This window comes from Bufo gargarizans, chromosome 6 (genome assembly GCF_014858855.1).
Source record: "Bufo gargarizans isolate SCDJY-AF-19 chromosome 6, ASM1485885v1, whole genome shotgun sequence".
NCBI classification, from domain to species: domain Eukaryota; kingdom Metazoa; phylum Chordata; class Amphibia; order Anura; family Bufonidae; genus Bufo; species Bufo gargarizans.
The window spans coordinates 93,150,547-93,294,725 of NC_058085.1; the positions used below are offsets into that span (position 1 = coordinate 93,150,547).

At 44.7% G+C, this 144,179-nt stretch overlaps 2 protein-coding genes across 3 annotated transcripts; one reads left to right on the top strand and one right to left on the bottom strand.

Annotated features, from left to right (window-relative positions):
• Positions 1-11,351: 11,351 nt before the first annotated feature.
• SNTA1 (syntrophin alpha 1) lies at positions 11,352-77,244 on the top strand. Its single transcript, XM_044299321.1, has 8 exons — positions 11,352-11,671; positions 39,090-39,275; positions 53,269-53,470; positions 56,521-56,707; positions 56,818-56,948; positions 68,470-68,666; positions 74,567-74,754; positions 76,726-77,244. Exons 1-8 carry the CDS (start codon positions 11,416-11,418, stop codon positions 76,816-76,818), a joined length of 1,440 nt encoding a protein of 479 aa, XP_044155256.1. The 5' UTR covers positions 11,352-11,415; the 3' UTR covers positions 76,819-77,244.
• A 6,672-nt stretch (positions 77,245-83,916) lies between these two features.
• LOC122941009 (tigger transposable element-derived protein 3-like) lies at positions 83,917-90,441 on the bottom strand. 2 transcript variants are annotated; one of them, XM_044297979.1, is made up of 2 exons: positions 90,303-90,441; positions 83,917-86,350 (listed from the first exon to the last, which is right to left on the bottom strand). In XM_044297979.1, the coding sequence occupies exon 2, from the start codon at positions 86,346-86,348 to the stop codon at positions 84,570-84,572; it is 1,779 nt and encodes a 592-aa protein (XP_044153914.1). In that variant the 5' UTR covers positions 86,349-86,350; positions 90,303-90,441; the 3' UTR covers positions 83,917-84,569. The 2 variants fall into 2 exon arrangements, with proteins under 2 accessions (XP_044153914.1, XP_044153915.1); XM_044297980.1 differs by lacking the exon at positions 90,303-90,441 and adding an exon at positions 88,571-88,796.
• Positions 90,442-144,179: the final 53,738 nt, after the last annotated feature.

The window sequence follows — 144,179 nt, forward strand, 5'->3', positions numbered from 1 at the left end:
TCCACTGTGACTCAACAGGTCAGAAAGCTGCCAGATTTTTTTTTTAAGTCTGGATAACCCGCTTGTTCTTTCTACTGCAGCTGGTGGCAGCTGAAGGATGGAACTGAGCATGTCCTACTGTCTGAGTGAGCAGGACAGAAATTTTTTAAAAAGAGCAAACAGCAGGTGGCGCTATACAGACAGAGTTCAGTGAATAACTCAGTGGCTATACAACATTTTTAATTATATGCAATTACAAAAGTATTTAGATCCAGATCCTCGTTTGAAAAACTATAGAATATTTTTTTGTTGGACAACCCCTTTAACTGATATTTGGTCTACTATTGCGTGATCATTTCCATAGTCTACACTGTTAAGCAGGATCTTTTTAGTACATAATTAGACAGAAGTACATCACAATCTAGAATATAAATCATTCTGCTCCCGGGATACTTCTATGGCAGAAATCATTTACAAAGGTAAGAACAACTATACAGTACATAAAGTCGTATGCATGACAATGGCAGCCTGCGCCCTATGCCGTCATATGGCCTGATGTCACCTCAATAAACACAAAGTGCCCCTGGTAACAGAGAAAGTATTTATAGATGCCGCTGATACTTGACCCGCTTTGCCCTTCCATCCTACTGTGCTGTCTTTTCATGAAACAAAAGGTCTAATAAGTATTGCCATAATAAAGACATAAATCAAATGTATGGAGAGAAGAAGCCATTATTCTACAGACAGATAACCCTGGAGAGACGCCGTGAGCAGGATCCTCTGCATCTGAGTAAGAACACTGCCTGAAAGGTAATAGAAAGACATGTACAGGTGTAGCAGATCTGAATATGTCATGTGGCACTGCGGTATATTATTTGTACTACAGGTAAGGTCTTAGGCATCTTTCACACGGGCTTGACGAATTGGCTCCGGGTGCGTTCAGTGAAACTCACACCATTTTGCAAGCAAGTTCAGTCAGTTTTGTCTGCGATTGCGTTCAGTTTTTTTCTACGTGAGTGCAATGCATTTTGATGCGTTTTTCATGCGCGTGATAAAAAACTGAAGGTTTACAGACAACATCTCTTAGCAACCATCAATGGATCTGCAAAACACGGAATACGCCAGTGTGCCTTCTGCAATTAGCGGAACGGAACAGGCGGCCCATTGTAGAAATGCATATTCTTCTCGGACGGACAAGAATAGGACATGTTATATTTTTGTAGCCGGGCCACGGAACGGAGCAACGGATGCGGACAGCACACAGAGTGCTGTCCGCATCTTTTGCGGCCCCATTGAAGTGAAGTGAAGTGAATGGGTCCGCACCCGAGCCGCTAAAACTGCGGCTCAGATGCAGACCAGAACAACAGTCGTGTGCAGGAGGCCTATAGAACATGCTGCGTTTTTCACGCAACGCAGAACTGATGCGTGAACACAGATCCATTGAAATGTACGGGTCAGGATTCAGTGCGGGTGCCATGCATTCACGTCACGCATCGCACCCGCGCGAAAAAATCGATCGTGTGAAAGGAGCCTTAGGCTTAGGTCGTTCAGGCTTTTTGATGCAGTTTTTGAAAACCAGGAGTGGATTGAAAAAAGTGGAAAAGTTGTATCTGCCCTTAAAGGGGCTCCCTGAAACAGCTGATCGCAGGGGGGCCAGGACTCAGACCCCCACCATTGTGATGGGCCAGGACTCAGACCCCCGCCGTTGTGATAATGATGACCTATCCTGAGCATAGGTCATCATTTTCCATTACTGGATAACCCCTTTCATATTGTCTCTCCTGTTATGATCCACACCTGATTTTGGCTTCAAAAACTGCATCAAAAAGCCTGATGTATGGCGGCAGTCCTATTCACGTCAGTGACTCACACTCACATGTGCAGTCTGTGTTCCCCAAGGACAGCACACGTATCCATTGCTTATAAGGTGTTTATTCACATATCCTGATCATGGGTCTGTGGAAAAACAGGGGAGACCTGCAATACTCTGTGGGTCCATGAAAACTATGACAGAACATGCCATGCCTTCTGTGGTTGGGCCACAGTTCACGGATCATTGCTGAGAGATGAGAAATTCAGCTGTCGTTTGTGTGCATGAGAAATATCTCTATATCTAGCCATGATATGACTTGTGTGTGACGGGATCCTGCTCTGCTATTTCTCTTTAGTACACCCTCAGCAGCAGCAGCATGGAGGACGTAAGCAGACCTTAGCAGTGTAGCTGTGAATCCAGCACTGAAGTGGGGGAGTAAGCTTACTAATGTCAGCATCTCTGCTTCCTCCCCCTCCTGTCCCCTCCCCTCTCTATAAACTTCAGCGACCGGGTAATATGTCTTCACCGAAAGCAAATGTGAATTTAAAATGAGTGATTTGGGCAACGAGGAAAGAAAGAAGTAGCATTTTTCTGTAATAAGATTTATTACAAAGTTTCCTTTCTTCACTTGTACTATTGAAACAACGGTACTTTTGAAGTAACATTGTTTGTGTGTAATACTCTGGGCTCTGCTGAGCAATGTAAAGTTGAAGTCAACACTGACCTGAGAGAGCTAAACCTTTGGATTCAAAAGACTGTTCTGGTACATTCAAGTAATAGCGCCACCTAGAGGGAACTGCAACCACTTAGCTTTTAAGAGATTTGTTATCATAGCACTGTTGTGTGGAGTTGGAGGAATGAGGCTAGTTTCAGATTTGCTTTAGACATCACGCTACCTGATCCCCGCCAGTCCCATTAACTGTAATAGGGACTGGCGGAATTCCGGCCGCATCCCTGGAAATATGCTGAGAATCGTTAAATGCAAATGTGAAAAAAGCCTAAAACCTTCTGTTCAACTGTTACAGTCTGAAATAATTTCTTCAAAGGAAAACCCACCACCTCGACCCCCTCTTACAGTGTAGTCGTGTGTGAGTTCATTGGGTAGACAGTTGGGATGAGAGACCTGCAGTGAGGGTATTAGTGACACTGTACGGGTGTGGGCAGTGACTATTGGGGCCATTTATCAAACTGGTGTAAAGTAGAACTGGCTTAGTTGCCCATAGCAACCAATCAGATTTCACCTTCCATTTTCCAAAGGAGTTGTCAAAATGAAAGGTGGAATCTGATTGGTTGCTATGGGCAACTAACACAGTTCTACGTTACACCAGTTTGATAAATGACCCCCTATGTGTTTAGTTATGTAATAGCATAGCAGCAGACGTGGACTATGAGAGTAGTAGTGCACATTCCCAGGACAGGCAGTTTTAGGGATGTGGAACAGGCACAGCCATAATACCTGGTAGAGATGACCCAGCTGATCAAAAACATACCTTTCTTCCTCCGATTTGTTGCTGCATTTGGGAGAAATATTATAATTTTTTTGTGCACTGAGGGCGGGCACTAGCCATGCAGTGCACCTTTGCTCCTCCTCTCTGCTTCCTTGGACACTCCCCCTCCACTTGATTGACATTGTCAGCTCTCCAGATGTGGGGAGGGGGCTGTCTGGGAAGCAGAGAGGAGGAGATAAGGTGCACTGAGTGGCTAATGCCCATCCATGGTGCACTTTTGCCCTAATTTGCATATTTTCTACAACTATTTCTCCCGAATGCAGCAACAGAACGAGGAGGTATTGTGACTGGTTTAATAGGGTTGATCCTGCTGACAGATGCCCTTGAGCTGTGATAGTCAGAGTCCTATCCTTAATAGTGACAGCAAGCATATGCCCTCCCAAACAGTTCCTCCATAATTACTGCCTGTAAAATTTACACCTTAAAGGGTTTCTGTCACCTGAAAAATGGCCATTAAATTGGCTGACATTGGCGATGTGCTAAAAAATGTGAATTTCCGCTTTTTGAAACAGCTCTGACTTTCTGAGCACCTGTCATGTTTCCTGAGGTTCTACAATGCCCAAACAGTAGAAAACCCCCACAAATGACCCCATTTCGGAAAGTAGACACCCTAAGGTATTCGCTGATGGGCATAGTGAGTTCATAGAACTTTTTATTTTTTGTCACAAGTTAGCGGAAAATGATGATTTAATTTTTTTTTTCCTTACAAAGTCTCATATTCCACTAACTTGCGACAAAAAATTTGAAATTCTAGGAACTCGCCATGCCCCTCACGGAATACCTTGGGGTGTCTTCTTTCCAAAATGGGGTCACTTGTGGGGTAGTTATACTGCCCTGGCAATTTAGGGGCCCAAATGTGTGAGAAGTACCTTGCAATCAAAATGTGTAAAAAATGGCCTGCGAAATCCGAAAGGTGCACTTTGGAATGTGGGTCCCTTTGCCCACCTAGGCTGCAAAAAAGTGTGACACATCTGGTATCGCCGTACTCAGGAGAAGTTGGGGAATGTGTTTTGGGGTGTCATTTTACATATAACCATGCTGGGTGAGAGAAATATCTTGGCAAAAGACAACTTTTCCCATTTATTTATACAAAGTTGGCATTTGACCAAGATATTTCTCTCACCCAGCATGGGTATATGTAAAATGACACCCCAAAACACATTCCCCAACTTCTCCTGAGTACGGCGATACCAGATGTGTGACACTTTTTTGCAGCCTAGGTGGGCAAAGGGGCACACATTCCAAAGTGCACCTTTCGGATTTTGCAGGCCATTTTTTACACATTTTTACGGATCCACTGGAGCCTTACAGGGGGGTGATCAGGGAGTCTATATGGGTGATCACCCCTCTGTCATTGATCACCCCCCCCTGTAAGGCTCCATTCAGACGTCTGTATGATTTTTACGGATCCACTGATACATGGATCGGATCCGCAAAACACATGCGGACCTCTGAATGGAGCCTTACAGGGGGGTTGATCAATGACAGAGGGGTGATCACCCATATAGACTCCCTGATCACCCCCCTGTAAGGCTCCATTCAGACAGCCGTATGATTTTTACGGATCCACTGATACATGGATCGGATCCGCAAAACACATGCGGACCTCTGAATGGAGCCTTACAGGGGGGTGATTAATGACAGAGGGGTGATCACCCATATACACTCCCTGATCACCCCCCTGTAAGGCTCCATTCAGACGTCCGTATGATTTTTACGGATCCACTGATACATAGATCGGATCCGCAAAACACATGCGGACCTCTGAATGGAGCCTTACAGGGGGGGTGATCAATGACAAGGGGGTGATCAATGACAGGGAAGTGATCAGGAAGTCTATATGCGTGATCACCCCCTTGTCATTGATCACCCCCCCTGTAAGGCTCTATTCAGACGTCCGCATGTGTTTTGCGGATCCGATCCATGCATCAGTGGATCCGTAAAAATCATACGGACGTCTGAATGGAGCCTTACAGGGGGGTGATCAATGACGGAGGTGATCAGGGAGTCTATATGGGTGATCACCCCTCTGTCATTGATCACCCCCCTGTAAGGCTGCATTCAGAGGTCCGCATGTGTTTTGCGGATCCGATCCATGTATCAGTGGATCCGTAAAAATCATACGGACATCTGAATGGAGCCTTACAGGGGGGTGATCAATGACAGGGAAGTGATCAGGAAGTCTATATGCGTGATCACCCCCATGTCATTGATCACCCCCCTGTAAGGCTCCATTCAGACGTCCGCATGTGTTTTGCGGATCCGATCCATGTATCAGTGGATCCGTAAAAATCATACGGACCTCTGAATGGAGCCTTACAGGGGGGTGATCAATGACAGGGGGGTGATCAATGACAGGGGGGTGATCAGGGAGTCTATATGGGGTGATCAGGGGTGATCAGTGGTTCATAAAGGGTTAATAAGTGACGGGGGTGGGGGGGTGTAGTGTAGTGTAGTGTTTGGTGTGACTTTACAGAGCTGCCTGTGTCCTCTGGTGGTCGATCCAAACAAAAGGGACCACCAGAGGACCAGGTAGCAGGTATATTAGACGCTGTTATCAAAACAGCGTCTAATATACCTGTTAGGGGTTAAAAAAATCACATCTCCAGCCTGCCAGCGAGCGATCGCCGCTGGCAGGCTGGAGATCCACTCGCTTACCTTCCGTTCCTGTGAGCGCGCGCGCCTGTGTGCGCGCGTTCACAGGAAATCTCGCGTCTCGCGAGATGACGCGTATATGCGTCCAAGAGGAGTAAAGCAACCACCTCCCGGAGGCATATGTGCGTACAGCGGTCGGGAGGTGGTTAAACACCTATACCTCACCTTCCCTCTGGCTAGTGTTCCCTGCAATACAGAATGCCCCGGAGGATTTAGTGCTGTCTTCCCATCCACTGCACTGCTGGCCCAGAGAGGCTCTGCTAACCGTGAGTACATGAACTACTACCCCCACCACCCAACGTAGCCTCACGTGTTTTCCGCTGCGGTCCGGCTCGCTGCAAGGAGACATGAGAGGAGGGATGTGGCTGATGAGCAACAGCACTTGTTTACAGTCTCCATTACCTCAGCCTGTTCTGTCCGTCCTCTGTACTTCATGTCTCCTCATAAACTAAATTCCCCAGAGATTCAGCTAAAGTTCTTATCTGTATTCAGGATCATATTCCCTGACAGATAGAGCAGAGAGGAGGATGAGGCAGCTCTTTACTTCATTGTTGTAAAGTAACTTGTCCTCGTGTGTGATCAGGACAGGTTTTGTATGAACTAATGGGACGGCGGCCATCTGCAGTGGTGAGCAGGTGTAATTACACCCAAGCCGTCCCATTCATTTCAATAGGAAGGCTTGGGTGTAATTACACCTGCTCACCACTGCAGATGCAACGGCTAGAAGGTAAACAGTGAAGAGGAGGCAGCGCTGACACCGTGCGAGTCTCCTCTTCAACCAGCTGATCGGAGGGGCTGCTGGGTGTCGGACCCCCTCCGATCTGATATTGATGACCTATCCTGGGGATAGGTCATCAATAAATATAACTTGGACAACCCCTTTAAGGCCTCTTGCACACGAATGTATTTTCTTTCTGTGTCCGTTCCGTTTTTTTTTTTTGCAGACCGAATACGGAACCAATCATTTCAATGGGTCCGCAAAAAATAGGAAGGTACTCCGCGTGCATTCCATTTCCGTATTTACGTTCCGCCAAAAAATAGAACATGTCCTATTATTGTCCGCATTACGGACAAGTACTGTTCTATTAGGGGCCAGCTGTTCTGCAAAATACGGAATTCACACGGATGTCATCCGTATTTTTTGTGGATCTGTTTTTTGCGGACCGCAAATTACATACGGTCGTGTGCAAGAGACCTAAGGTGTGGGACTATATGAAAAAGCTATTAGAGGTTACTACTTTATTCAATTTCACTCCACTTTGGGGAAATGTTCACTTGGGTGAATTTTTGAATATGTCACAAGATAAGTTTTGAATAAACTCGGGTATTAAATACATCTCCCAACTTTTCAGGGACGGGGTTATTCTCACATTAGGTGAGATATCACATTCGGCTTATTTTTCTGTAGGTCAATCTCCGTTATTTACGATAGAATATAATAGATTAATAGATATAGTGACTAAGGCACAGTAGGGGAAGAATATCACATATATATAGGGTACAGTTAGGGCTCTTTCACACTTGCGTTCTTATCTTCCGGCATAGAGTTCCGTCGTCGGGGCTCTATGCCGAAAGAATCCTAATCAGTTTTATCCTAATGCATTCTGAATGTAGAGAAATCCGTTCAGGATGCATCAGGATGTCTTCAGTTCCGGAACGGAAAGTTTTTTGGCCGGAGAAAATACCGCAGCATGCTGCGCTTTTTGCTCCCGTCAAAAATCCTGAACACTTGCCGCAAGGCCGGATCCAGAATGAATGCCCATTGAAAGGCATTGATCCGGATTCGGCCTTAAGCTAAACTTCGTTTCGGCGCATTGCCGGATCCGACGTTTAGCTTTTTCTGAATGGTTACCATGGCTGCCGGGACGCTAAAGTCCTGGCAGCCATGGTAAAGTGTAGTGGGGAGCGGGGGAGCAGCATACTTACCGTCCGTGCGGCTCCCGGGGCGCTCCAGAGTGACGTCAGGGTGCCCCAGGCGCATGGATGACGTGATCGCATGGCACATCATCCATGCGCATGGGGCGCTCTGACGTCATTCTGGAGGGCCCCGGGAGCCGCACGGACTGTAAGTATACCGCTCCCCCGCTCCTACTATGGCAACCAGGACTTTAATAGCGTCCTGGGTGCCATAGTAACACTGAAAGCATTTTGAAGACGGATCCGTCTTCAAATGCTTTCAGTACACTTGCGTTTTTCCGGATCTGGCGTGTAATTCCGGCAAGTGGAGTACACGCCGGATCCGGACAACGCAAGTGTGAAAGAGGCCTCACAGGGCATGGCAGGTAGGTTGTCATTTCCCAGCTGGGCGAGATGGAGATGTGAGGTTCCAGGATTCGTACAGGCAGATTGGCATAGGATTTACAGGAATATGAGCAGTTGTCCAGTGAGTACTAATTACACTGTAATACAATTTCATGTTGTGCATCTGTTCTACCTATCCCCTGCCCGAATAGCAAGGCTGCATGGGGGCCCTAACTCAGGTTGCCCCAGGGGAACCACAAGTTCGCCGACTTCATGCATCTTGGTTGGCATTGCAGATAGGTTCAGCTATTTTGGCAGGGTGTATATGGAATTGTGAAAAATAGGTTTGGGGTACAGCTACCTTTTAATGTTCAGGTGGCTATAATGGGGGATATTGTGAAAGAAAAAGGTTCAGCCCATAAGTTTAAAGTTATGTCTATGGAGCTTATGTTGGCTGGAGTGACTATAGCTCGTGGGTGGATGGCCAGCGCCGCTCCTGATGTTAAAGGGAGTCTTTCACCTGAAATCACCATTGTAGAACACTAACATCAGGATCTCCATTCCATTCCCCATATTAGAATGCTACCTTCCATATTGCTGTCTATCGCCGATTTTCTCAGAAAAACACTTGTATTCAATATGTTAATTAGCTTCTATAGGTGCCCAGGGGCGGCGTTCATGCGGCCGGTGCCCAGGCCCCTCGGTGCTTTTCATGCGAAACCCCTCCCCTCTCACCCCTCTGGCCCGCCCTAGGTTCTTCTGATTACGTCCTCCTCTTAGTGAGAAATCCAGCGCCAGCGCCGTTCAACAGATTCGCCGCGCCTGCGCACTTCATTCCCCATTATGGGCAGAGGCACAAGAGCGCTTAATGCGCATGTGCAGGCCCATACATCCCGATCTAGCTGGCCTTGTGCCTCTGCCCATAATGAAGTGTGCAGGCGTGGCGAATCTGTTGAACGGCGCTGACGCTGGATTTCTCACTAAGAGGAGGATGTATTCAGTTCAGTGTTCTATAATGGTGATTTTAGGTGAAAGACTCCCTTTAATAATTGGGTTAGTTTGGTTAATAAACTGAAGGCATATGAAAAGATTAGATACACTTCCCAAAACAAGCTGGAAGTATGGTCCGAAATATGGTCGTATGGTAGAGCGTATGGTTGCAGGGGGTTTGTATTATTATTATTTTTTTTTAAACTTTTTTCAACCCCGCTCCACCAGTGGGATTATGGTGTTATTTAATGTATGTGATATAAGTAAAATTTAAAGTATTTTCATTTTCTTAATTCCTGGAGAACCCCTTTAATCCAGCAGTCACAACCAGCTTACTCCCTCTAACAGTGCCAGCCAGAGTTCTCCCATAAACTGCTAGTGGCCCCCCCTTATAAAGTGAGAGCAAGTTCCTCTATAAACAGTGAGGACTACATTGCTTCCCCCTAAGTTTACCCTGGTTAGAGTTCTTCCTTAGCACTTCTGTTAATACTGTCAAAGCTATTGGCATATCATGGCCTCATTGCCCACTTTGATGCCAGTTTTCGCTCCCAGAGTCTCTAAGCCTGGCTGGATTCATCTGTATTCTGTGCAGGGTTCTCCGTGTATAGCGAGAAGTCAGCGGACCAAGGTCGTTTAACCCTTTCAGTCCTCCCCATTACATATTCACGTGGCTGTAAATATCTTCACCGCAGACCTCCATGCCACTTGTGATGCCCAGAATTGCCTTCCGCCAAATTCCATTCAGTGTTTTTTTATACTTTGATTTTATTTTATTTTAGGAAATGAGCGACCTAAAGTCAATCATCCTTTTGAAAACAAAAGTTACTTGGTTAAATGGACAAAAATAGCTTCTGCCCATGTTGATGGCGGTCTTCAGTGCCACACGTACACATACTGGGCTCAATACCACAATATGGCATTGAATATGCACAACACTTAGCTCCAGAAATAGCGACACCACACAATATGTCAAGATAATCAAACAACATGACCTTTATCATAAAATGCCCCATGAAAATGAATCCCTACCCACGTAGAACCAAAGGGCTACAATGCCGTACACAATTAGGGCTCATGCACAGGAATGCGTGCCAGCCGGGCCCGTGCTGCGTACCGCAAATTGTGGTCTGCAATGCACGGGCACCGACCGTAGGGCTGCCGTATGCGGACACAGGACCCATTCATTTTTATTGGGTCTGTGATCCGTATCTGACAGATGTGCATGCACTACTTTTTTGCGGTGCGGAGGCACATATCGAAACCCCGCGGAAGCACTACGGAGTTCTGCACATTCCGGACCCATTCAAGTGAATGGTTCCGCATCCGTGATGCGGTGCACAAACTGCCGGTGCCCCTATATTGACAATACAATAGACTGCAAATAATGCAAAGTCCAAAAAATAAACAATAATACAGACCACGGTAGCACCCGCGTCCTCCAGGGGTCCCTGGCTTTGATGCCCGTTTCTATGCGGCATCCTCCTAGTTAAGGTCCCTTTACATGGGACGACAGAGCCGCAGATTATCATGAAGGAAACGTTCCTTCCCAACAATCTGCTGATCACTGGTGGAGGAGAGCGCTGTATTTACATGCAGGGATCTCCTCCACAGTAAGTGGAGCAGTGATCGCTAATGCCATCTCTCGTCCCCATACTGACTTGTTTGCGGGAAGGCGATCGCGTTTATACAGCACAATCTGCTGCTGGCAAACAACGATTTTTGTGTACGCACAAACGATCGGCTCATTCATCAGTTAATCAGCGGTACATTTACGTAGCCTGATAATCGCTATGAACACTCGTTAGCGTTTATCTTTAAGATTCTCGCCCTCTGTAAAAGGACCTTTAGTCGTGGAAGTATAAAATGAATAGCCTGTTATATTTTGATGCCCATTTTGTGCCCAATGACACTTTCTGACAGACTGTTGCAATGTCTGTTTAGTGCGAGTCACCCTCTGCTTTATGATCTTCATTCTCCTTCATTGTATCGTTCCAAGTAGTTCATGTAGAGAAGAAATAAACGTCTAATGTGGTTAAGGAACTGGCTGAAGAAGTCAACTCCAGCACTGTCAGTGTGTGGGTGGCAGCATTTGGGTATGGAAGGATAGCAGGGCGGTTCCAGCAATGAGTAGGTCTTCCTCCTGTCCCCCCCTCCCTCATCCCTCCCAAGCCCGAGAGGTTTCCCTCCTGCTTCTTCTTCTTCCAGCAGTTTTCTCCAGGCACAGTGACCATGGCTTCTCCTGCCAGGGCTCACAGGAGTGGACTGCTGGAGCTCAGAAGTCCTGGGGAACGCTGGCTCAGGATACTTCTTTTGCTTGGGGAAGAGACTCTGAGCTTCACTCCAGAGCCAGAACCTGGGGCCCCAGAAGAGAGAGCAGTAAATGGGGGTGAAACCGCGGGGGGTGTCCCGGAGTCAATTATCAACCTGCGCAGGACAGTGAGGGTCACGAAGCAGGATGCAGGGGGACTGGGCGTCAGCATCAAGGGTAAGTGCCGTCTGTCACTCGCATGCATGAACTGTCTACAAAGATTTAACCAAGTCTCCATCTAAATAGGAATTGAAACTGATAAAGTGAAATTCACATGAGTTTAGGGGAAGCAATATACAGAACAATCCGATCGGAAAGGAGCAGGAAAGGAGCAGTCATCCTGGCCTGCTGAAGACCCCGATATGGATATGTATTCCCTGTAGATATTATTCCTAAAAACTATCCCATATACTGTCCCAAAAATGACTGCCAGTGTGTCGGAGCCAAAATCTGCAAGCTTACACCCATCTATAGTGACAGGCACGCGTTACGCGATGGCTAGCGCGCCGAGAGATCCAGACTTTTATTAGATTTCACTTTAGAGCAGAGACGTTCCATGGAAGTGAGCACGTAGGCGCTAACCTAACACTGGTCTGTAAGGAAAGAATAAGGATCCAGCAACTTGAAATTCATGGAAAATCCGCAGCAGAAAATTGCATGCGGAAAATCAAAAAATGGGGTTGCGATAAAAAAAAAAAAAATCAGCGATACGAATTGGCATACGATGCAGATTAGTGTCAATTTATGTAGTGGATGTCTGCCTTTGCAGAGGATGGAATTTGCGACAAAACGGAAACATTTCCGCCGCAATTTCCGCACCATTTGGACTTGCCATCTGTGATCATACCTTTTTTACGGATCTGAAATCACTCTGCGGAGAGGCACGGCACATGCTCGTCCTGCGTTTCGTAGAATAGTGGGATCTTGGGGCTCCCAATTCTGGCAGCGTTCGAACCACCATTTTTCCTGTCATAAAAGTACGAAAAAAAAGGGCTTGTTGTCAAACGGGGCCTTTAACCCCCTTGGACCAAATAACATTGGTATCGACCACAGTACACAGTAATGTCTAACACTAGTGCTGAGCGAATCCAAGTCCACGAAGTGAACTCTGATCCGAATTTCAGGGAAAATTCGATTCGCCACGAAGCCGAACTTCCTTGTGCTTCGTGGTAGCGAATTGATTTTCCCTGAATGGCGGTAAAAAAAACAGAACAAATCATACTTACTTCATTCATTTGACTGTGAAGAGGGTGCAGCGGCCATCTTGATTGGAGATGCGGGTTTATATATGATGTCACCACGCCGGCTGACATGATGACGTCATCACGGGCCGTGTGAGATTTCACGCTAGATCGTCAAGATGGCGGCGGCCGGCTCTTCGCGAGCAAAAGTATGATTTTATTTATTTATTTTTTATTTTACACTGTGTTATTAATGTCAGGCGCCGCGATCAGCTTGGAATGCAGCATCCGAGGGGTACAACGATGGGGAGCTGCGCAATCGCCGCAATCCCTGTCATTGCACCCACTACTTACAAAGAAATGCGCTTCGTGACAAAGTAATTTGTCACAAAGCAATTTTTTTTTTTGTAAGATTAGGCGAAGCAGCTGAATCAAATTTTTGAATACTTTGCTGATCTCTACCTAACACCTATGGTGGGTGAGATATCTCCTCACTGTCATGACCTCCTCTTGCTGGTGGCCGCCCTGGCACAGCTAAGGTTCTCTACAGGACAGGTGAAGGATTGTCCAATTCCAGAAAATCAGAGCCACTCAATCGCTCGCAGTTCTCATCAGGACTGTCATGTCAGCCAGAAGTGTGGTGCCATGTGTGCTTCAGCTTGTGGAGCAGAGCATTCTGCTGGGGCATTGCCTATAAATAAGTAAAGAGAGAAAGTAGAACATTTCGAGCACATTCCTGCGCTGCGAGAAGCCGTCCAGTCACTATCACAAGGCTGCTGTTTATCAGGCCTCCCAGGGGGAAGGGTGGAGAAAGGGCTTTGTATCTTGATAAATCTGATGCTGCTTTAGGAGAAGGCGGGGAGGGGGGTCTACTACATGCCTGGCTCCTGCACTTATTTAACACCTCTCAAGGTGATAGTGACAGAATGACAAGTAAGGGCATTTACCGTCAGCTGCGCCAGTCACAATCACAGCGCCGCCAGGTCGTGGACAGTAAGGGGAGTCGTGACTTTCACGGCTGTGGTCACCATACATGTAAAAGTCACAGTGGGCATGAGATGTGGCATTTGGTCTTCTCTTTTAGATCACAGAACTGGTTAGGGAACTTCCCACACTGTGATATTGGGTATCCTGGGAGGTGTGGCACTTTGACTGCTAAAAACTGGTCGCTCATCTCATGTTCACCCGCACCCCTCCCACCCTCCTCCTCCTCCTCCATTACTTGGCATGCTGTATCCTTGAGGGTACCCCATTCTGTTCTGCGCAGATTGCTTACGAGGAACTTCAATTTAACTCTTTTCATTTCAGAAACTTCTTGGCACATAAGCGCAGCAGTGTGAGGGTTAATCGCTGCAGAATTATACCATGCGATGACGTAATAACTACTGCATTCATGGAAATCTACAAAATATGTGCAAATATCATATACTGTAGTTCTTCTAAAATAGGATTGTATTTACAGCTGCTGCCGTCTGTGGTAGGGTAAAGGCACAAGCCCAAAATTAGCCCATGTGGACCCAGGGGCATTAATAGTATTCAGGTGGCCACATAGTAAACTTCGGTATGCCAACAGACGTGCAACTTTCTGAAGCGCAATACATTGTGTTTACAACTTGCAGAACTTTCCACTCTCCTGAAATAGATATGTAACGTGCCACAATGACCATACCAACAGGTAGATGATACAGCCATGTACAGGAGTCCTATGGCTCACTTATTTCCACAGTTGTTACTCACCATTAGGGCTCATGCACACGACCGTACGTATTTTCCGGTCTGCAAAACACGGATCCACAATGTCGTCTGTGTTGCATTTTTTTTTTTTGTGGATCCTTTTTAACAATGCCTGTCCTTGTCCGCAAAACGGACAAGAATAGGACAGGTTCTATTTTTTTGCAGAACAGACTTGCGGATATACAGAAACAACATGGATTAATTTCTGTTTTTTTGTGGAGCCTTTGAAGTGAATGGTTCTGCATGCGGGCAGCAAAGAAAACTGAATAGAAAGGGAAACAAAATACATTTGTGTGAATGAGCCCTTGTCACAAGTGTGCCAAAATAGTGTACGGATGCCTGTTTAGTGGAGCCATCTGAAACAGGGACTTCTGGACTGTCCTTCAATGACTGTCGCTGGGGAAAACAAGGGTTGAGCGTGTTGGATTTTTTAGACCAATTTAAAGGGGTTGTCCAGCATTTTGATATTAATGGCCCCTTTTCGGCCATCAATATCAGATTAGTGGGAGTCTGATGCCCTGTAATTCCTCCGACCTGGATAGGCCACCAATATCAAAATCCTGAAAACCTCTTCGAGGAGGTTCTCTGGGATTTTGATATTGATGGTCTATTGTCAGAATAGGTCATCATCACCTGATCGGTGGGGGTCTGAGTCCCGGAACCCCTATCAATCAGCAATACGAAGAGGTTGCGGCACTCCATGTGCGCTTAGGCCTCTTCCTAGGCCATATGACATCATGTTCATTGATCACGTGGCCTAGGCACATCTCAGTCCCAGTCAAGTGAATGGGCCTTAGCTGCAGCACCAAGCACAACCGCTATCCAGTGGACCGGTCTGTCAGGAGTTCACCCAGCCAAATCACTATGCAAGGCTGTGCTGGGAGGGCTGCCATGCCAATCAGCCAAGTCCTGGCTGGTGGATCTGTCATTGTGACTGGAAGCCGAGCCAATCAGGTTTCTAACTCTGTCCAATCCAAGAGCAAGGCAGCGGATTTGAGATGGCTGGTTTCTAACCGAGTTGCCTGTGATTTAGTTTGTATCAGGGCTCTATATTATGTAACTTCCTATAGACTTTTCTTCTGTACTGGCTTGTTTCTGGATTAATCCTTTGGCTGCTGTTCCTGCTTATATTGCCTGGTAACTGACCCGGGCCATCAATATCAGATCAATGGGCATCCGACACCTGAAACCTGCACCAATCAGCTGCTTTGGGCAGCCACTAGTGCTGGAAACTATACAGTGGACAGAGCTGGAAGCAGAAGGCTCTAACCCCTGTGTACTGGTACTGCATACTTCATGTGAATGGGAGCTGAGCTGTAGAAGACAGCAGGGGAACCTACACAGTGGTTGGAGTCTTCTGTTTCCAGCTCTGTCCATTGTACATTTTCCAGCTCTGGTGGCTGCCCAAAACATCTGATTGGCGGGGGTGCAATCTGTCTGACCACCACAGATCTGACATTAAGGACCTATCCAAAAGATTGGTCTTCAGTATCTAAGTCCTTGAAAACTCCTTCAAGAATCATGGGGGTGGGGGCAAACAAGCACCAAGATCTAAGAATAAAGAAGGTAATGTAGTAATATACTTCAATTGTCTCCTGGAGCTCATCTCAAAATGCTGTGGAGGAGGAGAGGTTTATTACTGCTGGTACTTGTGGTGCTATTCTCCAACAGTCTCTTAGGTTGCTGATCCAATTTCCAGTCTTGTTCCAGGGAACCTTAAGGAAAAGATCGAAAGTGACCGTCAGCTTTTTGGTAAAGTGACTGTATGGTGTAGAGTTCCTCTTTAAAGTAGGAGCATCAGTAAACAGTCTGTTCATACAAAAGCAGTAAAAAAAAAAAAGGCGTCTTTGAGTCTAAAATTAGTTTTCTGCATACAAGGTTATTATTGGATTGTACCTGGAGGGTCTGCTAATGTGATAGTGATGATAATGTAAATCAAATAAAGAAAAGCGCCACTGCACCATCTTATGACACAGATTAGTTCCTCAGATAATCACACGCCAATAGCTTACTATCTGCAGCCACACCACGCACAATGTCTCCACCGCACCGCAGTTACTCCTCAGGCTCGGACCGCTCTTTCCATCCTTTCTGGATTCCATGGTCTTCATAATCAACAACTTATAGAGACATAAAATGCCTATGTGGAGAGCAAACTTTGCCAAAACCTAAAAGGCTCAAGCCTGCAAGTGAATAACAGTGCTTTGTCCTCTGAGGACAGTTCCTTCTGAACCTCCCTTCGTTATCCTGGATCACCAAACCCACAGTCTGCGGTGAAGACGAATCTTCAGCGCCAATCCTCAAATAATCCAAATGTTTATTAGCCAGTGTATTTTGAATGGTTCATAAGAAACATTTGAAATATATGAAGATTGACAATGAAGATTCGTCCTTACCATAGGCTGTGAGTTTGGTGGTCCAAGATAATGAGGAGAGTTTGAGAAGGAACTCCCCCCCATCAGGGCTCATGCCAGCCGGGCCCATGATGCGGACCGCAAATTGTGGTCCACAATGCACGGGTACCGAATGTAGGGCCAGTCTACGCTGACGTAGGACCCATTCATTTGGGGTAAGCGATCTGTATCAGACAGGCACTACTTTTTTTCGGTGCGGACGCAAGGACAGAAAACCCACAGAAGCACTCTGTAGTGCTTCCGATCCGTGCCCCCGTTCTGCACCGCACCTTCTAGATTTCGGACCCATTCAAGTGAATAGTCTGCATCCGTGATGCGGTGCACAAACAGTCAGTGCCTGTATATTGCGGACCCGCTGTTTGCGGGCCGCAATACGGTCATGGTGGGCAATGGCCATGTGCATGAGCCCTAAGAGTGAGTAAAAGCTCTGTTATTCAAAAGCACACATGAGCCTTTTAGGTTTTGGTAGAGTTTGCTCTCCAGAAATGCATTCTTTGTTCTTTTTAGGCCTCATGCACACAACCATATTTTTTAGTCTGCATCAGCTCTGCATTTTTTATGGAACGGATGCGAATCAATTAATTTCAATAGGACTGCAAAGGATGCGGACAGCGCACAATGTGCGCAAGAAAAAAATAGAACATGTCCTATTCTTGTCAATTTTGCAGACAAGGGGAAAATGAGGCATGCACACAGCCGGTATCTGTGTCTGCGGATCTGCAAAATGCATACGGTCGTGTGCATGAGGCCTTATAATGATGATGATGTGAAAGGTTCGGCCTGCATGGTGACAGCTAGTAAAACCTCCTAGAAAATCACAGTGGCGGCCTAAGGGTACTTTCACACTTGCGGCAGAGGAATCCAGCAGGCAGTTCCGTCGCCGGAACTGCCTGCCGGATCCGTCAAAATGTATGCCAACTGATGGCATTTGTAAGACTGATTAGGATCCTGATCCGTCTTTCAAATGCATTGAAATGCCAGATCCGTATTTCCAGTGTCATCCGGAAAAACTGATCCGGCATTCATTTTTTAAAAACTTTTTTCAGTCTACTCAGGACGGATCCGGCATTGCGGTATTTTGAATGAAAAGAAAATGCCGGATCAAGCATTCCGGAAAGTGTTCCGGAGATATAACCGTAGCATGCTGCGGTATTTTCTCCATCCTGAAGTGACAAAAAGACTGAACTGAAGACATCCTGATGCATCCTGAACGGATTGCTCTCCATTCAAAATTCATGGGGATAAAACTGGGATCAGTTCTTTTCCGGTATTGAGCCACTAGGACGGAACTCTATGCCGGAAAAGAAAAAACGCTAGTGTGAAAGTACCCGAACTCTATTTATTCTTTATGGCAAAAAATGTCACGAGCAGGTTGGACATCTTGATAAAGTTTCAAGCTTAATTTTGACTGTGTAGCCAGTGGAAAATGATTGACTTGCGCAGGGCTAGTCATAAACTGGCCATACACATAAGATATATGTCAGCTCAACCCATCAATTTTGGCAGGGCCGGCCTACCAATATAATGTATATGGAGGCCTCCCAATTCTCCTCCAACAGCAGATGGTGGTGGAGATAAGGTTTGGGCATGTTTAATTTCAGCTGCTCGATCCTCTGTTCTCAGGGAGATGAGCCACTTCCAGAGGAGTCTGGCAGTGGTCCCCCCTTCTAATGAGAACACATGCTTGTCAAGCCAAGCAGACCTGTGTAGTAATAGGCAGAACAAGCATCTTATGTGGGTTTGTGCCCTATGGAGTGTCCTCTGTGTTCCATGGCCCTTAGGATGATGGGTGCGCTCTTCTTTATAATTTAGTTTTTTTCTCTCCTACCATTTCTGTTTTAGTAACTACTTCCATTCTCTCTGAAATAACAATTTTAGAGCATCTTTTCATATAACTCTATGTTGTGCCAATCCTCTGTTATTCCTACTAGAAATGTATAAATAAATTACCAACTGGGCGTTACCTTTCCCCTTGTCAAACGTGTGTGTCCTTGCCCAGTCTGACCCTCAACCGTGTGTGTCCTTGCCCAGTCTGACCCTCAACCGTGTGTGTCCTTGCCCAGTCTGACCCTCAACCGTGTGTGTCCTTGCCCAGTCTGACCCTCAACCGTGTGTGTCCTTGCCCAGTCTGACCCTGCCAGCTCTGACTGTGCAGAGAGACAACCCTAACTGATGACACTTAGTTGGAAATGTATTCATTAACCTCCTTGGCAGTAATCCCGAGTGTGGCTAGGGGTCACATTACACTGCAAGCAGCGGTAACCCCGAGCCACACTCGGGACCGCCATGAGTTAATTTGAACGGCACAGGGATAGATGTCCGCATCCGCATATCCGGAGCGTGGTGCGAACTTCTGGAAGTTTGTACCGCTCCAGGTACAAAATTAAAGAAAATATCGTACCGCCAGGGAGGTTAAAGTCTAGTAGGAATAATAGAGTAAAAAAAGTGCCGACTGCTTTCTTTGTCTATAAACTTCAACAATAGAGGATGGAAATAATGCAGAATTAATAAATGTTCAAGAATTGTTATTACATGGGAAATGCAATGATTTATTGAACCAGGCGGGGTGAGACAGGCCCTCTATAAAAATATTTTTGGCCCAGTCTATGGGCCAGATTTATCATTACTCTGACAGCTCACTCCACTTTAACATATGGCTAAAGTCAGTTTTAGCCAAGTCAGATTTATGATCGGACCTTTAAGACTATAATATATGTGGTTTGACGGTAGCAGCTTATCCGTCAGTAAGCAGCTTTACAAAAGTCGCACATCCTTACGAAAAAGTTGCACATCTTTACGAAAAAGTCGCATGTTATATTAAAAAGTATCATAAGATAAGCATGGTCCTCACTGGAGTGAAATTGCGACTTTTTTGCGACTTTTTAAATAGTCCCAATAGTAAATCTGTCTAGAGATTCATTTACATAAGAAAACATGCCCACTTTCAGAAAACTGGCGAGCATAGTGCAGAGCAGAAAAAATTTGTGCGCAGTTTTAGCGTTTGGGACTTTTTTGGGGACTTTTTCACTCCATTATTCTGACCTGAGCTAATGATAAATCTGGCTATATGAGTCCACAGCACCTGCAAATCATGTCCTGCTGGAACTTCTGAAAACTAAAAAAAAAAGAAAAAGAAACTCAAAAACTGAAAATATCCCATTAAAATTCCTAAGAAGTCAGACTGAGTCTTCCTCCCAGGCAGTAGATAAACACATATCTGTTGTGGTCACCACATTTTGCTGCACCAAGGTACTATTTAAAATTGGGAGATAGTGCTCATTCAGGGGGGAGAAGTTGTCACAACAAGAATTTGAGATTTTATCAAGGATTCCTCATAAAGTGAGATTTTAAGCAGTAATCCCAGGCATGTTTATACCAGTTGTGTTCTCCACCACTATGAGCGTCCTTCAATCTGGGAGCACATTTCAGCCTGTCAGAGAACTACTGTGCCCAAAATAGCACTGGCTTGCATGTCAAATTTAGTTAAAGTCTGTCGCTGTCCTTCTAAATGGTTCTGAGGCATGCTTCAAGGGGCAGCAGTCCCTCCCAGGACCAAAGTATTCCCAGGTCTGTGACATCTATAATCTATGATCACTTCAAGACAAGAAAAAGTCACCAGAGCTCTGGAAAGATACCAGCCAGATGGTTTCAGGCAGGATTTTTTCTAAGCAGAGGCAAATACATTTTATATTAACAGAATAGCTTTTTTTTTTTTTAATAAAACATACAAAGCAATAAATATTAAATAATCACCAAAGAAAATAATAATACATTAATTATAATAATCTAGAATACAATTATGATATAACAATGTATTAATATAATTATGTACAACATAATACCGTAAATGGAAATGCATAAAAAATGTCATGCAAAATTTCCCATTACTTTTTCATTTTCTTTACTGGTTTTGCTAAGGGTGGACTCTTTGAATGCTCATTCCTAATAATTGAGCCACTTTCTGATCAGATCACTGGCCGGCAGTATATCCTCCTGTATAAAGAGGGATATGCTGCCAACATAATGTAAAAGTATGGGGGATGAAAAATTGGATTAGTGATTGTTAGCCCCCATGTGACTTCCGTTGGTCTGTGCCTATTAGCTGCTTTTAAATGGGCCTGTAAAGGGACCTTAAAGGGGTTCTCCGGGAATTAAGAAAATGAAAATATTTAAAGTTGTTGTTTCATCAAATACAATGGGGCATATCGCTAGGATATGCCTCCATTCACTTATAGGTGTGGGTCCCACCGCTGGGACCCACACCTATATCAAGAACAGAGCGCTGCAAGGGGGTGACTGGAGGACTCCGGTTTGGCCACCACCAAGCCGGCTCCCCATAGAAGTGAATGGGAGTACACCGTGTATGACCGCTCCCATTCACTTCTATGGGCTTGGTGGAAATAGCCGAGCCAGCGCTCAGCTATTTTCGGCGGCCCCATAGAAAATAAATAAAGGGTGGCTGCGCATGCGCAGTGCGCCCTCCTTTACTTTTGGGGGTTCTGTTCTCGATATAGGTACAGGTCCTGCAGTGGGACCCACACGTATAAGACAATGGGGGCATATCCTAGCGATATGCCTCCATTGTCTGTCATGAGACAACCCCTTTAAATATTACTTTATTATAAATATATTCCCAAATACCCTATAATGGCTCATTTTGTCTAGGGAGCGATCATTAGGGGAAATAAAATGGCTCCGCCCCCTATTAGTACATACAAAACCTGTCCTAATCACACAGCTGGAAGAGTTACTTCACAACACTGAGCTAAAGAGCTGCCTCATCTTCCTCTCCTAAATGTCAATGATGATTATGTATACAGCTGATAAGATCTTCAGCTAAATCTCTGTAAGAATGGAGTTCATGGCGAGACATGAAGTACAGAGAGGAGGGTGGGGATGTGGATAATAAGCAGCAGCATTTATATGCAGTCTCCATTACCACAGCCCCACATTTCCACATTCTGTCCTGTCCGTCCTCTTTGTATTTCATGTCTCCTCATGAACTCCATTCCTTCAGAGATTCAACTGAAGATCTTATCATCTGTATTCAGGATCATAATCCCTGACAAGCAGAGAGGAGGATGAGGCAGCTCTTTGACTCAGTGTTGCGAAGTAACTTGTCCTGCTGTGTGATTTGGACGGGTTTTGTGTGTCCTAATAGGATGCCGGCCATATTAGGGAGGGATATGCGGAGCATTTAAATATATGATTTGTTTCCAACTCGCCCCTGCATTATGCAATTATCTATATAATTAGGGTACGGCCACACGGTCAGGTATCCTGATGCGATTTTGGAAGGTAAAATCACGAGTGGATCATAAAAGGAGAGAAAGTATAAAGGACAGATACGACTTCTCCTCTTTTAGAATTCTCTCCTGGTCTTGGCTTTTAAAACTGCGCTCAGAAACCTGACCGTGTGGCTGTACCCTTTATTTGGTTCCAAAATGGAGCTTTACTGTCATTTGAGTAGTAAGGAAGAGCTGTAGACTAGCAAAGAGTTAATATGATAATCCTTGGGTCATTTATTTGGGACGGACGCTACATTCAGAAAGCTTTTGGCATTGTCCTTTTTAATGCTTGATTACAGTGTTTTTACACACTACTGGAACTATGGATGGAAGCAGGAAATGTTCTTACTGTAAAAATAGGTCAGCTTTGTCAGATATATAGAGACAGAGAGTGTAAGGAGGGGTGAGAGGCAGCAAAGAGAGAGAATGAGAGTGAGTGAGAGAGGTTTGACACTGGCGGGTGAAAGAGGGAGAGAATGAGAGTGAGTGAGAGAGGTGTGACACCGACAAGTGAAATAGAGATAGAATGAGAGTGAGTGAGAGAGGTGTGACACCGACAAGTGAAATAGAGATAGAATGAGAGTGAGTGAAAGAGGTGTGACACTGGCGGGTGAAAGAGAAAGAGGATGAGAGTGAGTCAGAGAGGTGTCACACCGGTGGGTGGAAGAGAGAGAATAAGGGTGAGTGTGAGAGGTGTGACACCAGTGGGTGAAAGAGAGAGAGAATGAGGGTGAGTGAGAGAGGTATGACACCAGCGGGTGAAAGAGAGAGAGAGAATGAGGGTGAGTGTGAGAGATGTGACACCAGTGGGTGAAAGAGAGACTGAGAGTGAGTGAGAGAGGTGTGACACCAGTGGGTGAAAGAGAGATAGAGAATGAGAGTGAGTGAGAGAGGTGTGACATCGGCAGGTGAAAGAGAGAGAGGATGACAGTGAGTGAGAAAGGTGTGACACCAGCGGATGAAAGAGAGAGAATGAGGATGGGTGAGAGAGGTATGACACCAGTGGGTGAAAGAGAGAGAGAATGAGGGTGAGTGAGAGAAGTGTGACACCAGTGGGTGAAAGAGAGAGAGAATGAGAGTGAGTTAGAGGTGTGACACCAGTGGGTTAAAGAGAGAGAAAGATGGTGAGTGAGAGACGTATGACACCAGCGGGTGAAAGAGAGAGAGAATGAGGGTAAGTGAGAGAGGTGTGATACCAGTGGGTCAAAGAGAGAGAATGAGGGTGAGTGAGAGAGATGTGACACCAGCGGGTGAAAGAGAGAGAGAATGAGGGTGAGTGAGAGAGGTGTGACACCAGTGGGTGAAAGAGAGATAGAATGAGAGTGAGTGAGAGAGGTGTGACACTGGCAGGTGAAAGAGAGAAAGGATGACAGTGAGTGAGAGAGGTGTGACACCAGCAGATAAAAGAGTGAGAATGAGGGTGAGTGAGAGTGGTATGACACCATTGGGTGAAAGAGAGAGAGAGAATGAGGGTGAGTGAGAGAGAGGTTTGACATCAGCGGATGAAAGAGAGATAGAATGAGAGTGAGTGAGAGAGGTGTGACACTGGCAGGTGAAAGAGAGAAAGGATGACAGTGAGTGAGAGAGGTGTGACACCAGCAGATAAAAGAGAGAGAATGAGGGTGAGTGAGAGAGGTATGACACCATTGGGTGAAAGAGAGAGAGAATGAGGGTGAGTGTGAGAGAGGTATGACACCAGCGGATGAAAGAGAGAGAGAATGAGAGTGAGTGAGAGAGGTGTGACACTGGCAGGTGAAAGATAGAGAGGATGACAGTGAGTGAGAAAGGTGTGACACCAGCAGATGAAAGAGAGAGAATGAGGGTGAGTGAGAGAGGTATGACACCAGTGGGTGAAAGAGAGAGAGAAAATAAGGGTAAGTGAGAGAAGTGTGACACCAGTTGGTGAAAGAGAGAGAGAATGAGAGTTAGTGAGAGGTGTGACACCAGCGGATTAAAGAAAGAGAGAAAGATGGTGAGTGAGAGAGGTGTGACACCAGCGGGTGAAAGAGAGAGAGAATGAGGCTGAGTGAGAGAGGTGTGACACCAGTGGGTGAAAGAGAGAGAGAATGAGGGTGAGAGAAGTGTGACACCAGTGGGTGAAAGAGAGAGAATGAGGATGAGTGAGTGAGTTGTGTGACACCAGTGGGTGAAAGAGAGTGAGTAAGAGAGGTGTGACACCAGTGGGTGAAATAGAAAGAGGATGAGAGTGAGTGAGAGAGGTATGACACCAGCGGGTGAAAGAGAGAGAGAATGAGGGTGAGTGAGAGAGGTGTGACACCGACGGGTGAAAGAGAGAGAGAGAATGAGAGTGAGTGAGAGAGGTGTGACACCAGTGGGTGAAAGAGAGAGAGAGAATGAGAGTGAGTTAGAGAGGTGTGACACCGACGGGTGAAAGAGAGAGAGAGAATGAGAGTGAGTGAGAGAGGTGTGATACCAGCGGATGAAAGAGAGAGAATGAGGGTGAGTGAGAGAGGTGTGACACCATTGGGTAAAAGAGAGCGAGAATGAGAGTGAGTGAGAGAGGTGTGACACCAGTGGGTGAAAGAGAGAGAGGATGAGAGTGAGTGAGAGAGGTGTGACACTGGCGGGTGAAAGAGAGATAGAGACTAAGAGTGAGTAAGAGAGGTGTGACACAAGTGGGTGAAAGAGAGAGAGAATGAGAGTGAGAGAGGTGTGACACCAGCGGGTAATAGAGAGAGAGAATGAGGGTGAGTGAGAGAGGTGTGATACCAGCGGATGAAAGAGAGAGAATGAGGGTGAGGGAGAGAGGTGTGACACCATTGGGTAAAAGAGAGCGAGAATGAGAGTGAGTGAGAGAGGTGTGACACCAGTGGGTGAAAGAGAGAGAGGATGAGAGTGAGTGAGAGAGATGTGACACTGGCGGGTGAAAGAGAGATAGAGACTAAGAGTGAGTGAGAGAGGTGTGACACCAGTGGGTGAAAGAGAGAGAATAAGAATGAGTGAGAGAGGTGTGACACCGTCTTGGGCTTGGACTCTCTACATTACTGCAAGAATTTATGTGACATCCATGTTGTACATTCGTGGCTGAGGGAGGTCTGAATCCATGAAAGGTAGTAGCATAGCAGTGACCATGACCCACAGAGGCAGGTACAAACTGCATTTACCTTTGGTGAGGCTCAGCTTGGAGGGAACTCTAGATTCAAGATCCCTTGTCCCCAGTGAAAGGACTGTGCTATAGGGCTGCACAGCCACATATTTTCAATAATACTTAATCCTTACTATTTAACAATCTTTGAGACCCTAACTAGAGATGAGCGAAGTTTGGAAAATTTGATTCGGCTACTTTGCCAAAGTTAGCCAAGACATTTGATTAGTTCCAAATTTATTCGTCATGACTCACTATAATTCAGGTATACCCAGGGCACTCTGCCTTAGGGTACAGCCACACGCAGCGGCCATGCTGCGGGCGGATTCTGGCCATGTTGCAGTGAAGAACCACTCAGCCAATTAGTCTGCAGCTGCCTTTCATTCAATAATGAAGACCGCACTGTATAGTCCTTCTATATTGTTAATGGCCACTTGGCACCTTTAAACAGGGGCTGTTGCTGGTATAGGGTTTGGCTGGTTAAGTGGAAGCACAATATGCAAATTATTGCCGTTCTTGCCTTGCAATCTCCTCCGGCTGATTTGACAGTAAACACTGAATATTAATCAGCTCTGACATACCCACTTCTCCAACCCCAGCGCTCTCCTGCCCTACAGGTGGGAGCTCTTCTTCTGCCACCTGCTTTTCCTCCTTTTCCACATCATCTTATATTGATGAGAATATGTCATTAGGAACATCCAGCTTCTCCTCTCTGCATCTTGCTGACTTTTCTAGGACATGGAGACTTTGAAGGATGATTTTGAAGACGTAAAGCCAGCAAAACATGAGGATGATCATCATGAAGACCTGGCACCCGTAAGGGGTGCAGACTGGATGGTATTGGTTGGCACGCTGGCACAGGAATAATAAAAGCTTCCATCTTATTGGTATTGAATTACATTTACGGCTGATCTAGTAATAAGTAAATCTAGGAATAAATAAAACTGATGCAGAATAAGTCTCCCTGCACTCTCCCTGTACTGTCCCTGCAGTCTCCCTGCACTCTACTTCTCCAATATTCTTCTATTAATCATTTTCAGCAACACTGTCCCTAGTGCATGAGCGCTTGTCTAGTCTCTCCCTATGCTTAGCTCACAGGACAATGGCGGAGGCTTTTATAGGGATGTGATATCACAGGTGATGGTTATCTGCGTATTGGCTGGCTGCACGGCATAAGGGGTGATCTTGCGTTCCTGGGCTTCTTACTTTCACTTTGTAACACATTCAGCCACCATTTTAGGAAAAACGGATTTGTTACCATGAAGCACCAAGAAATTCAGATTTGTTGCGAACCAACGTTTTCTTAAACTTTGGACCGAATACCGCTTCGCTCAACAGTAACCCTAACAGCACATGGACAAAATTCCTCTGAATGCAAGCCCGCTGTAAGGAGTGAGGCCATACTGAACTAATGATCCTGACATTTGAGGAGGTCAGCTGCTTTTAAATGGCAGCGGCATACTTAGGAAGTCAGTTGCTGTGCAGAGCCGCCTGTCATACTGAACGTGACAGAGATTTGCAGTGTAAGTGGTTTGTCTGTGTAAGCGCCATTGTGCTCTGATACTTGTGACACGCCTGATGAATGTCAGCTAGAATCCAGGCCGTCGTAAATCTGGGCCTACTATGTCTCTTTATGCCTTTAGTGTCTTAAATATTAATGACGCCCTTAAATATTAATCTAGAAAAAATGCTTTCATATCAAATATCGCTCATTTGCTTTGCATTTTTCAGGAGGATAGTTAGAGCCTTTTAAGGGTCTTTGCATACTGGGATAAATTTAGCGCTGGCACTGCCCTGGGCACTGGGTACAATTCCTCTGCTTATTATTTTAAGTGGAACATTAAGTGACTGGTAAAAAAATAAAACCCTAACACTAAAAACTGCACTCCAGAATTTTGGGTTTAAAAAGTTGCAAAATAGAGTAAATTTTGACTTTTTGGGCTTATTTGAGCCAACATTTTGCATTTTTACACCAGTTTTGAAATGTGGGTGGGAAAGTGGACGTGGTTAGCTTATCAAGCAGATTTAAGCCCGATTTATCAAATGCAACTTAAAAAGTTGCAAAACTGTCACAATCTCACTCCGGTAAAGTGGTACATAGAAAGTGGGGTCAGGGCAAAAGTGTTAGACTTAAGGGGGTTGTTCACCCCGGGGACTTTTTCTACAGACCTCTCAGTGTAGCCACATCTGGCAGCCACAGGGGCGTAGCTAAATGCTCATGGGCCCTTGTGCAAGAGTTCAGCTTGGGCCCCCCTTCCCTACGTGCTTTGTGGCCAGGGGCAAGTAAGCACATACCCTTTGTGCTGCCCGAGTCAAAAATTGAAATGGCACCCCCATGCCAAATTCTTGACCTAACCCCTTTCTTCCAGCCAGAGGTGTAACTTGACCAGCATGCACTTTCTATAATACTGGTGTCTTCTTATGTGGCACAAGGGTCTTTGTGCCCCCCCAAGCTCCTGGGCCGGTAGCGACTGCTACCTCTGCACCCCCTATAGCTACGCCCCTGGGCAGCCAGCTGCAAAGGTCACGGGACGCACGTCAAACTGGATGTTGATGCGAAAAGACCCGGGACCTGCAGAGTTGGCAGGGCAGCAATGTAGCCGGAACCCAGGATCAGCTAAGTATGGTTACCACCACGGTACCCGCAGCCATACTGGTGTGGTCTGTAGAAAAGATCCCCAGGCGTGAACAACTCCTTTAAAGATGCACCAAATTTTAAATATTGTATGACATTTAATATATTTGGCCTAAATTATGGCAATACAGACTCCAGCAAAACTGACTAAAACTTCCCCTTATGATGAACCCCCCCGTTCCCCCTTTATCTATGACTAGGGATAAAATGTTATCCCCTTCTGAAACTGATTTCTAATAACGCTAAATTCTGTTGCAGATAAATTTTTTTGCAAACATTTGGCCTTTTTTGGATGGATTTGCTATGCTAGAAATGTAAATTTTAACCCAAATCGATTCCAGCTCAGAGCTTGCTTAGATTTGCTTTTCTGGCTCATGGACGGCCAGAAGATGCTCCAAAATTATTAAGAGGCCTTCCCCTCATTATCAGCTTGGTGCATCTTCCTCCGGCGCACTATTGAGTAAGACTGCCATTGGGTCTTCACATATTCGAGACATAGCAGAACACTATAATTTGATGAAAAAAAAATCATACAAATGGTTTCCAATGTAATGGGTTGTACAGGATTAGAAAAAGAGGCCGCCCCCCCCCCCACACCCAGAAACAGCGCCACTCTTGTCCATGAGACTTGCCTGGTATTGCAGCTTATGTTCATTCGGTTGAATGTGGCTGAGATGCATTACCACACACAGCCCATAGACTGGAGCTCGGACAACAGACTCGGACAACCTCTTTAATATGAAATAAGACCTTTTGTAGAAGTCATTCTTACTTTGCCACCTCAGCTATCATTGCCATAAAATGTAGCTCCACCTCAGTGATATATTAAAGGGATTTTCTATGTTCAACGATGATTACAGACTATACTACTGCTTAAACCTCTAGTAGTAATCTCCAGGGGAGTCCTGAAGTTGCAGGATTCGTTTGGCAGCAAGCCGAGACTGATATTGAATAGGCAAAAGCTCATCTTGGGGCGGGTGTGTAGGAGATCCACAAGTTTTAATGCCTTTATGGGGATCTGAACCTGGCTGCAGGTAGATCCCTACGTTGTGGCCCCAGGGTAGTCCTCAGTAGCTGGTCAGACTGCAGATGGCTGGTATACATGACAGATCAGAGTCAGTAAAGAGGCACGTAGAGTCCGGACCAGAAATCGGTGTCAGGGGACAAGGTCAGGTTCAAGCCAGAGGTTGATACCCTGATAAATCAGATCAAGTATAGTCAAGACAAAGTTGGGTTAAACTCAGGAAAATCATTGAAATGGGAATACTTGCCAGAAAGCACACAACTAGGCCTGGGCTGATTGCGAGGTAGCTAGCTACAGGTGAAGTGCTCCGCGGGGGTTCGCCCTCTCCTAGCCATTTACAGCCATGTGCCCTCTGCTGGCCATTAGCAGTGGTGCATCTGTGACAATAAGACACACTATGATACCTTTTTAAAGCAATTGCTGACCATATAATGTGTGGACATGCTGGGCCCTCCAGAGACAGAGTTGTTTTTCATCCTAGTTCATTGATAGAGGTCCTGAGTAGTGATGAGCAAATTTCTTGAATAAATTTGACCTGAATCAAAAGTTCTGGATGAAGTTTTGGATGATGTTCTGGGATCCCCGAGGACTGTATGCAACTGATTTCAAGCTCTTCAATGCCATGCCAGCATTAGTAATCTTAGAGTGACATATCTGGCTGTGGGTAAATGCATGTGAAATGGGCTGCCCCGTGGGGCCCTATTAGAGGAGAATGGGTACCCAGGTGTAGGAATGGCCGAGTGGCATAGGGTGGCCTAAAATGTCCCTTTACGTTACGCAAGTGTCACGGTGCTCTTACCTGGATATGGCTGGACCCCAAGCTTTCACTCCGAAGCAAACACATAGGGGGCATAGTAAAGGGGTAAAAGAATAACTTGATCCTCAATACACCCGGCCGGCACCCCCCATAGAACTGCCTATTCTAGGACATGTTCTATTTTTTTTCTGAGCCGCGGCCCGGAAGTTCGGGGCCGCGCTCCGGAAATGCCGATGCATCCATTCCTGTCCCATAGAGAATGAATGGGTCTGCACCCGTTCCCGATATTGCAGAACGGATGCGGACCCATTTGCGGATGTGTGAATAGACCCTTAGATGACATTATGTTAGACCAATAAAGACAGTAGCAAGGTGCAGAAGGGGTAACACCACTTCACCATGGACTCTTTAAAGGCCTCCTGTCTTCGGGAATATCATTATCCAACTGGCTGAATATAGACATGTGTTAATGTCAGCCGAAGCGAACAGTCTTTGTCCCTTCTTTCTATGTGCCTCTGTTTTTGTGAAAAACAAACTTTTATTTTATGTAAATGAGATTCTAGGAGCAATGGGGGTGTTGCCCCTACTCCTAGAGCCTCTGTTCCCCCACCTCTGGCCACGCCCTCATTATGCTGATTGAGTGTTCTCGTCAACCAGATGAGGGTGCGGCCAGGGGAGAAAGAACTAGGCCTTCAGGAGTAGGGGCAACGCCCCTATTGCTCCTAGAGAATCATTTACATAAAATAAAAAGCCGTCATGGCACATAACAGATAGAATTCAGTGTTAGGAACCCGTCTAACTAGAGATCGCCTTGACGTGCGGCAGACGGGCTCAAATAATTTTGTACAAAATGATTTGCCAAGTATCTCTAACTTATTAGTATAGCATTTGCAATTGTGATGCAATTTTGTACTTTATTTGGTTTGCAGTGAGCTGTTGCAGTGTCCCAGGGGGTCAGTAGTGTATGCTGGGCTTTGTAGTGCAGATTGACCACTAACCTGGGATCCACTGTCGTCTTCAATTGGGGCAAATACTGGAACAGGCAGGTATTTAACAGTTCGTGACGCCAGTGTCAATTAAACGGTGACACGCCGTGTATGGTATTGTAGAAGAATGAAGCAAGCATAGGATAGCCAACAAAAACTGGAACTTTTACTGAATATCAGTGAATACAGCTGGTTCTTGGGAGTACAGAATGGCCGGTCTTAGCAAGGCATTATACAGAGTGTTGATTACAGGAGATGCAGTACAGGCGGCTTGCACACTATTCCTGACCGGTCCTGCTACATGTGACTTTCTCTCCAAGGTCTAATGCCCTTTATCTGGCGTACCCTTGAAGCTGTCCTTATCTAGTACCTCCTCTGCTGTCTTGAGTACCTCTTGCTTTGTCTGATCGGCCTCTGTGGTATTCTGTGTCTTCAGGCTGATTAGCTATGCCCTTCTGACTTCTATGCATACGGACTCAGGAGGGAACCCTCTCTGCACTGAGTCTGGAAACTTCTCCCTTCCTGAGCTAGGCCCTAGCCTATTTATACTGAACTGGGGGCTCCCTCTGCTGGCTGTGATAAGGATTGCCGGTAACCGGCCTGACTGGCTTAAAGGGAACTACGCACTCAAATCTTAGCAGTGTCGGGTAGCCTACCCGTATGCTGCACACCCCCAGACTTTAACGTGAGTAAGGCCTCGTACTCACACACATGCCTGAACCAACATAAGCTGATGCGTAATTTAAACATGACATTATAAATATGATAAACAACTATTTCACACAAAAAATATAACATTTGCAACAAATGACGCAAGAAAAAGGGGCGTCTTCTTTCTTCTTAGGCACGGCCGCTGACCTGGCACAGCGGACTTAAGGTGAACCAGGTTAGTCTATTTTTCTTGACTGAAGTATAATAGGGAACTACACAGGGTTTCCCCGTGGGTGTAGAACAGGCAAGGGCTCACGTGGAGGAGTCCATTCTTGCGCACAAACATCAAGCAGGCTATTTCCGATAGTAACTGTTCGGGAGGAGACACCACCAGCATAGTCAAAGTCTCTTAAATGGACTGGCGGACGTCCCCTGGTCATCCGGGTGGACCTTCTCAACACAGGGGTTTCCTCTTCCCTTAGCACCGAGGTAGAAGAGAGAGGAGCAACAGGAGGATCTCCATCCGTGAGACCTTGGTCAGGAACAACAGGATCCACTAGAGGGGGAACTGGATCCGGGGCATCTTGAACCGGCTCTTCTGGAAGTAAAGGTACAGTAGGTGCCGGAGCGGGCACCAACAAGTTCAACCATGGTGTCAGAAGCCAATGCATGGGATCAGCGTCATACCTTAGATTTCGGACAGCCTGCATAGGATCCTCGGGCTGTATCGATGACTCTGACACAGGGGTTTCAGATATAGAACTCTCGGCACTGGGTCCTGGTGTCAGGCAGAGCTTTAACCGGTTTCGGTGTACAATTTGGGATCCCCTGCCCTCCCGGGTGATCTCATAAGTGTGAGTTCCAACATTTGGGATTGCAGTGACAACATAAGGACTTTGCTCCCATTTACTGTCCAGTTTACTGGTACGGCGGTTATTTTTTAACCATACCACAGCCCCTATTGTCAAGGGTTCTGCATGGGCTGCTTGGTCATAGTCTCTCTGCTGCCGGTCTCTAGCATAGTCCATACGTTCCTGAACAATAGCTTGGGCCGTATTCAATCGCCTTTGGTGTTCAGCAACCCAGTCGGTATTAGGGAATGGGTTGATGCAATCAGGTACGAGTACATCCAAGGAGTGGTCAGCAGGCAATAACCCTTGGCGCCCAAACATCAAATAAAAGGGGGTATACCCGGTGGAACAGTGTATGGTATGATTGTATGTGAACATGAGCTGTGGCAACAGATTAGGCCAATCTCCCCTGGTTTCAGGAGGCACGGTCCTCAGCATCTCTATCAAGGTCTGATTCATTTTTTCACATAATCCATTACCTTGCGGATGGTAGGCCGTCGTCCGGATCTTCTTACAGTTGTGCAGGCGGCACAGTTCATGGAACAGGTGGGACTCAAAAGCAGGACCTTGATCGGTGAGGATCTTTTCTGGACAACCGTAGGGCAGGAGGAAGTGTTTCCAGAACAGTTCGGCTGTAGTCTTGGCCGTCTGGTCTCTCACAGGCACCGCTACAACAAACTTAGTGAAATGGTCAATAATAGTCATAGCGTACACATACCCTGAGCGACTAGGCTCCAGTTTCACATGGTCAATGGCGACAAGTTCAAGAGGACGAGTACTTACAATGGGTCTCAGTGGTGCCCTCTGATCATGGTGTTCACCTCGTTTCAAGGCACAGGCTACACACTCCCGACACCACTTCTCCATGTCTTCTCTCATGCCCACCCAGTAAAACCGCTGGCGGATATTTGCCTCGGTCTTTTGGACCCCAAAGTGACCGGATTGATTGTGGTACATCTCCAACACCATACCTGCATCTCGTCGGGGTATGAGAATTTGATGCACTCTTTCGTTGGACACTGGGTCTAGGCTTCTCCGTAGCAACAGGCCCTTTTGTATGAAGAGTTGATGGCGCTGTCTCCACAGTTTGATGAGCTCAGGATCTGTACTCTTACGCCGAATCCTCTCAGGGGTTCTGCCACTGGTAATGAAGTCCAACAATTCACCCAGCACTCTACTTTCAGACTGTAGTTTCACCCACCTTTCTTCTTTGAGTTCCGGCCTACTGGAGGGTGAAGGAACTGCAGCTCTGTTACTGGTAGCCCGAGCCTGATCCTGTTGAGCAAATTTATGGTAGAAGGCCGGCATTTCTACATCTTCCCAAGCATCTCGCACATCATCAGGAGCTGTCTCTGTGGGAAGTCTGGATAAAGCATCAGCATTGTCGTTAGTACGTCCAGCGCGATATTTTACAGAGAAATCATAGTTGGCGAGACGAGAGGCCCATCTTTGCTCCAAAGCCCCCAATTTAGCTGTATTTAGATGTGCCAGAGGGTTATTATCAGTGAATGCAATGAATGGGGTAGCGGCTAGATAATCTTTGAATTTTTCCGTCACTGCCCACACTAATGCCAGGAACTCTAGTTTGAAGGAACTATAATTCTGGTCATTTTTCTCAGCTCCTTTCAGGGAGCGGCTTGCATAAGCTATCACTCTTTCTTTTCCCTCTTGAATCTGGGCTAACACAGCCCCCAGGCCTCGCTTGCTAGCATCAGTATACAGATGGAAGGGCTTGCTGTAGTCGGGATAACCTAACACGGGAGGCTCGGTCAGTTTCTTTTTTAACAACTGGAACGCTATCTCTCTCTCTTCATTCCACTCAATGAGCACTGGAGTTCTAGGACTTTTCTTGGGCTGCCCCCTCAAGAGTTTCTGGATAGGATCGGCTATTTGAGCAAAATGGGGGATGAAACGTCTATAGTAGCCGGCAAAACCCAGGAAACCCCTCACCTCTTTGACGGTAGTGGGTACCGGCCAGTTACGGACAGCCGCTAACTTATCAGGGTCAGGCTGTACGCCCTCTCCGCTTACCACATGCCCCAGGTATTTTACCGCAGGTTTGAGCAAGTGGCATTTAGATGGCTTTACCTTCAGGCCATATTTGACAAGGATTTCAAAGACCTCTGCTAAGTGTTTCAGGTGGTCTTCATATGTTTTTGAGTACACAATGACGTCATCTAGATACAGCAGCACTGTTTCGAAGTTTTTGTGACCCAAACACCGCTCCATTAGTCTCTGGAAAGTTCCTGGGGCATTACATAACCCGAACGGCATACAATTAAATTCAAACAGGCCCATGGGAGTGGTGAAAGCAGTCTTTTCCCTATCTGCCGGGGCCATGGGTACTTGCCAGTAGCCACTGGTCAAGTCCAATGTGGAGAAATAGGCAGCGGAGCCCAGAGCAGTTAGTGACTCTTCAATGCGGGGCAGTGGGTACGCGTCTTTGTGGGTTATTTGGTTAATTTTTCTATAGTCCACGCAGAAACGGATACCACCATCCTTCTTCTTTACAAGGACCAGGGGTGCCGCCCACGGGCTACGACTGTCCCGGATTACATTAGAGTCTTTCATCTCTTGGATCATTTCTTTTACAGTCTGATATGAAGTAGGCGGTAAGGGTCGGTATCTCTCCTTGATAGGAGGATGAGAGCCAGTAGGTATGGTGTGTTGTATGGCACTAACCTCTCCATAATCAGCAGCATGTTTACTGAAGGCCTGGTGGTGCTCTTTGACAAGCCGTAGTATCCCTTCTTGTTGATGTTGGGGGGTAGTCTCGTCCCCGACATGTAGCTCTTCCCACCAGGGTACCTGTGACTGGGGCACCGGCGGACATCCGCTGCCTGCAGCTGGCGGCTTTTCTGTCACTGGAAGACGGATGATGTCTTGGAAGAACACCTGAGAAAGCTGGGCAACAGGGTAATGCTTAGTAAGCGCAACAGGATGATCACTCAGGTTAATCAGACGGACAGGTACTTTACCTTGGGAGACGTTCACCAGGCACTTGGCAGCTCTCACATAAGGGTAGTTCTCCATCTGGATTGGCTCCACCAGGGCTGGATAATCTTGGCCTTGGACTCCCAGGACAGCACGACACCATAAGAGAGTTTGGGAATTAGGAGGCAAAGTCACAGGCTTATTATCACGAATCTTGGCAGTACAAATTTCTCCTTTCCCGTTAGCAAACCTCTGCTGGGCACTTAACACAGTGATAGTCTTTTGAATCACCCTCTTGGACGCAGAGGAAGCGGTGGGCAGAGTCTGGTGTAATACGGCAAGTATTTCAGCATAACAGTTTTTGAAGACATTGGTGCCTAGAATGACAGGATGTCCTCCTCTGTCGCCGGCCTGGACTACTATCACCCCCTGTTGAGGCAAGGTTACTTCTCCCACCTGCAGGGTGGGTTCCCAGTATCCATGGATCTTTACTGGTTTGCCATTGCTGGCGATAATCTCTACCCAGGATTCAGGCGGCTGGGTCAATTGATTGGTGTCCCAGAATCTTTCAAAGGCGGGCAGCTGAATAGTAGTGACCTGAGACCCAGTATCTAATAGGGCTTCAAAGGGGACCCCGTTAATCTCCACATTGATTTTAGGATGGGATCCTACATACCGTGGCATCCAATTTGGATCTTTTGGACCTAGTGTTCTACCTCCCGAGGGGTGGTCCTCAGCCTCAGGGGTTGCCCGTTTAACTGCCAGCAAGTGGATTCTGTGTGTCCCATCTTTTTGCAGTATGTACACACGGGCCGCTGGCGACCCCTATTGCGCCTCCCAGGATCCCTGGGGTGAGTCTCTTGGTATGGAGGTGGGAACGGCTTAGAGGGTGACAGGAACTCTTCTTCTGACATCATAGGTTTTTCCCATTCCTCCATTTTTCTGCACACTCTCTCTAGGCTTTTAGTGAGGTGATTTACTTGCTCTGTCAGCATGGCGATAGTATCGGTAGCTGTAGCTTGAACAGCTTGACCGGCCTCAGCTCGGTTAATAATAAACGGTTTTGACCTGCAGGCTGATAACTCAGGTGGGGTGCTCAACTCTGTAGATACTGCTGACCCCAGAATTTTTATAGCCAGTTCTTTAAAGTCCAGAAAGGTACTGTTAGGGTGTTGGGCGGACAGCATCTTTAATTGGGTCCTTATTTGCTCACTAGACACTCCGGTAATAAATTGTTCCCTCAGGGTCTGATCCTGGTTATCAGCTTCCTTGGGATCTATCTGGATTACAGCCCCCAAAGCCTCCTGAAGTGATAGGGCATAGTCACGGAGGGACTCACCGGACTTCTGTTTCTTGCCAAAGAAGTGCATCTTTATCTCTGAGGCAGTCCTCGTTTCAAAAGTGGCCCTGAGGCGGGTGAATATCTGCTCCAGAGTACTCCTTTCAGCAGCAGGCCAGGATAATACCTCTCTGCGGGCAGCCCCCTCCAGTTGCGCTAGCAAGATTTCCATTTGCTGATCGGCATTTATGGGGTACAGTTTGAATAAGGCCAGCAACTTTTCTTTAAAGTCTCTTAGGGTATGGACCTCTCCGTTATAGCGGGGAAACCATGGGGCCCCAAAGTAGTAAGGCATGGTAAAGGGCATCATGCTGGGGGCTATAGGATGATTAGGAGCCGCAAGCTCTCCCGGGTCCGGCCGCTCGGCAACTCCCGGATCTGACATGTTAACTTATTACAAGGTGGCCGCTGGTGACTAAAGGGGCCGGAACAATCCCCTTCCCTCCGGATACAAGTTCTTACCGGTTTCGCCGGGTGTGCGCAGGCCAAATCTCGTGAGACTCCGGACGTCCTGTGTACGCGGTGACGTTGCTGACGCAGGAAAAGCAGGGCCGCGGCGGTGTAATGATGAAGAGGGGCGGGATTCTCTGTGTCTTTGAAGGGATCCGCCCACGGAGGTCCTCAGCAGCGCGGGAAACCTTACTCCAGGCGGCCGGTGGCCATCTTGATCACGATTCCCTGACAGCAAGCAGGGTGTTGCAAAGTCCAATAAATCACAGTCCACAAATACGATTTTCTCTCTGGGGGTAGCGCAACACAGTACAGCGTCTCTGATTCCTCCCAGGCACAATTTCAATCCACCGGCTTGGAAATAAAGGGTACAGTCCTCGCAATACGGTGGTGGAATAGTTAAAGCACACAGTTCACACTTCTCTGCACTGTAGAAGTATGCGGATCCTGTTCGTGACGCCAAAAAGAGCGATGCAGTGTCCCAGGGGGTCAGTAGTGTATGCTGGGCTTTGTAGTGCAGATTGACCACTAACCTGGGATCCACTGTCGTCTTCAATTGGGGCAAATACTGGAACAGGCAGGTATTTAACAGTTCGTGACGCCAGTGTCAATTAAACGGTGACACGCCGTGTATGGTATTGTAGAAGAATGAAGCAAGCATAGGATAGCCAACAAAAACTGGAACTTTTACTGAATATCAGTGAATACAGCTGGTTCTTGGGAGTACAGAATGGCCGGTCTTAGCAAGGCATTATACAGAGTGTTGATTACAGGAGATGCAGTACAGGCGGCTTGCACACTATTCCTGACCGGTCCTGCTACATGTGACTTTCTCTCCAAGGTCTAATGCCCTTTATCTGGCGTACCCTTGAAGCTGTCCTTATCTAGTACCTCCTCTGCTGTCTTGAGTACCTCTTGCTTTGTCTGATCGGCCTCTGTGGTATTCTGTGTCTTCAGGCTGATTAGCTATGCCCTTCTGACTTCTATGCATACGGACTCAGGAGGGAACCCTCTCTGCACTGAGTCTGGAAACTTCTCCCTTCCTGAGCTAGGCCCTAGCCTATTTATACTGAACTGGGGGCTCCCTCTGCTGGCTGTGATAAGGATTGCCGGTAACCGGCCTGACTGGCTTAAAGGGAACTACGCACTCAAATCTTAGCAGTGTCGGGTAGCCTACCCGTATGCTGCACTGTTGCATTGTATGTCTAGTTTAACCTTCTTTCTATGTGCCTCCGTTTTTGTGAAAAACAAACTTTTATTTTATGTAAATGATCCTCTAGGAGAAATGGGGGTGTGGCCCTACTCCTAGAGGCTCTGTTCCCCCTCCTCTGGCCACCCTCTCATTATGCTGATTGAGTGTTCTCGTCAACCAGATGAGGGTGCGGCCAGGGGAGAAAGAACTAGGCCTTCAGGAGTAGAGGAAACGCCCCCATTGCTCCTAGAGGATCATTTACATAAAATAAAAGTTAATTTTTCACAAAAACAAAGGCACATAGAAAGAAGGGACAAAGACTGTCAGCAGACAATAACACGTCTAAAGTCAGACAGCATAACGATATTACTGATGACAGGAACCCTTTAAAAGCAAATTTCACTGTAGGAAGTTGTGTTTTTTTTTAAATGGTCTTAAAAACTTTAGCTTTTGGGCAGCCAATGTCTGCCGATGAGTACATACCAACAGTTTCTGGGGTCATGTGACCATCCTTCTTCATGTTTCCTGTCTTGTGATCTGAAAAATGGTTCACGCCATTTTGAGAAATTTTTGGAGAAATTTGCCCGAATACAATGTCCCAAAATTCTGATCCAGATTTGACATCTCTACTCCTGGGTGAGCAGAGTATTTGAATATGAATTTTGTAAGCCAGAAAACCCCTTCATTAGGGAATTGCTTAAATAACAACTCCTTACTGTAGTACCTTATGAACCTGCTGCCCTTAGCTGTGAGAGCTTCATCCTAACATTCATGGTTATTGAGGATTTCAGATTCTCAGCATTTGCCTTGCAGATTTATTATTCAGTTCAAGTTGATGGACGTCCTGTGTGCAAGAACCTGATATTAGGAATTTAAGCCGTTCCATAATAGATCCTAGAATGGGTGGGGATCTGCTTCACCCTCTTAATGACACTATTAGTATGCGGCACTGACACACGATAGACGCATTTAAATAACAAAACCGCAGGCGTTGTGTAAGAAATGTCTTGCATATGGAACGGATGTCTTATTTTTTTAATACTGTTTTTGCAGGTGGCCGAGAAAATAAGATGCCAATTCTCATCTCCAAGATATTCAAGGGCCTGGCCGCTGACCTGACAGGTGCCCTTTACGTTGGCGATGCGATCTTGTCTGTGAACGGAGTGGACTTATCTGAAGCCACCCATGATGATGCGGTGCAGGCTCTGAAGAAGACTGGCAAAGAGGTGGTTCTGGAAGGTAAAGGTCTCCATCTTGCTGGCCAGGAGCAAAGGCTTCTGGGAATAGTGATGAAACTAGCTAATGGGTGTAACAGTAAGACATGAAGTGCTAGACAGAGAATTAGATATTTGGTTATAGTTTAACTCTCCCCCACTGTTGTGCCGTGGCCAGGAATTCCTCCAGCCTCTGATGATTCCCTCACAGCTGTTAAGGGAACTTGTACATTCCAGGGATGATGGGAGGGGAACGGGGGAGGCGACGATGCAAAGTGCTGCACCCAAGGGTCACGTGTGGGGAAGACAGATATTGATCACAAGGACCATACCCGTATACAAATATGGCTGAAATGAATGAGGGTAATGAATGTTCTATCACATCAGTGACGTTAACTCAACAAGTCTGCTATGTGGAAGCAATACATATAGATCCACGTGTAATTGTAATAACAAGAGGGCTCCAACACAGACTGTATCGCAGATCACTACTGGTGACAGAGGTTGTGTAGTTCAGAAACCCAGGAGGTTCAAAAACCCTCTGATGTTCAAAAATGAGTTAAAGGGATTCTTTGCTTTCCACAATCCCTACTGGTTGGAAGGTTCTCTTGACCATAATCTCCTGCTGGCATCTCCAGTAGTGATGAGGCAGGGGCAATATTCGAATTTGCGATATTTCGCGAATATTTGGTAGAATTTTCGTCATATATTTGTGAACTCGAGATTATTTTATTGATCGCGGAAAATCGGCAATGTAATATTCGCATAATGCAGCGAGGCTCATCCCCGTTGCGGTCTGCTATTGGCTCTGCCCCCCTCATCGCCGGATGTTTTGATCTGCGCTATGGGGAGATGCAGAGGCCATGTGGGGAGCAGGGTAGGTATAACCTATATGAGAGGCCCGGGCATTAGGGGGGTCATTATAGGGGTTGGATAACCCCTTTAATTGACAAAGCTGCACTGGCAGTCTGCTGACAGATATACGGTTTTATTTCTGTGCTAATTTTATAGAAACTGTAGTATTTTTGTGTTAACTTTATACAGATCACAATCAGAAAGCCTGTGATGTAATAATCTGACATTTTTATTTAATACTACATACAGTTTTCCTCTACACTCTATGCTGATACACCAGTAGTCCCAATTACAGGGGAATACATATAACCATTTGTCCCAGTCCATGCTGTGCTAGGTCGAAAGCTGACCATAGACAAATGCCAACTGGCCAACAAATGGACGGCCAATTTCTTTTTTAATTGAACTTTTGTCCATTATCACCACAAACACATGCAGGGGGGGGGGGGGGCAGAAGATAAAAATGGCTAAATAAGGGTACTTTCACACTTACGGCGGAGGATTCCGGCAGACAGTTACATCGCCGAAACTGCCTGTCGGATCATGCAATCTGGACGCAAACGGGTGGCATTTGTCTGACAGATCCGGACGCGGATCTGTCTGACAAATGCATTGAAATATCGGATCCATCTCTCCGGTGTCATCCGGAAAAACGGATCCGGTATTTATTTTTTTCACAGATTTAAAGGTCTGCACATGCGCGGACCAGAAGTACGGATCCGTCAATGCGGCACTAATACATTTCAATGGAAATTAATGCTGGATCCGGCATTCTGGCAAGTGTTCAGGATTTTTGGCCAGAGAGAAAAATACAGCATGCTTCGGTATTTTTTCTGGCCAAAAAACTAGGGGGGCTGAACTTAAGACATCTTGATGAATCCTGAACGGATTGCTCTCCATTCAGAATGCATTAGGATAAAACTGATCAGTTTTTTCCCGGTATTAAGCCCCTGTGACGGAACTCAACACCGGAAAAGAATAACGCTAGTGTGAAAGTACCCTAAGGCCCCATGCACACGACCGTGTTTCACGGCCGTGTGCGGGCCGTGGAACCGCGGCCTGGATCCCTCCTGAGAGCAGGAGCGCACGGCGTCACTGGTTGCTATGACGCCGTGCGCTCCCTGCTGCCGCCGCAATACAGTAATACACTGGTATGATCTATAGCATCAGTTATTTCCATCAGTTATTGTGACCCAAAACCAGGTGCGGGGCAAAAACACAGAACAGGTGCAGATATTTCCATTACACCGTATCTCTGAGTAGGCTTCACTGCTGGTTTTGGCTCACAAAAAATGATGGAAATAACTGGCCAAATAACTGGTGTGAACCAGAGTGACTACGTTAGTCATGAATTTCGATAGGTCTGTCTATTGAAAACCGATTGCATGTAACAACATGGTCAATTAATGGGCAATAATCGAGGGAACGGTTAAAAATGTCCATTTCATGTTTTGTGAGTTGTTCATGGAGAGATTTATAAGACCCTGTAGCTGTTACACTATGAGAGGCAGTCAAGCGCATGGTACTGGGATAAAACAGGAAGTAATGCCGCCAGTTCTAGGACTGAGCACTGGAGAACCAGAAGCGGTTAAAAGGACTTTTGCCTTCTCTCATGTATGTCAAACCCTTACCCTTACTTATACAGCTCCGTTACCAGTGCTGCACAAAATGCCTGGTAGTAAGTTATAGCTTCGGCATAAGGTGGTCATACTCATTAGCTAGAAGTAGGTTGGTGGTAAAACAACCGTTGAACGAACAATTGTCTGGTGACTGTTTTGCAGATATTTTAGTCCACATTGTTCATCACAGTATCACAGTCCTTCAGTGACACTGTGCAAAGGACGAAAGAACTTTCTGGGAACATTCTTTCAAGGAAAGAGCTTTCATCCAACTACCTGTATCAGACAAAAAATTCAAACATGGTCACCTTCTTTTCAAAGGTCAGTCATCGGTCACTAAAAAGATTGTTGTTACATTTCCCCTGACGAACGATCCTTTTCATTGGAATTGTCTGTAGACTATTGCGTATGGCCACCTTTAGAGCTGATGTTACTTGAGGAATGGTGTACTTTGGTGTGATTGGAACTTTTTGCCCTGTGATTGAGAATGGTACAGTGCATAGCCTAAGTGTCTCAATAGGAAGAATGTTTAGAAGACACGAGGACTGGATTTCCAAGATCTTCTAGTGTCAGTGGCTTGTTGATTGGCCACAAATGGTCAGTAAAGTGTTGGAAATGAGAAGTGTATAATGTGTAAAACTTTCTCTACATGATAAATGCCACTTACTGAAGTGATACAACCCCTTCAATGTTATAGATGAACTTCTAATGACTTTTTTGGTTAACGGGGTTGTCTCATCCTGACAGTTCAATAGGAAATGCAATAAATATCTGATAGGTGCAGGAACCACAAGAACAGACCTTCTGTGAATGGAGAGGACTCCACGTATGTGTGGCTTTCATCATTCACTGCTATGAGACTTCTGAAAATTGCCAAGCCAGTGCTCGGGTACTTTTGGAAGTGCCATAGCAATGAATGCAGAACGATACGTGTGCACAGCATCCTCTCCAGTCACAGTAGGGCTCCGTTCGTGAGATACAAATGAGTCCCAGAAATCAGACCTGCACATATTGGACATTTATGGAGTATCCTATTGATATGCCAGAAATGTCCTGATGGGACAACCCCTTTAAGTACTTACAAAATTAGGCTAGTGAATACAATAACATCATCCTTTACGGCAGATTAATTTCCACCCTTATAAAACTGAGTGTCCGTGGGAGAGCGGAGCCGTGACACACATGTCTAGTGAGCTGTGAACGACCTAATGATCTGACTGAATTCGGAAGAGCCTAGAGAGTGGTGAAGACCAAGATTTAACTCTTCAGTGGAGCAAACTAACATTACTTCTGCCGTGTCCAAAGTTCTATCTTCAGCCATCTGTTGTCTGTGTCCTTGAATACCTACCACTACTTCTTCATGTATCTTTTTATATACAGTGTGTATGGTGTATATAATACCCTTTCTCATAACCCGTTTCACCTTGCAGACCCAGTTCTACTCCAATACATCACCCCGATGTACATACCTGCTTTGTACTTTATACATTATTTAATTCATCACAAGCTATTCCAAAAATAAGTTTTATGTTGTTGAAGGGGCATGGTTGGAGGAGATATGAGAATTAAAGGAGTTATCCAGAACATAAAGGGGTTTTCTGACTGTTTTTAACTGCTGACCAATTCTCAGGACAGGTCATCAGTATCTGATCGGTGGGGGTCTGACACCCAGGAATCCTGCCGATCAGCAGTTTGAGGAGGCTCACTGGAGCTTTCCAAGCATAGCACCATACATTGTATAGTGGCTGTGCTTGGTATTGCAGCTCAGCCCCATTTACTTGAATGGGACTAAGCTGCACCCAGACCATGTGACCGGTGAACGTGACATCACTGGCCTAAAGTAAGCTGTGAGGTGCGCACCTAGTTAAGCTCCTCAAACAGCTGATTGGCAGGGTCTCAGGTGTCACACCCCCACAAATCAGATACTGATTACCTATCCTGAGTACAGGCTATCAATTAAAAACAGTCTGAAAAACCCTTTAAAAATATTGATGACCTAGCTATCTTCAGTATAGGTCACAAAGCTTTGTTTGGTTTGAGCCTGACTCCTGGCACCCCTGCCAATCAGCAGTTGGAAGAGGTTGTGGCTTCCTGGTGAGTGCTGTGGCCTCTATCTAGGCCTGTGACGTCAAGATTATTGGTCACATGTGCAGCTTACTCTCATTCAAGTGAATGGGCCTGGACTGCAATACCATGCACAGCCACTATACAATGCACGGCGCTGTACTGAAAAGGCTGCAGTGTTTGTCTGAGCGCTGCAGCCCTTTAAACGGCTCTTCAGAGGGGGCGCAAGGAGTTGGAACCCACAGACTATATATTTATGAACTATACTGAGGATAAGTCTTCAATATTTATGACCTGGAAAACCCCTTTTATACAAAACCACTGTATTATTTTAAGCAGACCCCATCAACATAAATAGGACCTAACAACGTCTGCAACATCTGTTGTGAATGACGACAGGTCTACTGTTTTCCAGTGTCCTACTGTTCCCTAAAATGGGGGAAACAAAGTTTGGCATGTTGGGTGATCTATTCACATATTACATCTACTGAAGTAGAACCGGCATTTAGGTTGAGGGCCATCTATAAACCAAGCCTAAACAATCAGGGTGGTTTCTATTAATGTTCTCACTGAAGTCATCTGTGATCATTTGTGCTTTTTGAGGAATTCGAAAGGCAAGATTGTAGTAATAGAAATGATGGGAACTGCTAAAAATCTAATGTCATAGTGGACATGGACTGTCTCATTGGTGGAAACCAGGACCGGACAAATTAGATTTTTACCTATCTAATCCTTTGTATTTACCTAGATAAGCAGCATCAAAGTGTTTTTCATCCCTAAAAATAACATGGCTGTTAAGATGAGATGACCTGGCATGTTAATTGTCAAATCTGAGGAAACAGCAATATCTGCACCAAATTTGGGCCTAAATGTCCACAAGTATGGTCCATAGACAGTAGGAATTGTACAAACCTTCATGGATATATCTTTGGTATACAATATGATAATTAGCAGAGAAATTCCATCTACTGTGGTTGATATCAATACAAACTTCATGTCCGTTGTGCCTATGACTTACGTTGTACTTGACTTTTCAAGGTTCTACATTCTAATGTTCCTTGCATTACAGTTAGCAGCATTGGTCCCACATTTTATCACTTACACGTTATCAGTTCAGGGAAACAGTAAAAAGCAATTACTCCCGTCCCCTGTAGAGGCAATCCATAAATAGAGCAGGACAGCCGGGGGAATTCTACATCTGATGTGATATCAGAAGTTTCCCTTATTCTAAAAACTGGATACTGCGGAATGAAGATCTTTAAGTGCAATAAGAAAAGTAGCTTAAAACAAAACCTTCGTTAGAACAAAAAATAAAATGAAATCCTCCATAGTACATATGCATAGGATCCCAGAAAACACTAGGTACAGAAAATGCAAGTGCAATCACAGCCTGGCCACCATTCCTCTGCCCTAAAGGGTATGGGCACATGTTTAGGTTTCTTCATGCAGAGCCCTTATGGCCCTGTTCTACAGAGCCCTAAGCCCATCTTCTACTGTCATGTGACACCTCCATATATATGGTGGCATCCTATTTTGCACAGCGTAAAATACTCTTGCAATACAGCATTCATTTCAGAAATCCATGTTTGTTTCTGTCTAATTCATACACGGGTGAAAACAAATCCTATCTTACTGGGTAATAAATGTTGGGCAACCCTATCAACAGAATATATAACACAAAAATGGGTGACCTTGTTAAAGCTTAACTTTTAATCAACACTAGATATAAAATAATAGCCCATAAGTACAATAATAGACAAAAATATGTGCTGCACAAATGTGCCTAAATTACCAGTGCTCAGTAAAAGAGGAACAGTCTTACCACAGTCTTTCAAAGTGGTGCCACCACTGGGGTCTCCATGATTCCTTATCTTATCCTACTTGACCTGGGCTTATACCTATTAGAGGAGCACCACGATCACCCTATTGAGGGTGACCCCAGTACCCCAGTGGATAATTAAAACTCACCTATCTGGGTATCCCTACCAATTCCCCTATGCAGCCTAGTGACTGCCCAGCTTCGTCAATAGAGGTGTGGGGGAGACCCCAGTGTCGGACCTGTTCGTCCCTACGCATTTCACTGGCCGTCGCCAGATCATCAGGGGACCATCAATCCAGGCTGAGTCTAAGTGGTAAGAGCATCAGATGTATAGTGCAGGATTTGGAATCCATTAGAAGTCAATAGGGTCCCTCTTAGACTTGACACACGATTTGGTGTCACTAGCAGAAGTTAGAGGTGCGTATGGATGAATCTATCTATCTATCTCATATCTGTCAAATCAAATCAAATAAGCTTTATTGGCAGGACTAAATATATTTTAGCATTGCCAAAGCAAGTGGGAAATAATTGGGTAGGGTTGGGGGATGGAGACAAATACAGGGTGGGGATAAAGGAGTCCGTGGTCTATCAGGCTCCTCTCAGTCCATGGCAGGCAGTAATATATTGTGCTGCTGTGGCCGCTGTGTTTTCCTCTTCCCCCAGCAGTATGGAGAGTCTTTCTTCCTCCTCCATGGAGGTGAAGTCTGGGCAGACATCAGACAGTCTCCTGAAGTAAGTCTCCCTCACTGCTGAGAATTTGGGGCACCACAGCAGGAAATGAGCCTCATCCTCCATGGCCTCCTGGTCGCACTGCTGGCACCGTCTGCTCTCTCTTGGCATGTACCTCTGTCGGTGACGCCCGGATTCAATGAACAGGTTGTGGGCGCTCAGTCTGTACCGGCTCAGGATCTGTCGGTCTCTTGGATTGGGGAGTTTCTCCAGATATGGGGCCAGTTTGTACTCCCTCTGCAGGCTCTGGTATACTGTCAGCTTCTGTGATGTTCATATGTCATTCCTCCAGACGCTAATATACTCTTCTTTGTTCTTGTGTATTATCCTCTGGATTCCCCCCTTGGCCAGGCTATATTGGTTGGTGGCTTGGGCAGGCTGGATTTGGGCGACTTGTTGCTGGGTGCTTTGTTTTTCTGTGGCTTCTTGGTGTAGCAAGGCTTTGTGATGGTAGGAGCTCGGAATGCTGCTATGCAGATGGGCTCTGAATGATAGCGTCATCTTCTGGACAGCAAAGTAAAATGGGAATCTGCCCAGTTCTGCTCGACAGGCGCTGTTTGAGGTGCTCCTGTGGACCTTGACAAAGTGTTTGCAGAGTTCTAGGTGGAATAGTTCTGTTCTAGGTGGAATAGTTCTGTAGTCCTACTTTGCCCAATCTGGGTATATGTCTGGGCCCCAGACTTCGCTGCCATACAGGAGGATTGGGGCAATGATGGTGTCAAGGATTTTAAGCTAGACAGTCACTGGTGCTTTAAGGTGATACAGACGCCTTCTGATGGCATAGAAAGTTTTGCTCGCCTTGTCTTTCAGTGTTTCCATGGCTTTCTGAAAACTCCCTGATTGGCTGATTTCTAGGCCCAGGTAGGTGTAGCTGTCAGTTTCTGAAAGTGGACAGTTGTTTAGCAGGAAGGGAGGACTCCCGGTTGCTTTCCGGTTTCTTTTCTGGAACACCATGATGTTGGTTTTCTTTGGATTGATGGGCAGTGCCCACGTGTTACTGAACTTCTCCAGGATTTTCGGGTTATCTTGAAAACCTTTCTCAGTTGGCAATAGTAGCAGAAGATCATCTGCATAAAGGAGAAATTTCACCTCGGTGTCATGGAGGGTGAGACCAGGTGCTGTGGAGGACTCCAGAGCCGCCGCCAGCTCATTGATGTAGATGTTAAACAGGGTTGGACTGAGGCTGCAGCCCTGTCTGACTCCTCGGCCGTAAATAAGCCGTTCTCCTCCCATTTACCTTCACGATGCATCGGTTCTCAGTGTAGGAACTTCTGATGACATCATATGTTTTTCCTCCTATTCTGCTTTCAAGAAGTTTCAGAAATAGGCCCCGGTGCCACACTGAGTCAAAGGCCTTCTTAAAGTCTACAAAGCAGGCATAGATCTTTCCATGCTTTGTATTGTGGAAATGGCTCTTGATGAGGCTCTGCAGGGTGTAGATGTGGTCCGTGGTGCGGTGGTTTGGTATGAAGAATCTATCTATCTCATATCTATCATCTATCTATCGATCTATCTCATATCTATCTATCTATCTCATATCTATCCATCTCATATCTATTTATCTATCTATCTCATATCTATCTCATATCTATCTATTATCTATCTATCTATCTTTCATGCATTTCTGCCACTTTGAAAATGTTATTTTCTTTTCTTTGCTGGTTCCCTCTCTTCTTCTGTACATTATGAAACTGTAAAATCACATTGTGCTTTGAACTTTCCAAATAAAATAGTTGTGTGATGAGTAAGTGCAGTTATTGCATCCAGATTGTGTGTGCCACAGGGATCCAGCTGTCCACAGCTCAGAACACACTTCATGTTACGCCCAGAGCTGTTTTTTTAAAGTGACTTTCTGGACTCACTTTTCAATTATTTATGCAAGGATAAGAGCGCACGATATATTTTAAGGGGATTGAGGGACAAAAAAGGATTCTAACATTTCATGCATGCATAACCCACAGATAATAAATGTACACACACATGCAGGGGCGTAACTACCATAGCGACAGACCATGCGACTGCTATGGGGCCCAGGTCAAGGGGGGCCCAGTCTTAGTTAGAATTATCTCCTCTTTTACTGCAGGTGAAAACTTGGTCAGGACTCTACCCTCTAAAGGAACAACTTTTAGCAAATAAGGCAGTGAAAAAATGGCCCAAGGATCACTGAAAGGGGTTTAGGCAGAAACCTTTCTTTCGTGTTTGTGGGGGGGCCCGGTTTGATCCTTGCTATGGGGCCCTTACTTCCCTATGTACGCCACTGCACACATGCATTCATATGCTTTTGTGTACACATTTTCAGGTTATGAGAAAATAATAGAATGTTCTCCAGCATCCATCAGTGTTGGTCGTCTTTATTGTAGATAGGTATAAAAGTACATACTGCAATCTTCACCACCCTCCATCACAGGTTAACATGTTTCAAACTCGAAAGTTCTTAGTCACCCTCCACCACAGGTTAACATGTTTCAAACTCGAAAGTTCTTAGTCATAACCTTATGACTAAGAACTTTCGAGTTTGAAACATGTTAACCTGTGGTGGAGGGTGACTAAGAACTTTCGAGTTTGAAACATGTTAACCTGTGGTGGAGGGTGGTGAAGATTGCAGTATGTACTTTTATACCTATCTACAATAAAGACGACCAACACTGATGGATGCTGGAGAACATTCTATTATTTTCTGATTATACAAGGGACAAGTCCGGTCCTCTCCGTGCACCGAACGCTTATGGTGAGCTGGATATTTTTCTCCTTTGGATTACTGATTTTCAGGTTATGCCTCTGTTATGCAGTAATACATTTTGGCGGGCTGGCCAGATCTCAGGGGGTTACACACAATACAATAAGCCTCATTTAATAACTGCCTTATGTTTGAGAGACATTCCACGGAAGATGCCAGTGCTGCTCCTCCATGGATGAAATAGATCACACACCTTTGCACCAGGTCAGGCTTATGGGATGTTGCTCTGTGCAATCGGCTCATGAGAAAGATTGCAGGTTGGAAGAAACTGAAATTTGGCATCTACATATGCACTATTGTAATGTATTAGACATTGTAAGCCTCAGTCAGGGGTCCTGGCTACATAATTTTCACTTTTGACAGAATGCACAGCATCCAGATAGACCCATTAGAAGTCAATAGGGTCCCTCTTAGACTTGACACACGATTATGGCTTCTGGTGTAAATGGATTCCATCAGGGCCAGCCTTTGGGGTGTGCGAGCTGTGTGGCCGCACAGGGCGCCATGGAAACAGGGGCACCCAGCCAGGCTGTGCCAACAGCAAGGAGGCTCCTTGGCCCGTGTAGGGACTGCCACAAACCCCACACATTGTAACGACATGCAGGACGGCGGCAGCCTTCTCTCACCTCCCTGGGTGCCCTTACAACTTTATAGACGCCCTGCCTGTGTCACAACTTGCACGGTTCTCATTTGCAAGATATGAATCCAACTAATACTAGACATAGTCATCTGTATTGCTGTCCTCAGGAGAGGGAGAGATGTGTCTGCTGGGATTTGAACACACAACCTTCTGTATCAGAGGCAAAGCACTTACCCACACAGCTATAAGAGCTGCATAGCCACTGACTGAAAAAATATGAGACTTCTACTGTTGACTGTTATAGCCAGTGTACATCTATACACATGACAGCTGCCCCAACACATCCAGCACTGCTATATCTCCATATGACAGCTGCCCCAGAACACTCAGCATTGCTATATCTCTATATATGATAGCTGCCCCAGCACACTCAGCTCTGCTAAATCTAATACACATTACAGCTGCCCCAGCACACTCAACTCTACTATATCTCTATATATGACAGCTGCCCCAGCACACCCAGCTCTGTTACATCTATACACATGACAGCTGCCCCTGCACACTCAGCTCTGCTATATCTATATATCTCTAAGTATTACTATACAGTAGATAGATATATAGAGATATAGCAGAGCTGAGTGTGCTGGGGCAGCTGTCATGTGTATAGATGTAGCAGTGATGGGTGTGTTGGGGCAGCTGTCATGGGTATAGCTGTAGCAGAGCTGACTGTGCTGGGGCAGCTATCATATATAGAGATATAGCAGAGCTGAGTGCTCTGGGGCAGCTATCCTGTGTATATATGTAGCAGAGCTGGGTGTGCTTGGGCAGCTATCATATATAGAGATATGGCAGAGCTGAGTGCGCTGGGGCAGCTGTCATGTGTATATATGTAGCAGAGCTGGGTGTGCTGGGGCAGCTATCATATATAGAGATATACCAGAGCTGAGTGTGAGGGGCAGCTGTCATGTATATGGATGTACACTAGCTATCAAAGCTATAAACGAGTCTACAGTAGAAGCGTCATATTTTTTCAGTCAGTGGCTATGCAGCTCTATAGCTGTGTGGTTAAGTGCCTTGCCTCTGATACAGAAGGTCGTGAGTTTGAGTCCCAGCAGAAACTTTTCTGAAATACAGGATAAATTAGAATACACAAGCACTGACTCCATATATGGACATACAGGGAGAGGCCTGCATCACATCGCTGGCATGTAAGTATAAGTGTTTTTTTTTTTTTTTAAATACCGGACTGTTACTGCCACATGGGGGAGCGGAAAGCACTTGATACTGGCACATTTGGGGGGGGGGGGGGGAAGATGGCACTATGATACTGGCACATTGGGGGGGGAAATGGCACTATGATACTGGCACATTGGGGGGGGATGGAACTATGATACTGGCACATGGGGGGGTCAGAAGAAGAGAGGAACTTGATACTGGCACATTGGGAGGGGGGGAGATGGCACTATGATACTGGCACATATTAAGGAGAGAGGCACTTAATACTGGCACATGGGGGGAGATGGCACTATGATACTGGGACATGGGGGGGAGAGGCACTTGATACTGGCACATGGAGGGGGTTTGGCACTTGATACTGGCACATGGGGGGTTGGCACTATGATACTGGCACATGGGGGGTGGGAAGGAGAGAGGCACTTGATACTGGCACATTGGGGGGGGGGAGATGGCACTATGATACTGGCACATTGGGGGGAGAGATGGCACTATGATACTGGCACTTTGGGGGGGCGAGATGGCACTATGATACTGGGACATGTGGGGGGGGGGAGGCACTTGATACTGGCACATGATGAGGGGGCATCTATGGGGACACTTACTGGCACATTATTGGGGGGCATTATGGGGGTCCCTTTTTACTGGCACATTATAAGGCCCTTAATCATACCCAGTGTCTCTATAGCCAGTCTCCTGCCCCCTTAAATCATACCCTGTCACCTTTGCCCAGTCACCTGCCCCCTTTAATCATACCCAGTGTCACCCAGAGCCAGTCCCCTGCCTCTTAATCATACCCAGTGTCACCTCACCCTTATCCAGTCCTCTGCCCCCTTAATCATACCCAGTGTCTGTCACCCTTAATTTAAGGGGGCAGGGTCTAATTGAGGGGGAAGGGGACTGAGGAAGGGTGACACTGGGTATGATTAAAAAGGGCAGGGTACTGGGTAAAGGTGACAGGGTATGATTAAGAGGGGAAGGGGACTGGCTCTGGGTGACAGGGTATGATTAAGGGGGCAGGAGACTGGCTATGGGTGACACTGGGTATGATTGTACTTGTTTGCACTTGCACTTAAATTATCTGTAATTAAAAAAACTTTGTTACAAACATTGTTTTACTCTTTGTGCATGTTTAGGTTTAGGCAAGATTAGCTCGCACAGGGCGCCTGAACACCTAAGGCCAGCCCTGGATGCCATTGTGGACAAAGTATTGTTAAGTCTGTGAGTCTATAGGGGCTATAGTATGTTTGACGACTACAGCGCTTTATGCTTAGTTTAACAGACAGACAATTGTAACTCACAATGGGTAGCATTCGGTAAAATGATCTAAATATTAGATCAGCAATTTCAGGCTAGCTTCACACCACATTTTTGGAGTTTGACACATAGGGATGCAACCATACACCAACTGTCATGAGTTGGTCAAAAATAAAATATAAAGTGAAGATATTCAGATGTAAACCTCTGCCAAAACAACACTCCTTCATCATCTGGGTTTATGGGTTACAAACTGGTATGCTTGCCCCTACAGATGCCAGCACTTATTTTTTTCTAAAATACCCCTCCGTTCCGACGCTGTGTCCCCCGCTGTTTTTGGAGCCTGATTGCTAATTTAGACCATTGGTACAGAGAGGAGGAGACAGCCGGGTTTCTCAATGGGCGTCTCCTTCTCCCTGGCTGTAGTCAGTGTAATGATATATGGTTATTGTACCAACCACTAGAATGCCCTGTGAGAGAATATAATATACATATCTTGTCCTGACCACTAGAATACTCTGAGTCAATATAATGTTATACATATGTTGTATTGACAACTAGAATGCTCGGAGTCAGTATAATAATATACATATCTTGTATTGACCACTAGAATGTTCAGTGAGTCAATATAATGATATATGTATCTTGTAATAAGCACTAGAATGCTCTGTGTCTTGTCTATCAGTAAATTGTATATTAGTCATCTCCTAGACATCATGGGTGCTTTCTGCACTGTTTCTTTGGCTATTAGAGTATTAGATATTAGTAAATAGAAGGATCTTGGTGTGGTATAGAGTTATCCAGTGTATGCTACAGTTTCTGTATTGCGTATGACCTACAGACATGTGCTGATTTATGTACATGAGAATTTCACCGGTTCACATTTAGGCATGGTGATTTGGATGATGTGTATTAATGTCATGATGAAATTCAGTGGACAGCTGCTGCCAGGTAGTGACAGGAGAGCTCTTTAAATCAAGGGTTGACTACTGCTGTATCTCCAGGGCATGAGATAATAAAAGCCCTGTTATTTATATAGTATGGAGCTGGAGTTAAATGTCTCCATGCTTTTTATGGCACAACATTACACAATTTATGGACTGATTTATCATCTTGTCTCCACAGTGAAGTACATGAAGGAGATATCTCCGTTCTTCAAAGGCTCTATCTCCAGTGGACCTGTGAGCTGGGATGGAACTGCACCGGCCCCTCCTCAAAAGAAGAGTTCTCCAGCCTTGCCTCCTCGGGACATGAAGGATGGGAAGAGCATACCACTGAAGATGTGTTATGTGTCCCGCACATGCTTACCTGCAGATCCTGAGCCCAGGTGAGAAGAAAAATGTGTAACCATGAAGCCCTGCATCTCAAAGCCATGAAGAGCAACTAGATGGTCCTATGACCCTTGCAAGAGCATACACATGGCAGAGGTGGTTCCAAATAGAGATGGCCATGTGGGTGAACTTTGCTCGTTCGCGATTTGCCGAATGGGCGAACATATGGCGATGTCCACTAGTGCCATATTCTTTTACATTGTGAAGAACTTTGACCCATGACACATCCATCAGGTGGTACAGGACAGCCAATTGAGACTTTCAGCACATGGATATACCCCCTACCTTATAAATAGACCTGATCTGGCCGCCATTCTACATTCAGTTTTTTGCCAGTGTAGGGAGAGGTTGCTGTGTGGGGCAGGGACAGACTGTTAGGGACATCAAACGCTAGCTAATAGGGCCACAAAAGTCCTTTTAAGGACTGGTATAGGTGTGCTATCGATAGGTGTGATACACAGAGGGGTGTAATATACTTATAATATAGTTTCTAACATAGAGAGTATATTATAGTGCATTTGTATTGTGCAGCAGTTCTGTGCGGTTCTGCTGCGATACTGCAGCTACACAGAGGGACAAACGCCATTGGAACAAATAATTTCTACTGGTGTGATATACCAGTTGTCCCCCAAAAAAACTGATTGAAGCAGGGGTGTTATATACCAATAATATACTTTCTATATAGTGCATTTGGGTAGTGCATCAGTTTTTTGCTGTTTTTCTGTGTTATCGCAGCTACAGATAGGGACAAATGACATTGGAACAAATCATTTCTACTGGTGTGATATACCAGTTGCCCCCCAAAAAAACAGATTGAGGCAGGGGTGTTATATACCAATTATATACTTTCTATATAGTGCATTTAAGTAGTGCAGCATTTGTTTGCGGTTTTGCTGCATTACTGCAGCTACACAGAGTGACAAACGCTATTGGAACAAATAATTTCTACGTGTGTGATATACCAGTTGCCACCCCAAAAAAACAGATTGAAGCAGGGGTGTTATATACCAATAATATACTTGTTCTTTTATGTATGCTGAATGCATAATTTTTGGGGCCTGTAGTACACTGGCCTGCTGTAAAATTGATATCCAATGACCGTGTAGTCTACCCCCAGCCACATACTTACTTGTTCTTTTATGTACGCTGAATGAATAATTGTTACGGCCTCGGAGGAATTAAACACCAGTGACGACCACATGTTATCAAATTTCAACTATTATCATTAGGTTTTTTTTTCAAGGGGGGATTTCGTTAGCCATGTTTTTAATCCAATTTTATATTTTTAGTTCTTTTAAACATATGTATTTGACCTGTATTTGTACTGGCCTGCAGTAAAATTGAAATCCATTGACCGTGTAATATACCTTCGGCCACATAATCACTTGATCTTTTCTGTCCGGTGAATCCCTAATGTTTGGCGCCTGTAGTCCAGTGGCCTACAGTCAAATTTTTTATCCATTGACCACATAATGTACCTCCTCGACCCACATAATCAGAATTTCAGGTGAATGGCTAATTTTAAGGCCCATACTCCTGTGGCCTAAAATACATTTTTTCTAGGCTTCAACAGTGGACATTTCAGAGAATTTCCCTTTAAGACGCATTAAAATGTCCCCTGATTAAGATACATATTTTTTGTGGAAATTTTTGTCACTGTCCATGTTGTGGGACTATTTGTACACTTCTACTAATTATTTGGTGGCTGCAAATATGAGCTGATGGTTTTTCAGGTTCGCCTGCCATTAAAGTGAATTGAGCCTGCCGCAAACTTGCGTTTCGCGAACCGTCCTAGCCGATGTTCGTCCATCACTAGTCCCAAACAGTAAGGGGACACCTGATGATGCTGATTCATGCCACTACACCCCAGGATGTGTATGTGTGTGTGTGGAGTGGTACTTGTGTTTTCCCACCACACTATTCCATGAAAGGAGGTCTTAATACGTTTCTTCTCCCACCAACTTCCCATCTCTTGTAGGAGAGAAGGGTGGCGTTACCCTCTGGTTATCATTATGATGATGACATCATGCAGACTTTTATAACATATTCACATCATTAATGACGATTAGCGAGATCGCAATTATATTGGAGCACTCTAACTGCATATAAAGCCATTTTTAATGTTCTGTCGTGCCAATCATTTTCTCCAGTCTCAGGAAACTTCGAGCAGCTTGGAAAATGTAACAAAAGTGACCCACGCCTGTATTTTGCGCACATTACGTGAATATTACATTGCGATTTTTTCGCAGTCGAGAAAATAATCTTGAATTTGCGAATATATGATTAATATTTGCCCAAATATTCGTGAAATATTGTGAATTCGAATATAGCCCCTGACGCTCATCACTAAGATTGAGGACATAATCCATCCAGTGCTCTTCAACAGAGCTGATAGACTGCTGATGTCTGTGGGTAATGGCCACAATTTTTTTAGGTAATCTGCCCTCCACCCTTAGAAATAAGAGCTATATTCTGCTTAAGGGAAAAGGTTCCCAGTTTTCTAAAGACTAAACCCACTTTTTGTTACGATCTCACAACCAATTTAGATAATTGCTGGGTGTTAATGGGCAAATAGACTGTATGCAGGGCATGAACACAGATGTAAACCCCTATATAGACACACAAGTTGACTCCTGTACTTACCATTCACTGGCTTTGTCCACATAAGAAAGCCTCTATATAAAGATGACAGTCACAATGCTCCCATATCTCCAGCCACAGTGCCCAACATCAAACCCAGAGATAGCAGCCCAAATCAAAAGTAGTCACTGTGCCCCCATGACTGTCATATGCAGTGCCAACCAACACCTACCTCCTCTGAACATGTGCTACCTCGGCTGTAACTGGGCTTATACTTCTTAGAAGGCATCTCAGGCAGCATTGACCATTTCTGGTTCCCAATGTCTGCCATTAATGAACCAGTAAACTTCCAACTAAAGCGGCCAGGAGTGTAGTGCATAGTCTGACTTCTTCTTCCAGATTAAATGCCTATGCATCATTTCTTTCTTCATGCGTTATCATCCGGTTTGTCTGTATTTTTATGTAGGTACCTAGAGATTTGTTCAGCAGATGGAAGAGATGTTCTTTTCCTCCGGGCAAAGGATGAGGGTACAGCCCAGTCCTGGTTTAGTGCCATTCACGCCAATATCAATGCTCTGATGCCGCGGGTCCGAGATGACGTCAAACAGCTGGTGGGCAAGGAGGTGAAGCACATGGGTTGGCTGACGGAGCAGGTATGGCATGTTCTCTGAGGAGAGGCCTGAAGTGGGCCGCTTATTACCATGCACACAGGTCTGATGCTCTCCACTTTTGGCTGTAGATTTTCTTTCTTCTTCCTTTTTAGCTGCCACAAGATGAAAAACAGAAACTGCTGGCAATTCTTACCGAAAAAGATCTTTTGTTATACAATAGTGTCCCCCACACCAGAGACGGCTTCAGTAAACCTGTATTCTGTCACCCGCTCATTGCCACCAGGTAAGGGAGAAATGCCACAGTGAAAGTCTTCTTAATATAAAGATCCAGCATGAAGCCACTTACCAGATTATAATAGGGTCTGCCAGCTCTGCCCTCAATGTAGGATTAGTTGAGTGGCCCTGGTGCCTGAGACAGGGCCATTGCCCAGGGGCCCCCTGCTTCAGTCCTGGCAGATTGCAGATAGTTGAAAAGTCAGGACTCCAGAGTGGGAAATTTCCAGGCATAGGAGTCTCTGCTGTGACTCCATATATGGCTGTCAGTCAGTCATATAGGAATCAGTGCCATGAACATGAAGGGGGTATCTCCTAAATTAAGTCTAATTTAGACTCTATTTTTTAAATGTTTCTGTGGGGATTCCAACTCACAACCATCTACATCAAAGGCAAGAACTTTAACTACTGGGCTATAGAGCTCAATGCTAAGTCAGTGCTAAAAAACCTCATAGAAGTTTCTCTTGTATTACGTATTCATATACAGCAGAAGGATCATTTTATATATTTTTTTAGTTATTGTAAAAAAAAAATTATGGCACAAAATAATTATGTAATGACTAAAATAAATTATATAAAATTATACCTCTGATGTATATGAATGCATAATTCAGGGGAATCTACTACTCAGGTTTTTAGACCATAATATATTTGCAATAGTTTAATGTGAGTTTAACATGGAGCTCTATAGCTCAATGGTTAAAGTTCTTGCCTTTAATGTAGAAGGTTGTGAGTTCGATCCCCACAGGAACATTTTTAAAATAGAGGCTAAATAAAACTTAAATACACAGGGTGTCCCCAACAGTGAAAGGTTTGATTTTATTAAGAAAAATAATGGAGCAAAATGTAAAATATGATCAAATAACACCTGTGTTAACCCACACCAACCTTTTTAACTTGTGTAACCAGTATTTTTTGTTAGGAAAGATTGCAACCCTAGCAGCACCCCCGTTTAGGACATCTATAGGCCCACTCACTGCAGTAAGCTAAGCCTCATCAGGACTCACTTTGCAAAAATTATTTTTTTCTTTTCATTGCAATATTCTGACCCTCATAACTTTTTTATAGTTATGTCTACAAAGATGTGGGGGGGCTCATTTTTTGCGGGATGATCTGTCGTTTTTGACAACACCATTTTGGGGTGTGTATGATTTGATCACTTTTCATAAAATTTTCTTGGGAGATAAAGTGATAAAAAAAACCGCAGATCGGCCTTTTAAAAAAAAAAATTCTGTTACGCCATTCACCATATGGGCTAACTTTTTAAAAAAATATTTTAATAGTATGGGCATTTTTGCATGCGGCGATGCCCATAATGCTATTTTTTATTTTATTTTGGAGAATGGGGGTGATTAAGTATTTCTTTTATATTTTCTAATATTTATTTATTTATTTTAACTTTTTGTTAAGTCCCCCAAGTAGACCACAACTTACAATCATCAGATGTAAATTGCTCTATTATTCTGTATAGAAATCACTATATCACTGTTCAGTGGTGCCATCTAGTGGCCTGAACTGGTCTATACTAACCATTAGCCTGGAAGGCTAGTACAGGCTGTGGCTCATTTATAGAACAGGGTGCTTTCCCCAGTCTCCGCTGGGGGAAAGCACGCCTGAACAGGAATCCTGCGCTTCCGTTTTTTTAACACTGTCAGATGCCGTGAGTGAGGGGAACTCATTGCTGTGAGGAGAGGGGGCATGTGGCATATTCTGTGGCCATGAGGGTGAAGAACCGTGTGAGGAGCTTTATGGGGTGTAAATCTGTGAGGCAGGGCCCGAATCGACAGAATGTAACTATGTTGTTAGTACATGATTACAAGATTTGGGGCCCCACTTTGATTTTACCCAGGGCCACATTTTTTTCTAAAACCCGCCCTGGCCTGAGGTGACCCATGAGAAACCCCCAGTATAATAAATGGCACATTGTAGTTACGGGCCCTGTCATATATACATTTGCACTGGGACTCAAGTTCTGTCTCTGTTATTAACTAGTCACTCTCCAGCTGCTGTAAAACTACAACTCCCAGCATGTCCAGCTGCCAGTGACTTGCTGAAAGTTGTAGTCCCCTTTATTGCTTACATAGGCACAAGGGTTCATCCCTACTTTGATGCATACATATGGACAGGCTACTGTACCAAGGAAACTATGAAGGAACGCCTTCAGCTGCTGCAGCCACATTCAGAGTGCTGATCCTACTGAACAGATATTAATATTAGTGTTATAATCCAGGACAACCCCTTTAAGACCTTGTTCACATTTATGTTTTTCACTGATGTGTGCTATCCACATTTTCTACAGACAGCACACGTACTACTTGATTTTAATGTGCACACATCAGTACTTTTATACTGACCTTGGGTCAGTGGAATAATCACGCGAGCATGCACTACTTTGGTCCGTGATGCGGACCAAACGCCCATTGAAGTCTATGGTTCAGTGAAAAATCACTGACACAGCACGGATCACATCTGTGTTTGGTCCATTTTTCACTGACCACTGATAGAAGATGCTAGATGGAAAAACATTTTCCGTGGAATACGGATGACACACGGAGGGCACAAAATGGACACATGGACCAAACACAGATTCTTCACTGATGAAACATGGATGGATTTTCGATGGACGTCAAATGGACACAGAAATGTGAGCGAGGCTTTAGTCATGTTTACTTAGATGTTATAGTGGGATTTTATAATATTTTTGCAGGGTCGCTTGGTATTTTAAATTCACTACAACATTTTCTGTAGATGTCAGCAAAATACAGGCTTTTCATGGTGGGTACATTGACATAGTTATAGGGGTCACATCGGTCGCAATTGCGACCTCACCTCTAAGCCAGGGGGGCCCACAGGGGCTCACTTGCCAGTGGTACACCACCAATTGCTGTATTTATCATTATGGAAAGCGCTCACTAGTACGCAAGAGGAGTGGGGAGTGAGGCACTGGCAGCGCTGCCCGTACGTGCCCCTCCTCCCTGGCTCCGTGCTGCACTGTCCTGACTGGTACGGAATTAAGATGTAGAGCGTACTATGACCTGACACTGCACGTGTCGGGTAGTTGAGAATGCCTGAAGAAAACGCCGGACCAGAAGACAAGCGGCAGAGCAGATGAGGTAAGTTAACTTATTTATTTTGGGTCTGATCTGAGGTCTGATGGGGGTCTAACATGGCGGTCTAAAGGGGATCTGACATGGAGGTCTAAAAGGGGTCTGACATAGCGGTCTAATGGGGGTTTGATCAAAGGTCTGATATGGGGGTCTGACATGGAGGTCTGATGGAGTCTCATCTGAGGATCTGATCTGATGATCTGATATTTGGGTATGACCTGAGGATCTGATATGGGGGTTTGATCTGAGGATCTGATATTCGGATCGGATCTGAAGATCTGATATGTGGTTCGGATTTGAGGTCTGATAAGGAGTCTGATTTGAGGTCTAATATGGGGATTTGATATGGGGGTCTCATCTGAAAGGTAAGGGGGTATGTAAGTTTTTTTTTTACTGGTGCACATTATAAGGAGGTATTTTTGTACTGGCACACATTACAATGGGGCATTTTTGTACTGGAACACGTTATAAGGGGGTATTTCTTGCACACCAATCTCTATCACTAGCTGGGATATATTTTGTCTGACTACAGAAGCTGATGCAGATTGACAGGAATTGAAAGCAACACACACTGCCCCCCGACATGTTTCGCCAGAACTCTGGCTTCTTGAGGGCTAACGGGAAACATGTCGGGGGGCCGTGTGTGTTGCTTTTAATTCCTGTCAATCTGCATCAGCTTCTGTAGTCAGTTAGACAAAATATATCCCAGCTAGTGATAGAGATTAGTGTTTAACGGTTCATAGTGGATCGGTCAGGCAGTCAGTGTTCCAATGAGTGATTAGCAGCTCAAGCTACTGATGTGTTAGTGCTGGTCAAGCAACAGTTCTATCAGATAGCTAGTGATAAGTCACTAGTCACACACTGGGGGGCAGTGATCGCACTGCTGTCTGACATCTCACTTTGATATATTGCTGCAGTGTGGAGGAGAGAGTGCTCATCTCCCCCAAGTACAAGCAGCCAGGGGCGTAGCTAGAGGGGGTGCAGAGGTAGCAGTCGTTACCGGGCCCAGGAGCCTGAGGGGGCCCAAAGACCCTTGTTCTGCATTAGAAGACACCGGAATTATAGAAAGTGCATGCTGGTCAAGTTACACCTCTGGCTGGAGGGAAGGGCTTAGGTCAAAATGGAGGGGAGGGGGGGGGGGGTGTGTGCTGTTTCAATTTTTGCCTGGGGCAATATGAAGGCTATGTGCTTCCCTGCCCTTGGTCACAAAACACTGAGGGAAGGGGGCCCCAAGCTGAGCTCTTGCACCAGGGCCCATGAGCTGCAAGCAGCTAATAAATGTCATCAGCTAATGCAGTAAACTGCTGGTTTTAAAACACTTTTTGGCTCACAGCCTATTTTTATATTCACTAATAAAAGTTATATTTTATTAAATACTTCGAATCTGGGTCAAGATTGGTATAGAGCCAATTGGGGCTAATAGTGCGTGTATGTCATATACCTTACCCAGATCTGGTCCTTTGAGTTTTTACAATGGGGACATTATTGGGGCACTATTAACACTATGCACTCTGACAGTTAATTATTACTATTGGTGGGAGTTTGGGGAGCATGATTACTGTGGGGGGCACCCTGGGAGAGTATCAGCTCAGAAGCATTATTTTTGGAGGACATTGAGTTTACACTGTTAGTTTCAGGGACACTATTTGCTGGATGCAGTTATTTTTTTTCGGCACTGAATGCCAGTAATTATTGAAGGGGGCACTATCTGTGTGGTACTAGGATTTTCACGGGGACTGTTTCTGCAGTATAGTATTGGGGAGCACAGTATTTGGGGTGGCAGGATGGGGCGTTGAGAAGGTGTGGAGGATGCTGGAAAAGAAGGAAACTAAGATGTCTGTTTGTCAAACTCTGCAGAGACAAGAGATGGGTGAAAGAAATCATCATGGCGGTCTGGTCCGAATAGAGAAGATTAGGAAAGAGAACGTCTACATCAGAGGAGATGTCACTGCATGGAAGAGGTACTGGATGTGGCACTGTATTACCTTGTATGTTTTATAAACAGTAGGGCTGGAAAGCAGGGGTTAGGTTGAGAATTTAGCATGGGGAAGGGGGGGGGGGGGGGAGGGAGGGGGGATGCTGTTTCAGAAATGCTAGGTGCATTCCTGCTCCTTGCCAAAAAGCACTGAGTGAAGGGAGGCCCAAGCTGAATTCTTGCACTAGGTCCCATGAGACTTTAGCTATGCCCCTGGCTGGGTAGTCTGGTCTCTGGAGTGCGTCCTGCGAGTTATTTTATTTCCATAATCCTTAATCATTCCAATACAAGGGGATTACTAGTGACGTCAATTCCTAAAATATTACTCAAATACCATTTATTTTATCTGCTTCGTAAAACAGATAATCTCCCAGTATATGACTCCATAGTTCATGAGCGCCAGGGTACCATCTCAGAGAACTAGTTGGCAAACAGGAAAGCTTCATACACCAGCAATAATTACACAGACATCATGGATATCTTCTACTATTTCCAATTTTCCTGAGGAATTAGGTTACTACTAGATTATATTTGTGTAAATATACTGCCACCTAGTGGCAGGCTGTAACTACTGCAAAGAAGCAATCCATTTTTCACAGTAACTGCTGTGGCAGCAAACTATGGCGTTATTCTCTGCAATCAGCGATTTTACACTAATGCCAGCTGATATAAGTATTAATAAAGAGTAAATGCAGAACTTAGAAGAGAACGTGTCATTATTGTAGTGAAGATGAAAAGCAAGGAAACGTAATATAGGCATTAGGCTTAGAGTCAGGCCTTTCTGCCCCACCAGGCTCATTGTAGCCTGCGGCCCTCCAGTTGCCCTCTTGCATGCAGACGACATTGAGTGTTTCTGGGCCACAGGCTTATATAGAGTAATGTGCAAAAGTTTTGTGCAGATGTGGGAAAAACAAGATGAAAAACAGAAACTCCTGGCAATTCATACTGAAGAAGATCTCATGTTATACAATAGTCTCCCCAACACGAGACGACTTCAGTAAGCCTGTATTCTGCTACCCAGGGGTCTCTACCAACCTTAAAAAGGTTTTCCGGTTATACAGCATCTAACAAAAGCGAGTACACCCCTCACATTTTTGTAAATATTTTATTCTATCTTTTCCTGGGACAGCACTGAAGATATGACACGTTGATGCAATGTACAGTAGTCAGTGTACGGCTTGTATAACAGTGAACATTTGGTGTTCTCCTTAAAATAACTCAACACACAACCATTAATGCCTAAACTACTGGGAACAAAAGTGAGTGCACCCTTAAATGAAAATGGCCAAATTGTACCCAAAGTGTAAATATTTTGTGTGGCACTGTTCAGGGGCGGATTAAGTGCATGATAGGCCCGGGGCTGTCTACCCAACTTGGGCCCCTCCCTCCATTTTAGTTTAGTTTTTTTTGTATGAAGAGGCTGCGGTGCTTCGTGAGCCCCACAGTCTCTTCCTAAGCCATATGACATCTTCAGACTAAAAAACGAAATACCCCAAATTACCCCAAATTGGCTCCTAAACTGAAAAATGTGGTCGCTAAATTTAAAATACATATAATTATAATAAAAAAGACATGGAGGAGAATACAGCACCACATACCTGTTACATCCAGTGACATCTCCTGTCATGTAGACCTTCTCTTTCCTCTTCTCCTCCGTTGATGATTAATTCTTTCAGCCGCATCTCGTCTCTACAGTTTGTAACACAGACACGTTAGATTTCTCAATTGTTCCATCAACCTCCCCATCCTGATGTCCCCACAGTGTCATCCTGCCACCCCCAATACTGTGCCCATTGTGCCCATCAATGCCCCAGGTACTATACTGCTAAAAAAAATAGTGACCCTAATAGACATAATTGGAGTCATTGATCAAACTGGTGTAAAGTAGAACTGGATTTGCAAAAGAGCTGTCAAATATGAAAGGTGGAATCTGTAGTTTCCCCCACACAGTAGTTTCCCCCACATAGTAATTTCCACCACACTGCCCCACATAGAAAATTTCCCCACACTGCCCTCATATAGTAGTTTGCCCCATACAGTAATTTCCCACACACTGCCCCCCCACAGTAATTTCCACCACACTGCCCCCATATAGTAGTTTTCCCCCATACAGTAATTTCCCCCCACACAGTAGTTTCCCCCACACTGCCCCCACAGAGTAGTTTCCCCCACACTGCCCCCACAGAGTAATTTCCCCCCACACTGCCCCACATAGTAGTTTACCCCACACTGCCCCCACACAGTAGTTTTCCCCACACTTCCCCCACACTGCCCCACATAGAAATTTCCCCCACACAGTATTTTCCCCCACACAGTAGTTTCCCCCACGCTGCCCACATATAGTAGTTTGCATCCATACAGTAATTTCCCCCACACTGCCCCCATATAGTGCTTTGCCCCATATAGTAATTTCCCCCACACTGCGCCCACACAGTAATTTCCACCACACTACCCCAATATAGTGCTTTGTCCCATATAGTAATTTCCCCCACACAGTAATTTCCACCACACTGCCCTCATATAGTAGTTTGCCCCATACAGTAATTTTACCCACACTGCCCCCACAAGTAATTTTCTTCACACTGCCCCCACACAGTAGTTTCCCCCACACTGCCCCCACACAATAGTTTCCTCCACACTGCCCCCACATAGTAAATCCCCCACACTGCCCCATATAGTAGTTTGCCCCCATACAGTAATATCATCCACACTGCCCCCCACAGTAATTTCCACCACACAGCCCCCATATAGTAGTTTTCCCCATACAGTAATTTCCCCCACACTGCCCCCCACAGTAATTTCCACCACACTGCCCCCATATAGTAGTTTGCCCCATACAGTAATTTCCCCCACACAGTAGTTTCCACCCCCACACAGTAGTTTCCCCCACACTTCACCCACACAGTAGTTTCCCCCACACTGCCCTCACACAGTAATTTACCCCACACTGCCCTCACACAGTAATTTACCACACACTGCCCCCACACAGTAGTTTACCACACACTGCCCCCACACAGTAGTTTACCATACACTGCCCCCACACAGTAGTTTTACCCCACACTGCCCCCACACAGTAGTTTACCCCACACTGCCACCACACAGTAATTTCCTCCACATTGCTCCCACACAGTAGTTACCCCCACACTCCCCCTACATTGTCATTTCCCCCACACTGCCCCCACAAAGTAATTTCCTCCACACTGCCCCCACACAGTAGTTTTCCCCACACTGCCCCTACATAGTAATTTCCCCCACACTGCCCCCACATAGTAATTTCCCCCACACAGTAGTTTCCCCCACATTGCCCCACATAGTATTTCCCCCACACTGCCCCACACAGTAGTTTCCCCCACACTGCCCCCACACAGTTATTCGCACCACACTGCCCCTTATAGTAGTTTGCCCCATACAGAAATTTCCCCCACACTGCTCCTACATAGTAATTTCCCCCACACTGCCCCCACACAGTAGTTTCCCCCACATTGCCCCACATAGCAATTTCCCCCACACAGTAGTTTCCCCCACACTGCCTCCACACAGTAATTTCCTCTACACTGCCCCCACACAGTAGTTTCCCCCACATTGCCCCCACACAGTAATTTCCCCCACACTGCCCCCACATAGTAGTTTCCCCCACACTGCCCCCACATAGTAATTTCCCCCACACTGCCCCCACATAGTGATTTTTTCCCACACAGTAGTTTCCCCCATAACTGCCCCCACACAGTAGTTTCCCCCACACGGCCCAACACAGTTGTTTCCCCCACTCTGCCCCCACACAGTAATTTCCCCCACACTGCCCCCTCATAGTAGTAACCCCACACTGCCCCCTCATAGTAGTAACCCCACACTGCCCCCACACAGTAGTTTCCTCCACATAGTAATTTCCCCCACACTGCCCTCACGCAGTAGTTTCCCCCACATTGCCCCCACATAGTAATTTCCCCCACATTGCCCCCACATAGTAATCCCTCCCATAATAATTTGCCTCCACATAGTAATCCCTCCCATAATAATGTGCCCCCACACAGTAATCCCACTATAATATTTTCCCCCCACATAGTAATTTGCCTCCATACTGCAATTTACCCCGATGTACTATCTCTTTACATGTCTGTCACGAGGGTGTCAAGAACCACGCCTGACTCCGTTATACCCGGGGTCAGGAAGCCGCAGCGGTTGGCTGCGCGCTCTATGTAGTAAAATAGGGCTGTTTCCTTATGGTAGCTTTCTGGGTTTGCTTTGCAACCCTTTTTGTCTCACTCAGGGATCCGTAGCTCCTTCTCGTCAGCTGTTCCTTGTCCAGCACTCCCAACCTCCTTATATTCCCCTCTCACACTTCTCTGGTTGCCAGATATAGAGCTTCCTGCCTGGACTTCTATTCTGACCCACTGGAGCTGTGTTGCTGCGTTCTCTGGTTGTTGGTCCAGAATGTTTCCCTCCAGATCCCTGTTGGACCTTTGTGGTCTGCTGTGGTCGCCCACCTGGGTTTATGTGTTTGTCTGTATTGTCTGTCCTCTCCCTGGTGTTTTCCTCTTAGTGTCAGTGGTGCGGACTAGTGATCCCACCGGCCCGTTCACTATCTAGGGCTCATTTTAGGGAAAGCCAGGGTTTAGGCACGTGATCGCCGCACGGGTGAGGAACCCGTCTAGGGACGTCAGGGCAGTCAGGTGCCAGCCGCAAGGTGAGTCAGGGGTCACCACCTTTCCCTCTCCCTTGGGCAGGGCTTTCCCCTTTCCCTCCCTGTGCGTGACGCCGGTCATTACAATGTCCTCCTGTGTCCCCCCCCATGTCCCCCAATATTGGCACATAAAATAAAAAATAACTAAAAGGTAAATACTCATCTATAGCTAGGCGCGCACACTTTACTGTGCTGCGTCCCGGCACAGGTGCGCGCGATTACGTCATCGCGCATGCATGTGCTGGGATTTTACTACTGCATAGGCCTCAGGCCTACTAGGCCTGAAGCCTATGGTGGTGATAGGCAGCGGGGAAGGGATGCACTCCCATGCCCTGCTGCAGTATGTGGGCGTTCGGGGCGGCGTTGGGCCCCCCAGCGGTGCTGGGCCCGGGGCTGCCAACCTGAACGTCCCTATTGTAATCCGCCACTGGCACTGTCTTAACTCTCTTGGGCATGGAGTTCACTAGAGCTTCACAGGTTGCCACTGGAATCCTCTTCCACTTCTCCATGACGACATCATGAAGCTGGTGGATGTTAGAGACCTTGTGCTCCTCCACCTTCCGTTTGAGGATGCCCCACAGATGCTCAATAGGGTTTAGGTCTGTCCAGTACCTTTACCCTCAGTTTCTTTAGCAAGGCAGTGGTCGTCTTGGAGGTGTGTTTGGGGTCGTTATCATGTTGGAATGGATCCGTGTAATCAGGTGCTGGAGCTAATAATGCAGAACAGCGGATCTGCAGGGGTGAGGGATTTTGGACCCCTCTGATTAGATATTGATGGCCTATCCTGAGGATGGATCATTAGAAAAATACTCTATGGAATCCGTGGCAGAAATTCGAGGCTGACCTTAAATTTCTGCTTCTGAATTGCGGATGTACATATTGTGGATCCACATGTGGATTTAACAATGAGCATGTCAATTTCTTTTTTTTTCACAACACAGATTTCTAATCGCCATAGATTTCTATTGATAATAATGGGAGGTAAATTTTGGGCAGATTTCATGCAATACACAGCAAAACATACAGGGAAAATCTGCCATGTGTACATGATTTAATACTCTGTACTGGGATCTGTACAGTTAGCATTATAGGGATGTCCTCCCCACACTAGACTGCCATGTATTGTCATATTAAAGGTAAGGCTACATGGCGACACTGGTCACGGCCAGGATTGCAGGGAATCGCAGTATAGTGGTGATCCCATAGAAATGAATGGGATCAGAGCCCGAGTGGCACACCTGCGATCCCTGAATCACAAAAAATTTCAACTCTGATAGCTTTTTTGCAATTCAGGGTTTGCAGTCATGGTACATGTGCGTATCATGTTGTGCCCCCATTCATTTGCATGGGATCACCACTAGATTGCGATGCTACTGCGATCCTGGCCACGACCGGTTTCGCCATGTAGCCCTACCCTTAACCTCCTGTGGTGAGTGATGGAAAGCAGTTTTCTGTAGATTGAAAATGCCATATTATGTGGATAATATATGCAAGTATTACGCAGGCAGACTACCTATGAAAAACTGGTGAGCAGGGCCCTACTATACTTCACTGATTTTCTATAAAACTGGTCCATATAAGGCCTTAGTGATCCATACTGTGTGAGCCATAGTCTTCAATTTATAAATCCAGCAGTAAATACTTACAGATATTGGCTTTACCTGTGGGTTTTGCTTCAGCTATTGCATTTTGCTCCTGGAACAGGTTTATTTGAGCAATGACCGATTTATAAGCAATGAACTATTCCATTTTTTCCCCACTCTCCTAGACTTGTACATTCTGGGCCTCCAAAAAGCACCTCATTGTACAACACAGAGTTGACGTTCGCCCTCCGCTCCGGGACGCAGAAGGGGGTAGAGACGCATCTGTTTAGTGTGGAGACACAACGAGAGCTGGCCGAGTGGACACGGGCTTTAGTAGATGGGTGCCACAATGCAGCTGAACTCATCCAAGAGGTGACCACAGGTAGGTGTGATATGTGTATCCTTAACCCCTTAAGGACCAGGCTTATTTTCACCTTAAGGACCAGGCCATTTTTTGCAAATCTGACCAGTGTCACTTTAAGTGCTCATAACTTTAAAACGCTTTGACTTACCCAGGCCGTTCTGAGACTGTTTTTTCGTCACATATTGTACTTCATGACACTGCTAAAATTGGGTCAAAAAAGTTAATTTTTTTTGCATAAAAAAATAAAAATTTTACCAAAAAATTTGAAAAATTTGCAAATTTCAAAGTTTCAGTTTCTCTACTTCTGTAATACATAGTAATACCCCCAAAAATTGTGATGACTTTACATTCCCCATATGTCTACTTCATGTTTGTAGCATTTTGGGAATGATATTTAATTTTTTGGGGATGTTACAAGGCTTAGAAGTTTAGAAGCAAATTTTGAAATTTTTCAGAAATCTTCAAAATCCCACTTTTTATGGACCAGTTCAGGTTTGAAGTCATATTGTGAGGCTTAGATAATAGAAACCTCCCAAAAATGACCCCATTCTAGAAACTACACCCCTCAAGGTATTCTGTTTTTTCAAACTTTATTAACCCTTTAGGTCTTCCACAAGAGTTAATGGAAGATGGAGAAACTATTTTGAAATTTCTATTTTTTTGAAAATTTTCCAATATAATCAATTTTTTCCAGAAGTAAAACAACGGTTAACTGCCAAACAACACTCAAAATGGGTTGCCCTGATTCTGTAGTTTGCAAAAACACCCCATATGTGGTCGTAAACTACTGTTTGGCCGAACGGTAGCACATAGAAGGAGGGGAACACCATATGGGTTTTGGAAGGCAGATTTTGCAGGACTGGTTTTGTTTATACCATGTCCCATTTGAAGCCCCCTGTTGCACCCCTAGAATAGAAATTTCAAAAAAGTGACTCCATCTAAGAAAGTACACCCCTCAAGGTATTCAAAACTGGGTTTACAAACTTTGTTAACCCTTTAGGTGTTCCACAAGAGTTAATGGCAGATGGAGAAACAATTTTGAAATTTCTATTTTTGGGAAAATTTTCCAATATAATCAATTTTTTCCAGGAGTAAAACAAGGGTTAACTACCAAACAACACTCAAAATGGGTTGCCCTGATTCTGTCGTTTGCAAAAACACCCCATATGTGGTCGTAAACTACTATTTGGCTAAACGGCAAGACATAGAAGAAGGGGAACATCATATGGTTTTTGGAAGGCAGATTTCGCTGGACTGGTTTATTTACACCATGTACCCTTTCAAGCCCCCTGATGCACCCCTAGAGTAGAACCTCCATAAAAGTGACCCCATCTAGGAAACTACGGGATAAGGTGGTTGTTGTTTTGGGACTATTTTTGGGGTAAATTTGATTTTTGGTTGCTCTATATTACTCTTTTTTGAGGCAATGTAACAAAAAAATGTAATTCTAAAATTGTTTCTACATTCGCTATTTAGTTTTGTGGAACACCTAAAGGGTTAACATAGTTTGTAAAGTAACTTTTGAATACCTTGAGGGGTGTAGTTTCTTAGATGGGGGTCACTTTTTTGGAGTTTCTAGTCTAGGCTACATCAGGGGGGGCTTCTAATGGGACATGGTGTCCAAAAAAAAACTGTCCATCAAAATCTGCCTTCCAGAAACCGTATGGAGTTCCCTTCGTTCTATGCCCTGCCGTGCGGCTATATAGCCATTTACGACCACATATGGGGTGTTTCTGCAAACTACAGAATCAGGGCAATAAATATTTAGTTTTGTTTGGCTGTTAACCCTTGCTTTATTACCGGCAAAATGGATTCAAATTGAAATTTTGCCCAAAAACTGGTGTTTTGGCACAGTTTTTATTTTATATTTTTAACACCGTTCATCCGAGGCGTTTAGTCAAAAGTTATTTTTATAGCGACGACTTTTACGCACGCGACGATGCCCAATATGTATGGCTCTCAGACTTTGGAGACACTAAGCAGGCATCATAAAACTGCGGCCCTCCAGATGTTGTAAAACTACAATTCCCACCATGCCCTGCTGATGGCTGTAGGTTGTCTGGGCATGCTGGGAGTTATAGTTTTACAACATCTGGAGGGCCGCAGTTTGAGGATGCCTGCACTAAAACTAATATTTTTGGGGGAAAGAAAAATTGTTTCCGTGTCTCCAAAGTCTGAGAGCCATAGTGTTTTATGTTCTCTAGTGGACTGTTGGGGATTATAAAAATTTAGTACTCCATGGAAGTGTGATACTCCCTGAAGCAATCGATAATGCAGAGGCCCGGATGATCGGGGCACGTGTCACATTGAGTAGTGGTGTCCTTCCGTATCCCCCTCTTGTAACACACTCTGCACTTTTTTTGGGTTCGTCCCTTCTTTCCAGTATGGGGGACCACACCTGGAAAGTGTTGGCCAGGGACGACCCGGGCGCCTCCAGTTCCCGAGGTACTCCGGCCTGCTCTTTCCCGGTCTGAAAAGATCAGGTCCTTGAGGACTGCCTCATAGAATTGGAGGAATGTCCCTGTGCTGCCAGCGTTTCGGGATAGTACAAAAGAGTTGTACATGGAGGCAACCTGTACCAAGTAGACCGCAACTTTTTTGTACCATGCCCGGGTTTTGCGCATGGCGTTATATGGCGTGAGGACTTGATCAGAGAGATCAACTCCTCCCATATACCGATTGTAGTCGACGATACAATCGGGCTTGAGGACCGTTGCCGCGGTACCTCGCACAGAGACTGGGGTGGTGCTGTTACTGTGGATTGTGGACAGCATAAGGACATCCCTCTTGTCCTTATACCTGACCAGCAACAGGTTTCCACTGGTAAGTGCACGGGTCTCACCCCTGGGGATAGGTACCTGGAGGGGGTAGGCAGGGAGGCCGCGTTGATTTTTCCGCACGGTCCCACAAGCGAACGTGGATCTGGCGGCAAGGGACCTGAATAAGGGAATGCTGGTATAAAAGTTATCCACGCACAAGTGGTAACCGTTATCCAGCAGTGGGTACATAAGGTCCCACACAAGTTTCCCGCTAACACCCAGAGTGGGGGGACATTCTGGGGGTTGAATCCGGGAATCTCGTCCCCTCATACACACGAAATTTGTAAGTGTACCCCGAGGTACTCTCACAAATTTTGTATAGCTTCACGCCATACCTCGCCCGCTTTGTGGGAATATATTGGCGGAAACTGAGTCTCTCCTTGAACGCAACGAGAGACTTATCAACCGCGACCTCCCTTCCAGGTACGTAGGCCTGCTGAAATGTGGCCCCAAAGTGATCGATGACCGGCCGTATCTTATACAGCCGGTCATAGGCAGGATCACCTCGGGGTGGACATGCTGCATTATCGGAATAATGCAGACATTTCCGGATGGCCTCAAACCGGTGACGTGTCATGACCATACTGTACAGTGGGGTCTGGTACAGGACGTCCCCACTCCAGTATTGCCTGACACTGGGTTTTTGGACTAGACCCATATGCAGCACGAGGCCCCAAAATATCCTCATTTCGGCTGCACTGACCGGCGTCCAGCCACCGGGTCTAGCCAAAACTGAGCCTGGGTTTTGAGCGACGAACTGTTGGGCATACAGGGGGGGGGGGGGGGGGGTAGATGGATAGATGGAAGTTTGGAATAAAAGTACTTTTTTTTTTCCTAACTTACTTTTCCCTTCTTTCCCTGCCTAACGGTGCCTCTCCCTCACTGACCCTAACCTACCTGGGTGGCGATGGGTGCAGGAGGGTGATGGATGCCGATTAGGGGGACACAGGAGCTGGTGCTGGACGATGCTGCACGGTCAGGGTGCTGGACAGGAAGAGGAGGGGAGAGAGGAGCGCAGGAAGTTTGAATCTCGCGCCTCTCTCCCCTGCACCAATCAGCATCCTGGACAGAAGTGTTCAGCAGCAGGGCCAGCACCGCCTCTCCAAATCCTCGGACTGCGATTGGTGTTGTATAATTACGCCACCGATCGCAGTCTTTTTCCGGTTCATCGGGTCACAGGACACCCGAATGGACCGGAAATGCAGAAAACCGCAGGTCTGAATTGACCTGCGGTTTTAAGCCGGCATCTGCGTTGTTATGTTACGGGATGCCGGCTGAATGATTTCAGCCGGCGTCCCGTTCCGATTAACCCCCGCGGCGCCGGAATTCCGATTTTAAGTCAGGTACGTCCTCGGTCCTTAAGGACTCGGGAAATAGGGCGTACCGGTACGTCCTATGTCCTTAAGGGGTTAAAGGGGTTGTCCCACTAAAAATATTCTACAGTTTTTAAACCAGCACCTGGATCTGATTACTTTTTTAATTGCATGTAATTTAGCGTCCCGGCAGCCATGGTAACGATTCAGAAAAAGCTAAACGTCGGATCCGGCAATGCGCCGAAACGACGTTTAGCTTAAGGCCGGATCCGGATCAATGCCTTTCAATGGGCATTCATTCCGGATCCGGCCTTGCGGAAAGTGTTCAGGATTTTTGGCCGGAGCAAAAAGCGCAGCATGCTGCGGTATTTTCTCCGGCCAAAAAACGTTCCGGTCTGGAACTGAAGACATCCTGATGCATCCTGAACGGATTTCTCTCCATTCAGAATGCATTAGGATAAAACTGATCAGGATTCTTCCGGCATAGAGCCCCGACGACGGAACTCTATGCCGGAAGAAAAGAACGCAAGTGTGAAAGAGCCCTTAGAAAGAGATTGTCATGTACTGTATGATGTCTGATTTTCAGTTTTTACCTTAGTAATGAGATAACAGACTTTTCCCCTCCTTTTATACTGATGCCTTATGCTCAGAACAGGCCATCAGTTTCTGATTGGTGGGGGTCTGACACCCTGCGCCCCTGACGACCAGCTGTTCTGTGGTAGCTCCAGCACAAGAAACAGGCGCAGGAACTACACAGTTCCATCCAATGTGTAGTGGACGGAGCTGGTGACTGCAGTGCTTCTCCCATTTACTTCAACTTCCTATTTCTGGTTCTGGAGCTACACCCAAACAGATGATCGATGGGGTTGTCCAAACCCCGCTGATCAGATATTGATGGCCTATCTTGAGGAAGGCCATCAATATAAAAAGAGTAGGGTTTGTAGAGGATTAGAAAACATTGGCTGCCTTCTTCTAAAAACAGAACCAATCCTGTCCACACGTTGGGCCAGATTTATCATTAGCTCAGGTCAGAATAATGGAGTGAAAAAGTCCCAAAAAAAGTCCCAAACGCTAAAACTGCGCACAAATTTGCAACTTTTTTCTGCTCTGCACTAGGCTCCCCAGTTTTCTGAAAGTGGGCGTGTTTTTTTATGTAAGTGAATCTCTAGACAGATTTACTATTGGGACTATTTAAAAAGTCGCAAAAAAGTAGCAATTTCACTCCAGTGAGGACCATGCTTATCTTATGAGACTTTTTAATAGAACATGTGACTTTTTCATAAAAACGTGCAACTTTTTCATAAAAACGTGCGACTTTTGTAAAGCTGCGTACTGACGGATAAACTGCTACCGTCAAACCACATTTATTACAGTCTTAAAGGGCCGATCATAAATCTGACTTGGCTAAAACTGACTTTAGCCATATGTGAAAGTGGAGTGAGCTGTCAGAGCAATGATAAATCTGGCCCTGTGTGTTTGCTATTGCAACTTAGCTTCTCTGAAGTGAATGGAACTAAGCTGCAATACCAAATGCTATTCCAAGAAGAAAGCAGCCATGTTTTCTAATCCTGTACAAGACTTGTAGCACAACTCCTGGATGATGCCACCGTAGAACCCTCATCTCATATGATGGTCGGTTGAGGATTGGACTGTATTGGAGTACAGAAATGACTCTCATACATAAATAGCTGTATGCAGGCAGTGGAATATCTGTGCTATTTGCCTATGTGAACCTGGAGCCAAAATTGTGCTTTTAACCTTATTTACGTATTTTCTCTTTGGCCAGCATGTACGTGGGGTGGGAAGGAGTGTGCACTTTCCATACACATTGACCAAGGATTCACTCTGTTTACTGAAGAACCTGGACTAAACAGGGTCATCCATGTCCATAAACCTTTTGAGAGACTTCGGATGTCTTCTGACGATGGCACCAGAATGTTGTATCTGGACTTTGGCAAACCGGAAGGAGAAATTGTACGTAATGTCATAGACTGTTTAAAAAATAACACCATATTTTGGTCAAAGAATAGTGCTAATGAAATTTCCACATAGGACTCAATTAGTGCCACCAAAGAGTGGCACCAAGAGATCATACTGCCATACAGTGCTCAAATGTACTGCCATAAAGTGTCCAGATAATAACCACATACAGTGATTAAATAATGACCTATATTGTTAGAAAAATAGTGCTAGGCAATATACAACTAAAACATCCATCCATGTGTTATCAGTTAATACCACAGAACAGTGCTGAAATCCAGTGCTCATAATATACTACCATAAACTGATCAAATGTACTGCCATAAAGTGTCCAATAATACCTCCATGCATTAAATCAGTGATCCCCTCCAGCTGTTGCAAAACTACAACTTCCATCATGAATGGACAGCCTACAGTTATCAGGGCATGCTGGGAGTTGTAGTTTTGCAACAGCTGGAGGGCCGCAGGTTGGGCATCCCTGGCTTAAATAATGACACCATATGTTGGTAAAAAAAAAGTCCATGCAATGCACAAAAACTTTCACTTAAGGGTCAATTAATATCATCAAACAGTTCTGAAATGCAATATTCAGATTATACTGACATACATTGTTCAAAAATACTGCCATAGAGTATCGAAATAATACTCTCCATACAGTTCTTAAAGGGTTTCTACCATCAGAATTACTGTTATGTAGCTGACTGATATAGCGATGCGCTAATGTCAGCACTACATAAGGCTGCGTTCACACAACCGTGGTGTGTTGCGGGTCCGCAACACACCAGCCCGTCACCCCCATAGAAATGCCTATTCTTGTCCGCAAGCTGCGGACAAGAAAGGACATCCTTTATCTTTTTGCGGAGTTGCGGACCTAAAGATCGGGGCCGCGCAACGCAAATGCGGATGCGGACAGCACACTGTGTGCTGTCCGCATCCATTCCGTCCCCATAGAGAATGAATGGGTCCGCACCCGTTCCGCAAAATTGCGGAACGGATGCGGACCCATTCTGCGGACGTGTGAATGGACCCTAACAGTATGTTTTTTACCTTTCTCCCTGCAGCCATTCTGATAAAATAAGCACTTTTGTAATATGCTAATGAGCCTCTAGGTGCTATGTGGGCGTAGATTCAGCACCTAAAGGCTTGGTCTATTCACCCTTTATCCTGCCCAGGTCCCCTGTTCTGCCCGCCTCCCTCCTCATCGCTGATGAAATCCCGCGCCTGCGCCGTTCACTTCTGTCTTCGGCGCAGTTAGTGAATGATGCGCTCCTGGTGCCGGATTCCTCACTGCGCCTGCGCCGACTACTTCACAGTGAGAAAGCCGGCACCAGGAGAGCGCTCTTCACTCACTGCGCCTGCGCCGAATACAGAAGTGAACGGTGCGGGATTTCGACAGCGATGCTGCGAACCGTGACATCAATCAAGAGGAGCGGGGCGGCAGAACAGGGGACCTGGGCTGGGATAAAGCCTCTAGGTGCTGATTCTACTCCCACATAGCACCTAGAGGCTCATTAGCATATTATAAAAGTGCTTATTTTACAAAAACAGCTGCAGGGACAAATGTTAGAAACATACTGTTATGTAGTGCTGACATTAGCGCATCGCTATATCAGTCTGCTATTGTACATAACAGTAATTCTGGTGGTAGAAGCCCTTTAAATAATAATGCCCTATAGGTCTCAGTGAATACTACCAGACAGTGCTGAAAATAAATATTGCCCTGTGGTGTCAAAATGCTGCCATACAATTCTAAAGAACTGCCATACAGTGACCAAATAATGATACATGGTGCCTTACTGGAAGGAGACAGAAAAGGGGAGAGGCGGTTGACCCAGTACCCTTATCTGGTTTATTTCATGCACATCAGTAGAACACATAGGAATACAACGCGCAGTCAGTAGAACGTGGTAGAACATTCTGTCTACAGCAAAATATTAACTTTATTCTGTTTCCACTTTTTTCTAGCAACTTGATCTTCATTCTTGTCCCAAAACCATCGTCTTCATCATTCACTCCTTCTTGTCAGCCAAGATGTCTCGTCTCGGTCTTTTATCCTAAGAAAATGTGCCTGGAGAAGATAAAGTCAGGACCTATATGATCCATGCACAAACCCAACAGATTGACCGATAGACTAAGGAACTGTGAAATGCTGGAACAGCTACAGATTGCCAAACTAACCCCTCTGGTGCTGAATACTCCGTAAGATCCATGGGTGCTGCGTGAACGTCTCTCCCAGCGATATAGTGCCTTATGTGTAGTTTGATGTCCTTGTCTGGAGGAGGCAGAACGGTTCGTGCCTTCAGCTGATTTCTACAATCGAGTGTCCTCGACACAAGCTGCAGGAATACATCACAGTCTATGCCGGAATCTTATTTTCAGTCTTGACTTTGCATTTTGCGGTTTTTATGATAAGTATATATATAGATATATATATGTATATCCATACAGAGTTCAGAGCAAATATATTTAATTTTTATTACAGTCGTAAGTCTGCGTTTGACTAGTCCAACGGGTCTCTGGTCCATATGCAGTGGCAGCTTACATGATATGCTTGCCATTTATTAGTATGGATTATATCTCTATAAGGGGGGTGAGCAGATGACATACAGTCAAGGCGGTCATTTGTGGGGCAGAACCAACATTTATAGGAATTAAAAAAAGAATACTTTTTTTCAAAAACAGCGCCACTGTCATTCATGGGCCATGTCTGGTATTGTGGCTGTTCCCCATTCAGGTGAATGGGACTGACGTGCAATACAAGGCATATCCCAAACCAGGCTCTCTTCTAATCCCGACAGCCCCTTAAAAACATAGAAAATATTAGTTTGAGTGCAGTTAATCCCAATCACCAGCTTGATCCAAGAAGCTGAGATCTATGCTGCTGTTTAGAGTCCCTAAACTGGAGAACAGTCTGCATAGCACTCATGTGGAAGAAACACCATGATCATGGGCACATTTCTTTAAAAGGCATCTGTCAGCAGTTTTGTACATGTGCGCTTGGCAGCTGAAGGCATCTGTGTTGGTCCCATGTTCATATGTTTCCGCATTGCTGAGAAAAATGATGTTTTAATATATGCAAATGAGCCTCTAGGAGCAACGGGGGAGTTACCATTACACCTAGTGGCTCTGCTCTCTCTGCACCTGCCACACCTTCTGCACTTTGATTGACAGACCCAGGCGTGATCACGTTTACACTGCCTGGTCCCGTCAATTAAAGTGCAGAGGGAACGGCAGTTGCAGAGAGAGCAGAGCTTCTAGGAGTAATAGCAACTCCCCCGTTGCTCCTAGGGGCTCATTTGCATATATTAAAACTTGATAAGTACAAAGCTGCTGACAGATGCCCTTTAACTGGAAGACTAAGAAAGTAGTGGCTCGCCAACATGAGAAGTTAAAAAAGGATTTCCGGTACTTTGCAAATCCCATGATTTGTTGGTACAAGCTGATTAATGCGCCCTTCATGTCTTTAGAAGGATGGTTAAATTATTCTTTAACTGTAAAGCTGGACATGCACATTCAATAGCTTTCGGGCGAGCGATCAGGCAGCTATCTCTCCCGACTCCTCCATACAAATACATGTTTGTTTTGGCCAAGCATGTATTCAATGTGAAGAGAGGAGAAAGCTACTGACAGATACCTCTGCTGGTGGCGTATCTCCTTGGAGAGCAAAAGGATCAGGCCAAAATGTAAATTTCACCCAATCCTTTTACCTCCACCGACATCATGGATCGCGGGAGAGTTAGGAGGTCCACATTAGGTTGTCAGCAGAACCTGGCGTTCTTGGTGGGTTCAGCTGACGATACACTAATGTGTATGGAGGCCTTTAGAATCTACAAACAGCAGAGTAGATCTTAGGATCCTTTTATACAAGTAGATAAAGTAGGTTCAATCGCTTGTCCTCTCCCTTCTCATGCCCATTGGATTGTAAACGATGGGCAGATGCCCGTTTATGCAAGTGGATGTTCTGCCATCAAACAATGATTTACACGTCCACATAAAAGACGTAATGAATGACAAACAAGCAAAGTACTGATCGTCATTTGATCGTTGGACATGATTACACTGGTCAATGATTGTGATTGATAGTTTTAATAAAAGATCAATCAGGCGATTATCACCCAGTGTAAAAGAGGCTTTACTTTCCTGGGTACTAAAAGTTACCTGGATTTAGGATTTCATGAATTTACTACTTTCTGATGAAATCTATGTAAAGATCATCCTTAGGTCTAATGCACACGGCTGTATAAATCTTAGGCTACTTTCACACTAGCGTTAAAGTTTTCCGGTATGTCGGGTAGAAAAAGCACAACAGGTATTGCGTTCCGTCCTAAGGGCTCAATACTGGAAAAAAACTGATCAGTTTTGTCCCAATACATTCTGAATGGAGAGAAATCCATTCAGGATGCATCAGGATGTCTTCAGTTCAGTCCCTTTTACGGTATTTGGCCGGAGAAAATACCGCAGAATGCTGCAGTATTTTCTCCGGCCAAAATTCCGGAACACTTGCCGGATCCGGCATTAATTTCCATTGAAATGTATTAATGGCGGATCCGGAACCCCGTGTTTTCTGGAAAAACTGATCTGGTTTCCCGGTCTGCGCATGGACAGACCTTTAAGTCTGTGAAAAAGATAAATACCGGATCTGGTTTTCCGGATGACACTGGAGAGACGGATCCAGTATTGCAATGCATTTGCCAGACGGAGCCGCATCCGCATCCGGAAACAAATGATATCCGTTTGCATACAGATTTCCGGATCCGGCAGGCAGTTCCGGCAACGGAACTGCCTGCCAGATTCTTCTCTAACGCTAGTGTGAAAGTAGCCTTAAAGGTGTTGTGCCATGTGGACATTTCTGGCACATCAATGAGATATGTCATAAAGGTCCGATCGGCGTGGATCCAACTTCTCCTGAAGATGTCTCAGCTGTAAATGGAGAGGACATTGTACATGCACAGGTTTCTTCATTCACTGTTATGGGACTTCAGAAAATAGCCCAGTGCATGCACAGACATTTTTGAAAGTCCCATAGATGTGAAAGTAGACAGCCACGCATGTGCGGTAGCCATCATCATGGTCGGACATTTATGGCATCATTTTGGTATGTCATAAATGTCCAGATACAATACATTGCCCATACAAGTGATTTGGGTCTAACAAAGGGGTGCAGAGATTATTACTTCTGGATTCCATTTTTATGACACTCTGTAGAAAATGGTACAGTAGATGACAGAGGCTGTACAGCTCTATACTTGGAAGCCAAGTGCACGGAGCCTGTGTACAGAAGATCTAAATGTGTGGTAAATCAAAAGTTAAATGGCATACAAGCTGCACTGTATTATTATAAGGTTTATATAAATGATATACGTTATAAATAATGATATATAAATTTGTACACAGTGATATAGAAAAGAGGCTGTCACATTCTGATTCCCATTGATCATAGCTCTTATCTGATGCTATTCATTCTAAACCAGTTGGTAACCGCACAATAATAATTTTTTCTGGTTTGTTAGAATTCAAAATAAACCAATACTAAAATAGTTTCTGAGTTATTTTTTTATTTTCTCTGATTTTTTTTACATTTTTATATATTTTTTTAACTTGGGTTCTGTCCAAATTAATTACTACTGTGCAAGTCACCTTTACATACTAATGTGTTTAGACACATCTATAGTTACAGCTATAAACACCAGATATACTTTATATACTGTATGTATAATTCTTTTTAAAGGGTTTTGCACGTAAGGGTTTGTGCACATGTGGTATTTTGTGACTTTTTTTTTTTTTGCAAAAGCGCCAGGAAACTATTTTCGTGTTAAACATATGCAAACAAACAAAAACTGTGCATACCCTTAGGCTCTATTCACATGAGTATATTGTACCTGTGTTTAAAGAGGACCTGTCCATTTTCCTGACATATCTGTTTTTTATATTAGTATTCTCTATAAAATAACAATTCTGGAGCAATTACAGGGATGTAATATTACCACTTTACAAAGCTTTGGTGCGGCGTCATCTGGAATATCCACTGGGCATCAGTCCATAGAAAGGATGCCCTGGAGCTGCAAAATGTACAAAGGAGAGCGACTAAACTGATAAGGGGCATGGAGGGTCTTAGTTATGAGGAAAGATTTAAAGAATTACATTTGAGAAGAGACGTTTAAGGGGGGACATGATTAACCTATACAAATATATTAATGTTCCATAGAAAAAATACAGTGAAAAAAATTTCCATTTAAAATGCTCTCAAAAGACAAGGGGCACTGCCTCCGACTGGAGAAGGAAAAGTTCAGTCTCCATAAGCGTCAAAGCTTCTTTACTGTAAGAACTGTGAATCAGTGGAATAGTCTTCCTCAGGACGTGGTCACAGCAGGAACAGTGGACAGTTTTAAAAAGGGTTTAGATAAATTCTTAAAAGTAAATGACATTAATGCTTATGAAAATGTGTAGAAATCTGAGTCTCATTTCCTTCTGGGATTTGCATCCCCACTTATCCCTTGGTTGAACTTGATGGACTTATGTCTTTTTTCAAGCGTATTAACTATGTAACTATCTAACACTATCAAGACACACCTTTTTGGCAGGAGTGATGGTAACACCTAATTGTCAATTTATTCATAGATTTCCAATAGATATTATCAGAGAAACAGCAGAGTTGTAAGATAAGTTGTTTATTTTATAGCGCATGCTCTTCAGAGGAGATACCTGATGTCTCGATTTCTGACCTTTGTCTCTGCACTCATTGTAGGTCATAAACACTCTTTTAAGCTGAATACTTATCAAATTGATAATAATTCAGCTTAAATGAGTGTTTATGGTTACTCAGGAAAGTAGAGATAAGAACCTTCTTATGGATTTCACTGTGAAGCAGCCTGCAAAGATGCTGGCTGTAAAGGACGAATGGTTAATTTTTTTTAATAAAGACCAATTGGAAAAATGTTTTTTATTTTTTTTTAGGCCAAACTAAGTATAATTCAAAAATAATAATAAACAATTTCCAAAGGTGTCCATATATAACGCAAGCAGACAGAGGAGGGCTCTTTAATGGTTGCGGTTCCACAATAAAGGGAATTTTATTCCAACAATAAGGAACAAAAACAAGGAATATCAGTTGAATACAAAGTCTCTATGCACAGCGTCATGTTAAAGCGGTCTAAATATAATAATCAGATATACTGTAAAATTAGCCATTAGTGACAATACTGGTCAATAAAAAAGGCAGTAAAACACAGTCATACTGGCAGTGTTAATAATATGGATATATTGGCAGGAAATGCAGAAATTTAAGCAGAGTCCCTAACGCTTGTCAACTTTTTACAGTTTATTTATACATTTTTTGTTAACCCCCCCTCCTTCCCCCATTCAATCAGATGTAATCTGCAGGGTAACCTCTCCGCAAGTCCTTAAAGGGGTTATTCCATGACTAATGTAAAAAATGAAAATCAGACATTATATAGTACATGACAACCTCTCTCTAATAAAGCTGGAACCAGCTCTGTACCTCACATGGATCCAGAGATCTCCATATTCATTGCTCTGCTATATTTACATCAAGCTGACGGCTCAAGGGGAGTGTCTTTTCTGCTGCAGCTAAGGGTGTGTGTGTCTCAGCTCTGCCTATCACAGCTCAGGGGGCGTGTCTCAGCTCTCCCTTTCACAGCTCAGGAGGCAGTTAAAGGATGAAACTGAGCATGTGCGGCCATCTCAATGAGCAGGTCAAAATAATAAGAAAAAAAAAACTGCAGGTGGCGCTATGCAGATACATTTTATTGAATAACTCAGTGGCTATGCAAAATTTTTAATTGCATGCAATTACAAAAGAATTCAGATCCATGTGTTGGTTTGAAAAGTGTACAATATTTTTCTTGAGACAACCCCTTTAATTTCCCCTGCAGTGCTACCACATGGAGATTATATGGCGCCCAATGAAATTAACATACTGTCTCTCCTCAATAGAGAGATTATCTTTGTAGCAGCTATCTTCTCTAGCTAATTGATGGAGGTTTTGAATAATGGACTTTCAAGGCTATGATGGTACATCCATGTGTCACAAAGTCCACCCGCTTATTACAGGTTGAACCATAGCTTCTTCTGATGATTACAATTGATCATTGGGGTTTCTAAAGTAAGATCCATGACAATCAGCTGATCCTTGGACCAACTCTAATTCAGAAAGTGGATTTATTAATGAGAAAACTTTTTAAAGGGCGTCTGTCACCGTGTATAAAGGCAGCATATTATGGGGACAGGTCTACTCTACTATTAGCAGCTAACAAAGAATACAGCGGATAGTTATGAGTCATGTGTTCATGAGAGGAGCATCTCCCCTCATAGTTATAAGTCTAAAACATTCCCTGTTTTCTATTAGCCAAATGGCTAAATAGTGTGACTCTGTCATTATAGTATATAGCCCTTAAAGGAAATCTGTCAGCCCCCGAAACACCACCCAAACTAGAGTAAGTGGTGTATATTGTAAGTGATGCTCAGTCCTGTTATGCAATTTTTATCCTTATACTCACATGCATTCTGACACTTTGCTCCGACAAGCCACCAGTAAGAAGCATCAAGAGGACTCCCGTGTTCATGCACATAATGGAAAGGACTCAAAAATGAGTCTCAATGCATTTTATGGAAAAACAGCATCAGAATGCAAGTATTAACATAAGAATTACATAACAAGACTCACTTACATCATCACTTACACTATACACTTACACTATACACTGCTTACTCTAGTTTGGTGGATCTTTTGGAGCTGAAAAATTCTCCTTAAACAAGAGAGCATGGTATGGTGACAGATTTACTTTAAAGGTGTTGTTCTACAGGTGTCCTAATTTCAATGCTGGTTCGTTCCAATTCTATATTCGCTTTGGCAAAGAAAAGGGGTTTTAATCCCCTAATAGAGCTTTAAGGGGGCTGACTGTGTCTCAGTTCATTAGCTAAGGCAGTCACCCTCTCTGCCTTTTCATCAGATGTGAAGGAGAAGGGGTCTGGTTTAGCTAATGCACTGAGCAACACAGCCAGTCCCCTTCAAGCACATCACTGGCGTAACACGAGTGATGTGCTTGAAGGGGACTGGCTGTGTTGCTCAGTGCATTAGCTAAACCAGACCCCTTCTCCTTCACGTCTGATGAAAAGGCAGAGAGGGTGACTGGCTTAGCTAATGAACTGAGACACAGTCCGCCCCCTAAAGCTCTATTAGGGGATTAATACGTAACGTGCCAACACAGAGTGGAGGAGGAAGCTGTCTTTCTGTTTTGAAATAAATCTGTACGTGGAGCAGACTGGTGCTGTCATCTGGACACCAGGTTAGTTATAGTAATAATAGAAGGATCTTTTAAGGTGAAAAGGTATCTGCTCTGGATCTAAGTAAAACTACTTTTGATCTGTATGTGATCCATCCATACAAGGTATATAGCAATAGTAGCTTGCAATAGAGATAATATCTAGGCTCATATAGGAAAAATACTCAACATTTTGTGGATGGTCTTCTAAGGAAGAATTATTGTTTAGTAAGTACCACACTACTATGCTAATGAAAAGGGCACCAATTATTTTTTTGGGGGGATGAAACACATTGTTAAGCTGCAGCTTAAAAAAGAAGGCCCTGCTGTGTCCTGTTTGCCTTGCCACATATTTTCTATGTATAGTCCATGCAGACCACTTTAAGAGTTATGTTTTTTATTTTATTTTTTAAAGTTTACTCTTTACACTAAATTATAGACTCAAATGTCCACCAGGCCTGAGCTTAAAAGAAGAGTAGACGCCACCTGTGTCCCATTACATAATGTAGTAGTATCATAGGCAACCCATTATTTACAAGATTTTGTCATAGTTGGATTAGCCAGACATCTCTCGATCTGACTTTGCAGCGCACAGAAAATACTCATATCTTGGTTTTCATTGCACAAAAACCGCTGGATTAAATCACAAGCTTCTCTGATTTCCTCAACACTCACACATGGTCTTGATTCTTCAGACTTAACCACAACTGTAGATATTTCGTCGATGGCAGATAGTTTTGGATATGACTCTAAACCACTGTATGAGGCCTGATCCTCGTTGGATGAAAAGTCAACTTTTACTTTTTCATTTGGATATGGTGGTTTTTTATATGTGGTTTCGAATCCAAGGCTTTCATCATTCTCTTCCTTAATTGTGAGTGTTCGGTAAGAGACACAACCCGTTGTTAGTGATGTGTAATTTTCAGAATTGCTGTTGGGTTCTTGTAAAATGGGGAATGATATGTCTTCATGGGATCGAGCCTCTGATGGATCATGTGTGGCAGAGCAAAGAATTCGGATCCCTTCCAGTTTTTGAAAACAGGACTTTATAGTATGAGGTGTTACTCTTAGCCATGCTTTATTCATTGTGTAACTAGCTTCCACAAGTGATAACTCGCCCATTTTATGGAGCAGAGATACCTCCGTCTTTCCATCGATGGTTGTATCTTCTTGGAGTCTCTCTAGAAGAAGTTCTCTGTAGAGAATACTGAATTCGCTGACCAGCTCTTCACCAAAGCGATGATTGGATGAAACATGTTCTTTTGGAAAAATACATAATGAGATATTTCTAAGTTTCACTTTTGGTCCAGTATTATGTGCTGTAAAGGCCAGAAGAATTTTTCTTTCTAGCCTATCAAGTTTTGCATCCCAGTTGAGAAGCCACTCTACGAGCAAACTGTCGGTCATATGGCCATTATTACTAGCTTTAAGGGACACTGGAGAAAGGCAATGAGTTCCAAGAGATCTTGAAGGAAGGTTGTGAGTAACAAGTAATTTAAGTCTTTCTGTCCCATTTATGTTGCAGCAGAACCAAATGCAGACTGTTTCCTTTGCCTCAGCATTCATCCCTTGCTTTTCCAATATTCTAAAATGAAATGGAGACCCTACGGCACAGAAAATGTCTTGTAAAGGGTAATCTTTAGCAATTCGTGCAAGTAATGCAGATCTACTTAAAACATCTAAAGGATTAGCTTGGCTACAAAGCATTGACATCATATGGCCATGCCTTTCTCCTTGAATCCGTCCACTAGAGCTGAACTGACTTCCAATAATTCTTTCTTCTGCTCCATTGTTTAGTTCCATTCTCACCGTCTGTGTGGGTAGGAGTTTCACATACTTACCTTGTCCTACACTCCCAAACCTCCTCTCCCCTGGTAAGACTTCTGCCCTATAGAAAAGTCGGTACCTTTCTTTCCACCTCCATAACCATCCATTTGATGGTTTAAACTGTGGGCATCCAATTTCCTTTGCAATTGCTTCAGCCTGTCTCATAAGTATAGGTCCAGAAATGGGCAGTTTATTGGCCTTGGCAAAGAGTAGCCACTCTAGAAGAGCCTCATCGACCTTGGCATGTTTAAATGGTCTATTACGTTTACGACCTGGGTTCTCATTATGGTTCCAGCGTTCTAGGATTTCTTCTCTTTTTTTCATCACTCTGCTAATTGTTGACTGTGAAAGTCCCATGTTCCTAGCCACTGATGACTGAGATGCTTTAGGTTGTTGTAGAAGTTCTAGAATCTTCACCTTTTCTGCTAAGGTTGAGTCCCGTCTCTTCTTGTAGGTCTGTACCCGATTAACAGTATCCATTTCTAAAATCAAGATAAGTCATACAATATTAATGAAATTCAAGTAAGGAATTGCCAAAATAAGGTGATATATAGTAGGTTGAGAGTCACATTAGAAATTGGAATACAAACCTGGTAATGTAGGTTGGCTGATGTTGTAATAGGGAATCCTAATAAGTAACTATGAGTTATAGGATTCACTTGGGTTCATGGGTCATAATGCAGGTAAAGATATTTAATGTAGTTTGTCAGACCACTGGTTCTATGGAGTTGACAACCATCTTTATAAGACAGAATTATGCTTATCTACTATCATCTACTGTTCTTCTATACAAAAGTTCATTACTCAGCGGGGGGTAACAATGAGCACAAGAGTATGCATTCCCTACGGTTGGTGAGAGTCTGATTATTGACTTTAAAGGGAACCTGTCATGTGGATTTTAGGTATTGAGCTGAGCACATGGGCTGCTAGATCGCTGCTAGCGCATCCGCAATATCCATTCCCCATAGCTCTCTGTGCTTTTATTGTGTCAAAAACAGATTTTATATATATGTAAATGAGGCTACTAACGTTTCTGGAGCCAAACCACACCCACTGTAAAGGAGCCCAGCATCGCCCCGTATACTCCGAATCTCCTCCTTGCTCCCCGACATCACAAAGCTAGAGCACCGTAATCTCGCGATGTGCGAGCTAGCGCATGCGCAGTGTCGGCATAGTGTTCCTTCCCTGTGCTGGCATCAGCCTCAGGGAACAAACTGGCATCGCAAAATTGCAGCGCTTTAGCTTTGTGACATCGGGGAGCAAGGAGCAGATTCGGAGGATGCAAGGTGGTGCTGAGCTCCTTCACAGTGGGCGTGGCTGGGCTGAGTCAGAGAACGCTGGACTCATCTCTAAAGCATGGAGGAGACAGGACTCATCTAAGGTTCATTTACATATATAAAATCTTTTTTGGACACAATATAAGCACAGAGAACTATGGGGACTGGATTTGGCAGATGTGCTAACGCCGATCTAGCAGCCCATGTCCTCAGCCCTATACCCAAAATCCAGGTGACAGGTTCCCTTTAAATACATATCTGAATTAATTTTAGACTTTCATTCTGCACTTATTTAGATTTGTAACTTGAATCTACTGTGCACTTATTCAAAATTCATAACAAGGTCCTAGAGCTACCCTATGCCAGTTATGATAATGATGTCTTCTTCATGTGGTAGGGTGACCTTTCAGCCCTCTCAGGCACTGTTATCTCTGCAACCTCTATAGCTACTGCCCTGCACAGCTGTGCAACTGAGAAACTAGGCTAGGGACACTATAGTATGTGCTACAATTGCACCTAAATTGGCAGGGAGGAGACCCAAAGTCAACTTGGAAAATACAGGGGAGCACTCTGTTCATGGTGGCCAGGATGCGTACTGCAGGACAATTTTGCCAAAATTGATGGCAAGAACAATACAATGAACATAAATATTTTCTTTGTAAAAATGAATATTGGTTATAAATGTGGTTGTCCAACTTCTGGAGAAAACCAGACAACCCTCAGGATCAACCTGCAATAAAGAACTGATAAGTATTTAGCTGGCAAAGCTCTCATCACCTCTCTGGTTCTTTCAGTCGAGAGTTATTTACCTGACTGCAGCAGTGATGTCACATCAACAACACATGGCTGCTGCAGCCAATCACTTGTAAACCCCTTGTCCAAACCTGGACATTCAACCCCTTTAATTAAAATGGGTCACAAATGTTCATGATTTATTCGTTCAAGCTATTTAAACTTTTTGTGGCATTGCCATTGCACCTAATTAGTATCTAATTTAAATTACATTTTGAGGTGTTCGCAGTGCCACCTGTTTTGGAGGACGGGGGGGATTTTGAGTGTACAAAGAAATCTAGCTATATCTATGATGAGATAACCAATAATGAGACTATGTCTCACGTTTTTGTCTGATATTTGAGATGTAGGACGATGCAAATGTGAACACAGCCTTAAAGATGACAGGTCATATATTTTTTTCAACTTCACAAAGATAAGCTGGTCACAAAGTTTAACCTTAAGTATATTCAGTTAAAATATCCCATACATAGGTATCAAAACAAATTTCCCAAAAATGACCTGTGGAGTACCAAAGGCAGCCCCCTAGGGAGACAAAGCAGCGGGGTTACACTAACTGAAAGCATGTATGTATGCACATGGCATAGTGACACAGAGCAAAATAGATACCATGATTAACGTGGACTCACCAACCTTGGTCAGATGACCAGGATGTCGCTTCACCTTTAGGCACCTTAACAGGATACGGCTCCTTTTCTACTTCTGGACATACACCTCTAATGAAGAACCTTGTCCAAACTTTGCCGCCCACTGATGAAGCGGTTCTAGATGCCAGCAGAAACCTATTTGAGCTTATTTGTTGGGGTTCTTGGACCTCTATAGGTGTAGGGCATTTTTAGGGTTTTATAGAGACAATCAGCAGGGCTATTAATATGAGGGCGGGGTCTCTGCAAAAGGATAGTACAAGGATGACGTTTTAGGGTGATATAAGTGAAGTAGAAGTGAAGTACAAAATGAAATACACCTTCAGCTCTCCTTGTCTTTCCAAATATGAATCACCTGACCTTATGTGACAAAAAATGAATCTATACTCTTCTCACCATCTTTGATTTGGATGCCCCACTCTTACTGATCATCTGACCTACTTGCTCCTGTGGTACTCCCCAGGCAATTTTTGAGAAATTTGTTTTTGATACCTATTTATCTGTTATTTCAACTCATTTTAGTAAAGTTTTATGATTGTCTTATTTCTTTGAAGTTGTTTAGACTATGCAACCCTGAATTGGTCCAGTGCACTGGATTATCTTGGCATTTCTGGCTAGACACATTTTTTCCCCAAAGTAATAAACAGTGGTGCCTACAAGACCTTTAGGTAATACGAAGGGTGAACTATATTTACCATGTAAAATGCTGGGTGGAGATCAAAACCCTAAGATCTGTCCTGCAACTATAAATTCTACTTGTAGGAGTTCCAGGCATAGAGGAGTCCGCTCTACTTCAGTCAGTCACATGACAAAAAAGCAACTCTAGTTGTGATGTGGGTTCAAAGCTACACATGACCAGCAAGGTGGACTCCTCTCTGCCTGGGACTCCTGCAGACACAGTGTACATTGAAAGGATGCAAGATTTCAGCACCGTCATTTCCCTTTTACAGCAAATTATACATGAAAGAAGTTTTCCGACCACCTTTTATTTTTGCAGCAATCAGTGGGTGTGAGGGGTGTCAGAACCCCCCTCCCTATATCTTTAGGCATTTAAAACTGATTTAGCCCTCTTTTTAAAGGGGTTTTCCACCTTTTATCAAGTGAAGGCCTATTCTTGTTTTATAGTACCAGTAAGTAAATGAGTTTTAAGATATCTGCCCTAAAGATATGTTATATATCTACTACTTTAACTCTTCTTGTCATCACATTTGATTTTGTCACGATTGTATAGCGGAAATCCACTGTGGAGTATCTCAGATTTTGCTGCGCATTTGCTATGGGTTTCACCCCCTACATTGCAAGGGGTGAAAACTGCGGTAGGAATCAACAAGATAAATTTACATGCTATGGTTTTGAAATTCGCACCCCAGGTCAATTTATGCCGTGAGCTTTTCACAGTGTGAGGATAACTTTTCTTAAACCTCTTAAAATTGTAAAACACTGGGTATCTACCGCATGCAAATCCACTGCAGCAAAATTATTACGATTTATAAGAAAGCTCATATTTAAGAAATCCCTGAATACATTTTAAACCATTTTGCAGCTCCGATATTTAGACACATAACGCGTGGAATGTAAATACATTTGTACCTTACGTTCTGATATGCTACAGTGCACAGCAAGCACAGATATCACTGCAGACATGTGGACAGAAAGGTTCTTCATAGATCATGCATTCATCTATCTGGGGAGACGGAGAACAAAGACTACCATGTACCCACCTGTCTGATTGGAGGACACGTCCTAGACTTTTTACTGATCAGACAGTAGTCTTTCTTTGTATTACAGGCCCTCCCAGCATCCGTTCAGAGACCTGCTCTGTCCCTGGCAAGGAGTTGAATGAACCTTCCCAAACAAGCCGAGATCCGGAAGAGATTCCTCTGCAAAGACTTATGGGGGAATTAAAGTACAGCTGTACTGCTGTGGTCGAATTGTTAGACTGTGGCTGGGGATGATGGGAACCCCCTTCAATTACCCCCATCTCCTGTTGCTGTGTATTACAGGCTTCAATCCTGGTTTTGCCTTTAGATTCCAGGAAACAATGTCTGTTCTTAATATCACACATTGCTGCAGCACCGAAGCTTCTCAGACGCTCATGCATATACGTTATATGCTGCATTTACAAGAAATACAATCATTCAAGGTGGAAACGTAGAGTTCGGCCACACAGTCAGGTTTCCTGATGCAGTTTTGGAAACCAAAATCAGGAGTGGATCATAAAAGGAAAGAAGAAATAAAGGACAGATACGAATTCTCCTCTTTTTTGAATTTACTCCAACACTGCATGCAGAAACCTGACTGTGTGGCTGTACCCGGAGTCATTGGTATTACAGCTGTGCTTCTTAGGAAGGCATACACAATAGGAGTCATGGATCAATAGTGTCCCTCTCATACCTATAATTTTTTTTGGGATGTTATGTGATAGACCAACACAAGGTACGTGTGAAGTGAAAAGAAAATGATACATGGTTTTAAAAAATTTTAATAAATCAAAATCTGAAAAGTCTGGCTAGCATTTGTAGTCAGCCCCTGATACCCCTAAATAAAATCCAGTGTGACCAATTACCTTCAGAAGTCACCTAATTACAATACATTTAAGTTTGTGCGTAACGTTAAAAAATGTAAAAAAAAAGCTCAGGCGGTATGAATACTTTTTCAAGGCTGTGTATATTGCAATGCGATGAAAATCTGTAACCCTACTTGTAGGAAGGATAATACATTTGCCCCAATATGTATATTGTTGTATAGTAGATAACATTGAAAAAGACACAGGTCCATCAAGTCCAACCTATACATGTGTGCTGATCCAGGTGAAGACAAAATCCCCTATAAGGTGGAGGCCAATTGCCATAAAGCCATGTATGTATGGCACAGCCAGGGTTAACAATCATAGTTACATAGTTAATACGGTTGAAAAAAGACATAGGTCCATCAAGTTCAACCAAGGGATAGGTGGGGACGCGCATCCCAGAATGGCTCAGTCCTTGCATGAGATTAGGTGGGGATACAGGATCCACCCCCAACTCAGTTAGGAAGCTTGTGGCAGGTGCAGTATGATGGACACCTGGGAGGCCGCCGGCCCAGTGCATGTAAGGAACGCATGAAAATGCAGGTGATCCTGAACAGGATGAATTGTGGCAGAACACTTGTATTCAGGTTTATATGTTTCACATGAGAAGCTATATAATATATTTATGACAAGTTTGGTATGTTTAATAAAAGAAAAAAAGAGATTTAACTTGTGATTGTCCTGGATCTCCATGTGTATTTGGAAAAATGTTGCCACATATTATTTATTTCGAGGCCCTGTGCTCCTTCTTCTCAGGCGCAGAAAGCTACAGAGACTAACAGATCTCTGCATGATATACAGAAGGAGAAAAGGAGAAAGACAAAGGAGAGAACTAGAGAACTTTCTGGCGTATATCTTTCGCAAATCGCGGCTCAAAGGTTATTTTTGCGGCAATCTGTGACTTTTCCCTGCTCATGCCAGGTCTAAAAAAGAGTACATGGCGTGAAGTTAGCTTCAGCGTCTAAAATGCTGGTCTTAATAAATGACCCCCTTAGGGTCTGCATGGCTGAGCATTGGAGTCAGTAAGGTAACCTACTACCAAAAGCTGCTAAGACTTTACTGCAGTGAGGGACACCGTTAAGATACCCTTCACACATCCTGGCTAGATGTGCCTTCAAAACCATGTATCCAGCAGTGGTCATTACAGAAATTATTGCCAGGGTACTGTTGCCAGCCATATATTCCACTGAAAGAGACTTTAGCAAGATAGAGAGGAAAGAAGGCCATAACTACCATCCTTGCCCAAATTCATACACCTCTATCTTGGAGAGAATTCCACTGTGTACAGTTGGAGCTGTGTCTGAAATAGTTGGATGTACTACAATCCACATTTTGCACTTAAGTAATAAAAGACTTATATTCTTCTACCACTGGCCTGGTTTTCTGACTACCTACACCATATGCTGGCCACTGCACTCTACATGCCCTGCCTTGTACCCATCCAAACACTTAATGTGGTGAAACCAACCTCGCCACTGGGTTTTGGAGAGGCCTGTTTAAAAGCCTCTTGCCTTGGGATTATGGCCCTGTGGCAAACCCAGCCACTATATACGGTAATTCCTGTACGTATGATGTTATGGCATATGGGTATACCACTTTAAAGAACCAAGCGTATATATGTTTGTGTAACTTGTCAGCTTGGGAGACAGTTGGGTGGATAGACAGAGGGGAGGAAAATGCTGGGTGTGTCCCATTGTCCCATTGTGTGTTTAAATGGTGATGTCTGTCCTGTTGTCTCCACATGTGTATTGGCGATTTCCCTTTGTCCTAAGAGATAATTGGATTGCTCTTCGGTTGTCTCCGGGACAGAGAGGAGGAAACCATGATGCATTGTGGGGATGTGTTGTATCTGTCCTGTGTCGCAGTCTCCCTTCTGGTCCCCTGGGGGGCGTGAACGATTGGTTGTGTGTGTTGTAATATACTGATTGGTTGTATTTCAAAACCCTGTGGGCAGTACTATGTTTGTTTTTTGTGAATAAAAGAGGCTGTACTTGAAGTACAGTCAGACCACTGCTTGACCCTCAACACGGAGCCTTGTCTCGTTATTGGGGGGATTCCCTGTATGCTGTTAGAGACTGATTGCCAGGAGTGTATGCTTTTCCTGTTCGTCTGCTAGCAGCTATTCGCGAGGTTCCAGTTTGGAGTGCTATTTTGTATCCAGTTCAGGAGTTTGGTGTTCTGCAGTAGCTGTGCCTGTCTCTCAGAAAGGGGCATACTTTCACATTAGCGTTCGGGGCTCCGCTTGTGAGTTCCGTTTGAAGGCTCTCACAAGCGGCCCCGAACTGATCCGTCCAGCCCTAATGCATTCTGAGTGGATGCGGATCCGCTCAGAATGCATCAGTCTGGCACCGTCTGTCCTCCGCTCAGCAGGCGGACACCCAAACGCTGCTTGCAGCGTTCGGGTGTCCGCCTGGCCGTGCGGAGGCAAACGGATCCGCCCCCCATTGACTTTCAACGTAAAGTCTGGACGGATCCGTCTGAATACAAATTGTACTTAGACTTTTTAAGGGAAATATAATGCAAACGTTTCCGTCTGAACGGATACCATCGTTTGCATTATAGGAGCGGATCCGTCTGTACAAATATCAGACGGATCCGCTCCGAATGCAAGTGTGAAAGTAGCCTAATAAGGAGCAGCAGAACCGGGCTTGGGAGGAGCACTATGCTTAGCTACACCCAGAACTTCTGCCTTCACCGGCACTGGAGTTGGAGGTTCTCTATGCCTGTGCTCCTGTGATACCTTCTGGGCCACTCATGCCCTGAAGACGATGAGCCTGCCATTTCTTCAGTGGCCACTGGAGGTCACCAACACCCCAGTAATTTTGCTTCAGGCCTGCCACCATAGAGCAGCCACCAGTGGGCCCTACTGTTAATTTTGGGAAGGAAGAAAAGGAAGCCTTTTCACTGACTTAAAGAATTTTGGAGCCATTTGGAAGAAATCACTGACAGGGGTGAGACTATTGGTCCTTGTTTTATGTTTCCTGTTAAGTTGTCCTTGTTTCATCCACCATACACCTCTTCATCCCTTGATAAGGATTCCACCTGCCACAGAAACACTTTCCACTTCCCCTTTCCTTCTCAGGTTGGACACGTTTGCCTGAATCATTTGCAACATTCTAAGACCTGCAATACTCTTATTTTGTTTCTCTTAATGAGAGCACTAAACTAAAGAAAGACTCAGATGCACTAGAGCTCTTTGTGACCTGTTTCCTGCAATGTTAAAGCACTGTACCCAAGGAAAAGACTCAAACGTGACCTGAGTTCCTTGAGAAAAAAATTGTCCTGCAATGTTTCAAGCCTTGCACCCATTGCTATGGACTTGATATTGTTATCTGACCTGCAATGCACCCTAGGATTTGTGGTTCCCCAGACTATAACACCCGCAGAGCTGCAAACCCAGGTCTTGTTGTTGCTACTGTAACAGCCTAGAGTGGCATTACCACTTCTGCACCCTGCTACTATCTCTAATGGGCTAACAAAACATCATCTTATGTATTTTGTTTACGTCCTATACCCTGTGCATTTCTAATGTTATGTAACTGTTCATATGTAATGTGCCTGGATCACCATCAGGTGGCAGCAAAGAGGGCAGAGCTGTAGAGAATAGAGCTTTCCATTCCATTCTAACCCCCCTCTGTGGAAGAGTGGGCTAGTCCTACTACTTGCAGGAACAAGTGCAGCATACAAGAAGAAGCAAAGTCATACAGTCAGCCTGTCAGTACAGCAGAGCCAGAGAGAAACAGCTTTAGCAGAGTCGAGTTTGCCTGCCAGTTTTAATGCTGAAGCCTGCTGGGACCAAGACAAAGTCTGTAAACAGTTTTGGATAACGTTTATGCAAAGTAAAGCTGCTGTTCAACTACATACAAGGTTTGGACTCATTTTTTCATAAAATCCATTGTGCCAGGTGCAGCACTATGAAGTGCATTTTGCGCTATGGCATTAGGAGAATTTTGATATCTTTGACTTTTTAGTCTAACCAAACTGTCTATATAGGTTTATACCCCCTAGTGACCAGGCCCTTTTTTACAAATCAGCACTTCACAACTTTAACGGTTTATTGCTTGGTCATGCAACTTGGCACCCAAATTAATTTTACCTCCTTTTCTTCTCATAAATACAGCTTTCTTTTGGTGGTATTTGATTGCTGCTGAGATTTTTAGTTTTTCTGATATTAATTAAGAAAGACCGCAATTTTCTGAAAAAAAAGTATATTTTTAACTTTTTCTGGTAAAATTGTTCAAATATAATTACATTTCTATACAATTTTGTGTCAGAATTTATTGTGCTACATGTCTTTGATAAAATAAAAATCCAATAAGTGTATATTTATTGGTTTGCGCAAAAGTTATAGCGTTTACAAACTATGGTACAAAAATGTGAATTTCCGCATTTTGAAGCAGCTCTGACTTTCTGAGCACCTGTCATGTTTCTTGAGGTGCTATGACCCCATTTTAGAAAGAAGACACCCCAAAGTACTCGCAGGGGCATGGTGAGTTCATGTATGATTTAATTTTTTTTCACAAGTTAGCGGAAAATGACACTTTCTGAGGAAAAAAATAAAATAATAAAGTTTCCATTTCTGCTAACTTCTGGCAAAAAAATAAAAAATCTCCCACGGACTCACTATGCCCCTCAGTGAATACCTTGGGGTGTCTACTTTCCGAAATGGGGTCATTTGTGGGGTGTGTTTACTGTTCTGTCATTTTGGGCGGGGCTAAATTGTAAGCAACCCTGTAAAGCCTAAAGGTACTCGTTGGACTTTTGGCCCCTTTACGCACCTAGGCTGCAAAAAAGTGTCACACATGTGGTATCGCCGTACTCAGAAGAAGTAGGGCAATGTGTTTTGGGGTGTATTTTTACATATACCCATGCTGGGTGGGAGAAATATCTCTGTAAATTGACAACTTTGTATAATTTTTTTTTAAAAGTTGTCATTTACAGAGATATTTCTCACACACAGTATGGGTATATGTAAAAATACACCCCAAAACACATTGCCCTACTTCTTCTGAGTACGTCGATACCACATGAGTGACACTTTTCTGCAGCCTAGGTGCACAAAGGGGCCCAAATTCCAATGAGTACCTTTAGGATTTCACAGGGCATTTTAACGCATTTGGATTCCGAAATACTTCTCACGCTTTAGGGCCCCTAAAATGCCAGGGCAGTATAAATACCCCACAAGTGACCCCATTTTGGAAAGGAGACACCCCAAGGTATTCCATGAGGGGCATGGCTAGTTCATAAAAGATTTTTTTTTGGCACAAGTTAGCGGAAATTGATAGATTATTTTTTTTTCTTACAAAGTCTCATATTCCACTAACTTGTGACAAAAAATTAATTACATTTTACATGAACTCACCATACCCCTCACGGAATACCTTGGGGTGTCTTCTTTCTAAAATGGGGTCACTTGTGGGGTATTTATACTGCCCTGGCATTTTAGGGGCCCTAAAGCGTGAGAAGTAGTTTAGAATCCAAATGCGTAAAAATGCCCTGTGAAATCCTAAAAGTACTCATTGGAATTTGGGCCCCTTTGCGCACCTAGGCTGCAAAAAAGTGTCACACATGTGGTATCGCCGTACTTAGAAGAAGTAGGGCAATGTGTTTTGGGGTGTATTTTTACATATATCCATACTGTGTGTGAAAAATATCTCTGTAAATGACAACTTTTTAATTTTTTTCATACAAAGTTGTCAATTTACAGAGATATTTCTCTCACCCAGCATGGGTATATGTAAAAATACACCCCAAAACACATTGCCCTACTTCTCCTGAGTACGGCGATACCACAGGACTGACACTTTTTTGCAACCAAGATGCGCAAAGGGGCCCAAATTCCAATGAGTACCTTTAGGATTTCACAGGGCATTTTTAGACATTTGGATTCCAAACTACTTCTCACGCTTTAGGGCCCCTAAAATACCAGGGCAGTTTGAATACCCCACAAGTGACCCCATTTTAGGAAGAAGACATCCCAAGGTATTCCGTGAGGGGTATGGTGAGTTCATGTAAAATTTTATTTTTTGTCATAAGTTAGTGGAATATGAGACTTTGTAAAAAAAAAAAAAAAAAAATAGCAATTTCCGCTAACTTGTGTCAAAAAAATAATCTTCTATGAACATGCCATGCCCCTCACGGAATACCTTGGAGTGTCTTCTTTCTAAAATGGGGTCACTTGTGGGGTATTTATACTGCCCTGGCATTTTAGGGGCCCTAAAGCGTGAGAAGTAGTTTGGAATCCAAATGCGTTAAAATGCCCTGTGAAATCCTAAAGGTACTCATTGGAATTTGGGCCCCTTTGCGCATCTTGGCTGCAAAAAAGTGTCACTTATGTGGTATCACCGTACTCAGAAGAAGTAGGGCAATGTGTTTTGGGGTGTATTTTTACATATACCCATACTGTGTGTGAGAAATATCTCTGTAAATGACAACATTTTACATTTATTTATACAAAGTTGTCAATTTACAGAGATATTTCTCTCACCCAGCATGGGTATATGTAAAAATACACCCCAAAACACATTGCCCTACTTCTCCTGAGTACGGTGATGCCACATGAGTGACAATTTGCAGCCAAGATGTGCAAAGGGGCCCAAATTCCAATGAGTACCTTTAGGATGTGACAGGGCATTTTTACGCATTTGGATTCCAAACTACTTCTCACGCTTTAGGGCCCCTAAAATGCCAGGGCAGTATAAATACCCCACAAGTGACCCCATTTTGGAAAGAAGACACCCTAAGGTATTCCGTGAGGGGCATGGCGAGTTCATAGAAGATTTTTTTTTGGCACAAGTTAGCGGAAATTTTTTTCTTTTTTTTTCTTACAAAGTCTCATATTCCACTAACTTGTGACAAAAAATAAAATTTTACATGAACTTACCATACCCCTCACGGAATACCTTGGGGTGTCTTCTTTCTAAAATGGGGTCACTTATGGGGTATTTATACTGCCCTGGCATTTTAAGGGCCCTAAAGCGTGAGAAGTAGTTTGGAATCCAAATGCGTAAAAATGCCCTGTGAAATCCTAAAAGTACTCATTGGAATTTGGGCCCCTTTGCGCATCTTGGCTGCAAAAAAGTGTCACTCATGTGGTATCGCTGTACTCAGGAGAAGTAGGGCAATGTGTTTTGGGGTGTATTTTTACATATACCCATGCTGGGTGAGAGAAATATCTCTGTAAATTGACAACTTTGTGTAAAAAAATTGAAAAAGTTGTCATTTACAGAGATATTTCTCACACACAGGATGGGTATGTGTGAAAAGACATCCCAAAACACATTGCCCTACTTCTCCTGAGTATGGAGATACCACATGTGTGACACTTTTTTGCAGCCTAGGTGCGCAAAGGGGCCCAAATTCCAATGAGTACCTTTAGGATTTCACAGGGCATTTTTAGACATTTGTATTCCAGACTTCATCTCATGCTTTAGGGCCCCTAAAATGCCAGGGCAGTATAAATACCCCACATGTGACCCCATTTTGGAAAGAAGACACCCCAAAGTATTCCGTGAGGGGCATGGCGAGTTCATAGAAGATTTTTTTTTTGGCACAAGTTAGCGGAAATTGATATTTTTTAGTTTTTTCTCACAAAGTCTTCCTTTCCGCTAACTTGTGACAAAAAATGCAATCTTTCATGGGCTCAATATGCTTCTCAGCGAATACCTTGGGGTGTCTTCTTTCCAAAATGGGGTCATTTGTGGGGTGTTTGTACTGCCCTGGCATTTGAGGGTCTCCACAATCATTACATGTATGGCCAGCATTAGGAGTTTCTGCTATTCTCCTTATATTGAACATACGGGTAATGAGATTTTTTTTTTCCGTTCAGCCTCTGGGCTGAAAGAAAAAATGAACGGCACAGATTTCTCCATTCACATCAATCGATGTGGATGAATAAATCATTGCCAGAATTATTTTATTTTTTTATACGAAGTGTTTGCCAAAGCATATGAACACCGCCCCTCAGCTCATAAGCCTCGGCAAACGTATCTTTTTTACTGCAGAGGAGAAATCTTGTCTTGCAGCGCCGCATACACCGACTTTGTGTAATCTGACAGCAGCGCAATGCTTCTGTCAGAATGCACATCAGTGCTGCAGCTGGTTGATCGCTTGGTCCACCTAGAAGGTAAAAAAACAAAAAAAACAGGCAGCAATGCAATAAATTTATTAACATCAACTTTTATAAACTTTAGATAACATTTGAAACAGAACATTAACTTTTTTGCTTACCTGTGATTTTTTTATTTTATTTTTTTTTAACTTTAGAGGACAAACCTCTCCTTCCCCATGGGACAATATGCAAAGCGCAAATTGCCCAGAGATGTGACGAAGTACATTATGCACTTTGTCCCATGTGAAAGGAGAGGCAGCTCTGTGTGAAAGGGCCCTAAGACCCCTGTGTGCCTGTCCTGTGTCACGCGATCCCTACTAGTGTTGATCACGAATATTCGAATTGTGAATTTTAATCGCGAATATCGGCACTTTGAGAATTCGCAAATATTTAGAATATCGCAAAATATATTCGTAATTGCGAATATTCGATTTTTGTGAAAATACCAGTTCATGCGAATCTTCATGCGAAAATTTGTGTGCGAATTTTATGCGAATTTTAGGCGAATTTTCGCAATCAAGAAAATAATGCCTGGAGATCATGAATTCGCAAATTCTCGAATATATGGCGAATATTCGTACAAATATTCGCGAAATATCGCGAATTCGAATATTGCCCCTGCCGCTCATCACTAATCCCTACACTAATAGTGTACCTGTGTGTGGTACTTGCGGAAACACTCCACTATGCATAGGGCAGGCTGGTCAAGACAGTCAGGACAAAAAATGGTGGTGTCACGCCTTATTTCAGCCCTGCTACAGACACAACATCTTTTTCTTGGGGAACGGTGAGTTGGGGTACCAGGATAGACACTCGGGAAGTGTCTGCCATGTAGCCGGCTAACAACATCAGAGACTTGGGGCACCGACCCTCCTGGATACAGGAGTTCCGAAATGATCTCTTCCTGGAATTTTAGGAAGGATCCCGTTCTCTCAGCCTTACTGTAGAGAACAAAACTACTATACAAAGCCAATTGAATTAGGTATACAGACACCTTCTTATACCAGCGTCTGGTGTGGCGGGACACTAAATAGGGAGCCAACATCTGGTCATTGAAGTCCACCCCTCCCATGTGAAGGTTATAGTCGTGGACAGAGATGGGTTACTCAATGACTCCAGTTGCCCTTTCTCGGTCACGTGGTGCTACAGCATTGAATTCCGACTATATGTAAGTGCCGAAAGAGGGCCACGCTTGTGTAAAAATTGTCTACGTATAAGTGGTACCCCTTGTGGAGTAAGGGTGACACCAAGTCCCAGACAATCAGGCTGTCTGTGAGGCTGGCTGTGATTGGTCAAGACTCCTGCCCAGCAACAACAGTTTAACTCTATGCTTTCTGTTGTTTCTGCGGTGTCATTGAGCTTGATTCAAAATACATTGGTGAAGCGTAAGCATGAAGATTCAGTACCGATGGTGGTAAGTGGTTAGATTGTTTCACTGTCACACGATCGCCTAGTATCGATTGGATGCATGACAAGGCAAGACCCACCCACAGTAGTTAAAAACACTGGCTCACCTGGCGCTCGTGTTGACAGTAGCTCCATTTCCCCTGAAGACTCCACATTCGTGGTGAAACATGTTGGGGGAGCTGCAATCCGGTTTTTAGTTTAGGTGCGGCTGAAACTCAGAGTTCGAACTTGGTGTAACTGCAGACAAACCTCGTGTAAGACACACAAGCGGCAGGGAGTCGCAACAGAGTATATATGTAAAAAGCAAAACTAGGAACTGAGAATCAATCCGACTAGATATGTGACCACCATGAATGTGATTTATTTAGATACAAATCCAAGAATCCAGCTAATAGAATGAAAAGCTGGAAAGTGTAAATTAGAAATCCGTTGAAATACCAATCATGATAAGGATAGACGCATTCAGATAGGCAGAATATAGGTGAAGTAACCTATTTTCCTAACCGCCTGAGTTCACCAGCACCTATAATTTTAAATTTCTTTTCTTTTTCCCGATCTGTTTTAGTCTTAATAAAAGGAAATAAACGTTATGTTTTAAATGACCAGAAACGGAAATCTACTAGCCTTAGGCGATTTGAACCTTGTCATTGAGCTTACCTTACATTATATAATGAATCTTGAAGGCATATTATCTTTTCTGCTTCTGTGAACACAATATATAACGGTTTTATCACATCCAAACATGAAGTGTCACGGCAGACAGGATACAAGATACACAGGATATAAACAAACAAGTGTCTAGGCAAGAAGCTGGGGATAGAGGTCACCTCCTGACAAATCCCTACCAGCTCTCCCCAGACTTCTATGCCCACGTTCAGACCCTGAAGGTGGGAAAAAACGTGTCCTTGTGCCTAGGCTGAAGATTCCCTAGAATCTCTAAGATGGTGAAATGGGGAAAGAGGCAGCCTGCTCCCTCAGGACCTGGAGGGGGCAGGCTTCTCTCTAACAGCCCAGGACCTGGAGGGGGCAGACGTCTCTCTAAAAGCCCAGACAGACAACCACAAGAAAACAAAACCAACTTATCTTTTACTGAGCAGGAACAGAAAATCCTTCCTTCCTCTGAGCCAGACAGAATCTATAACCCGCACAGGACACTGGGAGTGGGTGTAATTTAAACTCAAACCAATGACCCCACCCAGTGCACCTGAGGGGAGGCGGATATAGCTCAATTCCAAAACAAAAACAAAAAGGCTACACATGTGCTGCTAACCTGGCAGACCTCCACACATAGCCTGAGAAGGGCATGGCATGAAGTCATTGTAAATAACTCTGATTTTGTCTTTAACACACAAAAATAGGAACTGTATTAAGGTTATTTGCAGGTTTAGCTGTATAAACATATAAGCTATATTGGCAACCTAGGACAGGTCTTAGCTGGCCAGCTACATCCCTCAATCATTCCCTCTATTTATTGCTTCGGAGCCAAAGCCTGAGGTTCATCTGTATCCAGGTAGGAGCACTGTGACACACATAAAGGGACACTTTAGCCCACACTATACCACTTGGCATTCCTATACCTGGGTGGCATTACATAGAGGGCCCTGGGGGGGGGGCATTGCACTACTATCAGATATGGATGAATTTGAGCCTGTAGCTAGCTAGTTAGACACCTTACCATATGGACTGTCGCACTGGACTTTTGCCGTTTGCCCTCGTGGTAGTTGACTGCGACAGCCAGAGCCACTACCACTTCCATGGTCTGCTCTGGCTCCTTCTGGGCTGCAACAGCACCTGGCCTAGCTCACACACGGTTCCACCAAACATGCTCATATGTGGCCCCTCCTATTGTCTTGAGAGCAGTGATGCTGCCTAGTGGATCAGCACTCACATCATCAGGGGAAGAAACTCTTCTTGGAGTGGAAGCTACTCATTTTCCTCTAGGGAGTTGGTCTTGTTAGTTATGACACGCTAGCCACATCATTGGGGAGACAGGCTAGATGCTTTGCTTTTGATCTGTGCCAGAGTAGCAGCACCGCCTGGCAATTAAAAGGAACACGCTTCTTTGGCACTCCTCGGAGCTGCAGCACCCACCATTACTTTGGTGGAGTGGTGATCATGGAAGGTGCTGCTCCTCCACCTTACAAAGACATCCAGGCCATCTAGAGCTTGTTCAATGACTTAACCATGACATCCTCCTCTGACAGAGGGCTCTATAGTCTCCCTGCTCTTAAAGTAAATAATCCTTGTCTATAATGATGATAAAACCTTTTTTCCTGTAGACGCAGAAGAGGCCATTTAGTTATGGTTACAGTCCTATATATAAAAAGGTTAAAGATCTCTGTACTGTCCATTGATATATTTGTACATTGTAATTAGGTCTCCCATAAATTGTCTTTTTCCCAGACTAAACAAATCCAAGTTTGATTGTGCTACAATCCACCCAATTCCTTAAGTACCTCGCGCCTCCTCCTGTGCGTTGCTAGGTTAAAACATTTGGGGCCGCTGCCTTCTCAAACAGCTGATCGGCGAGGCTCCTAGGTGTCAGACCCCCATCGATCAGATGCTGATGACCTATCCAAAGGATTGATCACCAGAAAGAAAAAGGCACACAACCCCTTTAAAGGGGTAATCCCATGAAAAATATTCTACAGTTTTCAAACTAGCACCTGTATCTGAATACTTTTGTGATTGCATGTCATTAAAAAATAAAGTTATTCAATAAAATTTATCTGCATAGCGCCACCTGCAGAGTGTTTTTTTTTTCTTATTTCTTTGTCCACCTCACTGAGAAGGTCGCACATACTCAGTTTTATCCTTCCACTGCCTCCTGAGCTGCAGCAGAAAGGACACTCACATTTATCTTTCAGCTTGAAATAAATCTAGCAAAGCATTGAATGGGGAGATCTTTGGATCCATGTGAGAAACAGGGCTAGTTCTAGCTTTGTTAGGGTTCTTTCACACTTGCGTTGTCTGGATCCGTTGTGTACTCCATTTGCCGGAAGTGCCCGCCGGATCCGTAACACCGCAAGTGAACTGAAAGCATTTGAAGACTGATCCGTCTTCAAAATGCGTTCAGTGTTACTATGGCAGCCAGGACGCTGTTAAAGTCCTGGTTGCCATAGTAGTAGTGGGGAGCGGGAGAGCAGTATACTTACCGTCCGTGCGGCTCCCGGGGCGCTCCAGAATGACGTCAGAGCGCCCCATGCGCATGGATGACGTGATCCATGCGCGTGGGGCGCCCTGACGTCACTCTGAAGCGCCCCGGGAGCCGCACGGACGGTAAGTATACTGCTCCCCCGCTCCCCACTACACTTTAGCGTCCTGGCAGCCATGGTAACCATTCAGAAAAAGCTAAACGTCGGATCCGGTAATGCGCCGAAACGACGTTTAGCTTAAGGCCGGATCCGGATTAATGCCTTTCAATGGGCATTCATTCCGGATCCGGCCTTGCGGCAAGTGTTCAGGATTTTTGGCCGGAGCAAAAAGCGCAGCATGCTGCAGTATTTTCTCCGGCCAAAAAACGTTTCGGTCCGGAACTGAAGACATCCTGATGCATCCTCAACGGATTTCTCTCCATTCAGAATGCATGGGGATAATCCTGATCAGGATTCTTCCGGCATAGAGCCCCGACGACGGAACTCTATGCCGGAAAAGAACAACGCAAGTATGAAAGAGCCCTTAGAAAGACATTTTCATGTACTATATGATTTTCATTTTTTACATTGGTCATGGTATAACCCCCTTAAGTTTACTGTCCACCAATATCCTCAAGTCTTTTTTCGAGGCAGTTTACCCTACATTTTTCCACCCTGAACATCATTTCCCATATCCAAATCCCTCTGTAATATTGATTACCTAACAACGCATAGTATTGTCTGTATGTTACATGTTATATCTAACCATACTGCATGATGTATCTAGCTCAGTAGGTAAAGTGTAAGTTTGTTTCTCTTAAGGAGTGTTTTAGGAGTAACATATTAATGACCTATCTTCAGGATAGGTCATCAATATCTGAATTGGTCATCAATATCTGATTGATGCCGGTCAGACTGTTGAGCACAGTTACCTCTTTCTTGGTTAGTGACGTCATGTTGACTGGTCACATGGTCTAGGTGCAGCTCAATTCCATTCAAGTGCATAGGCCTAGGCCCTAGGCTACAATACCATGCACAGCCACTATGCAATTAACAGCACTGTGCTTGGTATGCTGTTCAAACAGCTGATTGATGGGGTGCCAGGAGTGGGACCTCCACTGATCAAATATTGATATCCTTTCCTGAGGATTGGTCATCAATATTCTACATCCAGAAAACTCCTTTTAAAATAAAAAAAATATTTCATTTATAGAAGCAATCCTCTAGCTCAGGAATGCTCAACCTGCGGCCCCCCGGCTGTTGTAAAACTACAACTCCCACATTGCCCTTCTGTAGGATGATAGCTGTAGGCTGTCAGGGAATGATGGGAGTTGTAGTTTTGCAACAGGTGGAGGGCCACAGGTTGAGCATGCCTGCTCTAGCTCAAGAAACACATTAATTAGGAAACGAATAGAACTTACACGATGACCTACTTTTCATCTTTTCAGCTGCAGATCGGAAATTCTCGGGCTCCTCTTCTCCCATCCATTATGGCATCATTTCTTCTCAGACTACCTTCTCAGACTACCTGCAACTAAAAGGATGAAAAGGAGGTCACCGTGTAAGTGCTCTGATAGTTCAGTACCAGCAGAATAGATATTGTTATCTAGTAATACATATTGTGGACAAAATCTGCAGAGTAAATTGACCTGTAGTACAGATTTTATATCTGAAGAATGTCGGTTTACACTGCGGATTCCCCCTTTGCAATGCATAATGCAGAAATTCCGCAAAAGGTCTCCAACAAATTAGAATGTAACACATGCAGATATTGATGCAGGTTTCGAAACATAGAAAGATGAATTCAGCACCGAAGTATCTCTGAGTTGCTTGTTTCTTTATTGGTGGCGCTTTAAAAAAAAAATATAATAATAGCATCGACACAAATCCTCTCACTCCAGCGATAGACTATGGATTGACTGGCTGCAGCGTTTACACTAGACTATGGACTGATTAACCTCAGCATTTACACTAGACCATGGACTGACTGATCTAAGAATTTACACTAGACTATGGATTGACTGAACGCTGCATTTACACTAGACTATGGACTGACTACAGCGTTTACACTAGACTATGGAGTAATTGACCTCAGCCTTTACACTAGACCATGGACTAACTGATCTCAGCATTTACACTAGACTATGGATTGACTGCCTACAGCGTTTACAGTAGACTATGGACTTATTGCAGAGTTTACACTAGACTATGGACTGAATAAAGCGTTTACACTAGACTATTGACTGACTGTCTACGTGTTTCGAACAAAAAAGTTCTTACTCATGACAGTCATGAGTAAGAACTTTTTTGTTCGAAACGCGTAGACTATCGCTGGAGTGAGAGGATTTGTGTAGATGATGTTATTATATATTTTTTAAAATGCCACCAATAAAGAAACAAGCAACTCAGAGATACTTCAGTGCTGGGTTTATTTTTGTATGTTTTGTAATTGGAGGCAGGGGTGTACATAGAAGTCATTGGGCCCCATAGCAAGAATCTGAATTGAGCCCCCTAACTCCGCCCACTACCCACCCCAGGCCCCTCCCACCACCTGTCATGGCTCCTCCCATGCCCCCTCCCTATTATGTCTCCCAAAATGCCCAGGCATGCCGCTGAATCCCCCTGTCATGCGGATCTGGCAATGGGGGGGAGGGGGGCGGTTGGTAATTTCCCCCACACTTCCCCCATATAGTAATTTCTCCCACACTGCCCCAACACAGTAGTTTCCCCCAAATAGTAATTTCCACCGCACTTCCCCCATATAGTCATTTCTCCCACATAGCAATTGTAGCTCCTTGCCCTAGTGATTAGCACCTGCCCATTCTTTGACCTAGTAGTAGGCACCTGCCATATTAGTCCTTCCCCTTGCAGTGGGCACCTACCCAGTGGCTCCGTGCCTTAGAGGTGGGCACCTGCCCCATCCTTGCTCTTGCTGTGGGTACCTGCCCCATCCTTGCCCTTGCTGTGGGCACTTTCTATATGAGTCCTTGCTCTTGCAGTGAGCACCTGCCCCCACAGAGTCCTTGTGCCAGTGGTGGGCCCCAGCCCGATGTGTCCAGGAGGCTGCATGAGCACTTGAGCAGGAGACCAGCCCTGCTGGGAGGAGGAGACGTAGCCTGAAGGAACCCGCACTGAAAAAGGGACAAGTAAGAAAGTGCAGGTAGCCATCCCGGCTGAAGTCAGCGTGGCTGCACACAGAAAAGTTCCACAGCGGGAGGAGCAGAGAGCGGATTCTGCAGCAGAGGGGTGGGAGACGGCTCCATACACCATATGCTCCCGTCCACATACCTGGCACACTTACCTGCCTGCTCACGTCTCCCCAGGCGCCGGATCCCGTAGCTTCATAAGTCTCCATAGTCGGGGTCCCACCGATGCTGTTCACTGGAAGTAGGAGGAGCCATTGTGCTGCTTCCCGGCGCGTGGGGGGACTGTCTGTGCAGCAGAGTAGACATAGGGGAGGGGCCTTCCATGTGCTCCGGGGCCCCCTGTGCTGCGGGCCCCTTAGCAACGGTGTGGTCTGCCTATATGGGCGGTACGCCACTGATTACCTGCGGTTTCCTTGCACAAGGGGGTACAAAAGCAGGATAGTAATGCAAGGTGAGCTGGACATTCTTACTATGGACGATTGATGCAGGTTTATTACATTTATGTCCATGAAATCACCTCAGGATCTGTGGCTAAAATTCAGCTAAAGAAAATCCATCCTGTGTGCAGAGGCGTAGCTAAAGGATCATGTGCCCTGGTGCAAGAGATCAGCTTGGGCCCCTATTCCCTTAGCAATTTTTGGTGGCCATGGGGCAGGGAAGCACATTGCCTTCATGCTGCCTGAGGCCAAATTTGTGACCTAACCACTTCCCTCCAGCCAGAGGTGTAACTTGACCATCAAGCACTTTCTATAATACTGGTGTCTTTTTATGTAGCACAAGGGTCTTTGGGCCCCTCAGGCTCCTAGGCCCAGTAGCGAGTGCCTTGCCTGTCCTGTGCTGCTGTGTCCAATTCCTTGGCCAATTCCTATAATAGGCCATCAATGTGTGATTTGAGAATGTCCAAAGCTAAGGAATCCTTCATCACCGAATAGCAAATTATCATGGCCAACTTATTGCAATAACCAACATAGCGCTGTATTTGTGTGCCTGTTTCTGGAACTGCGGATCAGCTTCATTAAGCTAAATAGGGTGGATTTGGAGTTGAGCTTCTGTACCACAGGTGGCAGAAATAACGTGGCATGATTGGTGGTCTTTTATTTCTGCTCATTTGACGCCTACTGGGAATAACTTTTATGGTCTATCCTAAGTCATTACTGTTCTAGTACGGAAAACCAATTTAGACTAAATTACATAGCATCACATGTAACCTGCCAGCAGGGCCAGATTAAGCCTGGTGGTGGCCCTTGGACGAAAAAATCTGGTATGGACCCATGTAATTTAAATTTTTAACATAGTGGCTGGAATGAGGTTGTCTCTAAGCTGCATCTCTGTCTGCTGCTGCCACACTACTCTAAAATCCACCTGCTACAGTTGCTGTTTGTCCAACTTGGTGGCCAGTCCATAGTCTAGTGTAAATGCTGCATTTAGTCCATAGTCTGGTATAAACGCTGAAGTCAGTCCAGAGTTGAGTGTAAATCCTTTTGTCAGTCCATAGTCTAATGTAAAAGCTTCAGTCAGACCATAGTCTAATGTAAAAGCTTCAGTCAGACCATAGTCTAATGTAAATGCTGCAGTCAGTCAGTCCATAGTCTAGTGTAAACGCTGCGGTCAGTCAGTCCATAGTCTAATGTAAAAGCTTCAGTCAGACCATAGTCTAATGTAAATGCTGCAGTCAGTCAGTCCATAGTATAGTGTAAACGCTGCTGTCAGTCAATCCATAGTCTAGTGCAGGGATGGGCAAACTGCGGCTCTCCAGCTGTTGTAAAACTACAAATCCCAGTATGCCCAGTCTGCCTACAGCAGGGCATAATGGGATTTGTAGTTTTACAACAGCTGGAGAGCAGCAGTTTGCCCATCCCTGGTCTAGTGTAAATGCTGCGGTCAGTCAATCCACAGTCTACTGTAAATGCTGAGATCAGTCAGTCCATGGTCTGGTGTAAATGCTGCGGTCAGTCAGTCCATAGTCTAGTGTAAACGCTGCAGTCAGTCAGTCCATGGTCTAGATAAATGCTGCGGTCAGTCAGTCCATAGTCTACTATAAACGCTGCAGTCAGTCACTCCATGGTCTAGATAAATGCTGCGGTCAGTCCATAGTCTACTGTAAACGCTGCAGTCAGTCACTCCATGGTCTAGATAAATGCTGCGGTCAGTCCATAGTCTACTGTAAACGCTGCAGTCAGTCACTCCATGGTCTAGATAAATGCTGCGGTCGGTCAGTCAGTCCATAGTCTAGTGTAAATGTTGAGGTCAGTCAGTCCATAGTCTAGTTTTAACGCTGCATTCTGTCAGGATTCTGTGAGGTGGGGGTACAATATGGCAGTGCTCTGTATTGGATATAGGGGCAGGGGAACTGAAAGTGACACAAGTAATAAGGCAGGTGCAGAGGTTTGACATTATTTGTCAGCGCCTGTGGTGGTGAGAGGAAGACATGAAGTGGCCATCCAGTGTGAGAAGTGCTGGAGGGATATAAAGAGTCCGCCGCCGCTCACTCCTCTTTCACTATTAGTTCAGCCTCCACCGATATTTGCAGGATCAGCAGGGGCTTCAGTCCAAAACCTGCAGATCTGATGGAGGCCCTTACATTCTCTGTAGTGGTGGGGGCCCTGGGGTGCATGCTCGCAGTGCCCTCCTTTTAATCCGGTCCTTCCTGCCAGACCTACGGTAGTAAACTGGCATATGCAGAATATGAGTATTAGGCCCATTGTATGCAGTGATACAAAATATACACAGCTGCTTTTAGTCCAAATAAATGAATGTCCTAATCCAGTGGTCTGTGGCCTGAGCCTCTACAACTCCCATCATGGCCTGCAAAACTCTGCTGCTATATGGATGAAATTACGCTGTTGGCAGATGATGCAGCTGAGTTGATAGGTTTGCAGTCAGGCTAATGAAGAAACCTTTCATTTGTTTGCATTCTAATGCCCTTGTCTTAACCATGCCTTAAACGAGAGTCATCTATGTGAGCAGTAATATTAAAAGACCACTAGAGGGCAGTGTTGTAATGACTACTTCTGGAGAGAACACATGAAGCAGTCTATTCACATACTAATAACACCGCGCAAAAAAAACTAACTTTTCGTCTGCTACTGGGCAAAAACCATTTGTCCAATGTCCTATACTAAATCGAGTGTGCGGATTACAAATCCGAAGTCAGAATTGTTGTAACACGTCATGAAATTTTGCTATGCATAAGTATGCCTAAATGAATGAAGCACTTGGAAAGCATTGAATCATTTTGAACAGAACGAGTTTTACTCCAACAATTACCTGATCTACATCAAAGTTTGCGTAGTAAACAGTGTAGGAAAATGTTATGGAATAACAACATTTCAAAAAGTCTAGTTTTTCAGTTTAAAAGTCTTACTTGAGCAAGGCCCAGTACTGTTAAAAGTGCTTCAGGCATCTGCTTTTGCATTTGTGAATGGTCATATTTTCCCATTGCAAAAACCAGCAGTAGTCCCCCATCATGTTGGGATTCCAGAAGCCTTGATACCTGTTCTCCATTGTAGAAATATCTTTATGGAACCGCTCTCCATGTTTGTCACTTACATGTCCCAAATTGGGTGGGAAAAAGTCAAGATGGCAATGTAAGAAATGCACTTTCAATGACATTCGGCCGCAAAGTTGTTCATATGCTGTAAGCATGTTGTCTACTAATTCAGCATAGTTTTCAGCTCGTCTGTTACCAACGAAGTTCTGCACTACCAGTACAAATGCATCCCAAGCTGCAAGACGCACTCGCTTTGTCAGAATCTTGCGCTGATTATAAGTAGTGTATTTGCCACATATGTAGCAGAAATTGTCTCGATCGTTAACACATTTGCATTTATCCATCTTAAGTTTCAAAACTGATAGCACTATAACAGATCACTTTATCACAATCTGTCCAGCTTGCCTTATATACTTACTGCTGACATCAGCCTGAGTGCGTCTGAACGGGTCTGGAGTCTCTGGACATGATCATTGGAATATCTCCAATATAATGCATTAATATTATAACTGAATAGGCTTTGCATGTATAACTTAAAATCTAGACGTGTCAGGCAAATTCTGAGTTCATATTTGGAATCAGCGCGCTCATTTTAGTATAAATCACATGTTTCTCTCTCAGTAGCAAAATCTGAAGCCGATATAGAAAATGCTCAGAACTCCCAAAGAGTCCCTGGAACTAAACACATAAAAATCATCAGTCCATTCAGCCTGTCCACCTGTATTTTTTCTAATTTATTGTTCATTTTCACAAACATATGTTTTATTAAATGTCTCAATGATTTTTTTTTTTTATATTTATATTTTATTTAATTTGTACTGTTTTATTCTACTTCAAACCAAAAAACGCAGACTTGAGTCTAGTTAACTAGATACTTTTTTAGGCCTCATGCACACAACGCAAAAAATATAGATGACGTCCGTGTGCATTCCGTATTTTGTGGAATGGAACAGCTGGCCCCTAATAGAACAGTCCTATCTTTGTCCATGATGTGGACAATAATAGGACATGTTCTATTTTTTTGTGTAGAACAGACATAGGGACGGAAACGGAACGCACACGGAGTAACTTCCTTTTTTTTTGCGGACCCATTGAAATGAATGGTTCTGCATACGGTCCAGAAAAAAATGGACACATGTTTGTGTGCATGAGCCCTTAAGCTGAGATGTGAGGTCCTAGAGAGTACCAAGGGTACTCTCACATGTGACATCTTTCTTGCGCAAATTTCTGCATCTGAAAATGTCTTCCATATAAGTGAACAGGGTTTTTTCTGTGCATGCTGCATCCAGATCAATGGGGCAGTGGCAGAAATTTCTAAAACAAATCTTATGCATTTGAATATACCGTTAGAAAGGTGTGGTGGGGATTTTGATGTTAAAGGGATATTCCAGGGTTTAAATATTAAAGGGATTGTCAGATATTAATGACCTAACCTCAAAATAGGTCACCAATATCAGATTAGTGGAGGTCCAACACCCAATCAGCTGTTTCAGAGACGCTCCAGCACTGGAAATAGGTCACAGAATTACATGGCTCCTTCCACTGTGTAGTGGTCCCTGCAGCTCTGCTCCCGTTCATTTCAGTGCAGATCCACTGCGGTTATCCCTTCCCCCCACAACACAATGGACGGAGCTGTGTAGTTCTGTTGCCTATTTCCAGCGCTGGGGTACTTTGAAACAGCTGGTTGTCAGGATGGGATGTCTCGAGCCCCCACTTATCAAATATTGATAGTCTATCTTGAGGATAGGCCATCAATATTAAAATCCTGGACAACCCCTTTAGGCCTTATGCACAATTTGCAGTCCCCAATGCACGGGCACCATCCGTATGGCTGCCGCAGACGGATCTAGACCCATTTAAGGCCTCATGCACGCGGCCGTATATATTTTGCAGTCCGCAAAAAACGGATATGCAAAAAATACGGATGACGTCCGTGTGCATTCTGTAATTTGCGGAACAGAACAGCTGGCCCCTAATAGAACAGTACTATTCTTGTCCGTTATGCGTACAATAATAGGACATGTACTTTTTTGCAGAACGGAAACAGGACATACGGAAACGTAATGCACACGGAGTAACTTTCCTTTTTTTTTGCAGACCCATTGAAATGAATGGATCCGCATACGGTCCACAGAATGGACATGGAATGAAAATAAGTTCTTATGCCTGAGCTCTAACGTTAAATAGGTCAGTGATCCGTCCGCACCTCAAAAAAAATAAAACATGTTCTAGGCACAGAGAGAAACCTCATGGAAGCACTCAGTAGTGCTCCCGTGGGGCTCCGTGCCTCTGTTCCGCACTGCACCTTCCAGATTGCGGACCCATTCAAGTGAATGGATCTGCATCCGTGATGCAATGCACAAACAGCCAGGGCCCGTATATTGGGGATCTGCAATATGGGCATGGTCGGGCAACGGCTGTGTGCATGAGGCCTTAACTGCAACTACCAGAGTTCCAGTCATGTCATTTGCATGCCTAAGGCTGGGTTAACATCCGAGTTCTGGTGTCTCCATTATAGGCCTCGGTCATAGATTCTGTCAGATTTGCAGATTTCTAGCAAAAATGGCAGATATCGTGATGGAACCCTCAAGGACCACGTTGCAGTCATTGGGGTTGCTGACAGTGGGGGACGCTGATGGGGTGGGATTCAAATTTTTAAGAACATGTTTCCTACTCAACGGCAAATACGCGGTGTCACGACACATGTTTACATATACATACACCATATATATGCAACACACATACACATAAATACCCCATGCATACACTACACACATACCACAAAACTTTTAAAAAGCCTAAGGAGCTAAACTATAAATGTTAAAGTATTTTTTTCCCGTGCTGGCCCACACCTCTAACTCCTTCCAATGTCTATCTGTGCATGTCCCAACCCTGCTTAGTCTCCATTGTGCCCCCGACACAGTAGTTATGCCAGATCTGGGATGGTTGGTAGGTATGCATACATAAACAGACTATATAGACACCACACTCACATGATCACATATACAATATACACCATACAGTATATAAATGACCCCTAGGCTACACTTACAGTAGATTTACTTACACCATATACATTTTATACACATTTGTACCTAGCACTAAAGACATATTTGCATACATATTATATTCTGTGCTATCCAGAATACAGCACCACATACCTCTTACATCAAGTGACTTCTCCTCTGATGCAGGCCTTCTCTTTCTTCATCTTCTCCTTTGAGACCAGACCGCCATGATGATTCTTCCCCCATCTCTTGTCTCTGCAGTTTGACAAAAGACATCTTAGGTTCCTACTTTTCCATCATCCTCATACCTTCTTAACAACTCACCTGCCACCTTCAATAATAATAATAATATTAATAATAATCATAATAATGTGCACTAGTTCAAAAACGCTCCCGTTCTGTGTGCCAGTATAAAAAATTCCCTTAGTGCCCCCAGTTGAGCTAATGTCACCATAGTGCCCCCATAATGTGTGCAAGTATAAAACACCCCTATATAATGCGCCTGGTAAATGCTCACATAGTTCTCTCCTCTTCCCCATAGTGCCCCCATAATGTGCCAGTATAAGATTCCCCCATAGTGTCCCCCAGAATGTGCTAGTATAAATGCCCCTTCTTAGTGCCCCATAGTGTGCCTATATAATATGCCCCCATAGTGTTATTCCTCCCCTCCAACACCATAGTGTCCCCATAATGTGCCAGTATAATATGTCCCCATAGTGTTCCCTATGTGCTATCAATGCCCCCAGTAGATGCCCCCCATGTGCCAGCAATGCCCCCGGTAGATGCCCCCATAGTGTGCACATGTGCCAGCAATGTCCCCAGTAGATGCCCCCCATAGTGTCCCCAATGATGTGCCAGTAGATGCCCCCATAGTGTCCCCATGTGCCAGCAATGTCCCCGGTAGATGCCCTTATAGTGTCCCCATGTGCCAGCAATGCCCCCAGTAGATGCCCCCATAGTGTCCACATGTGCCAGCAATGATCCCAGTAGATGCCCCCCATATCGTCCCCAATGATGTGCCAGTAGATGCCCCCATAGGGTCCCCATGTGCCAGCAATGTCCCCAGTAGATGCCCTCATAGTGTCAGCAATGCCCCCAGTAGATGTCCCCCATAGTGTCCCCCATGTGCCAGCAATGCCCCCAGTAGATGCCCCCATAGTGTCCCCTTTGTGCCAGCCATGCCCCCAGTAGATGCTTCCATAGTGTCCCCCATATGCCAGCAATGCCCCCAGTAGATGCCCCCATAGTGTCCCCTTTGTATCAGCCATGCCCCCAGTAGATGCTTCCATAGTGTCCCCCATATGCCAGCAATGCCCCCAGTAGATAACCCCATAGTGTCCCCAATGATGTGCCAGTAGATACCCCCATAGTGTCCCCATGTGCCAGCAATCTCACCAATAGATGCCCTCATAGTGTCCCCTTTGTGCCAGCCATGCCCCCAGTAGATGCTTCCATAGTGTCCCCCATATGCCAGCAATGCCCCCATGTGTTAGCCATGCAGCCAGTGGATACTCCCATAATGTTGCATATGTGCAAACAATGCCCCCAGTTTCGCCACAGTAAAGCAAAAACAACAACAAAAAAACCCACTTACCTCCACCCTGTCAGCGATGCGATGCAGGCCTCTTCCAGCCTGTGTCCAGCGCTGTACGGCACAGGCGACGCGATTACATCATCGAGCCGCCTGCACCGGCCTCTGATAGGCTGCTGGCCTTATGCCAGCAGCCTATCAGGGGAACAGGGAAGGGAGACGCCTCTCCCTTGCCCTGCTGCAATGTTCATCTGCATCGCCATCCTGAGGACGGTGATACAGATGAATGTAGGGAGATGAGCGCTTCCACGATGCAAGCACTCATCTCCCGCCGCACCGGATCGGGATTCAGCCGGTTCTCCGATCTGGCTGTAATTTTAACAACCGGATCTGTAGAACCGGAGCGAACCGGCTGAATCCCATGCCTGCTGATGGTCTCTATCATGTGAGGCATCTGCCACTACTACTAATTTTATTTATGTTTTCATGATAAAACAAAAAAAACGGAAAGGCAACCACAGATTTGAAATATATAGTGTACAGTGTACATTACATCAGGGCTTCTCAACCTTTTTCTTCTAGGGTCTAACCAGGCCGAAATTGGTAATGACCAGACTTTACCATTGGTTGAAGTCTAGGCTAAACGTTATTTAAAAAACAAATAAAATCTCAGTTCATCTTAAAGAGGTTATTCCCGAAAAATCCAATAAAAAGAGAAAAGCACAGGATCGCACATCCCCATGCTATGCATTGATCTATCATTGCTTCACAGCCCAATTAACATCGCTTCTCAGTGTAATTAGTAGTATGCAGCCATGAAAAACATGCATCACCTATACACAGCATGTACGATAAATGTATGAATGGTAAACTCAAACTATTATGCGTAGTATGCCTTATCAATGGGACTTTGACCGTCAAGGGTTGTTGTGCATATCTTTGTTCTAGATGTGAGCAAATAACCCGTTTGGAATCGCAAATCGAGTCTCTAAACGGGCAAGTTGCAACACTGAGAGGCATTGATAATTTGCAAAAGAGTTTGCTTCTCACCGAGCAAGCACTCTTTGGGGTAGATGAGGGGGAGGGTGACAGAGAGGAGGCTGAGGAAAGTGAGGTAGCTAGCTGGGTAACAGTCAGAAAGCGGGGTAGAGGGAAGAGTGCCAGGGAGGCTAGCCCTGATCTGACACACCCCAACAAGTTTGCACGTTTGGCAGATGAGGGGGATGTCAGTCCGGGGACGGCACTGCTGCAGCCGGACACTTCCTCTGCCAGTCAGGGGAATGTCAGCTCCAGTAAGCAGGGAACCAGGAGAGCAGGGCAGGCCAGACAGGTGCTGGTAGTGGGCGACTCCATTATTAGGGGAACAGATAGGGAAATCTGTCACAAAGACCGTGATCGCCGAACAGTGTGCTGTCTTCCTGGCGCTAGAGTTCGACACATTGCGGATCGGGTTGACAGATTACTGGGAGGGGCTGGAGAAGATCCAGCGGTCATGGTCCATATCGGAACCAATGACAAAGTTAGAGGTAGGTGGAGAGTCCTTAAAAATGATTTCTGGGATTTAGGTCAAAAGCTGAGGGCACGGACCTCAAAGGTAGTATTTTCCGAAATACTGCCTGTACCACGAGCCACACAAGAAAGGCAACGGGAGATTAGGGAGATTAACAAGTGGCTCAAGAACTGGTGTAGGAAGGAGGGGTTTGGGTTCCTGGAGAACTGGGCCGATTTTTCTATCGGCTACAGGCTCTATCGTAGGGACGGGCTGCACCTCAATGGGGAAGGGGCAGCTGTGCTGGGGAGAAAGATGGCTAGAAGGTTGGAGGAGTGTTTAAACTAGGGACTGGGGGGAGGGTAATTACGTTATAGGACGGGAACATAGTGCAGATAGAGACCGGGGGCAAAGTAATGGGACTGGGGGAGGAATGGAAGGAGGGACTAGAACAGTTCAGAAGGAAAGGTGTAGGGTAAAAAATATACATAAACCTCTCAAATGTATGTATACTAATGCCAGAAGCCTGACTAATAAAACTGGTGAACTGGAATTAGTGATGTGTGAGGAGAACTATGACATAGTGGGAATAACTGAGACATGGCTGGATGATAGCTATGACTGGGCGGTTAATGTACAAGGTTACAGTCTGTTTAGAAAGGATCGTCAAAACCGGAGAGGAGGAGGGGTCTGCCTCTATGTAAAGTCCGGTCTAAAGCCCACACTCCGCGAAGATATAAATGAGGGACATGAACATGTGGAGTCACTGTGGGTAGAGATACATGGAGCTAAAAACAACAATAAATTACTAATAGGAGTTTACTATAAGCCACCTAATATACCAGAGTCCACAGAAAATCTATTACTAAACGAGATAGACGAGGCGGCAAATCATAATGAGGTGGTTATTATGGGGGACTTCAACTACCCAGATATAGACTGGGAAACTGAAACTTGTATATCTCATAAAGGAAACAGGTTCTTGGCAATAACCAAAGACAATTACCTCTCCCAACTGGTTCAGGACCCGACTACAGGGACGGCCATACTGGACTTAGTATTAACCAATAGGCCGGACAGAACAACAGACGTGCAGGTTGGGGGACACCTGGGAAATAGGGACCACAAAGTAATAACCTTCCAATTATCATTCAAAAGAGCGTTTCTACAGGGAGGAACAAAAATACCAAACTTCAAAAAAGCTAAATTTAGCCAACTAAGAGAGGCCATAGGCCAAACTAACTGGGACAAAGTCCTCAAAAATAAAAATACAGCCACAAAATGGGATATCTTTAAAAACATCCTAAAATCTCATTGTGAGAGGTACATACCGTATGGTAATAAAAGGTTAAGGAATAAAAAGAAACCAATGTGGATAAATAGAACTGTAACGAAAGCAATAAATGACAAAAAGAAAGCATATCATTCACTGAAACAGGAGGGGAGCACGGAAGCACTGAAAAACTATAAGGAAAAAAATAGAACATGTAAAAAACAAATAAAAGCGGCCAAACTAGAGACCGAGAGATTAATTGCCAAAGAGAGTAAAACTAACCCTAAAATGTTCTTCAATTATATAAATGTTAAAAAGTATAAATCTGAAGGTGTCGGCCCTTTAAAGAGTAATGAGGGGGAGTCGCAGAGAGCGACGAGGAGAAAGCAAAGCTGTTAAATATTTTTTTCTCCAATGTATTCACTGAGGAAAATAAACTGTCAGATGACATGCAGAATGCAAAAATAAATTCCCCATTAAAAGTGTCCTGTCTGACCCAGGAAGAAGTACATCAGCGACTTGAAAAGATTAAAATAGACAAATCGCCAGGACCGGATGACATACACCCCCGTATCCTAAAGGAATTAAGTAATGTCATAGCTAGACCCTTATTTCAGATATTTGCAGACTCTATACTGACAGGGAATGTCCCACAGGATTGGCGCATGGCATATGTGGTGCCAATATTCAAAAAGGGGCCAAAAACAGAGCCTGGAAACTATAGGCCGGTAAGTTTAACATCTGTTGTGGGTAAACTGTTTGAAGGTTTTCTGAGAGATGCTATATTAGAGCATCTCAACAGAAATAAGCAAATAACGCCATATCAGCATGGCTTCGTGAGGGATCGGTCATGTCAGACTAATTTAATCAGTTTCTATGAGGAGGTAAGTTCTAGACTTGACAGCGGCGAATCAATGGATGTCGTATATCTGGACTTCTCCAAAGCATTTGACACTGTACCACATGAAAGGTTAGTATATAAAATGAGAATGCTCGGACTGGGAGAAAACATCTGTATGTGGGTAAGTAACTGGCTCAGTGATAGAAAACAGAGGGTGGTTATTAATGGTACACACTCAGATTGGGTCACTGTCACTAGTGGAGTACCTCAGGGGTCAGTATTGGGCCCTATTCTCTTCAATATATTTATTAATGATCTTGTAGAAGGCTTGCATAGTAAAGTATCAATTTTCGCAGATGACACTAAACTGTGTAAAGTAATTTACACTGATGAGGACAGTATACTACTACAGAGGGATCTGGATAGACTGGAGGCTTGGGCAGATAAGTGGCAGATGGGGTTTAACACTGATAAATGTAAAGTTATGCACATGGGAAGGAAAAATGCAAGTCAACCGTACATACTAAATGGTAAAACACTCGGTAACACTGACATGGAAAAGGATCTAGGAATTTTAATAAACAGCAAACTAAGCTGCAAAAACCAGTGTCAGGCAGCTGCTGCCAAGGCCAACAAGATAATGGGTTGCATCAGAAGGGGCATAGATTCCCGTGATAAGAACATAGTCCTACCACTTTACAAATCGCTAGTCAGGCCACACATGGTGTACTGTGTACAGTTCTGGGCTCCTGTAAACAAGGTAGACATAGCATAGCTGGAGAGGGTCCAGAGGAGGGCAACTAAAGTAATAACTGGAATGGGGCAACTACAGTACCCTGAAAGATTATCAAAATTAGGGTTATTCACTTTAGAAAAAAGACGACTGAGGGGAGATCTAATTAATATGTATAAATATATCAAGGGTCAGTACAGAGATCTATCCCATCAGCTATTTATCCCCAGGACTGTGACTGTGACGAGGGGACATCCTCTGCGTCTGGAGGAAAGAAGGTTTGTACACAAACATAGAAAAGGATTCTTTACGGTAAGAGCAGTGAGAATATGGAACTCTCTGCCTGAGGAGGTGGTGATGGTGAGTACAATAAAGGAATTCAAGAGGGCCATGGACGTATTTCTGGAGCTTAATAATATTACAGGCTATAGCTACTAGAGAGAGGTCTTCCTCTGGATCAACTTGCGGGATAACAGGCCGAACTGGATGGACAAATGTCTTTTTTCGGCCTTATGTACTATGTTACTATGTTACTAACTATTGTGTGAGACAGGAAAGTTTCCCGCTAAGCCAATATAATCTGCCACTGTTTCTTTAAGGGAACCACTCGACCACCGTCATACAGACAGCAGCACCCCCATATGCCTAGAGCGATGTGGCACATGCATAGCTATAGGGGGTGCAGACATATGAGTCACACCCCTGATTCAAAGGCCTCCACCATATAAAAAGAAATAGGTATTATTAACGGCATAAGGTAGATGGGTGCTCCGGTACAGCCATATTTGATGTAAGCATCCAGAGTTTATGCCAGGAACAACACCAGCTGCATGGCTGGGGTGTATGGAGCCTTATCTTTACAGTACAAGTCAATGGGCAGATATATGATATACACATGCTTACAGGGGCATCTAAATAATTTAGAATATAATTGAAAAAAGTTAATTTATTTCATTAAATCAATTCAAAAAGGGAATCTCATACATAGTAGTGTGCTGACCAGCTTTATGGAGATCATGATTTCATTTTCCAGCAGGACTTGGCACCTGCCCACATTGCCAAAAGTACCAATACCTGGTGTAATTGCAGTGTCCCATTACGTGATCGTGGGCACTGCAAACTTGTTTTATTGTGTTTTATTATCATATATTATGCCTGTATGCTGTATTTCATCTCATGTCATATTCTCCCATGTCACAATGTGATTCTTCATGTAAGATCCTTTACACAGGCCTAGTTAGGGTGCAATACACCAGTTTCTCCACAAGATGGGGCAGTGTTACATTGTATAAATAGCTTATCTCAGGCCAAGTTAGGCAGTCTTTCCCTGAGGTTTAGTCAGAGAGCAGCCATGATGTAGTTGCCTGCTATAGGGAGGCCTCCTGCCTCTCTGCTCTCTCCCTGTTGGCTCCACAGCCCAGGGTTATAGCCTACAAGATTTAGCATAGAGGTGAGAAATCTACTTCTATAGCTCACTCCTCCAGGGTGACCAGTGTCCAGCTACTAAACCAAGTATTTAAGGGGATTTTTATATTGTCTTAAAGTCAAAGGATAGCAGACGGCCATAGTTAAAGGCTTCCCAGGCACCTTTGCAACCAGGTGTAGGACGCAGCTTGCGGCATCCACACCTTCCGGTTTAAACCCTGAGGACAGATAGGCCATTTGCCAGAAAACACTGGAAAATAGAGAGGTTCAAGGATTCTGAAAATCTCCTTCAAGTCAGGTTAGAATCGGGAGAGAGTTTTTACCAGCCAAAGATTTATATTACTTCAAAGCCTAGTCTGAAGCAGTAGCTTTCTTATATATATATTTAGGACAAAGAGCCTGTTTCTTCTGAGGACTTACATCACCCCACCCCCGTATGCATGAGACTGTATTTAATACATGGATGTACCAACAGACTCTTTAGTACTTGGATGTAATGGTACTAGGAGCAACGTTAAGTAAAAGTTCTAAGTTGGATTGCACCATCCTTGTCTCAGTCTTCAGTTCCTCAATTAACACTACAGTAAATGGTTGTACCACCACAAAAGGTACTGGCGTCACGACTACAAGGGACCTTGCCATAGGCACATAGGCTGTTCACCCGCTAGAACATCCTGCCGGACTCCCCTGCTACTGGTGTGAAACTAGCAGTAGCTGTAAGCCATAATCATCAACATTAACAGAAATAAACCCTTGAAATAGTTTACTCTGTGTGTAATGAATCTACAGGAGCATACGAGTTTCACTTTTTGAATTGAATTGCTGAAATAAATTAAGTTTTTGATGATATTCTAATTTATTGAGATGCCCCTGTGTAAATGGCTACATGTCTGGTAGGAAAAATGGAATGCGCTATAGTTTTTTTCCCACCATTTTGTAGCTTGCTGCATTATAGCTATATTGAAAAGACAAAATCTGTTTGCTGCCCATGCACCACCCGTATTTGTAGTAGATCAATACACTGTCTCATATGAGTGCAGATGACCATTTATCTCTCTATTACGGACATGTCAGTGCAAGGGAAAAACATCATTACTTTTACCCCTGTTCCTTTTCCGATTCATCTATGCCTTATTAATTATAGCTTTGTTCAATATTTCATGGGACTGGATCCATCCCCCGGCTGATTGTCTATTAAACTCTGTGTATGGATATTTAGTGGCAAAGGTAATAGTAGAAGGACATGTTCTTTCTTGGTCTATTTACTGGAGGACATGTCGAGGATCCTCATAGACAGCATTATTCATGTGGACAGCGAGGTCTGACAGATCTGACTTGTAAACATCAGTGGCATGCCACATAACAGTATGGATCCATACTAGGTGTCAGGCCGGTCCCTGGTGGTGCTCAGGTGACATTATTGAATGATCAGCTACTGCGATCAGTTATGAATATACTTCTACCACCTGAATTGTAATGTATTCATTCACATAGTCATAATTAGTGTTGAGTGAATCAAAGCATCCAAAGTGGAATTCGATCCGAAGTTTCGGAAAAATTTTGATTTCCCCATGAATCCAAATTTCCTCAGGCTTTATGGTAATTAATTGGATTTTTTCTAAAATTGCTGCTGCACATGTTACAAAGTGAAAGAAAGAACCCTGGGAATGCAATATGGCCCATAATGCCGTGCAGCCAGCCAATCAGCAGTTAGCCATCCCCTGTGATGTCACAGCCCTATGAAAAAGCCCCATCCCGTGCACTCTCCGCCATTGCACTGTGAGCTGAGCTTAGGGAAAGACGTGACAAGCGCTTATGCACTAGGGACAGTGTTTAAGAAAGGTTTTAATTGTAGAATTTATGATAGGGAGAGTGCAGGAACAGTGCAGGGAGAGAGCAGGTTGAGTGTAATCGCCATGTGCATCTTGTTGATTGCTGCCACAATCCCATTTAAAGGGCGGCCTAATATATCGCTGTCTGCATCTTGTTGAACTTCTGGCACATTTGTAGTTAATCTTTAAGTTTATAAATAGAATTACTGTGCTTCAGAATTAAATGGCGTTTTAATATATTGCTGCATTTATCTTGTTCAACTGCTGCCACAATACTCTTGCGTTTATATAGAGAATTACTGTGCCTTAGTATTAACCCCTTAAGGACCGGGCCATTTTTCACCTTAAGGACCAGTCAGATTTTTGCCAATCTGACGTGTCACTTTATGTGGTGATAACTTTAAAACGCTTTTACTTATCCAAGCCATTCTGAGATTGTTTTCCTGTCACATATTGTTCTTCATGACAGTGGTAAATTTAGTAAAAAAAAAGTCAAAATATTTCATTTTTATTTATAAAAAATACTAAATGTACCAAAAATTTTGAAAAATTATAGATAGATTGTGATACCTCATATAATAGTTATTACTTTACATTTCCCATATGTCTACTTCATGACCCACATTTTAAGGACCAGTTCAGGTCTGAAGTCACTTTGTGAGGCTTACATAATAGAAACCACCCAAAAATGACCCCATTTTAGAAACTACACCCCTCAATGTATTAAAACAGATTTTTACAAACTTTGTTAACCATTTAGGTGTTCCACAAAAATTAATGGAAAATGGAGGGAAAGGAACGCCATATGGTTTTTGGAAGGCAGATTTTGATGGACTGGTTTTTTGACGCCATGTCTAATTTGAAGCCCCCCTGATGCACCCCTAAAGTAGAAACTTCAAAAAAGTGACCCCATTTTGGAAACTACGGGATAGGGTGGCAGTTTTGTTGGTACTATTTTAGGGTACAAATGATTTTTGGTTGCTCTATATTACACTTTTTGTGAGGCAAGGTAACAAATAGCTGTTTTGGCACTGTTTTTATTTTTTGTTATTTACAACGTCAGGTTAGCTCATGAGCTATTTTTATAGAGCAGGTTGCTACGGACACGACAATACCAAATATACCAAAACCCTTTTTTTTGTTTATTTCAGTTTTACATAATAAAGCATTTTTGAAAAAAAAGTTTTTTTAGTGTCTCCATTTTCTGAAAGCCATAGTTTATTTTTATTTTTTGGGTGACTGTCTTACGTAGGGGCTCAATTTTTTTCGGTATGAGATGACCGTTTGATTGATACTATTTTAAGGTGCATATTAAATATTGATCGCTTGGTATTACACTTTTTGTGATGGAAGGTTCCCAAAAAAATTGCTTTTTTGACACCGTTTTATTTTCTTTTCTTACAGTGTTCAGCTGAGGGGTTAGGTAATCTGATATTTTTATAGAGCAGGTCGTTAAGGACGTGTCAATACCTAATATGTATTATTTATTTAAGTTTTACACAGCAATATCTTTTTTTGAAACTCACGAGACGCCAGGGCGCTTGCTCTCCTCAGCGCCGCCGGCGTCCCGTGTGCAGGAGCGAGGACGAGCACAGCGTCCTCGTCTCCTTGGTGATAGGGGGCGGGACGGACCGGCAGTGCATGTCTCCTCTGCTCGGCCGGCAGTCCCCAGTTCCCCCAGCAACCAGGCGAGGTCTGTGCACCGAGCTGGGCACTCGGTGCTCAGCTGTACTTCCTGGTGCGGGTCATGTGACGCTGGCCACGTCACATGACCCCAGCTAGCTAGTATTTAACAGGCAGCCTGCTGGCCACAGGTTGCCTGTTAATTTAGGTTCCTGGCGATTTGTTTGATTCCTGTATGCTTAACTGATCCTGTTCCCTGACGATCCTTTGCCTGCTCCTCCTGTACTGCGCATCCCTACTGGTATTTTGACCTCGGCTTCCACCTGACTATTTTTTGTGGACTCCTGTTGTACTTCTCTACTCTTCTGGCATTTGACTCTGGCTTCTCCTGGCCATTCTTTGCTTATCCCTCTGTACTGTGTTGCCCTCTTGGTTTTGACCCGGTCCGTTCACGATCTGTTATTTGTCTCGTCTGTCCTCCCTGCACATATTCTAGGTTAGGGACTGCCATCCAGTTGGCCCCTGTCCTCAGGACTCGTGAGGCAAGTAGGCAGGGCCAGGGGTGAGGGTGGAGCGCAGTGGTCACTATTTTAATTTTTTTTACATTTAACACAATAAAAGCATTTTTGAAACAAAAGAAATCACATTTTAGTGTCTCCATAGTCTGAGAGCCATATTTTTTGGGCGATTTTATTATGCAGGGGCTCTTTTTTTGCGGGATGAGGTGCGGTTAGATTTATTTTGGGGGGCATATGCCTTTTTGATCGCTTGGTGTTGCACTTTTAGTGATGTAAGGCACAGCATCCCCCGCTGTACATGCAAGGCATTTTGCGTTAAAGTGGGTAAAGGGCAGCATTATAAATTGATTATTTTATCTTGTTCAACTGCTGCCACATTAATAGTTAATCTGTTACATTACTGATACAGTTACTGTGCACTATGGCCAACAGACAGTTACCTGGACCCTCCAAAGTAATGGGCAGTGGCAAAAATGTTGCTGTAGCCAGCACAAATAGCAGAAGAAGAAAGGGTGGTGGTAGCAGCAGCTGCAGCAACAGGCCAGAGCTGCCATTGTGATCCAGCAGTCGTGATTTGACCATCAATCCAGCTGTACTGGAATGGTTGGCTCGCTCCTCAAGTGATAACACATGCACACAACCAGGATTCGGTGGGTTCCTCTGACACCAAGTTTAGTTGGCATGGCCCAGGAATTGCTTCTGTGTCCTTATCTGTCCTGAACCTACCTGTCACGGTTCCTCATGTGACTGATGTCAGGAAATTTAAGGAGATTGGCTGAGCGTGGAGGAATCTAACAGCCAGCCTCCTTGATTTCTCTTGATTCAGTTTTGATAGGGTTAATGACCACTTCCCTTTTCTCAGCTGTTGCTCAGTGGTCTTCACTTCTACCCTTTATAGTCTCACCCCACCCTTCTGACTATGCGGTAGATAGCTTCATTTGGGTTTGGCTGATGCTGGCGTGAGTTTGTCTGTGGGGTTCCTGCTCGTCTGTCTCTACAGAAGTTAAGTGTCGCGTTTGTTTGTGTTTGTTTTATTCCCGGTCATTTGTATCTGGGCCTGAGACAGAGACTTCCATTCGTCCATCTGGGGAGGAATGGGTTTTCTCTGGTCCTAACCTTTTCCAGGGCATTATAGGGATATAAAGGCTTAGGTATCCTGCATATGAATATTCATACCTTCAAGGTCAATTCATATTGATAGATAGTTAGGGCCTGGATTAGGGTTGTCTAGGAGGTGACCTGTTTCTTCCCTAGTTTCCAGGCCCAGTTACTGTTCCCCTTCCCTTCGTGACATTACCACCCTATAAACCGCCATTTCGTTCAGGTCAGTGCAGCTATGGATCTTATTAGTGATGATCGAGCACCAAAGTATTCGGGTATTCGGGGGTTCAGTCCAAACACATTTCTATATTCATGTGCTCGGTCGAGCACCCGAGTATAGTGGAAGTCAATGGGAGACAACCAGGCACCCCCTGATCTGAAGAGGGGAGGGTGCCTGGTCCATTGGAAAAGGTCAGAAAGTGACAGAAACACCACTAAAATGGATGTCTGCCCTATCAACTTTCGATGTTCTTTTCTGCGTCTACCATAGTGATCACGGGTAACGGAGAATGCGGGTTCGATGCCGGAGAGGGTGCTTGAGAAAGATATACCACATCCAAGGGAGGTCAATGGCTGAAATCTGATTGTCTGTTGTTGCCTTGACCCTTTTCTTTTCCTAATTGTGAACCACCCAGAAAGGGTGGGTCAAGTTATTAAAGCAGAAGCATCCAAGGAAGGCAGCAGGCGCATGGCAATTACCCACTCCCGTCTTGGGGAGGTAGTGATGATAAATAACAATACAGCACTCCTAAGCGGCCTTGTTATTGGAATGAGTACACTTTCCGTTAACGAGGAAACAACATCTATTGGAGGGCAAATCTGGTGCCAGCAGCCAACTTGCTGCCGGCCTCCACAACGTTCACCTAGTGTGCCATCATGTTGAGAATTGTGTTGACCAGACTCTTGGCTACTGAGACTGGACTTGTAGGTGAGGGCCTGCTGCCGCTTTGTTGACTCTAGATAAATTCTAGGCGATCGCACGTCCTCGTGTTAGCTACGATCCATTTGGATGTCTGCCCTATCAACTTTGAAGCAATTTTTCAACAAGGACCTTCTGGTATAGCACCGTGTTGCTTGTCCTCTCCACCAGAGGAATGAGAGATGAAAAGTTATTTTTGTAGCAGGGGTCAAGAAGGGTGAACAACCAGTAATCCGTGTTGTCTAACATGCATATAACGCGCTGGTCGCGGGAAAGGCAGCCTAACATGAAGTCAGCCATGTGTGCCAGAGTACCAACAGGCAAGACTTCGCTGTCATCATCAGAAGGTGAGCTGACTCTGTAAAAGATTTTAGGTGAGGGCCTGCAGGTGAGCTGACCCTGTAAAACATTATATGCGAGGGCCTGCAGGTGAGCTGACCCTGTAAAACATTATATGCAAGGGCCTGCAGTGTGCCATCATGTTGAGAATTGTGTTGACCAGACTCTTGGCTACTGAGACTGGACTTGTAGGTGAGGGCCTGCTGCCGCTTTGTTGACTCTAGATAAATTCTAGGCGATCGCACGTCCTCGTGTTAGCTACGATCCATTTGGATGTCTGCCCTATCAACTTTGAAGCAATTTTTCAACAAGGACCTTCTGGTATAGCACCGTGTTGCTTGTCCTCTCCACCAGAGGAATGAGAGATGAAAAGTTATTTTTGTAGCAGGGGTCAAGAAGGGTGAACAACCAGTAATCCGTGTTGTCTAACATGCATATAACGCGCTGGTCGCGGGAAAGGCAGCCTAACATGAAGTCAGCCATGTGTGCCAGAGTACCAACAGGCAAGACTTCGCTGTCATCATCAGAAGGTGAGCTGACTCTGTAAAAGATTTTAGGTGAGGGCCTGCAGGTGAGCTGACCCTGTAAAACATTATATGCGAGGGCCTGCAGGTGAGCTGACCCTGTAAAACATTATATGCAAGGGCCTGCAGTTGAGCTGACCCTGTAAAAGATTATATGTGTGGGCCTGCTGGTGAGCTGACGCTCTAAAACATTATATGCTAGTGCCTGCAGGTGAGCAGAAGCTGTAAAACATTATATGTGAGTGCCTGCAGGTGATCTGACGCTCTAAAGCATTATATGCTAGTGCAGGCTGTTCAGCTGACCCCATAAAAAAAATTTGAGTTGAGGGCCTGCAGTTGAGCTGACCATATAAAAAAAATTGTGTTGAGGGCCTGCAGTTGAGCTGACCCTATTAAAAAATTTGAGTGGAGGGAATATATACAATCTGAATGAGGAGGAGGAGGATGAGAAAACAAGAATAAATCATATACTCTTTTTTTTGTGGTGGAAAAGGTGCATGGGAATACACTACAGTAGATTGAGTACATTATAAATGATAGATGGAAATTGCCTTTATGTTCATCATCAGCTCAGCTCTCCTCTGGTGGAGTTGAGAAGTCATGAGCAATCCAGACCTTGTTCATTTTTATCTGAGTCAACCTGTCAGCATTGCCAGTGGACAAGCGGATACACTTATCTGTTATAATGCTACCAGCAGCACTAAATACATGCCCAAAGAAAACGCTGGCGGCAGGGCAGGCGCGCACCTCCAAGGCGTAGATCGCAAGTTCGTGCCACGTTTCCAGCTTGGGCACCCAGTAATTGAAAGGCACTGAGGGATCATTTAGGAGACTGACACGGTATGCTATGTATTCCTTCACCATCTTCCAAAACTTTTCCCTCCTTGTACCCCTAGGCCGCGCTTCAGGGTGAGGTTGCTGGCGGGGTGTCATAAAAGTGTCCAATGCCTTGGAAAGTGTTGCCCTGCCTTTGTTGGGACTGCTGTGTTTTCCCCTTGTCTCCCTTCCTCGTTTGCCTAAGGAAGTACAGACTTTGCCGCCAGCGTTGTCAGATTGAAAATTTTGGAGCAATCTCTCAACAAGTACCTCCTGGTATTGCACCGTTTTACTCGCCCTTTCCACCAGAGGAATGAGAGATGAGAAGTTCTCTTTGTAGTGGGGGTCGAGAAGGGTGAACACCCAGTAATCTGTGTTATCTAAAATGCGTATAATGTGAGGGTCGCAGGAAAGACAGCTTAACATGAAGTCAGCCATGTGTGCCAGAGTACCAACAGGTGAGACGTCGATGTCGGCATCCGGATGACTCTCCATCTCCTCCTACTCCTCCTCTTCTGCCCATCCACGCTAAACAGATGGAATTAAAGTCCCATTGGTACTACCCTCTGTAGCAGAGGCAGCTGTCTCCAGTTCCTCCTCCTCCTCTTCATGGTACAATTTGCGCTGAGAAGACGAACTGAGAGTGGGCTAGCTATCACCCTGTGTAATGTCCTCCCCCATTTCTTCATCTGCCACATTTAGTGCGTCATCCTTAATTATGAGCAGTGATCGTTTCAGTAGACACAGCAGTGGGATGGTTACGCTGATAATAGCATTATCGCCAGTAACCATCTGTGTGGATTCATCAAAGTTTTTTAAAACCTCACTCCTCGCTTGTGAATAGTGGCAGTTGACTCGAAAGGCGACGACCATGTTGCAGCTGGTATTCCACAACTGCCCTCTGCTGCTCACAAAGCCTGGCCGACATGTGAAACGTAGAGTTCCAGCGTGTGCTCACGTGGCACAACAGTCGTTGAGCTGAAAGCCACAAGCGCTTCTGCAGCGTTAACAGACCAGTTAAAGCTGTGGACGACTTGCTGAAATGGGCATACACGCGGCGCGCCTTCACTAGTAGCTCTGGCAAATTGGGGTAGGTTTTGATAAACCTCTGTACCACTAAGTTTAAGACGTGGGCTAGGCATGGGATGTGTGTCAGGTTGGAGTACTGTATATGTCACAGAAAGCCACAGAATATGGACACTAGATTAGGCCCAGATTATTTAAATTTACGCTAAAGAAACAGTTTCCGGATGGAGTACTGTATATGTCACGGATGTGTATTACACGCACACACTACAGAGGCAGTAGATGAAAAGTGTCCAATGCCTTGGAAAGTGTTGCCCTGCCTTTGTTGGGACTGCTGTCCAATGGCCCCTGATGTGTATTACATGCACACTGTGACGGTCATGTACACTACACACAGGGGGAAAGATAGTGACCACTGCGCTCCACCCTCACCCCTGGCCCTGCCTACTTGCCTCGCAAGTCCTGATGACAGGGGACAACTGGACGGCAATCCCTAACTTAGGATACTGTAATGACCGGCGTCACGCACAGGGAGGGAAAAGGGAAAGCCCTGCCCAAGGGAGAGGGAAAGGTGGTGACCCCTGACTCACCTTGCGGCTGTCACCTGACTGCCCTGACGTCCCTAGACGGGTTCCTCACCCGTGCGGCGATCACGTGCCTAAACCCTGGCTTTCCCTAAAATGAGCCCTAGATAGTGAACGGGCCGGTGGGATCGCTAGTCCGCACCACTGACACTAAGAGGGAAACACCAGGGAGAGGACAGACAAAACAGACAAACACATAAACCCAGGTGGGCGACCACAGCAGACTAAACTTAAATATGGATTATTTGTATATAATCACTCACATAAATCTTTGAAATCGTATTTTAGTGATCTGGATAAATTAAAACTTAGCTTTTATTATAGCTCTTATAAGATAAATGAGATTTTGTTCCTCAAGGTGAAAATAAAGAGGTAGGTAATCGTAGATTGCTCGCAGTATCCCACGATAACGGGATTTGTACTGAGGGCAATACTAAAATGTCCACAAAGGCAAAAATGTGAAATGACTGATGTATTCCAAACGTGATGTTTCAAGGTCTAGACAATTAGAGTGGTACACATCAGTATTCAAGCCGCAAGTTGTCGGATTTGGTACACACAGGCACCAATATCTGATACATCAAGGTGGACATATAACAAATATTAAACAACAAAAAACGATATGCACAACGACAAACACAACATAAATAATGACATGGATGTATGTATATATCCGTGTTACATATTGCACACTCATACATCCACAGCATATAGGTGCACGGCGGCACCGCTTGAAAAGAAGAAGACACACCACCAGGTGTCCTACCGTACAGGTTTGATGTACTCCAGGCACCTGTGTTCTTTATGTCTTTATCAGGCAGGGTGGTCCTTTTCGGCAGTTGGAGGGTATGTAGAGGGAATAAAAACAATGATTTTTCCTCTTTTCTATCCCTAATTGGCCCTCACAGCCCTACAATAAGCCTCCAAAACTAGCCACGGGGTGTCCCACTAATTGGGCCCCCGTCCGGAACCTAGCCCTGGAATTGTGGTCCCTAAAAGGCCCTACAAGGATCCCTACATGCACGTTTCTGGGGTAGGGGAATGAACCCCTCCCCTCATCAGGGGATATAATTTCTAAGGGCCGGAAAATACAAAAAGAGGGTCACCAGAAATGGTGGCTCTCCTATAGAGTAAGGCGCACAGGTGGGTGTGCAACCGGCAACGGGAATGAAGGAGAGGGGACCGGTAAAATAACGTTTCCTCCCTTCTGTCACTAAGGTGGAGCGCACGGATAGGTGCACAGCCGCAGTGTAAAGTGGAGCGCACAGATAGGTGCACAGCCGCAATGAAGATAGAGAAGGGGAACAGATGAAAGCGCCCCTTGTCCTCTTGTGGTGCACAGGTTGGTGCCGCAGGCATATGTCTTACCTGGTCTGGAAGTGTACGCGTCCGCTCTTTTGAAGGTTCGCGCCGGGATATCGGCACGTCGCACGCCATGATGACGTCAGCCCTTCCCTTAGTGCGGCGGCGGGCGGTGATGACGTTTTGCCCTTACTTTGCGTCTCATGCCCACACGCCGAATGGGCGCTGGGCATGCGCAATAGTACGCGTACATTACATTTTCAATATCATCGCATTAGTGCCTGAAATGATATATCCAGGCCATAATGCACAAAGATAATTATTGAATTCCAGTATACAGCCTCCATAGGTCAATATTTATATTTATATTGTACCAGCAAACCATCGTACTGATGACTTCACTCCCATAATGGGGCTGCATTCAAAAAGGTGCTGTTGTTTTATTTGTATGTCGTTAATCAGATACTGCTACTAGCGACATGCAGAAGAATAAGAAAGATAGAGTATACATCGGGCGCCAGACAAATTAGTATATGTTGTGCAGGCGCACAATATGAACCTACAAATATAGAAATATGGACAAAGCATAGAAATATGTATTTTCTTGTCCGTATATACGGGCGTATTGATATATAAGCTCCGCATAGGAGTGGATCTGTGGGCAGCGGAACACGTGTCCAACAGATTCACTCAAAAACCCTGATGTGGGTATACAACATGAATTATTTAGTGGTATTTATTGCGGTCTTGTTGATTTCATTTTTTAACAGTAGTCGGCACACAATGACACCAAGCAATTAATGGGTATTACATCCCATGTCTCCCATGCAGCCGAAATTTAATGGGGGCAGGGTGAGGCGGTTTTAGGTATATATTTATAGTTAAATCTGTATAAAAAACAGATTGAAGGGGTATTCTTAAAGGAAGCAGCCAAAGTGGAGGGACTCATTCAAACCTTTGGGGGATACCGTGTCCAGTTGGAAGGTCCAACGTGCTTCTCTTTGAAGTAGGAGACGGTCCCAATCACCGCCACGTATTGGTGGTGGGATTTTATCGATTCCAATGGCTTGGATGCAGTTCAAATCTCCACCATGGTGTTCATTGACATGTCGGGCCACTGGGGTGTCGCGTTCGTTCGTGATATCGCCCAGGTGTTCTCCTAGGCGTCTACGCAACTCCCTCTTGGTTTTGCCGATGTATTCGAGTCCGCACACGCATGTGATCTTGTATATGACACCGCGTGTGCGGCAATTGATAAAGTCCTTGATAATGAAGGACTTATCTAAATTCGAGCTATGGAAGGTCTTACTGCTCTGTAGAATCTTGCAAGCTACACAGCCACTACACCTATAGCAGCCATTGATCTTGCGATCCAGCCACGTTGCTGCTTGGGTCGCCGGGGTGTAGTGGCTGTGCACCAGCATATCTTTTAGGCTGCTCCCTCTCCTAAATGTGATTTGTGGGTAATTAAAAATTACTTTGTGGATCTCAGGGTCCATCAATAGGACAGGCCAGTGTTTTCGGAGGACATCCCTGATTTGTCCTGACGCGTCATCGTAAGTCGCAATAAGGCGGATCTTCTTTTCCGTCTCCTCCTTTCTGATTTTAGGTACTAGGAGGTCGGGGCGACTTGCTGTTAATGCAGTTTGATAGGCTTGTTTAAGGACCTTATTGGGATATCCCCTGTCTAAGAACCGATTCTGTAAGGCCTTAGCCTGGTCGACGAACTCTGACCTGCTGGAACAGTTGCGTCTGAGGCGCAAATACTGACTCTTTGGGATCCCTCTTTTTTGGGAAAAGGGATGGCCACTGTTCCAGTGCAGGACAGAGTTCGTCGACGTCGGCTTCCTATATATAGTGGTGTCGAGTTCGTTAGAGCCCCCCCTGGATATCTTAATGTCCAGGAATGCCAAACTGTCACAGTTAGCCTCAGAGGTAAATCGTAACCCCACCGTGTTGGTGTTAAGTCCAAGGACAAATTCAAAAAAGGAATCTTTCGTGTCATTCCAAATGACAAATACTTATGTGGGCACGGTACATAGACGACATCTTTGTCATTTGGAATGACACGAAAGATTCCTTTTTTGAATTTGTCCTTGGACTTAACACCAACACGGTGGGGTTACGATTTACCTCTGAGGCTAACTGTGACAGTTTGGCATTCCTGGACATTAAGATATCCAGGGGGGGCTCTAACGAACTCGACACCACTATATATAGGAAGCCGACGTCGACGAACTCTGTCCTGCACTGGAACAGTGGCCATCCCTTTTCCCAAAAAAGAGGGATCCCAAAGAGTCAGTATTTGCGCCTCAGACGCAACTGTTCCAGCAGGTCAGAGTTCGTCGACCAGGCTAAGGCCTTACAGAATCGGTTCTTAGACAGGGGATATCCCAATAAGGTCCTTAAACAAGCCTATCAAACTGCATTAACAGCAAGTCGCCCCGACCTCCTAGTACCTAAAATCAGAAAGGAGGAGACGGAAAAGAAGATCCGCCTTATTGCGACTTACGATGACGCGTCAGGACAAATCAGGGATGTCCTCCGAAAACACTGGCCTGTCCTATTGATGGACCCTGAGATCAACAAAGTAATTTTTAATTACCCACAAATCACCTTTAGGAGAGGGAGCAGCCTAAAAGATATGCTGGTGCACAGCCACTACACCCCGGCGACCCAAGCAGCGACGTGGCTGGATCGCAAGATCAATGGCTGCTATAGGTGTAGTGGCTGTGTAGCTTGCAAGATTCTACAGAGCAGTAAGACCTTCCATAGCTCGAATTTAGATAAGTCCTTCATTATCAAGGATTTTATCAATTGCCGCACACGCGGTGTCATATACAAGATCACATGCGTGTGCGGACTCGAATACATCGGCAAAACCAAGAGGGAGTTGCGTAGACGCCTAGGAGAACACCTGGGCGATATCACGAACGAACGCGACACCCCAGTGGCCCGACATGTCAATGAACACCATGGTGGAGATTTGAACTGCATCCAAGCCATTGGAATCGATAAAATCCCACCACCAATACGTGGCGGTGATTGGGACCGTCTCCTACTTCAAAGAGAAGCACGTTGGACCTTCCAACTGGACACGGTATCCCCCAAAGGTTTGAATGAGTCCCTCCACTTTGGCTGCTTCCTTTAAGAATACCCCTTCAATCTGTTTTTTATACAGATTTAACTATAAATATATACCTAAAACCGCCTCACCCTGCCCCATTAAATTTCGGCTGCATTTGGAGACATGGGATGTAATACCCATTAATTGCTTGGTGTCATTGTGTGCCGACTACTGTTAAAAAATGAAATCAACAAGACCGCAATAAATACCACTAAATAATTCATGTTGTATACCCACATCAGGGTTTTTGAGTGAATCTGTTGGACACGTGTTCCGCTGCCCACAGATCCACTCCTATGCGGAGCTTATATATCAATATGCCCGTATATACGGACAAGAAAATACATATTTCTATGCTTTGTCCATATTTCTATATTTGTAGGTTCATATTGTGCGCCTGCACAACATATACTAATTTGTCTGGCGCCCGATGTATACTCTATCTTTCTTATTCTTCTGCATGTCGCTAGTAGCAGTATCTGATTAACGACATACAAATAAAACAACAGCACCTTTTTGAATGCAGCCCCATTATGGGAGTGAAGTCATCAGTACGATGGTTTGCTGGTACAATATAAATATAAATATTGACCTATGGAGGCTGTATACTGGAATTCAATAATTATCTTTGTGCATTATGGCCTGGATATATCATTTCAGGCACTAATGCGATGATATTGAAAATGTAATGTACGCGTACTATTGCGCATGCCCAGCGCCCATTCGGCGTGTGGGCATGAGACGCAAAGTAAGGGCAAAACGTCATCACCGCCCGCCGCCGCACTAAGGGAAGGGCTGACGTCATCATGGCGTGCGACGTGCCGATATCCCGGCGCGAACCTTCAAAAGAGCGGACGCGTACACTTCCAGACCAGGTAAGACATATGCCTGCGGCACCAACCTGTGCACCACAAGAGGACAAGGGGCGCTTTCATCTGTTCCCCTTCTCTATCTTCATTGCGGCTGTGCACCTATCTGTGCGCTCCACTTTACACTGCGGCTGTGCACCTATCCGTGCGCTCCACCTTAGTGACAGAAGGGAGGAAACGTTATTTTACCGGTCCCCTCTCCTTCATTCCCGTTGCCGGTTGCACACCCACCTGTGCGCCTTACTCTATAGGAGAGCCACCATTTCTGGTGACCCTCTTTTTGTATTTTCCGGCCCTTAGAAATTATATCCCCTGATGAGGGGAGGGGTTCATTCCCCTACCCCAGAAACGTGCATGTAGGGATCCTTGTAGGGCCTTTTAGGGACCACAATTCCAGGGCTAGGTTCCGGACGGGGGCCCAATTAGTGGGACACCCCGTGGCTAGTTTTGGAGGCTTATTGTAGGGCTGTGAGGGCCAATTAGGGATAGAAAAGAGGAAAAATCATCGTTTTTATTCCCTCTACATACCCTCCAACTGCCGAAAAGGACCACCCTGCCTGATAAAGACATAAAGAACACAGGTGCCTGGAGTACATCAAACCTGTACGGTAGGACACCTGGTGGTGTGTCTTCTTCTTTTCAAGCGGTGCCGCCGTGCACCTATATGCTGTGGATGTATGAGTGTGCAATATGTAACACGGATATATACATACATCCATGTCATTATTTATGTTGTGTTTGTCGTTGTGCATATAGTTTTTTGTTGTTTAATATTTGTTATATGTCCACCTTGATGTATCAGATATTGGTGCCTGTGTGTACCAAATCCGACAACTTGCGGCTTGAATACTGATGTGTACCACTCTAATTGTCTAGACCTTGAAACATCACGTTTGGAATACATCAGTCATTTCACATTTTTGCCTTTGTGGACATTTTAGTATTGCCCTCAGTACAAATCCCGTTATCGTGGGATACTGCGAGCAATCTACGATTACCTACCTCTTTATTTTCACCTTGAGGAACAAAATCTCATTTATCTTATAAGAGCTATAATAAAAGCTAAGTTTTAATTTATCCAGATCACTAAAATACGATTTCAACGACCACAGCAGAGCCCAAAGGTCCAACAGGGATCCGGAGGGAAACGTTCTGGACCAACAACCAGAGAACGCAGCAACACAGCTCCAGGCAGGAAGCTCTATATCTGGCAACCAGAGAAGTGTGAGAGGGGAATATAAGGAGGTTGGGAGTGCTGGACAAGGAACAGCTGAGGAGAAGGAGCTACGGATCCCTGAGTGAGCCAAAAAGGGTTGCAAAGCAAACCCAGAAAGCTACCATAAGGAAACAGCCCTATCTCACATAGAGCGCGCAGCCAACCGCTGCGACTTCCTGACCCCGGGTATAACGGAGTCAGGCGTGGGTCTTGACACCCTCGTGACAGATACATGCTGGGGAGACGGACAAGACAAATAACGGAACGTGAACGGGCCGGGTCAATACCTAGAGAGCTACACAGTACCAAGGAATAAGCAGAGAATAGTCAGGAGAAGCCGAGGTCAAATACCAGAAGAGAAATGAAGTACAACAGGAGTCCGCAAAGAATCGTCAGGTGGAAGCCGGGGTCAGAATACCAGGAGAGTAGCGCAGTACAGGAGGAGCAGGCAGAGGATCGTCAAGGAAGTATACAGGAAACCAATCGCCAGGAACCTAATTAACAGGCAACCTGTTGCCAGCAGGCTGCCTGTTAAATAATGGCAGGCTGAGGTCATGTGACGTGGCCAGCGCCACATGACCCACACCAGGGAAAACAGCCGAGCACTGAGTGTCCAGCTCGGTGCTCAGACCTCCCCTGGTTACTGTGGGAACTGAGGACGCCGGCCGCGCAGAGGAGACGTGCGCAGCCGGTCTGTCCCGCCCCGAATCACCTAGGAGACGAGGACGCTGTGCGCGTCCGCTCTCCTGCACAGCAATGGGACGCCGACGGCGCTGAGGCGAGCGAGCTCCTCGGCGTTTCATGACACACACACTACAGAGACAGTAGATGAGGACGGCCCCTGATTAATTAAATTTACGCTAAAGAAACAGTTTTCGGATGGCGTACTGTATATGTCACAGAACACCACAGAATATGGACACTATTTTAGGCCCAGATTATTGGAATCTGCGGTACAGACACACGGCACAAAGTATTGAAGCGCAGATCACACAATTCACGGATTACACCGTTGACAGCAAAAATGTGGATAGATTATGGGAAAATTATTCTTCCTATCTCTGCCCCTGACACACAGAAGGTATTGCTGCACAGATGTCACAAGTCACTGCAGACACCTTCTATATAGCAAAAGAATCGTTATTTCGCAAAGTATAAAAAAAATAATCGAGTACTACTTTGCACAATAAAATTGCTGCCACCACACACAATAGTCCTTAAAAGGACTTTTGGTTCTTTGAAACGTTATTCACTGGAATATATTGCGATCTCAATCTCCCTACACTATCTGTCTCTTCCTAAGCGCAGCTCTCCCTGACTCGCAATGAGCCGAACCCGGATCACAGTCTCTCCAGTTGGTAGATGAATGTTTTAGATCCTTGGGTCTTATTTATGATGACCCGGATCATATCTCTCAGGCTGAGACCAAGTTACGTGGTTTATATCAGAGAGAACGCTCCGCGGAAATCTATTGCTCTGAATTTAGGAGATGGGCTACGGATACAGAGTGGAATGATCCTGCTCTCTGTAGCCAGTTCTGTCTACAGAGGGTCTATCTGAAAGGCTGCAGGACGTGTTGGCCTTTCATGAAAAACCTGAGTCATTGGAAGCAGCTATGTCCCTTGCTGTACTTCTGGAAAGACACTTGAGGGGTAGATCTAAGGGTCTTCACCCTCAGGATGTACTGTCAAATAAGGTGGCGGCTTCCTTTGACACTTATGGTAAAGAGACACCTGTGGTGACGCCTTGTGAGGAGCCTATGCAGTTGGGGGGAGCTACTCCTGGGACTGCTGGTAAGAGCTCTGGTCATATGAAGGGAGTCTGTTTTTGTTGTGGAAAGAAGGGACATTTTGTGATTATTTGTCCGTACATTCAGCGTCAAGGTGTAAACAAAAAAAAAAAAAGCTTAATCCCCAAATTACTATTGGTGGTGTGGGTGGGGAGCAAGAAAACTTACTTTTGTCATTTACTGGTAGTACCCGATTTTTCTTGTCTGCCGAGGTGGCGCTACTGTCCAAAACTGTGGAAATCAAGGTATTTATCGACAGTGGGGCTGGGGTTAACCTGATTAATGGACAGTTTGTTCGTATTCATGGGTTGACTACTAGTGCACTAGAGAAAAGCATCTCTGTTTTTGCAATTGATTCTGCACATCTTACCCAAAAATTCCTGTCGCAGCTGGTAAATGACATCCATTTAAGAGTGGGTGATTTCCATCAGGAATCTGTCTCATGTTATGTGTTGGAGGGTCTGCCTGCTCCGATGCTTTTGGGCTTACCATGGTTAAGCAAACATAACCTTATCATCGACTGGCAAGCGAGACAGATTCTGGATTGGAGCGATTTTTGCATGGACAACTGTCTTAATGCGTCTTTCTTTCTCTGTGGTCACGACTAAAACTGTACCCTCGTTCATTTCTGAATTTTCTGATGTGTTTTCTGACAGTGGAAACCAGGAGTTACCCCCGAGTATGATTGTCCCGTCAATCTTATTCCTGGAGCTAAACTGCCCAAATCTCGGTTGTATAATCTTTCGGAACCTGAAAGAAAGGCTATGCGAGAGTATATGACCGAGAGCTTGCCGAAGGGTCATATCAGACCATCCAAATCCCCAGTGGCTGCTGGGTTGTTCTTTGTAAAAAAAAAAAAAAACGATGGCTCCCTTAGACCATGTCTGGACTTCCGTGAGCTCAACCTTATTTCCATCCGTGATCCTTACCCCCTTCCTTTGATTCCGGATTTGTTTAGTCAGATTGTCGGTGCCAAGGTATTCTCTAAATTGAATCTGAGGGGGGCATATAATCTGGTAAGGATCAGGGAGGGGGATGAGTGGAAAACCTGGCCATGCCCTTTTAGTTAAACAACACTCCAGCGGTTTTTCAACAATTTATCAATGATATCTTTCATCATCTGGTGGGGAGATTTGTTGTTGTATATCTGGATGACATACTAATTTATTCTCCAGACATGGAGTCTCATAAGGATCATGTGAGACAGGTGTTACAGATACTAAAAGAGAATAAATTGTATGCAAAGATGGAAAAATTTGTTTTTGCTGTTCAGGAAGTGCAATTCCTGGGTTACCTGCTCTTACCCTCAGATTTTTGTAAGGATCCCGAGAAAGTCCGTTCGGTGTTGGACTGGGATCGACCCGAAAATCTGAAAGCGCTTATGCGGTTTTTGGGATTCACCCAAAAACTATTCAACTGTGGTTAAACCTCTAACAGACATAACTAGGAAGGGGGGCAAATTTCTCTGTTTGGTCAGAGGTGGCATTACAAGCCTTTTCTGCTGTGAAGGAATGTTTTGCTTCAGCCCCTATTCTGACGCAACCAGACGTGTCTTAGCCATTCATTGTAGAGGTTGACGCATCCGAGGTAGGGGTAGGAGCAGTTTTGTCGCAAGGTCCTTCACCTAGTAAATAGCGTCCATGTGCTTTTTTCTCTAAAAAACTCTCGACTGCTGAAAGAAATTATGACGTGGGTAATAGGGAATTACTGGCCATTAAGTTGGCTTTTGAAGAATGGCGCCATTGGTTGGAAGGAGCAATTCATCCTATTACGGTAATTACTGATCACAAAAATCTGATATACCTGCTTCCACTAAATATTGATTGAGGCCTGCAATATACCTGCTTCCACAAAATACTGATTAAGGGGTTCAATATACCTGCTTTCACAAAATACTGATTGAGGGCTGCGATATAAGTTCTTCCACAAAATACTGATTAAGGGGTTCAATATACCTGCTTCCACCAAATGTTCATTGAGAGCTGCAATATACCTGCTTTCACAAAATACTGATTAAGGGGTTCAATATACCTGTTTCCACCATATACTGATTGAGGGCTGTGATATACCTGCTTCCACAAAATACTGATTAAGGGGTTCGATATACCTGTTTCTACCAAATATTGATTGAGGCCTGCGATATACCTGCTTCCTCAAAATACTGATTAAGGGGTTTGATATACCTGCTTCCACAAAATACTGATTGAGGGCTGCGATATACCTGTTTCTACCAAATATTGATTGAGGCCTGCGATATACCTGCTTCCTCAAAATACTGATTAAGGGGTTTTATATAACTGCTTCCACAAAATACTGATTGAGGGCTGCGATATACCTGCTTCCACAATATACTGATTAAGGGGTTTGATATACCTGCTTCCACAAAAGATTAATTGAGGTCTGTGATATACCTGCTTCCCAAAAATACTGATTTAGGGATTTGATATACCTGTTTCCATCAAATGTTGATTGAGGCCTGTGACATACCTGCTTCCACAAAATACTGATTAAGGGATTTGATATACCTGCTTCCAATAAATATTGATTGCGGCCTGCGGTATACTTGTTTCCACAAATACTGCTCTTCTCTAGGGACATAGGCACAGGGTCATTTTGAAAATGACAGGCAGAGGAAGAGGCAGGCCGTTCTGCAGGGGTGTTAGGGGTTGGGCAGGTGCACCAGGCCGGAGCCTAAGTGGGAAGTTGGAGAAGGTGCGTGTGATTACATCAAAGGGCGCACCAGAGTTGGTTGAGTGGCTCACTCAGCCTTCCTCTTCTGCACCCTCCTCCTCACTCTGCTGTGTGCACACCTAAATACACCACCACCATAGCTCCTCCACTCGAGTCAGAGGAATTATTTTCCAATCCATTCTCAGACCTTACTGATGCGCACCCATTCTTGACATCATATGAGGAAGAGGAGGTAGCGACGACCGCCACCCAGTGGTCTGACAACAGCACCCAAATCAGACCAAGGAGGGAGGTCCCCGCTGTTGCTGCCTACTCCGAGATCTCTACTGTCAGTAGTAGTGAAGGTGATGATGATGATGTGTAGATGGACATCATGTGGGTGCCCACAAGAGAGGAAGAGGAGGGAACTTCAGAGGGAGAGACTGAGCAGCAGAGAGGGAGGAGAAGGAGGAGAATCAGGCAGAGCTCGCAGTGCACAGTAGACAAAAAGCTGACTGAAAATGTATCTGGAGCGACCCATCCACCATGCACGATCACTTCTGGGGCAGTGTGGGCTTTATTTAACGTGTCAGCTGCTGACATTAGTGTTGCCATCTGCAGCCTATGCAGTCAACGCATAAGTTGCAGTAAGCCCGACACTCACCTAGGGATGACCGCCTTAAGAAGGCACCTGGCCTTCCATCACCGAGCCCAGTGAGAGCAACGCCATGAGAACCTACAAATCCACAATCCCGGTGCTCCACATCCTGCCTCTTCTCCTTCTCCACTCTCCTCCCATTTGTACTCCACTCCAACTTCCACCGTGCGATCGTCATGTTCATCTGGCAGAAGGCAGGCTTCCGTGGTCCAAATGTTCGAGAGTAAAAAGTTGATGACGCCGGATAACCTTCTTGCCCAATGGCTGACCGCTGGCTTGTTGGAACTGCTAGCCCGCCAACTACTGCCATATAAACTGGTGTATTCTGAGGCCTTTTGAAAATCTGTGGCGATTGGCACACTGCAATGGAAGGTTCTGGATGGAAATATTTCTCCCAGAAGGGCATTCCAGAGCTTTATGGCCATGGTCAGCAGCAAGTTAATATATCTCTGGTACACAGTGTCGGTGCCAAGATAAATCTGACCACAGACTTGTGGTCTAGCAAACACAGGCAGGGAAGATACATAACTTTAACTGCCCACTGGGTGAACCTTCTGACGGCCGTCAAGCATGCAACCCGTGGCTCCCTTGTGGATTTGGCATTACCGCCAAGGATTGCATGCAGGCCTTCCTCTACTTCTCCTCCTCCTACTCCATCCTCCATCTCCTCCTCGGCTACTGCCTCTTCTGCTGCGTCCCCCAAGCTCCCCAGAACCTATTCGATGTCCCAGGTGAGACGTTGCCATGCTGTGCTGCGGCTGTTGTGCCTGGAAGCCAAGAGCCACACCGGTCCTGCACTGCTTTAAGCTCTGGGATCACAGGCCGATCAGTGGCTAACCCTGCTCAATTTGACAGTTGGTAAAGTGGTGTACGACAATGGTGCCAATCTGCTGAGCGCGCTGAAACAGGGCAAAATGACACACATGTGCCGTGCATGGCACACGTGCCTAACTTAGTCGGTGCAGCGATTCGTTGCCAAATACCCCAGGATCAAGGACGTCTTGCGGCAGGCCAGGAAAGTCTCTGCCCATTTTAGAAAATCTTACACGGCCATGGCTTGCCTTGCTGACGTTCAGCGGCAACACCACTTGCCCGTCAGACGTCTGATTTGTGACAGTCCGACGCGCTGGAACTCCACCGTATATGCTTGAACGTGCCATTAATGACTACCTGTATGAACTCTGTGGCAGGCGCAGCACTATGAAGTGCCTTTTGCGCTGTGGTATTAGAAGAATTTTGATATCTCTGACCTTTAGTCTAACCAGACTGTCTATTACTCTGTAATTCCTCTAGCGCCATTCTATGGAAACAGTAGGTTTAAAGAGCACGCCAAATGCTTGAAATAACTTCTTTATTAACTTTAACTTTTCTTCATATATAACACCGCCGCCTCCACAGCAGATAGTCAATGTACATAACACGTATTACAAGATATGCATAAGATGGTGGTTCAACTGTTCAATCTTGTCATTCAACATAAAATGGTGTATATACAGTGGGATGCGAAAGTTTAGGCAACCTTGTTAATCGTCATGATTTTCCTGTATAAATCATTGGTTGTTACGATAAAAAATGTCAGTTAAATATATCATATAGGAGACACACACAGTGATATTTGAGAAGTGAAATGACGTTTATTGGATTTACAGAAAGTTACCTATAATTATTTAAACACAATTAGGCAGGTGCATAAATTTGGGCGCTGTTGTCATTTTATTGATTCCAAAACCTTTAGAACTAATTATTGGAACTCAAATTGGCTTGGTAAGCTCAGTGACCCCTGACCTACATACACAGGTGAATCCAACTATGAGAAAGAGCATTTAAGGGGGTCAATTGTAAGTTTCCCTCCTCTTTTAATTTTCTCTGAAGAGCAGCAACATGGGGTCTCAAAACAACTCTCAAATGACCTGAAGACAAAGATTGTTCACCATCATGGTTTAGGGGAAGGATACAGAAAGCTGTCTCAGAGATTTCAGCTGTCTGTTTCCACAGTTAGGAACATATTGAGGAAATGGAAGACCACAGGCTCAGTTCAAGTTAAGGCTCGAAGTGGCAGACCAAGAAAAATCTCGGCTAGACAGAAGCGACGAATGGTGAGAACAGTCAGAGTCAACCCACAGACCAGCACCAAAGACCTACAACATCATCTTGCTGCAGATGGAGCCACTGTGCATCGTTCAACCATTTGGCACACTTTACACAAGGAGATGCTGTAAGCGAGAGTGATGCAGAGGAAGCCTTTTCTCCGTCCACAGCACAAAAAGTGCCACTTGAGGTGGGCTAAAGCACGTTTGGACAAGCCAGCTTCATTTTGGAATAAGGTGCTGTGGACTGATGAAACTAAAATTGAGTTATTTGGCCATAACAAGGGGCGTTATGCATGGAGGAAAAAGAACACAGCATTCCAAGAAAAACACCTGCTACCTACAGTAAAATATGGTGGTGGTTCCATCATGCTGTGGGGCTGTGTGGCCAGTGCAGGGACTGGGAATCTTGTCAAAGTTGAGGGACGCATGGATTCCACTC

Coding starts and splice junctions, on each gene's coding strand:
- SNTA1 (XM_044299321.1), top strand. CDS start 11,416: ATGGCTTCTCCTGCCAGGGCTCACAGGAGTGGACTGCTGGAGCTCAGA. Junction 56,949..68,469: donor CACCCGCTCATTGCCACCAG/GTAAGGGAGAAA, acceptor CCACTCTCCTAG/ACTTGTACATTCTGGGCCTC. Junction 68,667..74,566: donor CATCCAAGAGGTGACCACAG/GTAGGTGTGATA, acceptor CTCTTTGGCCAG/CATGTACGTGGGGTGGGAAG.
- LOC122941009 (XM_044297979.1), bottom strand. CDS start 86,348: ATGGATACTGTTAATCGGGTACAGACCTACAAGAAGAGACGGGACTCA.